The sequence below is a fragment of the Salminus brasiliensis genome, chromosome 7, assembly GCF_030463535.1.
Source record: "Salminus brasiliensis chromosome 7, fSalBra1.hap2, whole genome shotgun sequence".
In the NCBI taxonomy this organism is placed as follows: domain Eukaryota; kingdom Metazoa; phylum Chordata; class Actinopteri; order Characiformes; family Bryconidae; genus Salminus; species Salminus brasiliensis.
In genome coordinates, this window is record NC_132884.1 from 9,685,435 (window position 1) to 9,829,613 (window position 144,179).

The window sequence follows — 144,179 nt, forward strand, 5'->3', positions numbered from 1 at the left end:
AACAGAAGAAGGATAAACTCTTTTTAATATCTTTGTTTTTTGAAGAAACAATGAATGAGTAGGTGTCCCAATACTTTTGTCCTTAGAGTGGGGAACTAAAGAATCATTTAAAAAAAATAAAAATAAAATAAACTCTGAATTTAAGCTTGAGAGATAAATAAAGATTTTATCTGAAGTTTGAACTCAACCCGAACTCTAGTCCGAAGCCGCCCAACCCTGAGAGACAACTACACACTGGCCCCGTATCTCCTCTCAGTCAGAGACGCTCAGCACAGGCACATGATTGACCACAGCCTGGCCATAGAGTGGGGCAGACACAGGCCTCTCTGTGACTCAGGAGAAGTGGAGACAGAGACATATTAGACACAACATATTAGAGATCAATATTTCCCCAAGTTCAGGAAGAAGATCCCGGAGTTCTGTAAATTTCAGCAATCAGAGAAGAACTCAAGAGTGTTACTAGGAGAGAGTCGGCACGCTGCTCTGACTGGCCAGTATGTAAAGGACCGCCACAGCCTGAGAGACGGTCAGCACAATGAAGGCACCATCAGTTAACTGTAGATAACTGTATATATTAACATATATAATACACCACCTACAGAACATATATATATACATACACATTTATAATTATTAACTGCGAAACTTCGTTGTCATATTCCTCAGACGTTTATTTTGCTCCTCAGCTGCTTCAGTTCATAACAGATCATATTATACTCATAAAAACTCTAACAACTGCCCCATAACACAATTATATCCATGTAGGTCGCAGGACAAGAGCACAGACAACACGAGATACACACATCACATCATAATGAGCCCATACACCATAAACAGCTACATCACCAGCTGTGCCCTGACCTCAACACACACCCTATCACAGTCTGTAAAGGTAATGGAAACAGGTGCAGTCTGACTGCACTGGTCTGCCTGAAGGCTCTGTCCAGCACAACACTAACCAGGAGAAAAGTAATGCAGGTTATAAAAAAAAAAAACGTTAAACCGTTAAACATTAGCTAGCAGCACCGGATCACCGTGCCCTCTGTCCACACACTCCTGCTCTCAATAATACCGATGTATTTCCGCCATATTTTTGACAGCCAAACTAAACCGTCGACCTACTCTGGTTTAGGTTTAAGGTACATATTTAATGACTGATAATCTATATGCTCTGTCTTTCGGAATGTAGCTAGTGCTAGCCAACTACAATGAGACACTGGTGTATGTCTTCAGCAGGGGACTAATGTCCCCGTCCCTTGTCCTAGAAGGATGGTTCGCTGGTAGACAGCGTCTGTCGGTGTTCAGGGTGAACAGCAGCGAGTGAAGCGCCGACCGCTGTCTTCAATTATCACAACAAGCAGACAGCAGACTCACACTTACGCCATTTCTGGAGTTTTAAGGACTCCAGATTTAAAGTTTTAAGGAAAGCTAAACTTACTTTCTTTCCATTTGCCAGCCTGTCTCCATTCCCAGTGTCCAGCTTGTGGATGTTTCGCTTTTCGGTGGGCGGGTCCGGACTAGTGCGGGTCGAGTTCACGGAGTTGAACAGAGTCAAACTGCAGCTTTGACTCAGGAGCTGAATCATTCATCATATGGGTGTCCATAAATATTTGGACACCTTTTTTTCACTGTGTTAAAAAAATAGCTAGCTAGACTAGCTTATTTAACCACTAAACAATACACAGGAAAGCGTCCTATCAGGAATCCTATCAGCATTTACACTGGAAGTGTTTTTGTGAAAATACTAGCCAAATATTTTACTAAAGAGTGCAGTCACTGGACTACAGGCTGATATGTAGGTTCTAAATCAATTAAATCTTCACTTATTGCTATGTTTTATTTCTACCGGAGTAGCTAGCTATATATTTATGAGTAAACTTTGTCACCTAGCTAGCTAGTGCTACCTCGTGTAAGTCTTGAGTGCCTTGCATCCCGGCGTTAGCGGGTGAGAAGAGTTCCTGAGCTAAATGCCTATCTAAGTAGCTGTTATACAAAACGTGTGCAGGCACAGATTTAGTTTTGTGAAGGAGACAGGCTGGGGGGCTTTATTTTTCAAACTGGAATGTGTGACTGTATCAGTATCTGGCGCTAGCTTGGATAAATGGGACGTTAGCTTTAAGCTAGCTAGTTAGTGTCGCGATCACAGATCTAAGTCCATGATCAGCATGCTCGTGGATGAGGAAAAGATCACACAGAGAGCTGTCCGTGTTAAGTAGAAAAGGTTTATTGCAATATTCTGCAGAATACGGAGATCACACAGCACATGGAAAATGCCCACAGTGATCTGATGTTCGTACAAAAGTTGTTCCCTTTTATAGTTCTCTATAGGGAGTCTCTTTTGTTCAGATAAACATGTTTTTCTGCACGTCTCCCAAGCTGGTATAGTTCAAATCAAATCAAATCAAATCAAATCAAATTTTATTTGTCACATACATAGTCATACACAGTATAACTTGCAGTGAAATGCTTTTTTGACAGTCTGCTCACATCAAGCTATACAATAAAAATCTACATTTAAACTTAACTAAACCTTAACTTAATGAAGTAAAGTAAAGTGCAAAAGTGCAAAAGAAAAATAAAATAAAAATGAAGAAAATAAAAATAGAATAAGTTACATTTAAGTTAAGAATAGAATATAAAAATGAAAATATAGAAATATAAGCAAAAAAAAAAGTACAGAATACAAATATACAAATATATATACAGAGATGAAATAGTGCGTCTGTGTGTGTGTGTATATATACATACATATACATATGTACATATTTATCTGTATGTGAGTGTATGTGTGAGTTAAAAGAAATATTTTCATTATTGTCCGTAGTGTGTTTTCCGTCAGCCATGGTTGTGTATTGTAGTGAGTGAGGGTCCAGTTTGTGTATGTAGATACTTTAATTTAGTGTCCTAGTCCCTGTCCCCATTCAAGGCACGGATGGCTTGTGGAAAGAAGCTCCTCCTCATTCTCTCTGTGTTAGCCTTCAGGGTTCTTAAGCGTTTCCCCGAGGGCAACAGAGAGAACAGTCCATTGTTGGGATGACTGGGGTCCTTCACAATCTTCTTGGCCTTGGTCCAACACCGCTTCTTGTAGATGGACTGCAGGTCAGGAAACTCCATCCTAGTGATTCGCTCTGCTGAAAGTCTCACTCGTCGTAGCGCTTGCCTGTCCTGCTTGGTGCTGTTCCCAAACCAGACTGTGATGTTCCCCGTGAGGATGCTCTCGATGGTGCAGGAGTAGAAGGATCGTAGTACCTTGGAGGGCAGTCTGAAGTCCCTCAGTTGTCTCAGGTGGTATAGGCGCTGACGAGCCTTCTTCGTTATGGTGTTGATGTGGCAACTCCATGACAGGTCCTGAGAGATGGTCACTCCAAGGTATTTGAAGCTTCCTACCCTATCCACCGCCGTTCCACCGATGTGGACAGGTTGGTAGCTCCTCTGCTGTTTCCTGCTAAAGTCCACAATCAGCTCCTTCGTTTTGCTGGCATTTAGCTGGAGATTATTATCCTGGCACCAGTTCTCCAGGGTTCTAATCTCTTCCAGGTAGGCCTTCTCGTTATTTCCTGAGATCAGGCCCACCACAACTGTGTCGTCAGCAAACTTAATGATGTTGGTGGAGCTGGAAGTGGCTTTGCAGTCTGAGGTGTACAGCGAGTACAGCAGAGGGCTAAGGACACAGCCCTGAGGGGCTCCGGTACTGAGGGTGAGGGTGGGTGAGACATGCTTGCCTACCCAAACAGCTTGTGGTCTGTTAGTCAGGAAGTTGGTGATCCAGTCACAGATGGATGGGTGGAGACCTAGATCTTCCAGCTTTGTGGTGAGTCTTGAGGGAATAATAGTGTTAAATGCTGAACTGTAGTCCACAAACAGCATTTTAACATAATTACCCCTCCCAGCATCCAGATGTGTCAACGATGTGTGGAGAAGGTGAGCGATGGCATCATCTGTGGAACGGTTTGGATGAATCAGAATCCTTTCCGGCCCTCGGCCTTATCACTTAAGAGAGGAAATTCTCACACGGCTATCCTGCCCCGATCAGCCACCATAAGGCACCTCACTGGGTTATGTTTTACCCATAGGTTATTTCCTCCTGATCACAGTCATCGTGGTTCACTACCCCTGTTAACAATGGCATCATATAAGGTTGTGGTTGTTTGCTCTCGATTGTTGTGGTGATTAGTCTAAGAACCAAAGACCTAATACATGGAATACAACAACAGCCACACGTGACCAGTATGGCCACAAACACCGCAATCGACATGAATAATGACATAAAAAAGGTTTTCCATTTACCAAAAGTGGAGTTCAACCAGTCTTCTAATTCATTGTCAATACCCGAATGCTCATGCATAGTATCAGATAGGGTTCTCAGCCCGTCAAGTGCCCTGGCCACGGAACCATCTGGAGCAGTATTGTTAGGAATATACATGGATCAACGGCTTTGCCTGCTGATCTCCGAGGTTTCAAGACAACTGTGTCCTCTCTAACCACGTCAAATATTGTTATTACTGCCACCAGAGATGCCGCGGCCAAGACACCTAGGACTTTCCAGTTCCCATATAGCCACATATTGATTATATTTTACACAAAACAGCAAGCTAAACCTCCTATGGTAGCACGCTTTATCTGTCCGTTTTAATCCTGAGGCAGGTTTACCCCCCAGGAAGCTTACAACCTTCTTTCCCTGCCGTGCTACCTCCTTCTTACGCGATGAAGCTAAATGATACCTTTTCTCACACTCTGCTCGATCCTGTAGCCCCCAAATGATATAAACTCCAATCAAAAATGATGATAACACACAACCAACAAATAATACAAACAGTCAAATGGCAGGTTGTCATCTGTGCTCGGTCTCGTGATGATTTGTTCAATTCAGGGTTTTGGGTGGACTACCTCCCCCTTTTTGCCACCAGGGGATTATTCTGCCCCTTGTTGAGTGGTGGGCTTAGCCGTTGTCAGATCCTTCTAGATGTCTCGTATCCTCCTCGTAGTTAGGTCTGCCACCGCACACTGAGTCCAGTGGTACCACGTGTCGCCTTTGCCTTTCAGACGAACCGCATGAGTTGTCCTCTCCGTCACTTGATATGGCCCGGTCCACCGTGGCTCCGACCACTTGCGCTTGAACACCCTCAGTCTCACCCAGTCGGCTGTTGGTTCCGCCGAGGTTTCAGTTCCTGACTCTGCCTGTTTCGTTCGTTCTCTGTTTTTCCCGTTTCAACATTTCCACCACCATATTACTCCACTTACTCTTTCTTCTACCTTTCTTTTTAACTTCTGGTTTTGCACAATGATACTCTAGCGTGTTTTCTAACTGTAAACTTAACATTGCCCACTCTCTGTTATCCCCCTCATTTCTACCCCATCCATCATCATATATTTCTCGATCAAACTCCCCGTCCATTATGTCTCTATATTTATTATTTTTCTGAAATTACTCGTACTTCCGTTTAGCAACTATCCAAACATATACCTTAGATAAGTCTTATGACTTAACAGAATTTAGGGAATCTTGTTCCCAGGGACTCCAACCCAAGTAGCGAATTTAGGGAGGCAAGCTAAATTATTGTTCGTACCCCCGATGATGAACATAATCACAAAATGATACCTAACACAAAATGATCAACATAACCACATTATATGTCATAATTCTCACAATAGCTATCATTATTCAGGAAACGTTACCAGGCAGTGCTCAACTAAAGTAATTCAGGTTTTTTTTTTTTTTTTTTTTTTTTTTTTGCTGTTAAAGAACAGCAATTTGTATTTTTTGACGTTTATTTTTTTTCTGGTGAGCATTTATATTTGGTAGCTAATTAACTAGCTAGCTACGTAAAACTGTTTTTATTTTTACCGTTAGTGCTAACAGCTAGCTAGCTATCTGGATAGCTATGGCTAATCACATTTTACTAAGGCTAGCTCGCTGGATATGGTGTGAAGGTCGCTAGCTCTGGAATTCATTTTTCATAATTTATTATTTAACTGATGATAAATGTCTGGATAAGAGGTAGCTAGCTAGTTAAAGAACAGCAGTCGGCCGTTTTTGAGGCATTGTGAGCGGTGCAGTGAAAGTAATAGCAATGGACTTGTGTTTAAAATCTTTGGTGTGATTAAAAGCAATAAAACTGGAGAACCCGGCAGAAAGTGAGAGGATGCCAGACACGGTTCTTTGGATAAATTGTCATTTATTGACAAGTCTGATCCTGACCACAATGCTGTCACTGCTGCCTCCAACCTCATAACGTTACTCGGATGTTCCCAACTGTATTTGGACTGTGAACAGAAACTGCAAACCAGACACTCTGTTCAAACCATTTAAATAAGCAAACAGGAGCATGTCCTCATTATAACGGCATAGTACTAAAGTAAACCAGAGGACTGTGTGACAGAACAGAACGACCACAGAATACCTCAAAGACTTAGTAAACTCAAAATTGATGTATTTTAATCATCATCTGTCAGTGACCGATAGGCACAACTACAACATCCAGTATTAGCATATGTTCACAGCAGTCTGTTTCTTGATTGCTCAGTAAACTAAATAAAAACATTTAGTTAATCTTGCAACAATATGGATGGAGAATTCTACATTTGTTTAAGAAGGATTTATTTCTTCATAACAAATCCTGTCCTTCTTTGTGCATGTGCATCTTTTTTAGCATGAGCATGAGTTTTTGTTTCATGTGTGTACATTATGGACTATGGAAAGTTCTGCTGAATGCATTGCAACTTGTTGAAATGAGCTTGGTTAGTTGAATTTTGTATTTAGAAATGGAAATCAGCACTTTATTTTTAGGACACTTCTTAACTGGAATCATTGTTAATTGTTTAAAAACATTTCTGCAGGGTCATAACCCTTAGCAAAAAACTATTAGCAAAAATCTTTCTGAATGTGTGCTTACACACGTTTGATGGGACAGTGCCCCACTGCTAAAAGTTAAGCCTGCTTTTGCGAACACTATTTAATGTTTGTGTTTTATCATGTGCTAACCTTTTATAACAGTGAGGCACACAGGAACCTTCACTGTCACTATAGCTAATTGACACTTTCCCATTTATAGATGCTTTAAACAAGTATTCTGAATGGATATGTATTTGTGTGTCTGCAGGTGTTTGTGGAGTCCCATGGCATAGCAAATGTGAACTTGCACAACCAGTTCCACTCAACGCTCGGCTGGCACACACACCACGATTGATCGTCTTGCTCAGGAAGATGGCATTCCAAATAAGCAGCAGCAGGTTTTACTTTTGTTTCAAGCAGCAGAAAAGTTGTAGCATGATGTGTACGATTTATTATGCCTTGCGTGACATTGCGCATGTGCATATGTGCAATTGTGATTATTCAGTGTTTAAAATGACAAACATTTATTACAGATAATTAAAATACATTTGAAATCAATTAAATGTTTTTTTTTTTTTTCATATTTGATCAAATATGACATATACTGGTCAGCCATGACTTTGACCTTTTTTTTTATACAGACTGTAGTCCATCAGACTGTAGTCCATCTGTTTCTCTGCATACTTTGATAGCCTCCTTTCACTGTTCGTCAGTGGTCTGGACCCCACAGAGCAGGTAGTGTTTGCATGGTGGGTCATTCTCAGCACTGCAGTGACACTGACATTGTGGTGTGTTAGTATGTTGCTCTGGTTTAAGTGCCTCAGACACAGCTGTGCTGCTGGGGCTTGTAAACACCTCTGACTTCACATCTACAAGGTGGACCAACTAGGTGAGAGTGTGTAATAGAGTGGACAGTGACTGGACACAGTGTTTAAACACTCCAGCAGCACTGCTGTGTCTGATCCACTCATACCTGCGCAACACACACTAACATGTCACCATTTCAGTGTCACTGCAGTGCTGAGAATGACCCCCCACCCAAATAATTCCTGTTCTCTGGTGGTCAGTCCTGTGGGGTCCTGAACAGTGAAGAACAGAGTGAAAGGAGGCTGATAATGTATGCAGTGAAGCAGATGGATACAGTCTACAGGACTACTAAGTGCTCCTATATGGTCAGTGGAGCTGATCTAGTGGACAGTGAGTGTGGGAACAAGGAGGTTGTGTTAAGATTATACATTTTGTTTTAAGAAAGCAGTGATGGTTTAAATTATGTCCAGGGAGATCATGATTTGATGTTTTTTTGTTTTTTTACATCTGTTGTACTCAGAAATATTTAACTGTAAAAGATATGATAATTATTAATGCCTTTGGAATGACAGCCTGTTTTCTTAGTGTTTTATAATGTTAATAAATCACTTTTATTGTTACATTGGTGTTACTTCTTGTTTTGTGAATTACTTGCTTAAATTATGTTACATTTTTTAATTATTGGCTGAAATGATCTTCACTAGGATTGACTAGAGTTTGACACGCTATAATTTTTTTAGTAGATTTTTCAGAAAGCAATAAGTTGTGTACTGTCATATTTTATGTTATGGTTCAGTTGGTGACATTTCCATCACAGTAAATATTAGTCTACTTTAAAAGGTATTACTTTATTCATTGTAAAACTTAATGAAGAACAGTAAAATAATTCTATACTATAAAATGAAGACATTTATTGTATTATTTTTAATACTGTAAAACTTTTTAAAAGACATAATTAATAATAAATGTTGTTTAGCTAGTAACAGAAAAACGTTTGAGCTAAATAGTGCTAGCACATGTACCACATGTAGCGCTTGCTAACTTCGATGCAAACTAGCATACTAGCTGAGGAAGGGGAATCTCATTATACTGTTTCTCTCTCCCAGCGCAGTGTAGCTAACAGTACGTAGCAATGGCGGCAGGGAGAGTCGAGTTCAGGTTCCTTATCACGCTCTACTTTCTTACATCTTCATAAAGTCTTTTTACCAGTTGAAAGAAACGAGCTGAAAAAGGCTTGGCTAGTAACGTGTGCAGGCTGAAGTAACAGGCCACTTGCATATGTCTGTTTATTGAAAAGACTGGGTGCTTTTCTCTGTGAACATTTCAGCCACATATCCTCCAACTTACTGTAGCTTTCTGTGCTTAGGAACAGTGATGGGGGCTATAAAGACGTCCTTCGGTCTGTGTGACAATAAAAACTAGTATGTAAGTTGGAAATAATGGAAAATGTACCATAAGCAAAGATGGAGTGTTGTTCAAACTGCTAAAAACAAATGACCGTATTGTGATTTACAGGATAAAATAGATGTGCTGTAGAACTTACCCACCGCTGAGTTACAGAGCTATAGTAAGATGCTGTATTCAGATTCTAGAGTCAGACTTTGTTAATGATATGGTAGTAATCCTGTAAAAACTACAGAATTTCTCTTCTGGTTAAACTAATCCGTCTCCAGTAGGACTTTACAGTAAGAAATAGAACCTGCTGGACATATCCATTCACAGAAAACTAATCAGTACATTACTTACTTTTATCAATGTCATCGCTCGCATCAGCCCTAAACTAAATTTGTGTGGACAAATTGTGCAGCATTTCTAGTGATTTGTGCGCTCAGTGTATATTTTGTATTGAAAGTACAGTAATCACAGGAGATTTGGCAAGCAAATTGCAGACAGACACATGAGTTCAGTAATTGCTCATGTTTTGGCCTGAAAACCATCAAGTGAGAACGAAATGGAAATCAAGGCTTTTGTACTTGGAACACAAAGCCTGTATTTGAATGTCAAATACAGCATTAAGCTTTTGGGAGATAAACCATTTTATACCAGCTTTGCACTCTGATGCAAATGATTAACCCCACTACTTTTTAATAACCAGCCTCAGGACCTGTACTTCTGGCTTTCCTGGTGGCAAACAGCAGTTAGAAATTGTGTGCATAAACAATTAGTAAAGCATGACAGTGCATGACATTGTCATTTGCTTTCACTTCATTCCTTCGAGATCATCATGGAGCCGGATGTCAGAGTTGGTCTCCTATTTTACCAAAAGGTTCTATGTTAACCTCAGCATTTCACAGGGCTTTCCCAAATACATCAGGCTTGTTTAGAAGTTTTTACAGAACAGTGCACCACCACTTCTGTTAAATGCTCCTGCCAGCCCTGGCGATAATTGTGATTTTGCATGATGGTTTCGGATAGTAAATAAAAGGGCTATGTTTGTGTTGGAGACATCTCATCCCACTACTGATTTTTAAGTTTTAAATTTAGACGTTTTTTCAGACTTATAAAATGTTTCATACACATCAAGCACTTATGGAAGTACAAAGCACTAATTTAAATTTCCTTTTTTTGTATTGCGTATAAAAGAAAAACAATAATTGAAAAAAGTGGAGATACGCAGTTGTGTTCTGACAGTGACAATATAGTTGACAAAATACTGTCTAAAACAGTCAATTTGTTTAAATGAAAACCTCACTGTGCAGCACACGCGAGGCATCTTGGGTGGTGCCATGCACACCAACACCCTAATATACACTGATCAGCCGTAACATCAACACCACCTCCTTGTTTCTACACTCATTGTCCATTATATGAGCCTCAGTTATATAGGAGCACTCTCTAGTTCTATAATTACAGACTGCAGTCTTCATCAGCCTCCTTTCACCCTGTTCTTTAATGGTCAGGACCCCACAGGATCATTACAGAGCAGGTAGGATTTGGATGGGGGGTCATTCTCAGCACTGCAGTGACACTGACTGACATGGTGGTGTTGTGTTAGTGTGTGTTGCACTGGTACGAATAGTTTAGACACAGCAGTGCTGCTGGAGTGTTTAAACCCTTTGTCCACACAGTGTCTGCTCTATTAGACACTCCTACCTAGTTGGTCCACATTATAGATGTAAAGTCAGAGACAGAAGCTCATCAGCTGCTGCACAGTTTGTGTTGGTCAGCTTCAGCAGTGCTTACAGGACACAGAATGCTGTTGGCTGGATATTTCTGGTTGGTAAACTGTTTTCATTCCAATAGTGATGCTGGATGATAAGGTGTTTAAAACTGCTGTGTCTGATCCACTCGTACTTGTGCAACACACTCACTAACACACCACCACCAGTCCAGTGTCACTGCGGCCAAATAGTATCTGCTCTGTGGTGGACCTGACTATTGAAGAACAGGGTGAAAGGAGGCTAACAAAGTATGCAGAGAAACAGATGCACTACAGTAATTATAATTGTAATTATAATTATACTGTAATTATAGAACTACAAAGTGCTCCTTAATGGTAAGTGGAGCTGATCTGATGGACAATGGAGTGTAGAAAGTGTATACAGTTGTATAATTATTCTAATAATAATAATGATTATTATTTTAATATTATAATAATTGTTGCAAATGAGTAGTCAATACAGGGCCCATTTCCCCCTAACATGTCCCCTTTCTTGAATGTGAGAGGTTTTTTGCCACCGTTAATGGTCTACATGTACCTGCACCCACATCAACCATTAGTCAAACTGCTTAAGCCCCACCTCCTCACCACAGCTATTGTAGACTCACTGTTGCGTTCCAAAGTCCAGGCTTCAGTGTCATTAAAGGCTGTTCCAAAGTGAAGGACCCTTTGTAAACAGTCCAGAAATGCAATGATCTGGAGAAGGGAACTGATATATCCTTCCCAGCCCACTGTTACCCACAGTTCAGCACACGTACAACAAAAAAAAGTAGGGAAAAAAGCGGCACCTTGTTTAAAGGTTTTAGCTTTTTAATTAGCACAAAAGTTTCCAGCCCCAATTGCAAGAAGGGTTGCCTTTCTGATGACCTCCACTTGTTTTCATGGGACATTTCTACTGAGGACCTGCTCTACTTCGGTTGTAGCCTAGGCTTTGGAACACAACTTACATGTATTTGCATCTACATGCAGCCATTGGTCAAATTGCTTCCCATCACAGCTAAAATGACACAAATCAGTTTAGTTTTATCTGACTTTTGAATTTTATTGATTATTATTTGTTATTATTTGTTTGTATTTGCATGAAAATGAGAACCTTAATGAGAAACTTTAAGGAGATCATTTGGCCATACAGGCTATTAAAGGCTATTTAGTAGTTTTAAGTGAGCAAATATTTTTGTATTAATCATTTACAAATGTGCATGATTTTAGAGATACTTAACTCCCTCCTACCCTCATACACACCGCCACAGTCCAACCACTTCCTCAAGCGCCTTATCACAACATCTTAACCATGATGGACGCCCTTGAAACAAAATATGATCCCCATTATTAACTGCTTACCAACTGCAGTTTATTTTGTTTTGCAGAAAACACACATACACACACACACACACACACACACACACACACATATATCCAACATATCCTACTCCATGTAACCTGACACATAAAGTACTCACATTCATGTACCAGACAGAGCTCACACAGTCGTCTGACATGTAAAGATGTATGTATGTAGTGTCATTTGCTTCTGATAAATATAATTGTCTCTGTCCATTGAGAGAACAAAGAAGGGCTTATTGTCTTTCAGAATGTGTTTAGAAAAAGTGGTCAGGCAGAACTTGTGGAAAGGAACTGTGAACACTTGGGGCCCTTACACCCTGCCAACCAGACGTGCCAGTCTATTTTCACGCCTTCAGTCTGCATTGTTTAAATAGCAACGATACTTGCAAATATATCTATGGCAGTGGGTGTGGTGTTCTCTCAATGGGTGTGTTCAGGTAAACTAGGCAGACATCAACCGTTTATTGTTATCTTGGCAGTGAATAGTCACGTACACCCCTGCTTTGCGCCACTGAGCAATCTGCCAAAGTCAGGCCATACCTGGCTCTTAAAGGGAATGTCAAGAGACGAGATAATTGGTTTATTGCACGTTACGCCAAAAACACATCCATGATTAATTAAGAGACTAATTATATGACGTTTGCGCGGGCATGGTGCAGTGGTGGCTCAGCGGTTAGAGCGCCGGGATATCGATAACAGGGTTGTGGGTTCGATTCCCGGGCTCGGCAAGCTGCCACTGTTGGGTCCTTGAGCAAGGCCCTTTACCCTCTCTGCTCCCCGGGCGCTGGAGTTGGCTGCCCACCGCTCTGGGTGTGTGTGTGTACTCACTGCCCCTAACACATGTGTGTGTGTGAGTGTGTGTTCACTACCAGATGGGTTAAATGCGGAGGACACATTTCGCTGTACAGTCCACACTGTACAGTGACAAATACGTGCACCTTTACCTTTTGCGTTTCCGGCTGCACAAGGCATACTTTTCCCATTGTTACGCTAGCATAGACACACTGGCCTAAATCAAGGTGTGTGGTGCGTGGCTGGTTAACAGTTCGCAAAAAGATCACTGAAATAGGGCCCTTGGTTGTGAATAAATAATATTAAATCTTTATGTAAAACTAAATTTCAAAAAGTGCAACAACAAATGAGAAACAAAACTAAGTAAAAGTAAAGTTTATTGAGCACCATAAGCTAAGCCAGTGGTTCTGACTGGCAGTTCTATTCTCCTAACTCCTAACAAACTTGAACAACTGAAAATGTGCTTATTTTTGGGAGATTGCAGGTTGGGTGGGAGGTTTGATCCCCAGTGATGCCAGAGCCATCGATGGCCAGGAGTCCAGGAGAAAATTACTGGTCTTACTCTCTCTGGTTGGGTAGAATGGCCCTCCCTTTCCCCCATCACTCAGCATGATGTTAGTTTGCATGGTCTCTTAGTCAACGTCTCTTAGCTGACGTAACAGAATTGCCCATCCTCCATAAATGTTAGGCTGTCCACTGACATTGTATTAGCTGTAGAGACGCTGGCCATAGGGCTGGCCTTATGTGACCCTCTTAGCACTGGTCGCATTGTGTGATAGTGGGAGTCCAGGCCAATGGGTGGGAAATGGGTCGAAAAAATGATGTCTACATTTTAATAGGGCCTATCATCTGTACCCTCAAAAGTCTAAGGCTTTATATGACTATTTTCTAATGTCCCTTAATTCTGCATTGCATTTTCAGTTTGGGCCCTTACAGGAACGCAAGAACCATTCATTTGTTCCACTGCATGGAACCAACGTTCCTCTATAGTGTCTCAATACAGTAATAGGTAAAAACATCGGACAATAATGCAAGGACAGTAGACAAGACATAAGACTGGGTGCTTACACAATAAGTACGAAATACAATAAATACAAACATGTGCATATAGGCAGTTGATCAGCTTTTCCTCAAGCAGATTGATAGAAAGGCATGATTGACAGAAATTGCTCAGCACACATCCATAAAATATAGACTTTTACTACTTTATTGCTTTGGGGCTGCAGCGGTCTGCATCTGAAAAATACATTTGTTAAAAACCTTAACAGTGGCAGTTGTAGCTTGTATGGCGCCCTGGGTGAACTCCACGGAATTCCATGAAGATATCAGACACACCTGGTACATGAACACACAGCTTAACAAGGACTGACCAAAACAAGGGGCTACAGAATCAGAGACAAAACAACGAACGCCCAGCAACAGTAGTAAGGGGGGCAAGGCTACTTAATGATAACACCTAGATACAAAAAGGAGACAGGAAACAGGGAGGAGACACAGAACACATGGTCAAGCTCATGGTCAGGTGATGTTAATGAAGAGTTGAAAACTGCAGACACACAAGTAAGCGTAAGGGTACCCACAAGGGTAAGGGTAATATGGGGGGATACCTGTTACCTTCTCCCCATCTCGATTCTCAGTCTGCGTTCTTGTCTGTACTTGTTCTGTTCCGTTCTATTCAAAAGTCTGCCTCTTGCCAAGTACATTTCAAATGCCCAGATGTTTTCTTGCTCTGCCTGTGTTATCGAGGGTGCATCAAAAGGTGATCTCAAAGGTGGGTGGACTAATGCATTTTGCAGTTGTGCTGCTGTTGCTGCTGTTGTGATTGCATAATGACCATACAGCGTCCTCCCATTTTTAAGAGTCTATACTCTATAGTCCAACTAGCCAAGTCTACACAACCAAGTATGCTAGTCCAAACTTAGTGTACTTTAGTGTATTGAGAATCCCTCCTAATCAGGATGTCCACTTTTACCAGGTTAATTGACCCACACAGCGACATGATAGCAGAATGCGATGTGCAGAGTTATTCTCAATTGGCCCTCAATGGCCAATGTTGTCCATGCATATGTCCGCCAATGAAGCTCATGCAAGCAAAGCAAGGCCTTTGGGTGCTGAAATGGGCCTCTTCCTAGAAGCTTTAGAATATTACAGTTTATCATGTTCTCTCTAGAGGATGTGAACTCATACACACTTTAAAAAGACCAGTAATTTGACCAGAGGTGTTTTAGCATGAGTAGGAGACAGAAAGCATGTTTTGTTTGTTTTATATTTTACTAGTTCAAGAGCATGGCCAGTCCAACCGGTCTGTTGTCTTCTATTGTTTGAGTCTCTCAACATGTGCTCTTAAGTTCCTCCTTCTTGACTTCTAATATGAAACGGGCCAATGAGAGGACAGACACATGCTGATTTAACGCTGCCACTATTCCCCGGGTGTCGTAAGTTTGAATCTCGAGCTATGTCACTTTGCAATCAGTGGCTGGAGCCCGAGACAACACAATTGCCCGTGGTCTCTCCAAGTGGGTGATGCTCTTCCCCCTCACTACTCTTGAAAAGATGTCGGCAGCTAGTGTGGCAGAGCTGGGGACCCTGTGCTTTCTTCAGAGCATGCCGGCTGCCTGGCAATACCGCATCAGCGGCAGTTCGAAAAGAGGCGATACTGGCTTGACATGTATCAGAGGAAACGTCCTTACCCTCCTAGTGCAGAACTGCTAGTGCTCGGAGGCAATGCACTATGAAGGGGTGGGTTAATTGGCAGTACCAGTTCCAGGTTATTTTGCCTTAGATTAAAGCATGCTGTTTTTCCCGGATGATCTCTACTCTGATTGGCTGGTTTATGGCACCAGTTCTCAGAACCCACATATCAAAACTCTTGATTATTAACAAACATGTCACAAGGTAACAAAAATTCTGTAATTATTAACAAACAACAAACAAAGTGACAAAACCCTGGAATTTTTAACAAAGTAATTATTAGTAATTAATAACGAACAAGTAAAAACATAACACAAATGCTGTACTTAACTAACTTAACTACTAAACAAGAAACAAAGTAACAAAAAATGCTGTAATTATTACAAAAAAACCCCACTAATTATGGAACTATACACTGTGTCATATTTGTGTAAAATCATATATCTGTACCGTCCACATGCTTCTTTCACTTCAGATTATGGTTATGTATCTCTCAGCTTGTCCAGAAATGCATTCATAAAGCATGTTAATAAAGGGATGTTCATAGAGCAATTGTTTTTACCTGAAATGGAGCAAAAGTAAATTTCCCTTCCCAACTGTAGGGGGAGCCCAGGAGCAAAAATATCAATATAATCATGCTGCTTTACACATATCATAATAATGCTTCATAATGCCAATATACCAATAGCACAATGCTGCTTTACCTGAGCCTAGGAATGCCTCCCAATTGCATACTTCACACTAATTCTATAAGCCTATACTAATCTTAACAGTGTAGATTTGGCAGGTTAGTACACAATATTTAAATATTAATGTATGCATCGGTTTCATCACAGGAAGTGGTAAAGTACTGCTATGCCAACATGCGTCATTCTCCTGCCACCATCACTACTGCATTTGCAAAGCCGTGTCACACGTTTTCAGACATAGCTCCTCCATTTCCATTTAGCATTGCATTGTGAGACAACAGTGTCTATAGAAACCATCCTCAAAACCGACCGGTTCTAAGTATGCGTCATGGATTTTTGGCTATACTCAACTTTGACTTTCACTATACTACTCAAAAACAAGTGAGCATTGCTAAATCTGCAGGACAGAACATGTCTGTGATCTGGTGGCTTGGCAGCGAGTGGTCATTGGAATGGAAGAGTGGGATAATGGACAAAATATAAAAAAAACGGCTCACATGTCTGGTAAAGTGCTACACAAATGACGCATTGTTTTCCTCAACAGCGCTGCACAAGGAAGCATTTATATTTTTAGATGAGGAATGCTGTATGTGGAAACACACAGATGCCCATGGACACATCTTCAAAAAGGCCACTGTAGACTGAGTGTTGCATTAAATCAGGGCCCAGTTTCATCTTAACCGGTCAACCTTTTAAGAACTGTTCATGTTTAGTTAAATGCTACATACACATGAATACATTCTACAATTTAAAATAGTACAGGTTCCCTGGAATGGAAAACTGTATTTATTGCTGTATTGTTAAATACTGAGAGTTTGGTATATAGTGACAAACCCGTGAACACTGTCCTGACTGATATTTACACCCCTAAAATATACATAAAGCCAGCCAGCTAGTTTAAGCCCTTGTCAAAGTTGGTGAAACAGTAAAACGCAGCTGTCACTTGGAAACACTTCTAGTGTTGTTGATACTCGAAAGCAGTGCATTACCCTCAGACTCCACCACTGAAATACAGGTTATAATACAGGTTGCTATGTGACTCTATTCTCCTGACCGCGGCTTGGCCTGTGCCAGCGTCTGCAGAAGAGGGGCGGCAAAAGCCAAGAGGAGCAAACCCATGCTGGGCTAAATGCTAATGCTAGCCGATGCATGGCTTTCACCATCACTTCTCTCTTAGCTGAACCAAACTGGAGTTGAACACACAACCCAGGGAAAGCACCAGCTATTTGTTTTTAAACCAGGAACACTCATGAAAGCCCCACCTGGGAAAGCAATGGGGAGACAAGGCTAAAAGCTAACCAGATTTTCTTTGCATTATCATTTCATGTTAGTTAGATATCAGGCTTTATGAGCTATCATTACCTTGTCTGTTGTGTGTCTGACTTTCTACATATGTCCATTACTCAGTGGCTGTAGTGAATTTGCATGGCACGTCCTGTGGTTCTGTTCAGTAAAAAAAAAAATTGACTTGTTACCACAATGGTTTTAGTTGAGCACAGCAACATTATACTGATGCGCATTGTAACGGTCACTTTAAGGTGGAGTACAGTGCACATGTGCATGGAGAGTTTGGAGGAAAATGCGGGAGAGTGTGTGCATATGGTGAACTCTGCTGGGTTGTAGCCTGGGTTCTCCAGCTGGTGTTGTCTGGGAAGTTGTGACGAGTGAAGTCAAGCTGCTCTCATTGCTCATTAAAACTGACCCTGAAACCCCTGCACGACGCGTTCCCTGCGTGTCTCTTCATGGGGCTAAGTATTCACCTCTCCACGAGAGCACCCACCTAACACCATACTTCCAGTCGTTAAAGCATGCTCCAGTCAATCAGGTCTAATGACGCCACTGGTTAAAACTGTGCTGTAATATGTGAGCTTGAACTTTGCTTGTAGCGTGTTTTCTCTTGGCACAGCTTTTTCTTGTTTGGTTATCCTGGTTGTTTATTGATCGATTTGAACTTTTGTCATCTCAAGCAGTGGTTACCTACTCTTTTTCAATTCTCTAAGGACCCCCTGACCTACATATGGCAGTGGTTTCCTGCACTAACATCCCACCTTCAACTTGTTAATTAGCTGATTAGCTAATTCAGGTATGTTAGGAGCAGGCTCAGGGGACACCCAGGGCCACAAAGTAAAGTTTCAGATGAATCTTTGCACAAAAACTTCCATGAACTCCATAAAGCTTTCACTGGGAATTTCAGTTGCAACGCTGTGATTCAGTCTGGCTAGCTCTTACTGTGAGCTGTGTACTTGCTTCAAAGTGGTGGTATATATATTGTGACCAACATGCAGGAAGTTCTTAAGTAACGTTTCAGTTTATGTATTAGTAAGCTGAGCACTGAAACTGCAGGGATCCTAAACAGAGAAACAAATCTTCATGAATGACTGAAACCTACATGAACATTTTGGAGTAGCCAAGTCAAAGTCCAGGCATGAAGTCAGTAGAGATGCTGTGGCCTCACACGGGCAGATCATGCTTGAAAACTTATCAGTATATCTCAATTTAAGTGGTTTGGAAAAGAAGACTGGCTTAAACTGCTCCACACCAATGTAATGTAAGACTGACATTCAATTACAGGGAATGTATACTTACTGTTAACCAGGTCTCATTGTTTGTATATCTGAAAAAAAAAAAAAAAACTTTTAATCATAGCTATTATATTGCTTTCAGATTAGGACAGCTATCTGTTCATGCACTAAAGCCTTCTAAACAACACCGCTTTTCCCTTTAATGTAATAAACACAGCAGCCTGTTTTCTGACTGGTAGTTTGCCATCAGGATAAGGCTTTTGTGTATTTGGAAAAAGCCTGAACATGCAGAGTTGCCTCTGTCATGCATTCCTGCTTTTTAGAGACCTGACTCGTTGCTGCAAAACAAGGGAGTGACAGTTAATTCATGGACAGCTTTCAAGATCTGTGTGGCATGCCAGGTTAGAACATCCCTTATCACATGATGTCCCCAGACTGGGAGGCTTTGGCTATGGAGCGCTTTTTGGAGCTTCTTCTTTTTTATTTGCTCTCCTCACACTTGATAAGCATGCAGTTAGACTGTTGTGCCACTCTGTGAAAGCTGTGAAAATGCGCTACATAAAAACACAGTTCTGATTAAATGTACTTATCCATTCTTTCTTGTCTTCAGAGCTTTGAAGTGGCATAAACTGCCTACGTTCAAAACCCATTAACACCACTGCCTTTCATGGTTAGGAGTCTGAAAATAGGAAGGACTCCTGCCATGTGATAAGGGGAGTCCCGTCCAACAAATGGGGAAAAAAAAGTATTGTAAACAAATTGAGGAGGAGAAACATAGACTAAACATCTCACACAACATTTCAGCAGTTCCAGCTGCAGCTCATGTTTTTAAATTGCTCAACTTAAAATGTTACCCAACTGATAAGCACAATTAAGCAAAGTGAGTAAGGAGACTAAACTTTTTATTAAACTAAGTTGAGTTATCTCAACACTATTGCTCCGTAATCAGTTCTCATTATAATAAGTTGGCCTGACTTTACATTTTACAGTGTGGGACATTTAGATTACACAGTTTAAGTATATTAATTTCCACATTGTGTCATGAAAACATACATGGGAACTGATGTGATACCATGTGCGAGGCATGAGGCAATTGAGGCTCTTTCGTCCGTAAAAGACAATCAGTAAAAGTTGCTTGTAGCTATGCTTGTTGTAGTACTCGACCCTCTCCTCACTCTTTGCTACCATTGGCTATAGCTAGTCACTGCCCTAACTTCCAGTCACCACACTTGCCACACTACTGGATGTAGAGATTCGCCAACAGGTCCAGGTATTAAACCTGGTAGACATTTGTTGGAGGCTTGCGAGGCATTGGCGATCACTCTGCGAGCTCTTGGATCCCATCTTTCAGTAGTTTACACACGGCAAGCAAGCGCTGATGTGGCTGCGCTGAACATATCAGTGAACATATTGATCCTGTGCTAAGCTACATTTTAAAGGTTTGTTCAATGCCAGGGTTCATGCTTTGGCCAAAGACACTGCCATATATATATATAAGTCCTTCAGGTTGCTGACTCACTTCTCTTACAGTTACCCACCCAATGTCAGACCCTGAACTCTCATTTTACACTGCTGGATAGGCAAATGCAGATTTCTAATTCTTTATTTAGTACAGATTAGTACAGTGCATGTGGCTGGAGACCCACCCACAGAAAACACCTGAGTATACTAGTCAGTACCAAAACTGAACCTGGTGAACTGCCATGTTTACAGCCATCTTACACAGTCCTTCCATTTGCAAAGGCTCAAAAGTCAGGCCTGTGGTCAGGTGACTCACTCAGCTCAGTAAGTTTTGAGGCATTGATAGAGATTACAAAATAGAGATTAGAAGGGACGGGCCTAGAAACAGTTTGGATAAGGGGTGGAGACAAAGACCAAAAACAGCAGAGACATGTTTTAAAAAGCACAGAAGTAAACATGAACACGGCAGATATGAGGACTAGACAAAGCTACATGTTACTACATCATTATTAACATCATCAACAAGCTAAATACATTTGTCACAAAACAATAGTCATCTTCCAAAATAGGCCACCATTGACTTAGGTTGCCAAAAAACAGATTTTTAAGAGATTTTAGACACACATGGACTGTCATAACGCCCTTGACGGATGGACTATTTGTAACAGAGTTCGTAATGTGTAATCGTCGCTGTCCAATAGAAAAACATGCATCTCCAGAATGGTGACTTTACAGAAAAAGGCAAAAATAATCCTAACTGTATGAAATGGAATGGAAGTCAATGTTAAATAAACAAATGAAGTTTGCTCAAAGTAATAGCCATAGGGTTCAAACCATGGAGGAAACTACAAAAAACAAACAAAGTTGGAGATACTTGTTTTCCATTGGACAGCAGCAATATGGACATCCTTTGTTTACTGGGAACTATGATCCGATCTCCAAAATTTCCAATGCTCAAATTTGCCTGGGGTTATTTCTGCTGCCATGGAGTTCTAGGTAACCACTCTGAACAAACACTTGCCCAATGTCCAACAGTTGTTGATTTCTTTTTTTTTTTTACTCTATTTGGATTGTGGTTAAATATATTTGCCATTGTTTTTCGTCTGAGATTATGTACTTTAGTTGTCTTCAGTGACCTTCCAGGCCTTTTGTTGTTTCTGAGTTTGCTTTTTTATAACATTATTTAGATTAGGTCAAAAATGACAAAAGGTAATTGTAATCCATTGATTCAGATTACACATTTTTTTTATATTATTAATACCCACTTTACTATCAATCAATTGCTGATCAATCGTCATTTTAGATCGCATTTTCCTTAAGCAAGATTTTATAAGGCAAATCACAAACCATGAAAACAGGTTGTAGGTTTGATACCCGGGTCCACTGAGGCGCTACTGATGGTATGTATATATATATATGACAATAAAGACACATTATAGTATTTAGGCTATATTAAAGCAGGGTTAGGGACATGGTATTTCTCAACTGCAGCTACTGATGAAAGCAGTTGAATATGTTTCCTTATCTGTTGTATACATTGTTTAGCCCACAGAATGTCAAATAAGGGTTGGTCAGTGTGATGCTGGCTGGCACAAGGGTCTTTTAGCTGATGCTTTAGAGCTGGGTGCGCGGTGATGTAATGGGATGAATAAGTGGGTTGGGTAATTGGCTACGGAAAATTGGGTAACAAAAACATCTAAATAATAATAAGATAGCATAACTATTTCCATGCTACTTCGTGTAACGTATTAACAGTAACAGATACTATAGCATACAGGCCCCCTTCATACCTGGCCTATGTGGTTTTGCTCTGCCTGAAAACCACAACTGAGCAAAGAGTGACACTAAACAGAAAGAGAAAGAAAGAGAGTGCAACTGTCATTGTCTAAGAGTGAGTATACATAAAACCTGCAACTTACCATTCATGGACTCTCTCTCCTCACTCCCATTTATCACCTTGCTCTTTCTTAGTCTTGCTGACTTTCTGCCTTGCACTTCAGCGTCTTCAGTGTAAACACACTAGCCTACACTTCACAGCTATACTTACTACTACTAAAGTCAGGTAGTAAGACTGAAATAACACAAAAATGTCAAAGCTACTTCACATCCTCTGTAAAAGATACTGCATATCTGCAAATCTTACTCTTATGAGACATTTCATACCCTAAATGGCAGTTCTATTTGGTACACCTAGATTGTATCTACACTCCTAGGCCTTTTTTATACAATATAGGTGCACTTCATAGGTTTTCAATTAAAGACTGTAGTCTGCAGCCAGTATAACGATCTTTCAGCCATTCCTAACACCATCCACCCATGGAAAGGGGCCACGATAGGACCACCACTGATCAGATACAGAATATTTTACATCCTCAGAGCAGGAACAACAACATTGCGGGTGGGGTGTTAGTTTGTGTACTAGGTGGGCTACAGTCAATAAATGTAAACTCACAAAGAAGTACCTTCAGTATATGGTAGGTGTATCTCATAAAGTAGCCAATAAATGTGTTTGGAAGGCACAGCCAAATAAACTGGCAGCTCACTGTGTGTCATAATACAAATATAATACTTACAATTCAGTTGTTGATGCAGGTAGAGTTTACTGATTAACATTTTCCAAAGCAAGACGAGACTGTAAGCTCCCACCAATAGGCTAGAATATAAGGAATGCAGGCTTTAGAAAAACAGCAGTGTTACAGCACTATACAACATGAGTTGTATGGTTGTCCCTTCTGTCCTGTAAGGAAAGGAAGTAATTCTACAGAGGACAATGCCCTAAGCCCTTATAAAGCCTTAATAAGGCAATAGTTGGTAATTAACTTGTTGCCCATTGTCAAGCATTAAAGCATGTTCCAGTGAACTTTGTGTATTATATGCTGTCTGGTCAAAACCAGTCTTAAGACCATTGGTACTACTGTTGTTTTTGTTATTATTATTTTCGTCTAGTGGCATCTGTCAATGGGTGGGATATATTAGGCAGCAATTGAACAGTCAGCTCTTGAAGGTGATGTCTACAGAGGGTTAACTTCACGATGCAAACAACTGGTAATACCCAAGAACAGAAAGGCCAGATTAGCCTTTACTGGGAAACATCTAAAAGCCTGCCCAATTCAGGAACAAGATTCATACCAAGATACCAAGATTGATACCTTGTATCAGAATGATGGGAAGAGAAGAGCACAGAGAGGGCAGGGAAGGGCTTATAATCCAAAACATACCACATCATCTGTCAAACATGATGGAGGCACTGTTATGGCATGACCCTGCACGATCAGCTGCCAGTGAAACTGGGTCACTGTTGTTTATTAAAGATGTGACTACTGACAGAGGTAGCAAGATGAATTCCTATGTGTACAGATCTACACATTCTTTCCAGATTCAATCGAATGCTGCATAACTGATAGGATAGTTCTTCAGTACAGCTGGATAATGACCCAAAATGTACCACTAAAGCAACCTGAGAGCTTGTTAGGGCAACAAAAATGTTCTTCAATGGCACAGGCAGTCACTTTACTGCCATCCAAGAGAACCTGCTTTTCATCTACTGAAGACAAAGGCTTTTAGGTCTTTCCGCCTTCAGTTGAAGGCTTGGGAAATCATCTCAATTGAGGAAATGCCTGTAAATATTTCCCTATATTTACAATAATGTCAGTTTGTCCAACTGAAAATGGAAAGACTGTAAGAATGGCTGTCATTCCTAAACAGCTGGTGCAATATTATTTTTGCTTGAGCTCTGGGCTATTGACAACATGGTTGTGGGTTCGGTACCCGGGCTCGGCAAGCTGCCACTGTTGAGCCATTGAGCAGGCTCTTCACCCTCTCTGCTCCCCGGGCGCTGGCGTTGGCTGCCCACTGCTCTGGGTGTGTGTGTGCTCACTGCCCCTAGTTCACAAGTGTGTGTGTGTGTGTTCACTACCTCAGATGGGTAAAATGTGGAGACAGTTCGCTGTACATTATACAGTGACAAAATATGTGCACCTTCACCTTTACTTTCTTTTATTTATGGCTGACTATCTTTAATCCCATCTTGATTACTAAACAAAAATGATAATCAATGATCCATGACCATGAGGTGAATTACAATTGAGGCAAAATTACAATTTATTTGGAGTCACTCTCTAAGTACTGGACCTGACTGAATGTCCAGAATATGCTTTAATAAATATGAATCAATTAATAAATGTTAATATTTGTAGTTTCTATATGCCAGTATTCCTGTCAAACTGCATTCATAAAGCTGAAGTACTATCTACAATCTGAAGCAAGTTTTGAAGTTGATAGTATCAAGACAAACAGATGAGAACACTTCTTAACTCATCCGTGCCATGTTGGCACATATCGTTCATACTAGAAAAGTATATAGATCACGTACGCTGCTGAGGGAACCTCCACAGGTACAGCATTACCTAGCACTAAATTCAGGTCATACACTTGTACAGGAACTGGTGGTGCCTCCAGCCGACAGTGATACAATGCTGCCCTCCACTGTCTGTGTGCGGAATGTGTAGCTATCTGGACTGCAATAAACACAAGTCAAATGAAATGTCTGAGTTATTGCATGAATGTGTTTTATTATGTTGTAATCACACTGACCAGCCTGTTTGTTTAGATACAGCAATGACCTCTGAAGGTCTGTCCATGGATATGCCCAGAATAGCAACATAAGCACATATCCAGTTCTCCTATGGAGAAAATGACTGTAAGATCTGTAAAGAAAAAACTGCAGCATCTCCTGAGAAGGACGATGTGACTCACATAACACAATTCAGAAAGAAAGATCCTCTGATGCTTATCAGGGCCTGACTGATATATTGGTTGGCTGATAATACAGACGTTCCATGGAATTACTGGTATGGCTAAACATAAATGCACCACTAATTAGTGACTAGTGGGCTTGTTGGGGGCATAGTTGTCCATACTCAAGGGTTTAAGGCCTCCCAAGATTTAAAAATACCTTAAAATAACAGCAGCACTGACTTGTTATAGGAAGAATAGCATCTCTGAGCTAAGCATGCCAGCTACTGCACTGTGTAATTAAGTTGAAGCAGGAAGGCAAATTGTTTTTGCGAACTGTGTAATGCTGCATAACCATAATTGTGTACAACAGTCCACAAAACTCTCCTGCAAGAGTCCACATTCTGCTTTTAGTTTCACTGCCAGTGCTGTGTCTCTAAACATGTATAATACATGTGTGCCACAAGCAGGAAGAGCCTCAGTGTGATTTGTCTTCACTGAAGTAAATTACACTCTCCACCTGTAGGGGAAGCACAGGAGCAAAAAATAGCAATTCTCCATAATGCTGCTTTAATCAATGCTAAGTACTAATAACTGTGGTATTAATGCGGGACATCACAACACCCAACAAGTTGAGCTATATTCAAGTATGGGAATGTTAGTGTTTTGCTATGGTTTGCATGAAAGAAATCAATAAACAAACAACAAATCTGGAGTTGAATTCGATTTTGCACTCAACTGGGGGCTGTTACCATGGTTACACTGTGACTAACTGGGCATAGTCTTCATTAGGCTTCAATAGGCTCATTTTTTTTTTGTTTAGTGGATGGTTTTCAACCTTACTTTAGTGATGTCTCTGAGACAGAACCACCTCTCAAGTTGAAACCAGGCCTAAAAGCAGGCCTAAAATTTGGGCTACGCCACACCACTGGTACAAAGAGACTGCTCTCAAGTGAGTGAAGCCATTCACAACCATTCACCAGCAAAGCCCAGTGACGTAATTCCATTTAGGACTACACTGAATGAAATCTGCTTTTGTTGTTTTGTTTTTGTTCATATCAGTCAGGCCCTAGGGCTCATCAAGGACCAAAGAGGCTACTGTTTTCTTGTGGCCAGACATCTGATGAGCTCAACGCAGCAGCCAGTTACATTCATACAGATTAAGCATTATTGCAATATAACTTTTTTAAACAAACACAAAAACCCAAATGCATTCATTCCACAGAACCTCAAAGCCACTGATGTCTTAAGCTGGTGGTAATCTGATATGTCCACTGAACGATGTCCATTGTCTCGCTCTATGATTCGACCAACTACTTCGCTGTCCGTTTACCTCTATGACACATCTTTTGACATCTGCAAACACATATACATACACGCATACAAAACAATCGAAGGGGCCTTCATTAAGTGGCCTAATAACTGTGCATTGTACACATATTCACACAAGTGTGCAACAGAGTTTGGTCAAATGCATGAGGTCCTATTTACTGCTCTGCTTTACTGGAATGGATGGAAGATATGTCCCGTAATGAATCCCTATTAGTACTTGCCTGTTCCTTGCATTAGCCCTTCAAGTCGGTTCTTCTGCTGTAAAGGAATGATGTGGAAGATATGGATACACTGAAGACATTTCAGAAGCACTTCAATGGCCCTACTAATTTGATGCAGAGCCCAAATTATTGTAGTTAATGTATTTTATATATATATGCGTGTATATAGGTCCCAACTGGACTTAGCTACTTGATGTGTGCACTTTTTGCACATTAGTAAATGCATTATAAGTAGTAGGCACTACTTTGTAATGCAAACTCAATGTAGTAATAATAACAACACACTTGTGCATCTCATTTTAGAGCCACCTGATAAATGAAATGACCAAAAAAGTCAGGCTTAAGATGAAGGTACGGATTTGATGAAGATGTATGTCAGCCACGGATTGACCTGGACATGCTCCGCCCACAAATGCGTTCTTTCATAGCAGCTGTAATAAGGTTGGACGAGCTTTACAGAACACCTCAGAGCACTAAAAAGCTAATGAAAAAACAGTTAAAATTGAAGTTGAATTGAAAGCATGTCAAGAAATATGTATTTTAAATGTGTGTGCAAGGGGACACTGGTGGATAGATCAGGTGTACCCTCTCAAAGTGGTCCTGTTGTCCTGCAGTTGAGAACAAGAGTAAAAGAGATCCACTGTCCCACAGCAGATGGTATTACAACATGCTCCTATGCTCATATTCTGAAATACACTGACAGTGGGGAAGCACCGGCTGTCTAACCACAGTGGCCGTTTTTAACAGCTTTCTTTTATAACCCTTTTAAAAAGTCCCCACAGTAATTTGCTGTTTAATTGACCAAACTGAATTTTAAAGGGCCCTTACATTAAAGCTGGCAAATTAATGGAAACCTAGTCTAAAGCAACATTATATTGCCAATGTTTTTTTTTCTTTTCTTTCTGTTGGTATTTTCCCCACTCTATGTGTTCATCTACTGTCGCATGTGTATTCATGTGACTACGCCCCATCCAGTCTGAGACATGCCAGTTGAGCAACTCGAGTAGCTTATATAATTGCTCATTAATCGCAATCAAGGTAAAATGCTCAATTAATCGTGATACTGACTTGAGGTCATTTCGCCCAGCACTACTTATCATTGCATTCTGCCTTTCCCTTGCATTATTTGAATTTTGCTATATATCCAGGCTGTCCTGTAAAAAAAGAGCATTTTTGAGCATAAAGCCAAATACGTGTTGTAAGTGGACCTCAAGACAAAATGATCAGATTTCTTAAACACATAAACTATAACATATTTGCTTGTGTGCACATGAGACAGTTATCTTACTGTTTGTATTGTTTTGAGTATATTAGTATTCAAGAAATGCTGTCTATGATCTAAAATCATATCTACTGTATCTAGTATATGCCATTAATTATATCAATAATGAGATTACAGTGCAATGCTACACACCACTGGTTGCTTCTCTTCAGGCTAAATGAGATTTCTGCCAGCATTCTCTAAGGATTCTCCAACCTTGCGTTGCATCTGTTACTATGAATAAACGCATTTGTAGTCAAAGCATGGAACGTCAACTGAACACAGTCCAGAGTCATATCCTCTATATTCTTTTGCCTCCAGAGAGGAGTAGCTACTAGTCTAATGCTGATTTGTCTGCTCCCAACCCAGAGGAAGCTCAATGTCTGTGAATGCAACAGCAAATGGCGTCCAAGGACAGAGCGCCTCTGTACACTGGAACAGACCATGATTAAACCACGGATCCGGCATAATCACACCTGTACAGCCTCCAGGCTGTATTGTCCACACCGCTGGATGAACGTAGTAATGCAATAAAGTGCATTCGCCACACTAGGTGGAGGCAACGTCTCCGTCCACAACACACATGGATATGCCGAAGTACTGTAAATGTGCTTTATGCTCAATCCACTTCTAATATTCCTGTGGGACACAAGGGAAAGCTCCAGTGGAGTCCGTAGGCTGAATCCAGCAAAGCCAAGAAAAGTTTAATGCTCATGAAGACCGCAGTTGGCCTGTCCATAAGGAATGTAAATAGTGTTTGTTCAGCGCCAGGTCCTGATTAAATGACTTGAATTATGCGCAGATGCATTCAGACTTGAATGCCACCAGGGCACTGCTACTTGCATGGAAAGCTCTGCAGTTGTGTGTTTTCTTTTAAAGCGTTCTGGAATGGCACATTTTGTGGAAATTTAACATCGCTCACTTCGATCTTTGACTGTAGATTCGTAAATGAGGTGTTACACAAGCAGGTGCTACAGTTTTGAAGCCAATGGATGATGAAACAGTTTCTGGGCACATGAGTGGGCTCAGAAATCACTGCTGGGCCAGCAGCGCACTCCGGTTGGCCTTCATCTTCTCCAGTCGCTTGGACAAGTGGCTGTTGCTGGCCTCCAGCTCATCAATGCGGTCTAAAGCAGACCTCAGCTGGAAATGGAAAGAGGGCAATATGTGAGACATGATGAATCCTCCCCAATTTTAGATTACTCAACACACTCATTAGTACTCTCCCTCTATCACATGTAATGCTCCTGACAGGTGAGGACTGACACATGCCTCCTTCGAATCATCACCAGAGAATCAATGTGCTCTGGGGAAAGTGCCGGGTACCCAGCTCTGATGCATCGACTAGCAGACACCTGTGCCAGCCACAGAAAGAGCTATCTAGAGAGAGTATCGGAGAGAGTAAGGCCAATTGTGCTATCTCAGGCTCTGGCTGCTGATGGCAGGCAGCATGACCAGGGTTTTCATATGGCACTGTGCAGAAGTCAGTAGTAAGTCAGGAGCCTCCACTGAAACATTACATTTTCTGTTAAAAATGTTTTAGCCGTTTTCCTAATGGTGAAAAAGTAATAATGTGTACCTAATGGCCATTTTAACTGGACATTAAATTAAATAAGTGTGTTCTCTGACTTGTAAAGACATTTATTAGACATTTTATAGCAATAAGTATACACCAACGTAGCACACACCTACACACGTCTCTTCCTCCTTTAAAGTGAAATTAGATAATAATGGATAACTGTCTGAACCACTAGAATGCATCTAGAATGCATCAAGAGTAGACACACTCTTGTGCTTAGTTTGTAATATTAAAATTGGTTTGCTCACACTCTCACAGCCTACCTCTCTCTGTAGTTTACGCTTCTCCACTTTCAACTCATCCTCCACTTTCTCCGCAGTTTCAGAGGCGCCTTTATAGCGGGTCACCTGACCCTCCAGCCGTATGATCTGGAACCCATGAAACAATAACAAAGTCGATAAAAAAGAAATCCTAAACCCCATCTTGCTATCAGTAAAAGATATCACAGCAAAAATGATATATTAGCAAGTGAAGTTTATTTAAATCTAGTCTATATTTCTCAGTTTTAAATTAAGAGCTCATTCAACTTGTCTACACTTTTTTTTATTTTAAATGGTCTATAAGCATAAAATTGTTTATTTAAAGAAGAAAATCACATTTATTCGTATAGCTCTTTTTACAACTGATGTTGTCACAAAGCAGCTTTACAGGAATCCAGTAAGAAGACAAACAACACATTTTATTATTAATCTAAACAATCAAATTACTGATAAGATAATAATAATGATAATAATTAGAAAAGTTTGGGCAGCTAAAATGGTTCCCACTAATTGCTATGGTATCCCAGGTGGTTGCTATGGTGTTGCTAGGTGGTTATTATGCTGTTGCTAAGTGGTTGCTATGGTATCCCATGTGGCTGCTAGTGTTTGAAATACCACTACTGCCACTGAAACAAGTATACAGTTGACTATACTGTTTGCATCTTCACCCAACTCACATTTTGCTCAAGAGCTGCGACCTCCTGCTCTGACTTCACCAGCTTAAATTTCAAATCGCTGATTTGCCTGTTAGCATCTCCTGCATTGACAGAAAGAGACAAATTAAGAAAAACCATTCTTGGACTGAAACATGGCTCTAAAGATGGGCTCTAAAGCACTCTTACACTAACTGCCCACAGTTCCAACAGTTCCAACTACATCAGTCCACTGTATAGGTGTACAGTTACATATTACAGCCTTTCTGCTGTCACTATTTGTTAAACACCCTCTACTTTATTCATCACTAGTCAGCTTGTGACCAAAAGGCAACTCTTGATTAGATACTATTTGGCTGGTGGTACATTTTCATTGCAGTGACGCTGACATTGTAGTTGCAACATCACTGCTGGTTAGAAAACAGTCTACCAGCCAGAAATATCTAGTGAAGAGAAGGTCAGTGGTGTTCAACTGGACATTTTTGAAGGTTTAGAAGATGACTATCAGCACTGTTTCTTGCTATATGCGGTATACGCAGTTGCTTAGGTCCCTCAAGCCAAAAGGGGCCCTGCCAAGTATATAGTTTTATGACTAAGTGTATGAGTCATGACAAATATGCACTGTTGACGTTTTTACATCCACTGTTTCATTTTCATTTCATTACATAGCCAGTTCAGAGTACACACTAGTCCCTCTCTCGTGTTTAACAGGCTGAAGATTCTCCAAAAGGAGGTGCTGTTAGCTATCAAATCATTTTTGTTTTTTACAACAGTGGTACTTTGTATCAGTGACACTGTGTGTCTTGCTTAGGGTCACTTACTCTGTAAGTCCAGGATATGTGGGTCCAAACCATTCTGGAGATCATTTTCATCTGGGCTGACTGCTTCCTCTGTGCCATTCTTCTGCTTTTGCTCCACAACAGCTTTCAGCTTTCTGACCTACACACATGCACACGCCATTGATCAGCCAACAGTGAGTATGAACAAACTGCAGCTTTTACATGAGGTGCATAAAATCTACCTGCTCCAGCAAACTCTCTCTTTCCTCCACCAACTTCCTCAGCCGGATCTCTAAAAGATGCAACAGACATACACACAAAATTCAGAAAACCTGATATACTACAAAGAGATTAATACTATGTGTTGTGCTGCTTTCCAATGTTGCTATTCTTTTATATTTAGCAGAACATATTAATTTGTAAACATGGATGTCTATCCGAATGTTCAAAATACAGATACATCATCTGAATCCTGATGCATGACCATTCTATCAAACCCATAGTCCACTAGGCTGGATCTTCTAATGAGATTTGCATTGTTTTAGGCACCACAATTAAAAAAGAGTGAAATACTGATAAATACTGAGCTACTGAGCAATTCAGACTCTGGATTTCACAGAGACCTTTATATATGAATGTATTATTATTTTTTTTTTTTTTGCAATTCTGGAAATCCCCATGGTTATGTAAAGCATACAGGAAGGTAAATCTTATGGGAACTTGTTTGTAAACAAAAATTATATAAATATACTTGTTTGGTGTTTTAAATCAGGTTTGAATTTAAATACACATGAAATATGGTAAACTATGTGGATGTTGATCTAACGTTCAACACGGCTAGCGGAGGATAAACCCATCTGATCTTGCTAATGTTCTTGTGGCAAAATGCAATTGATGTCCATAAATTAAATTATGTGTAATAATGAGAAATGACACAGGAAAAAAGGTTTGAACACATGAAGAAAGAGAGGTGCAAAAAGCCATGGAAAGTCATGACACCAGCTGAAATAATATCAGTAATATCAGCAGGTTCAACTGATGGCCTATAAAAGGTGTCTTATTACAGAAGTGCCACACAAAAAACATCTCATGATGGGTAAAATCAGTGAGCTCTCTCAAGACGCAACCATACTGTCGCAAAACATACCGATGGCACTGGTTACAGAATAATTTCTAAACTACTGAAGGTTCCAGTGAGCCATCATGATGAAGCGTGTTAAACGTTTGCTCAACTCTTTGGATGCCATAATACACATGTTTTGAGGTCAAAAGATATATCACCCCAAAAACACCATACCAACAGTGACATTTGGAGGTGAGAACATTATGGTGTGGGGCTGTTTTTCAGCAGACAGCACTGGCACACTTCAAATAACTGAAGAAAGAATGAATAGACAAATATACAGAGACATTCTTGTAGTTTGTTGATAAAAATTTGCTGCCATCTACCAGGATGATGAAGATGAAACAAGGGTGGACATTTCAGCAAGACAATGATCTAAACACACATCCAAGGAAATGCTCAATTGGTTTCAGAGAAAGAAAATAAAGCTGCTAGAATGGCCCAGCCAATCACCTGACCTGAATCTAATTGAAAATCAATGGAAGGAGCTAAAGCTCAGAGTTTATAGAAGAAGCCCACAGAACCTTTAGGATTTGAAGAGTGTTTGTGTGGAAGAATGAGACAAAACTACACTTGAGCAATGCTTGCGACTAGTTTCTCCATACAGGAGGCATCTTGAAGCTGTCATAATCAACAACGGCTTTTGTATGTGTGGATTGGATAGGTTGTTACCAACATCTGGTGAGAAGATGTCAATAGCACCTTTAGAAATATATTTACTTCGAATATTGGTGATGTGTTCAATACTTATTTCACCTGCTATATAAAGTAACTAATTTCAGTCAAGTGTCTACAAGCATTTGGACATTTATTACAATCTTTTGTAAATTGTCTTTGTACTTGAAAAATTATTTTCATATAAACGGCAATATATTGTCATTTAGATTTTTTGATTTTTCATTTTAAAATTGTGCACAAATGGGCTAAGATCAACTCTACTACACAATATTCAGTATTGTCTACTTAACTTTGCTTTTGGCTTGAATGAACAAATATCGTAATTGAAACCTATCTACCTCTGACTTCTGGATAGGACACTGAGTCTGTGATTATTGTTACTACTATCTTAATGTTTTTAGTGTTATGGTCAGAATTTTGTAATAATTCCAAATTGGAAATTTGTTTTTTTTTCTTCTGATTAGTTCTGCAATCAGTCAACAATGGCTGGCTAAGATTACTGGCTAAGGCCATAGACAATAGCATTATTTTCACTACATTTAAGGCTATATAAGGTTTGACAGAAGGAATCTACTTCTAGTTCTTTCTTAAAATATCAAGTCTTTTCTCTGTAAAACAACAATTTGATTTTGGCAATGTCCACTAGGCTGGATCTTCTAATGAGATTTGTATTGTTTTAGGCACCACAATTAAAAAAAGAGTGAAATAAGTAATTCACACTCTGGATTTCACAGAGACCTTTATATATGAATGTCTTTCTTTTTGGTTATTTTTGCAATTCTTGCAAAATAATAGTGGAAATCCCCATGGTTACGTAAATCATACAGAAAGGTAAATCTTATAGGAACTTGTTTATAAACAAAAAATGTATAATACTTGTTTGATACTAGAATGAGGTGTTTTAAATCAGGTTTGGATTACATACACATGAAATATGGTAAATCTCAGAACTACCTGAATGTTGATCTAACATGCAACATGGCTAGTGGGGGATAAAGCCATCTGATCGTGCTAATGCTCTTGTGGCAAAATGCAATTGATGTCCATAAATTCAATTATGTGTAATAATGAGAAATGACACAGGAAAAAAGTATTGAACACATGAAAGAGAGAGGTGCAAAAAGCCAGTCCAATATAGTCCAATAATCCCAATACAGAATACAGTCCAATAATTCCAAATTGGACATTTGTTGTCTGATTAGTTCTGCAGTCATGCAGTCAACTATGTCTGGTTAAGACCACTGGCTAAGGTCAAAGACAGTAGCATTATTTTACATAACATTTAAGGTTATTTAAAGTTTGACAGAAGAGATCCGGTTCTAGTTCATCTCTGAAAACACAAAAAAGTCTTTTTCCTCTGTAATATCTTGTAATAACTCTTGTTGCAATGGACATTACAATGTAGATTTTTATCTTTTATTTGTAATTAATGTGTATTTTTATTTACTGCTAGTTCTGGTTCTAAGCTAGTTCTCTTTCATAATAATAATACTGTTGTCCTCCACCTGCATTGCTTCCAAATTAGTTTTTGTCTGGTTCAAAGACCAGGAAAGAAGACCCTTTTAAAGATGCATCCTGAAGATGGGAGGAAGTTCTAAAAAAGGTATTCGAGAACTGGCTAGCAAAAGAAAACCAGATAGCTATGTTGCTGCTTGTATGTGTGCGTTTGCACATCTGTGTCAGCAATGGGTGCAATTTTGGCCATTTTCACACCAGAGTTCTTTTTTTTCTGGGCCCAGGTTCACTTGCTCTGCGAGTTTGGTGTGTTTGGTCACATGTAAAAGCTGTTGTTGAGCCTGGGAACAGTCCAGAGCACAGATCTCTGGTTCTCCTGAAATCATTGGTTTGGGGTTCACTTCCAATTTACTCTGGTGCGGTTTGCTGCACGTGTGGAAGCTATCCGCTAATCCCATGTGTGGAGTTGGTCCTGGGTGCAGAGTTGTATTCAGGACAAATGAAAACACCCTTAAAGTAGCTAATTGCATTCATTAGACGGGGTGTCCACAAACACAGTTCATGTTACTTTGTTAACATTGTACTGAATATTAAGAGTTTAGTGATCTATGCAGTATATGATATATCCAGAATATCAAATTCTACACATTTCAGTGAAAAAAACAGTTTTGAGACTCATGACAACAAGGAGAACCCACAGGATGCATTTACAACATCACAATTATTCTACAACAGAAGCAATTGAATGCCCTCTATTCTTTAAAACACCAATAATACTCACACGTCTGATGCTTTCACAGTAAAATGTAAAAAACATGTTTTTGTGATTGGTATTACATAATGAAGTAAAAGCACAGTATCAAACAGAAAAGAAAGAATTTCTAAAGAAACAGGAATAAATTACATGCTACACTTAAAAAAATAATCATGACACACTGCATTCATGCCTTCTCTTGGACCTCAGTCTCGCCCTGCTGTTTGTTTGCTTCTCAGCAGCAGCTGTGTCTTTTTGATGCTCACTTCCGGGCATATATGACTGGTCCAGTGCGAGAACCTCAAAGTCCAGTGCCCCAGCTTCTGAGCAGCTATCTAAAAACATAGCTATGCCTTTCTCCTCCACTGGCATGGAAAGTGTGCAACCTTGAATGTCCTCAAACTGAAGTTCTGGCTCCATCTCAGACTCTTCCTCTTCACTGTTCCATGAGTGAACCTCCAATGAACTGCTGCTGATTGTCACATCATCAAGGATAAGAGGACTAATGAGGTCTTGACAGCTTTTGCTGGTTCCTGGCATCTCCATTCCCCATTCCGTTTCCATGTGATCTTGTTCCCTCTCGTGAATGGTTGCAAAGTGACCTTGAGTTGCAATAACCTGGTAATTTTTTAGATGTTCTGCAAATGCATTCTTTACATCTTCATTCAAAAGACTTGTGGTCTCCTCCATTTGGTTCCCTGCTTCTGTCTCATCCCCTGAAAGAGATTCTTCCATCATAATATGTGTAATAGTTCCTGCATGACTGTCGACAGAAACTGACTGTTGGTAGGCACCTTCCTTCTCATGGTACTCCATGCTTTGGGTGAATGCTTGTTCTACATGTTCAGCTTCTACTAACTGCCCTATTTCGGCGGCATGACATATTTCCTGCATCGCTGACTTGTCATTTGAGCTTTGTATTGCCATTGGTTTCCCAAATCCATATTCAGACAGAGACTTCTTTGGTTCTTCTTGGTTGGCTGCTGTCTCCACTCTAATTCTTCTCCTAGGGATCAATGAATGGGACTTATACCCTATGCTTGGCCTTACATTCTTCCATGATGTGCTGTCTACTTCAGAGCCTCGGCCATCTGGAGATCTCTCTGGAACACCATTGGGAACATATGAGGGGTCAATGAAACAACTTGTTTTTAGAGAAGACAGATTTGAAGATTGGAGAAAATCAGAAGTCAACGGAGAGGGAAAAGCAGAGATATGATTTTTCTTCTTGTGAATGATTAGATATGAAAAAAAAGCAATTTGATTTGAACTTATTGGAGATTCTGAAGTAAGAAAAGCTGAAAGAGACACATTATTATTTATCTGATTAATAAATTGCTTAGATAGATCCGCTGCAGGATTTGGACACCGTAGACAAAAGATCAGTTGGTTGAATGATACAAAATCAACTTTTTGTTACATTTTGCACACACACACAATATACCAGCAGAACATTAAAAAGAATACTTTGTTGAATATTTATCTTTTTTTCAAATGGGTACTGCCAATTAACCCACTCGTTCATAACTCCCCTAGCACTAGCAATGCTCTTGACACTAGGTGGGTAAACTGCCTCTTTTTAAACTGCTGCTGATGCAGTATTGCTGGGCAGCCATCACGCTTGGAGGAAAGCACCGGTTCCCCAACTCAACCGCACCAGCTAACAGATGTGTGTGCCAGCCAACATCGCCTAAGGATGATGAGGGGAGAGAGCACCATCTACCCACCCAGGGAGAGCTTGATGCTGATGGCAGAGCGTCTTTGCTTGGAATTCGAACTGGCAACCCCTGGCCCATAGTGGTAGGGCATTTGACCGCTGAGCCACTCGCAGCCCCAGTGTGTATGAATATTATACACAACCATTCAAATGATTTGTTTCATTATATAAGTTGGTGATTTCAGGCAACTGTTAACACCGTAGTCTTACCCAACATGCTGTCACCACTCATAATAGGTGTGTGGGGGTCTTGAGCCAATCTAGAGGCAGATTCTTCGTTCTCAGGCCCGTCTATCCTGTTGCCTCCTGTCTCGCCGTTTGTCGTCACCTCAGATCCAAGAATTATGCCATGTTTCTGTGCAAGAGAGATGATTTAGGTTTACTCGACCTTTATTAATTATGAGAACATTCTGCTGTCCCTGAATTCTGAATTGCTCTACCTTCAGAGCATCTCTGAGCCGGAAAACCTCATCCCTCAGTGCATCCCGCTCATCTTGGGTAATATCTGAATATTCCTTCTGCCTCTCTAAGGCCTTCACAAGCCCAGCGGCAGCAGGTAGTAAGCAGGAAGAGAAAAATAAAAGAATGGAAAGTTGAAACAGAAAGATTAAATACAAGGACCTACTGAGTGTATGCTCATAAAAATAAAGGCATTGGCAAGGATATGTGGTTCCAGATATGTCTTTAATTGGTATAGTTTTTATTATGAGGAGATTAATTGAAAAAAGAGGCATATCAGTATTGGGCTGACATCAGGTGAAAATGCTGGATTGAAAAATACGCCATATAGATATTGAGTCAGCAGATATCAGCAGTTAACAGCATGATATTTCATATTTCTTCTTTAAACTATTTATAATAAAGACAATCTTTGGTCAGATCCTATTAAGTATCCAGCATCAACCCTTCTTACCCGGTCTGAACAGCTCTGTTATTAGGTTTGAGTGTTTGTTCCTTTAAATAATAATGAGCCACACCTCACCCTACTCCCCACCCAACCCCAGTCTAAATGCTTACACTTTACATCTATGATCGCATTCTCATTTGTCCTCATTTGCAGTATCTATCAGTCATTCTTTCTCTCTCTCTCTCTCTTTTAGCTGTTGTCTGCTGTACCTGCCTTTCTGAGGTTTCCTTCAACTCTAATCAATTTGTTTTCCTACCATTATCTTTGCTGTGCGCAGAATTTTTGGATGGCTGAGGAAGATTTTTCGAAGTGGTCTACTGCACTCACTTTGCAACCTAACAACTCTGACCTGCTAAATCTAAATGATCTGTTGAATGCTCTGGGTCTCTCTTAGGCAGCTTATCTTGTCTTATTTCACAGCTTGTGGGTTAGCAGCATCTCCAGATAACCAAAGTAAGTTTATTCTTATCTGTCCTCTTTAAAATCACATAAAAGCATTCATGTTCAAACTACCTGGACACTCGGCACACAGCTAACAATATGACATCACACAATGTGACTGTGAGGTGATATTTACTACAGGGCAGGATCAGATTCACCCCCACTCCCACCCCGATATCCAATGCACCATTTTCAGCTGATATCGCCAGAAAAACTCTCGTCCCTTTGCTAACTGATTTTTTTTTTCTGGAGCCAAATGTGGCATCACTCCAAATAACCCTTTCTGCATCTTTATTAGTAAGAGCATACAAAGTCAATTTCTCAGAAGGTTATATAAGGTAGATTAGAAAGTGTATGACAACAACAACACATAATTCCACAACGACCACTGGCTATGTGAAAGAGTTAAAGCTGTTAAAGCTGCCCAGGTGAGTTTCTGTCCGTCAGCAGCTCTTTATTGAACGCTTTAGGGTGAGACACCATCGCTTAGAACTCGAATATGAAAATGGTTTCTCATCCTGCCTTAAGTACAGCTTTTAAAAATACATGAGACTCGCCCAGTCTGAGCTCACTCACACTAGCGGCTTAATGAAATCCCTGCTGGGCAGCTTTAATGTCAAAGGAAAGCTCTTGAAACACCACAGTTAGACATTTCATGAGGCTGGGAGTACCCCGATTTTTTTCTCCTTCCATTCCAGTGTTTCCTGCAGGTCTGAAATCTCTCTAACATAGCTCTCTTGCTTCATGCGCAAGTGCCGTGCGTCCTGAGCAGCGGGCAGGAGGTGCGAGCAGAAGAAAAGAAGAAAAAGAGACAGACAAGAAAGACAAGAAAGTGACCAAGTACAGAGTTGGAACTATGAGCTACAGACAGTTGAGTGGTTTTATAAAGAAGAGCGTATGAGTGATTGCAAGGGTCACATTTAGTCACATTGAAATAATAAGTTCTATTAATTACACAGACTAAGAAGAGAAAGATAACGCTATGACTAGGCCTGTCGCAGTAATTACGTTATCGATTTATCGTACACTATCCGGACATGACCTCGTTCATTTTTGCTGACCTTAATATTTCCCATTGTGTTTTCCCATTGCCAACCGCTTTTCTGTTCTCTCGTGCTCTCTCTGCAGAGATGAGGACGAGTCAATGAGCAGACAGCGACACCTATTGTGTAGGAAAAATGTGCAGGGTGTGCAGTGACCAACACATCAATAATGACACCACCATGCACACAGAGCGAACTGCGACAGGTAGTGGTGTAACAGATTGCCCCCACAGTTCGGTGTGAAAAATGGATAAACTGCCAAAGCTTATTGATAATAATGTGGAATGCAGTTTTACTGCTGCTGTAGTCTTTCACACCATTAATTAAAGCCACACATTTGATAGCTTGACAAGACAAGACACACAGAAGCTGTCTTGTGACGTGTGTGTGGGTGTGTTATGTCTGTTGTGAAACAACAAGCCCCCCGGGAAGGCTTTGGGCCATCCTGTAAGCTGACCACGTGCACGGCTACAGAACGCAGAGTAAAGACTTCAAACCACTAATCTGATACACACAGAGTACATCACTCACTATAAAGAGTATCACAAGATGATTGGTCTATCTTTATATGACAATGGTAAATACAGTACATGGACACACTTTTAAATGACATCACTCTGATGTTTCAGTGGAGAGCAATGTTGGTCTCCCTTTTCTCCCCATTAAAGGGGTGTCATTGTGTTATTATGCTTTATATTATTATTTTATCAGTGGCGAAAAATGGTCTTAGAATGACAACATCATTCATCACAATTATATACATATATATATACATACAGTACATGCCAAAAGTTTGGACACACCTTCTCATTCAATGTGTTTTCTGTATTTTCATGACTATTTACATTGTAGATTCCCACTGAAGGCATCAAAACTATGAATGATCACATGTGGAGTTATGTACTTAACAAAAAAGGTGAAATAACTGAAAACATGTTTTATATTCTAGTTTCTTCAAAATAGCCACCCTTTGCACACTGATTACTGCTTTGCACACTGCATTTTCTCAATGAGCTTCAAAAGGTAGTCACCTGAAATGGTTTTCAGGTGTGCCTTATCAGGGTTAATTAGTGGAATTTCTTGCAATGGGGTTGGGACCATAAGTTGTGCTGTGCAGAAGTCAGGTTACTACACAGCCGACAGCCCTATTGGACGACTGTTAAAAATCATATTATGGCAAGAACCAGCTAATTAAAGAAAAACGAGTCGCCATCATTACTTTAAGAAATGAAGGTCAGTCAGTCGGAAAATTGCAAAAACTTGTGTCCCCAAGTGGAGTCACAAAAACCATCAAGCGCTACATTTTAAATATCGCTAAAATAAAGTTACTGTGACAGGCCTAGCTATGACCTTCTATATTTCCTTTTTTAACCTACATTTGTAACCTACATAAACTGCAGAATTTACATAATACTTTTACAGTAGTTACACATAATTTCACAGATTGCAGAACAGTAAAGGGAACAGTACACATGGAAGAAGCCTGCTCAGGATGCCACAGGGCCAGCGGTGGCTTGTCAAAAGGAAGAAATACTTACTGTTAGTAACTCTTCGCTCTGTTTTAATGTCTCCTTCATCTCATTGAACTGGAACTGCAGGATGCTGTGAGCATGTCGCTCTCGTTCATACTCCTAACAGGGGCAAAACATATTCAGACTTGACTGTTAATGTGCTGCCAGAGTGTCAAAGGAATTTGTCATGGATATAAGTGATTACTGATGCCACTGCCCAGTATGGCTTTAATTCAGTATGTTTTGAGTCAATAGGTTTTCTGTTTGTTTATTAGATCCAGGGGTGGGTTTTAAAATGATTGTTCATGGTAACTATGCTACAGATGAGGCAGTAGACTTTAATTTAGTAGTATTCAACAGCAGAGTACCACACTTTCAGACTCTCACAGACCATCAGAGACTCGTTTGGCTCTGTACACTATATTTTATACTTCATGGCCGAATGTCACAAAGAAAAGAACAGTAAGAAAGCACATACACATCAGACAAAGAGTTCCAGTCTCGTACTCTAAGGAAAAATTGGTCTGTCCCAAGCTAATCTAAGAGTGCGGGGTAGATAGACCTTTCTTCTTTAATTAGCAATGGACCTCTTTTGAGTTTCAGTGAGCTATTCATTATGGTGAAGTAGGCATATGTATTTAAAGGAAAATCCATATTCAGTATTTATTTAGTCCAGTGCTTCCCAATTCTTGCCCTGGGGACTGTTCTACAGATTTATGTGTAGAAGACAGATGGTCTCTGATGTTTGGGACAGGGAAACTCACCATGCAAAAAAACCCCCAAAAAAACAATGTAATTATTTTGGGATGTACTGGTGTGTACATGTAGAGAGCCATTTCTTCCTCACCCTGGTTTTCTCCTCACTCTCCCTGCGTGTCTCATACAGCAACTCCTCCAGCTCCATCAGTGTATCTCGCAGTGTATCCACCTGGTACATCAGGTTAGACTTCTCATTGTCCAGCTGAGCATTGGACACCATGGCCTTCCGGTACTTCTCCTCAACCTCGGCCAGAGAGTCCTGGAAGATTACAATATGAAGATATTTGTCCTTATTGGTCTTTAGATGGACACGTAAACACAGACACACACACTAAACCCTTTTTCTATTCTTTCCATTTATAAAGCAATGATTTGCTTCTGGTCTCCCTCTAGAGTCAGGAAGTGTAATTTGTGCTTTGCACCACCCCTATGGGACATGCTGTACACATGCATTTATGGACAAGCTGAGATATACAAAACCGTCACATGAAAGAAGCATGTGGACTGTAGAATAATATTACAGGATTTTAATTTTACACATATATAACTGGTTATGCAGTGTTAAGTAGTTTTTGAAAGCGTTCTCCTGCCCACTTCACCAGTTACATGTGCAGTGCAGTGCAGTGCATTAAAATTGTGCAGTGTGTGAATTTTGTCTTTAAAAGCCCTTGCATATTAGATAATACCCATGTTTTAAATCAAAATGTACAGAACAGTCTAAGCTTTCTCTGTAACGAGACCCCACATGACCTAGAACATTGTGTGAAGAGATAATGTGACCCTACCCCTGTAAAATTCTGATTTTAGAAATATAATAATATTAATATTAATATACTTAATATTTCCTGTGAAAACATATCTTTACTCATGTGAAAAAACTGTTTTGGTGCTTGTAGTGGGTTTACCCACCCGAGTCTTATCTTCACACACGTAGTGGTATCAATAAAATAGGGTATAAAGAGCGAGAGGCAGAAGACAAGTTTCTGAGTGTCCACTGTATAGTTTCACACAAACCCATAGACGGACGCACAAATCAACCAAAGTACAGGTTAGTGGCAGATGACGGACACACAAAACCAGTTAGTCAAGGCGAGAGGCAGAGACGAGTATGTTGATTTGTCTTCACAGCCTCATAACCAGATGTGAGTCACTTACTATCTGGATGCAATAGAAAGGGTGGGCTCTACAGATTCAGGAAATGTTTGAACCGTATTGCTGTGCCATACTATCATAAAGATATTAATAGAAACATTGAAAAATGTACAGGCACATTCATAAACTCCAGAGGGTTAACAAATAGTTTGTCATTTTGGGAATTAAATGTCATGACTAAACAAGAAGAGAAATAGACACACTCAAGTACAGACACACAATCACAATATAACATAATATCATTTTGAAAAACAGGCGTGAACTTCACAACCAGTGGACCCAAAGTAAATGCTCCAAATTACATGGAATAAACATATGTTAAGTTAGCAATGGTTTTCTTCTCCTGTATCATTACCTTTATTTCTCGTATGGAAGCTTCTGTGTCAGCAGAGATTGAGGTATCGCAGCTGCCTCTCCGAGACAATCCCCCACCCAGTGAGGCTAGAGTGGCAGCAGAGAGTGTGGAAGCTGTCCTGGAACCCTGATAAAAAGACCAGTCAGTCAATCAGTACAGAGAGCTATTTAACCCCTTAACACTCCAAGGCTTATTACAAACTAATGCGTATTATCCAGTGAGCACAGGGACTTCTATACAACTGTTGATGCTATTCTTTACATGTAATAGAATTTTGTATTAACACTTTCAGCCTGCCATAGGCTGTTTAAGGTGTTAAACAAACTGTAAACCTCATATTTACAGAACAAAACGATACAAAAGAGAATAAAATAGGATACAATAAAATAAAATAGGCTAATGTATGAAAACACAGCATTTCCAGATGTAAACGCTCTATGCACTTTTTAAATACTTTAAAAAGACCACTGACCTTTTCCAGGAAATCTGACCGCTCTTCCACCTAAACAGAAAATCAGAGTGTAAAGCAACAGACTTTAATAAGAGCAGGTTAAAAGATATAAGCAATTTCCTCATGCAAAGATCCCATACACTTTAAATAGCCATACACATCACAACCTCATGGGGGAGCCGAGCCACACTCAGGGCTCAGTTTTTGCTGCACTGCACTGCAGTTAAGTCAGATCTGACCTTTAAAAAGTATCCAGTTTACCCTCTAGAGGGTGCACGGTTGCCATAAACAGCAACTTCTTTGACAGCTTTGCTCATTTTTAGCCCAGGATATACAGAACACGCAAGTCAGGGTACAGGGCTGTGAGTACAGAAGCTAATCAACTGGCATGGATATTTCTTAATGCTACTGTGGATGAATGACATACATTAAAGCAAGTACACAGTTCTCCCCTTAACTCAAATATAGCTATTCAGCCAAGACGGGTTTAAAGTCTAATTTCATTATAATATAATATTCATTATATATAAGTAATGAGGCTAGTGTATTGGAGTGTAAGAAATTTAAACCTGGGTATGTCTAGAACCTTTTAAAAATGCTTCTAAACAGAACCAACAATGAAATAACCCATTTTCAGTACTATACAGAACCTTTGTGCTTGGAGTATAAGGAATAGGTTTCTAATACTAGTCAGCTACATGAGCCTCAAAGCTTCAGTGCAATACAAAAAAAAGGAAAAGCTAACTTTGGATAATCCATCATGTCTTGATGAGGTTGATCAACTACACTTGGGAAAGGGGAATAAGCGTTAAACTGGTACACTGCTTTTGTCTCAAGTTCCCTCGACTTGAGAGTGACCAGATACTGGAGCTCACCACTGGGCTTGCACGGGCCGAGCTGGCCCTGGACGAGGCCCTGGAACTGGAGCCCAGAAAGCCGCTGTAGTCCGAGGGCTGAACAGAACATGCAGGCAAGAGAAACAGATAGAAGGACAGAAAAAGCAAGACGTTAGCAGAAAGGAAGGAAGGTTCAACAGATTTACAGAGAAGAGAAGAATGTGGAAAACGTACCAGTACTATATTTATATATATAGGTTAATTACACCAGTGAACACCAAAAAATATGTACATACAATCGATTCATGCTATGGACAAAAGCTGTCATAAACTGTATCTGCTGGGCCACCATCAACACAACCACCACATCACAGTTTACAAAAAAAAAAAGAACAGACATCTGTCGAAAGTGGCTCGCTATTGGAGACATGCCTCAGAAATTCAGAAAGGAACTATGCAACATCTGCACTGTCCCGCATTGTACGGAAACTCTTCTCAGAGAGAGAAAGAGAGTGAAACAGGCTTACTACTGAAAATGTGTCTGCATCAAACTCTCCAGAAACACAGGGAATACTGAAAGGAACAGTTTGGTTGAAAAAATGTAATCATTGCAGTCAAGATCAGTCAAGATATGTTGGGTGTCTAGTGTTTGCTTCTGTATTATTGCACTGGGTTTATAAAGCTAATGTAGCTAACAAGTGCTGGCATATACCAGCGTATATGCCGTCAGTTAGCATCAGTTAGCATCAATCAAACTCAATGTCGTTTCAGGACAGTCTGTTCACTCAGTGGTCATCTTGTCGATGTCCCTGGGCATTTATTTCCAATCATGCAAGACAAGGTTGTCATTATTTTGAATGGAGAGATCTATGGACCAAATAAGGCTTTGCTGCCTAATTAGCAACTTATTTCAACAATGACCAGTGGGCCGATCAGTGATTTAGGGGTCCAGATATTAAGACAGCAGTCACACATAGTGACTGAGATTGTGCTAAGCGAATGCCAATGTTGTCTGCAATCGTCACAAACAGTCAGCCACTTATTCAGGGCTAAAACAGTGTAGAGTGACTCTGGCATAAGACCATTAATATGGCGAAATATGGGATAATATGAAAATCGGCCAATACTGATAGCCAATAAATTTTTCCAGATTCAAATTTCTTGCACTTCAAACCATTGTTAAGTGTCTTCAAACAGGCCTGTTAACATGGAGAACCTGCAGAATATACCATAAAGATGATAAATTCTGATGCACTCTGAGGCTGTTCTACACCTTCCATGCAAAATTAAGGCATGACCAGAAATCTCCTTTACAGACCCCAGACTGAATATAATTAGAGCCCATTCCAAAAACATAATTTTTAGTTTGTGCTCTATTGGTTCCACACCAGCACGAAGTGCTTGGACCCCCAAGATTGCAACTTGCAATGCTCATTTATAGTCCCGTTACGTGCAAAAATGAACATGTTTCAAATCGTTGTAACTTAGCTGTTTCCCATAAACTTTTATACCTCCTTTACATTGTCAAAGATGTTAAGCAATACACTAAGCGATCCACTTGCAGGTAGTTCAGCATCAAAGTCTCTGACAACAACAAATGGAGGAGGTGTAAAAGTTGTGTAAACGGTATAAGCTATGAGTTTCTTTTCTGAAAGATTTTCTTCTTCATCGTGTTCATGTTTCACTTAAACTATTTGCTTACACTGCCCCCACGAGTGGAACTGCTCCGTTTTGTGCGTACCCAGAAGCTTTCCAAGAGCAAGCACAAATAGAGAAGAAATGAACGCAGCGTATAGACACAAGGCTCCGTTCATATCCATATTTAACGTTGAGCATATTCAAGCCTTACAAGCATCCTTTACTTGTTACATTAGCCTTGTAGCTCCAGTGCTAAATATGCTAAATTCAGACACCAAACATGACTTAGCTTAACAAACACATCTGGAACAGTGGAAACAGTGGAATAGTGAAATTGGGAAAAAGTATGTAAATCTCTCTTTCTTTTTTTTTGGCCAAACTATTCCTTTAAAACAAGGGCCACCAATCTTATCAATAAAGGGCTGGTATGGCTGGAGGTTTTCATTCCAAACAAACGACAGCACACCTGATTCTCATTCTTATTCTTCAAAACTTGCTTAGTTATATGAGGCATGTTCCTCCATGACAACTTGCAGCCAATTAGCCCTGTGCAGATAGGACTGGTGACCCTTGTGTCAAACAAGGCAAGACAAACAACATAAACAACCAAGTAAAGCCAATCAAGAAGAACCAGATGCGGTCTGAGAGTGGCTCCATGCAGGGAAATGCCACAGGAGGTTGCTAGTGCTAGTGCTAGTTAGACTCATGCTCCTGAGGAGAGGATTTATAAGGGCCTTACACCGCGGGCGCTGGAGCCACTGAACCGCCTAGCACCAGAGTACACATTCTCTTCATATACAGAGCCCTGTGGACAGAATACAACCAATCGCTGTTCTCTTACAGCTTCATCTCAAGGTCCCTCACCCCCCACCTCTTCTATATATTATATATTTAAAAGTACACAGTCATGGTTTGAAGTTTACATACACTCATCATGGATATGAAGGTCATGGCAATATTGGGCTTCCAATGATTTAGAATGATTTGAACTGTGACAACATACATCTTTAATAGAACATTTAAATTTAAGGGTGGTTCTAAAATCAACACAGAATCAAAATAGACACCAGCGTTCATTATTAATTTAGTGGTACTGAAAGTCTTTAAAATGTCTTTTATCTTGCCAAGGCCAAGATCTCTTAACATCCTGTAAGTGATCATGATTGACTACAGCTGGTAGCTTCTCTGTGCTCACATATAAAGGGTGCTGGCTGCATTGGCCAACACACAGTACAAAGCTAAGTGCAGATCTGAGAATTATGATCGTAGATTCCACAAGTCTGGAATGTATTTTGGAGTCATTTCTAAACAACTGCACATTCCAAAATTACCAGTTTAAAGAACTATATCATAGATTTATGGAAGAAGACAAACTGTCATCCTCAGGTAAAAGGAAACTGGTTTAGATGGTCAGGAACAACTCAAGAACCTCCAAAGCACAGACCTGCCATGAAATGGAAGCTGCTAAATACACCAGTGTCACTGTCTACAGTCAAGTCTGTTTTTACATCGCCATGGACTGAGAAGCTGCCATTCAAGAAAGATGCTCCAAAATAGACACCTTCACGCAAAAAAAGCCCTCTGTAGGAAAGTTTTATGGTCAGCTGAGACATTCAACCTCATAAGTACTGTACTAACGGTTAGGCATGGTGGTGGGTCTGTTTTCCTGCCAGAGGAACTGGTACATTGCACAAAGAGGACGGGATAATTAGGGAGGCAACTGCCTTTTCAGACCCCACGCTTAAAATAAATAGAAGCCATTCTAAAAACGCAGCTCATTGTGGTAGAACTGCTGTTCTACACCTTCTATGCAAATACAAGTCAAAAAAATATTATTTTCAGACCCCACACTTAATATAATTAGAGCCCATTCCAGCACAAAGTGCTTGATCCCCGATGATTGCCACTCGCAATGTCATTTGAAATCTATGAATTTCCCCCACTGCATGAACGTTTTATGGTCGGCAGAGACCCCAAAAATACTGTACCAACTGTTAAGCATGGTGGTGGTTGCATCAAGCCCTGGGGCTGTTTTGCTGCCAGTGGAACTGGTACATTGCACAAAGTGGATGGAATGATGAAGGAGGCAAACTACCCTAGAGTTCTTATGTATATCCTCAAGCCATGAGCTAGACATCTGAACACAACCTGGACACAACTGAGTGTTTCAACAGACAGTGACCCCAAAGACACGCCAAAAGTGGCTGTGGAATGGGTAAAGCAGGCTAACATTAAGTTTTTATCATGGCTGTTCCAAGGTTCTGACCTTAATCTTATTGAAAATATGTGGACTGTGCTTATAAGTCAGGATTTTGCCAAGAAACCAACAACAATAACTGAACTCTGCCAAGCGGAGTGGTCAAATATCCAACATGAATTCTCTGTACTACCAAGAGCGTTTGCTCAGGGTACAATTTACTAAGGGACATATGTATGCATTTTTGACCTGTATGTATAGCTTTGATACTGTGTTGATGAAACTACTGATTTTAGAAATTACAATTTGTGCACAAAATGCTTGATTGTTTTCTATTAGGATGTATGTTGTACGCTCATTCTTACTCAGAAAAGAACAATTCCACGTTGCAGTCTCCCAAAAGTGTTAAGATCAGATCAACAACCCCATGAATGAACTTTACAGTACATCTTTCATTCATCTTATTACTTTTGGAAAACCCATGCCTGTAATGGTTATGGTGTGAACTACCTTACTCCGACAGACAAATACAAAAGGATTTTGGCTACACTGCATTGTCTACACAACTCAACATGCAGTATTTAGACAAGCTGTTTCTTCTGGTGAAATGACAATAATGGGAACTAGTCCAGCGACAAATGAGCCAGCCACATTTAAAACGCTGCACCCTACTGATTGACAAACAGTGGGCAGTGTACTGGGTGCCAGACACATGTCTGGACACATGCAAATACAGACACCCCAAAACAGAAAAGCAAAGACGTTGCAAACAGCACGCATGCAGATAACGCCGCCTAGGTCATGGGGACACTGTTAGGAGTGTAAGTAACAAACCCTGTGACTTCTCGAGCGGGGTGCATCGCTAAAAAGCGCAGAGGGCTATGGACAGAGAAAGAGGGAGGGACACACACGTACACACTCAGTTGCAGTTCACTGGGTATATGTAGGCCTTGTACCTACACTCACTGGTCATTTTGTCAGGCGATTTTGTAAGCTACCAATGCTAACATAGTCTTACCAACACAGTTGGCAACATTATATTACGAAGACTATTGTTTTATATTATTTTCTCTGACTGTTTTCATTGGTTAACGCTGGTTATTATGTGTTTTTCTATGCAGACACTGTATGTGGCTCATTTCGGGCAGTGTCATAGATCAAAGGTGCCTTCGATTCAGGGTCTATCGACACTAGCTTTGGAAATCCTGAGTGAATAGTACACTTCTTCAGTGTTATCGCACTAAGGGGATAGTATGGGGTTAGATGGAGGAGGCTCATCCTTAGCACATCAGTGATATGAACATGGTAGTGACATGTTAGGGTGTGTAGTGTTACTATGAATATACCAGGTGACACTGCTTGGTCCAAAAGAGTCCACCAACCAACCAACCTATCCAGCCACCAGTGGACCCAAGGTCAAGAACTGACCTCTGATGAAGGGCTACATAAACTGCATGGAAAAACAATGCACCAACATACAAGGTGCACCAACAAGCTAGGTGTTTCTAAAATATAAAGTGGCCAGAATGAACGAGAGAGCAATACAATTACGACAAGCGCTGAGGGCAGAAAGGAAGGATAGAAAGGCAGAAGAAAGGAAGAAAGTGGAAGGCAGTTAATAACAGATACACTGTGTGTGTGTGTGTGTGGTAAAGAATTATTTAGGGCAGTGAGAGAGACAGACCCGGCCATTTTGAAGTCTGGATGAAGGCAGGCTGCCGGTGCTGCTGCACAGGTCCGAGTAGTTTCCCTACGGCGAGCAAAGAGGGACAACATAAGGTGGTGTGAAAATGTGAGGTGAAAATGGCAGAAAAAAGGGGGCCGCCATGTTTCGCAAATGTCACGCAAAGACGCAACTGTGTATAATGGTCCTGTGAGAGAGGCAACAAGCATGAGTGTGGGTTATTGTGGTAGAGACAGCGGTGGCTTTGCAGAAATTCTGTGAAACACACACACACACACACACACACATAGGCTGTAATACATATGTCCTACATATGTGTGCATGGGTACTCGTTTAGCTATTTGAGGAGCCAGTACTGTTTGGGTATTGATGTAATCACTGTAGGACAGAGAAAAGGTACAGGGCACTATGGCTGTGACCAAAATGTTTCCCTATGTACGCTTCTAGGACAGCACTGAGGACATCTGCCATTTTTCTCTGAGTGTCGTAAAGTGACATTCGAGCGTGACTTTGAGGACACTGCAATCTCTCTTGAAGCTATAGCTCACTACAGCAACTGAGTGTGGACTAAATCACACTGGAAGTAACAGACAGTGGAATGAAACGGAACCAAAAAGATTTGCTAGTCTAAGCAAGTGATAGTTACAAGCCACTGGATGCTGTGAACTTCAGATATTTCCCATGTAGTTCATTAACAGTAGGCTTGATCATAGATTATTCCATGAACAGCACAAAGCTCTGCTGACTGTAATTTAGAGTTCAGTTTGTGTGTGCATTGAGCTTTGAGAATCTTTCTAATTAATTGTTGTGTGGATTATATTCAGTTACAGGAGTGTTACTGATTGCTTCGAGTTTTAAGTACGGCTCGGCTCGACCCGCCATCCCTCAAAACCCGTGGAAGACAAGCGCCCAGGCTTTTTTCTGTCCTGGAACCGAAGTGGTGGAACGAACTTCCCCTGGGTGTCCGAACGGCCGAGTCGCTCACTGTCTTCAAACACAGACTGAAGACCCACCTCTTCCGAGAATACTTGGACAAATAGTAGAGTACTATGGTCACCTTATTGACTTGTGCTTAGTAATGTCTAAAGCTTAGAGGTATATTATGAATTATTGGTCTATTCTAACTAGCTAAGGTTTTTTTGGGTAAATAGCAAAGCACCTTTGTAAGTCGCTCTGGATAAGAGCGTCTGCTAAATGCCTTAAATGTAAATGTAAATGTACTGAGGTCATGAAGTTGGATGATCACCACCCCACCTCATCCTCAGCTCCCCAACTCATCCCAAGAGTACTGGATGGAGCATCACCATTACAGAGAACACACTTCTAAATAGTTAATGCTCAATTAATGTTTACTTTTTTAATTTGTCATAAGAGGTGAAATAACAATAACACTACTAAAGCCATTATACTGGATGCACTATTTTCCATCAACAGCCTGATACTGTCATTGTTCTGTATATTTAGATATGTAATTACCTAAGAAGGCTAAAACGCTGTAGAAAACACATCAACAGTAGTATACTTTGCACATCATTAACGCTTCATCATTACTCTGTTTAAGAATGAGCTGGTGTGCTCACTTAGACGGAACACCCAATATGAAAAAGTCCTGCATGTCTGTTATGTAGTAGAAATTATAAGATTCTATACACTGGTCCATTTAAGAAAAAAGAATCACAATGGCCCATGTGAATGTGCATGTAGCTCCATCTTGAACTTTCTTATCTTTTGCCTAATTCTGGGTCTGTTCAGGTTCAGGTGGGTGTTATGTTGTATTTGTTTTACCAGAAATCGAGTTGTGTAGAGTAATACTCATCTAGATTATGCCATTACCCTAAAAAGCCAGGGTGTGAACTGCTGCAGTAAGACCAGCTCCTCCACTCTGACACATTAACGTTGATTGGATTGCCATGTGTTGTATTCAGCTCTCAGCGGGGGCCAGCCTTAGAAACCAATCCGGTTTTGTGTTTACCATCAAATGACAAGCCAGCCAATACAATTCTGATTTTGATTGACTGGATGTAACTGGACCAGATTGTTTTTTGTCAAATATAAAAAGTACATGAATTTGCATTATTTCACATTATAGAATCATTCTTTTAGTTAGGGTGTCTGTTTAGTGAGGGTTTAAAGTAGGCCTAAGTTGTAGGACCGTGGCAGTGTATATGTGTGAGGGTAAAAATACTTCTATGAAAACCATGCAGATACAGCATGTTAATGTATATTAATACATAAATATTTACTTATTTAACAAATGAATAGCCTATGTGACCAAATCATTTCCTTTCCGTTCAGCAAACAACCTAGGTATTGAGGGACTTAAAAACCCCAACAATTATTATTATTATTATTTTAACAACCATATAGTGACTCAAATGTTTTTAAGACGTTGATCAACACACATTAAACCAGATGTATCCAAACTCTCAATTGGAACTGTATACTTGTTAAAACCAAAGTAACAAACACGGTTTAATTTAAAGGGATAAGAAGCTTGGAAATAGTCATAAAAAAGGAATTATGACTTTTGTTGGAAATCACACAGACATCATAAGTGGACCTCAAGGTTGCTGTAGCATTGTGAATAACAGCACCGCTTTCCCCATTCCAGACTAGGGCTCCTATCCATCTCAGCTAAAGTGATGTTTGCTAATTAACACATTAATAAGCTACATGCCTTACATTTATATATTCCTCAACAATAACTGATATAGGTCCAAAAACAAATGTTTATATATATGTATATAAGATGCTTAAATTAGTGATCACTTAATTATACTGAAAACTACATTTTGTAGTAGGAGTGGTAGAACACATTTACATAGAGGCAGACATACTCACCCTTAGACTTCCTCGACTTCCGACAGACATTCGCTCCTCATCATCTGATATCTGAGAGAGAGAGAGAGAGAGAGAGAGAGATACATGTATTAGTAATAGTATGTTAGAAAACTGAATATGCACTGCTATGGATGTCTATGGAACTATGATCTAAAGGAGTTTAACATGGACCCTACAGAAGAAAACAGTTAAAGGCCAAATGAACCACTAAAGTAATGTTGACAGAGAAGTAGTTGGGAAAAGGTTGTAAAAGGAGAAAACAAATAAATAAAAGGAGAAAGAGTTAGAAGATCTTCAGTGTACTGCTACACAAAGCTAATCTGTTTCCTGAATTCCACTGATTCTTTAAAAAAATCTGCATTATTCAGTGGCCATTCTGAGTGGTTTGATATGAGATATGCTGCTGAAAAGAAACTTCTTATCTGTTTTTTATTTCTGGACAGGGCCGAGGTGGGTGTGAAGCCTACCCGAAATCAATGGGTTCAGGGCAGGAACACTCCATGGACAGGGTGCCAGTCAATGTATTTATTTTGCTAAATAAATGGAATTTCCAGTATTTCATATACTCTGCTTTTAATCCTACTGTGGCACTGGTAGGATTTAAATTGCTTGTTGTTGGGAGAAGAAGATTAAGATGAAATAAGAGGCTATTGGCTAGAAACAGAAGCAGTTAGATGATCAATAGCTGGGGCCAGGCTGGTGGGGGTTAGATGAACAAAAGCAAAGGACAGCAAAGTGAGAGAATACAGACCGAGGCGTGTCTCCGTGAGTGGCGAGAGTACCGCTCACTGTCCTCCTGGATAGCAGCAGTAGAAAAAAGACGGAACAGGGCAGTAAAGTTTAGGTCAGAGAGCCGAAGAGCGAAAGCATATTTAGTCTTAAAACCGAAAACACCACAGCACACAAAGAGCATACAGCAGCACCACTGAGCATGCACTGAGCCATTCCATTATCATATCACTGCCTGTTATATCACAGTTTAGAGCATGTTTAGGTCTGAGAGACGGCTTAAGTGAAGCCGGAGAGTCTGGCAAGCTATAATGGCTATAAGCTGTGGGTCACGCCACAGCTCTATAATCCCCCTGTATGTTATAAGCATCTCTGCTAAAGCCCACATGTCAGATGGCCTTCAAGCCCCCCACCTGCTTTACAAAGACCAGGGGAATGGAAATCAGTCTAGGCTAGGGCTGCACAATATGGACAAAATACTCTACTGGGCTTATATTGGTACATACTGTGATATGCCACTCTTTTGCAACTGTGATTGGTTAAAGGGACACCATGAGAATTGTTCTCACTGTTGTACACACGTCTACTTATATCCTACAGTAGCTCTACAATACTCTCTAGAGTTTAAAGACCAGAACACCCCCTTTCTGATGATCTTGAAGGTGGGAGGAGGTTTTGAGAAACTGAATGTAGTTGTAAAGAATACAGTCAACTGTGTTCTTTAGAAATAACTTCAGATGGAGGACAACAAGCTACAAGCTTATGTTAGCAAGGTACATGGTCTCTAGATACCTTACCTCATTTTACCCACACTAATGCTAGCATTGTTGGTATTTAGTGGCCTAAAACTCAGCTACTAGGCTAGCGGTCAGGACTGTGTGATCACCAAGGACTATAGTTCTATAGTTCTATAACGTATTTGCATAATGTATGTTGGCAGCTGTTATGAGACACTTAAAAAACAATGTAAAATTAAGAGTTCTGTCAAACTTATGAGGTTGAGGGTTGCATGACCATTGCGATTAAATGCTCATTAATAGGCCAAAATGTCCCTTATTATCATGCATGTTTCGGAAGATGTCCACAGGGCTGTAGAGCTATCCCATTCTGCCTTTCATCTAGGCCATAAGGGGGTACTGTGGACTTTTCGGGGGCTTCTGCACTTTGCAGCATGTGGTCACAGTGACACCAGACATTTGCAGTTCGCATCTCCTTGTGAAAGGGTGCGTGACAGGGCCAGGACTGGGACTGGGCCAAAAAGCCACCAAGAACTTCTTTTTTTTTTTTTTGTGCTGTTAGCACACTAATGTTAGCTAATTTGTAAACAGTAAAAACTAATAATAATATAAAAAACACATACATTAATTATATCTGATAACTGAGTGAGTACAGTGCTGCCCATTTGTGAGATGAGCTTAGCTTGGAGATCACTTAGCAATTAGCAGGCTGGCTAATGCAGCTACAATAGACAGTAAAACACAGTTTTGCTTAACCAAGAAGCTAACCATATTTGTTGTGATGACCACGAGCACTTTATTGATTGTCAAAGAACAAAAAGGGCAATGCCTATGTGACTGGACTTTGGAGATTTGGTCGGAGCAACTGTGATTTGCATATTCCAGCCAAAAGGCCAAAATCTAGATGCAAATTAAAAATGCATATTCTGTGCAGCCCTAATCCAGGGCCGTTTCTTCAACACTAAACACACAAGAACGGACACAGCATCAGCAAATCACTAAACTAAATTCACTGTAATAATGCAGGGTAGGCTGATATTAATAAAACCTACTGCAGAGTTCACTTTACAGAGAGCATTCATGACCTAATATATCTGCTAAAGCTTTCTCCATCTACTGGCACAGATTCTAATCATCACATTGCACCACACATTGCATGCAGCTTTGTGGTTTTACATGTCATACCATCCACTGCTCAATATGGCCCCATTTGCTGTCCAGCCCATAATATTTCTGAGGGGGTGCAGAGGAAGAGAACGAATGGAAGAAGGAGAAAGATAAGAAGACAGAAGAAACTCATTGAGGGGACGAAGAGTTACAGTACAGACATAAATAAGTAGCGTCCTTAGTGGCATAAATTATTATTAACATTTATTTGACCTTTCAGATGTTTAGATCTGATGGATAATCCAAGGAATATTTTTGCAATAATTCATAATCCAAGACAATATTTGATAATGTACAGCCACATTTAAAAGGTATGTCAATTTTACAATCTATAGATCTTGCTGAAAATAAGTGACCAAAACCTCTATGGGAAATGATTCATTATTTTTTTTATGTAATGCTAATCCAGATACAGTTGTGGTCAGAGATTTACATACACTCGTCATGGACATTAGTGTTGTAGCAATATTGGGCTTTTAGTGATTTTCTTTACTGAACTGTTTTTCAGAAATCAATACAGGGTCCAAAATATACACCATCAGCCATTAGCATTAGCACCACTGACAACTGAAGGAAAAACATTGATTATCTTAATTTGCAGTGGCATCTGTCAAGGGGGGGGGTGTATCAGGCAGTAAGTGAACAGTCAGTACAGTCAGTAGGTGATGTGTTAGAAGCAGGCATAAGATATTAAGTAGGTGGCAATAATGTTATGTACATACAGCACATCTAATATTTGGTTAAAAGGGTCTTTTAGCAAGCTACACTCTGAACGGATGCATTTGATAGTCACCAACAAGCTTGTGGCAGAAATGAGGTTGTGTATTTGACCACTCTTCTTGATAGACTTAATCCTGGCATGCATATGTCCACATGTCCACATATGTTAGACAGTGTTTAGTTTCAACTATTTTGCTGATGTTTTGAAGTTATGCTAAAAGATAGTTCTCCTTCTTCATTATTCCATCCATGTTGTACAATGTATCAGATCAACTGGCAGCAAAACACCCCCAAAACATGATGCTACATGCACTAGGCTTAAAAGCTGTTACAGTGTTCTTGAGGTTGAATTCCTCACCTTTACTCCTTAATCTTTTATCTTATATATTTTGGACATTGTAGCAAAACAGTGCAATATTTGTTTTATCTGACCAGAAAACGTGTTCTTTGTCCATGTTGTCAGCTTGAAGGTGTAAATTTTGGAATTTTGTTCTTGGATGGTTGTAAGATCTTCTTAACTGAGGGACACAATTTGGGTCTCCAAACTCCCCAATTATGTGAGCACAGAGATGCTACCAGCTGTAGTCAATCATGAGCACTAACAGGAAGTTAAGAGGCCTTGACTTTGGCAGGTAAAAGACACTGAATTAATGCTTAATCTAGGTAGACATTTGCACATATTTGACCCAGTACATTTAATGTTGTCCATAATTTAACCACCACAAATACCAATACTGCCAGTCATTGTGTGCTACCATTTATAAGTGTATGTAAACTTCTGACCACAACTGTATATTCACCTAATTTATGATATTACAGAGAAATACATTATTTTTGTTGAGGATATGAAAGATAGTAAAACAAATAAAATCTAGGTATTTAAGCGCAGCAGGTCATCATTTTTTAAACATTCTGCTCATTCAGAGTAGTAAGAAATATTGTACATCATCAAATATCAGTTTAAAACAACTCAATCAATTTTCTGCTAATAACAATAATTCCAGTGTGACCATGCATCTCTAATATGTATATGATCTACATTGGCAATGGGCGAAGAACAGGAGAGGAGAGACAGACAGGAAAAGAAACAGGAGTTTGTGGGATACGGCTTACCTTCTGAGCCTGATATATCTAAAAGAGCAGCAGGAAGACCGGGATGGAGAAGCAGAAAGGAGTCATGGATAATGTAAGAGAAGATGACATGCAGTTGTATTAGCACATGGGACAAGATGATAGTGTAAAGCAGGGTTAATTAGTGGGAAATAACAGTATACCCCTAAGAAAAATGTAGGCAATAGAATTATTTGTTCCTGTTATACAACCACCTTGATTCTTGTACATACTCATTCAAAACCTGTCTAAATCTATGAAAAGCTTAGCTAAGCTCTCAACAACAGTGAAAAAGCCCAGCCATTATGTAACCCAGTATGTAGGCATAACTACGCACTTTGGGCCAAATTTAAATCCTAAGCTTTGTTCACGTACTTTCTACCAAACTAGGTCAGGTTTCGAAACTGCAGACCAGGTGCTAAATGCTACATCTAGGCAAATGCTACATACTAACGAGCCCACATCTTTTCTTTACAGTTTACAGACTTACAGGATTACACTGTCTGTCTCGAGTCATTTCTAACTTACCTTCCAAATAAGATGAGGCGCCGCACACATAGCCTACTGTTACATTTAGTTCAGCTTTCTTCAACAGCCTAGAACTCCGGAAAAGTTACCCTGCCCCGCATTCGCAAGCACCCTGTGCAGAGTCCGTCTCTTCTGAAATACTAACTCGAGTTCACGCTTACTTCTCCCAAGTGGTTCGACCCACTAATCCACTTTGGGGCCTTTAACAGGGCTTTAACTCTTATAAGACTGTACCTGAATCAGTTGAGATGTAATCTGTAATCCTGGGGCTTTTAGTGGGAGCACAGCAGGTTCACACATGTATAGCTATTCCTTGTTGTACATTTAAAACTACATAGAGCAGTGGTCTCCCACCCTCCTACTGAAAAGCTCCAACACAAATCTAACACACCCCATTCAGCCAGTCATGGATGTCTGAATGCAGTAGTTATTTGCATTATTGGGGGTGAATTAGGCTTGGATCAAAGTCTAAAGGGTTAAAACACACTGGTGGGCCTTTAATTTGAGACGACAAGTTGGTATCCATGGGTATCAATATCAGGCTCACCTTAATTGTTTAATTTTAAAAAATGATCTTAGTTTAATTGAAAAAGTGTAGCTTCAGTATTGGTACTGGCCGATATTCAAGATCTCAGTGTTAGTGTATCGGCAAAATCTCTGAACCTCATTATTCTGACCAACATTGACATTTTCTGAGCAGTTGAACATTAAACATAAAAACATTCATAGAAACTCTTCTGGAACATCCTAACACATTAATCTTGACTGAATTAAGAGCGGAATCACATATTAATAACTGTTACAATCCTAGATCCTATACCGTCTCAGAGAGTAAGCAATAGAAGTGGGCTCACCTCTTTCTGCTGCCTCTCCAGCTCCTTCATGCGAATCTCCCGAGCTTCAGCCCGAGCTGCCCGTTTGGCTGCCAGTCTCGCCTCCGCCTGGCGAAGAAGTACAAAGAAAAACATGAGAAATCTCTCAAAAAGTCATCAAAACAGACTGAATACAGAGTAAACTCTACATTAGGTCATTGTGTTTGTTCCTTAGGTAGCAGCACCAAATAGATGTTTACCATTGTAGATGAGAGAGACACGGCTGAATAAGTCTACTCCGTAGCTAGTGTGGTCTGAATTGGCAGTGGCAGCTCGAAGGTAACCAGTGATCTTCCTTTGAGAAGTTGCTTTTTATACTATAATCTAATCAGACTCTTCACAGGTATGCAGTGATTAAACGTGCCATTAGCTTAACCTCATCATGGAGCCCATTGTTTCGTATCAAAGCCAGTTTGGTAGTAGTTCAAACTGGTGTTGCCTATTACAATCTGGAAATCTCTGTAAAACTGATACTTGTATTTTTGTATTTGTGTGTTTTTGCATTTTTCACTTTTTGACATAATGTGAATCTGGCAGTTGTTCTTTACACTGTCTCAAAACTTCACGAATAATGCACCAATATAAACCCTACTGAACGATAAGATCTTTTTACATGGACCCCCACAGAAGGTTATTTTTCTCCCCCTGTGAAGTTGGCATTCTGGTGATTGTTTTGGAGGTTTCTGCAAAATAATAATAATAATGATGATGATGATGATGATGATGATAATAATAATAATAATAATAATAATAATATAGGTTACCTATTTCTAAATAAAATGTATGCTAGGTGATATGACAGTTCATTTGGTATACCTCCTAAAATTCATCCTTCATTGTTTCTTTTGAGGAGCGAAATTTAGGACTACATAATTGAGGCACATCACAAACAGCTTAAACATTTAGCATTGTGTTGCTAGTGACAGCAGGCTAGCACACAAACGCTCTCTGTCTCTTCACACAATCACTTACTTGCGGGTTGCCAACCACTTTCTGAACACGCTCCAATAATGTTGAGGAAACTAAAGGCTTTAACCATGTTTTCTTTCTAAAGTTCAGTTAATAAACGGAGTATTGCAGAATGCAGTATTGACAGATTTATCTATCTATTTATTATTAAAAATATTTGATATACACTTTTGTTGTGTGCATTATGTGTATTAATAGTAAAGTAAGCCACTGTTAACCTATAAAAACAGGCCTACTGTTTCTGATAGGATTATATTTAAAAAGAAGGCAATTCAGTCAGTTTTCAATTTTAATGGCAAAAATAAATAATGCATGAAAAAATGAAAATACTGTGATATACTGTGAAACCACTAAAATCTTAAAATATACAGTAAAACATATTTTTGGCCATACCACCTAACCCTATTTTATTATTATTATTATTACTATTGATTAGAATTAAATACATACATATAGACGTAGTAAAAGTAATTCGTTGGAAGACATTTGTATTAAAATAACATCATGCATTAAAATAATAATAAAAAACATCCTAAAACTGTTGAATGTAATCCTAACCACAGCTTTTTGCTGTTAAAATGGTAAAAATTACATATTTCACATGTTTGTGTAGCTTATTGACATTTACAGTTACTCCTTTAATTCCTGCTCTGCACTTGCAAAGGCACCAACACAAGAAAGAATGGCACACACTCACAAATACACACAAAGGAAGGAACAGCTCAGTCACTGCTTCCATCCTGTCATTTCCTTTGAACATGTGAAGCACAGCCCAGTTCCACAGACACTAAAATCCACCCTTTTTCGACACTCCTAAACTGTTCAGTCACAAATAAACTACTAACACCGGGACCACAGTGAAGTTCATACACTGTTAATGTTTCAAGTCAAGTGTCAAGTCAAGTCAAGTGGGTTTTATTGTCATTTCAACTACATACAGAGTACACAGTGAAACGAAACAACGTTCCTCCAGGACCATGGTGCATAGACATAGACAGTGCATACAAGACACAAGTGCAACACAATACAAGTGCGGACAGACAACACAACACAGTACAGACAGAGAATAATAAATAATTGGCGGTAGTGTGCAAATTATGCAGTGTGTAATAAATATTGAGTCCAGTGAGGTAGTAAGGTTATTAGTGCAAATGCTTTGTGCAAAAATGCTTCCCATTTTATCTGGGGTAAATGGTTGGAGAGAGAGAGAGAGAGAGAGAGAGAGAGAGAGAGAGAGTGTGTGCATGTAACAGAAAGGACAGCACTTTACAATAAAAAGCTTATACTGTCATCTCAAGTGCCAAATTCAGTGTCAGAATAGTGACCCAACTGTGGTCAACTACTATCCTTGAGGAAGATCTGAATGTGCTCCCAGCTCACATTGTTTTGCAATGTCTCCAGCTCTGAAGTCAGAAAAACCTATTCAATCTGTCAGCAGGGGGCAGTGTTTTCTATCGGTTTTCTCACTGGGCAAAGGTATGAATGACCAAGCAATTCTGGACAAACTGGACAAAAACAAGGACCTTTGGCCTCAGCAACTATGCATTTAGCTTTCAAGCAAGCAACAGCCTCCCACCCGGTGCTAAAAGTACCCTCCATAAAGTGTTTACTGTGGTGCTCCTAGGTGGTTGCAATGGTGTAATTAAGTGGTTACTACAGAGTTGCTTACAGCGGTTGCTAAGCAGTTGCTATGGTGACCAGGGTGGTTGCTAAGGTGTCCCAAGTAGGTCACTATGACATTCCAGGTGGTTTCAATTGCTTATTGATAAAGGTACCAGTACAAGTGTGGTTACCAAGCTCACCTCTTTACTATTTCCTCTTAATGATGCTGATGTTCCAGTTGGTTTTGGTTAGCCTAACATTTAGCCTTTCTCACAAACATGCATACAAAAGGCAAGCAAACATTTTGGTACCCTTGGTAAATAGTTAAGCGAGGATAAACCTGCAAGAGTCTAGGCACCCCAAGAGATTTGAGCTCTCAGATACCATTTATCAAGGTTTTAGGCCTTAATTGGGTGGCTTGTTCACAATAATTGTTAGGAAAGGACAGTCGACGCAAAGTTTTATAAATTCTATTGACTCCTCAAACCCTGTCCCAACATTTAGCAACCACAGGATCCTCTAAGTAGAGGACAAAGCATTTTCAGGTAGCTGTTTCTATGTCATCATAGTTTGGCTAGACAGGCAAATCAATATCCCTGTTTGATTGCAAAACACTGTCGAGGGAAGACTGGATTCAATGAAATATTAGCAAATTCAAAAATACACCGTCAGAACAGAAGTTGAAAATGTAAAGAAGATGGCTTCTATAGTAGGATAATGATCCGAAGCAAAGCTAAAGGGTTTTGCCTTGGTCCTCACAGTCCTTCAACCTAAACGTCATCAAAAAAATGATCTGTGGATAGGCAGCAGTGCATGCAAGATGGCTCAAGAGTCTTACAGAACTAGAAGCTGTATAAAAGGAAGATTTTGATAGCTGCAGAAGGAGGTGCTACTAAGTATTGATCATGCAAAACGTATATATAAAAACTACATACATGTAGACTGATTCTAAGACCTCTGGTGAGGCTAACGAGCTTGCACAGTGAAGCACACACAAGCTGTTTGAAAGCCACTCTGGCTCTTTTGTCTCGATCAGTCACAACTCATTCCGGAGAGGGCCAGAGACGGGCCTGTGGCCTAGATTCTGGCAGGGAGGCTCACGTCCACTGACCAGCCTGTCAACAGCGTGGCAGCCGAGGGAGCGTTCATTTACAATCGCACAGCACAGGCAGTTTCTCATGCAGCAGGAGCTTTGTGCTCGTCTGAGGCCAAAAAAGAAAAGAGAGGAAAAAAATAACTACAGAAGCAGGAAAGCAGCCTATAAATCATAACACAAAAAGCATGTGAACACCAGCACTGCCTATTTATGGCTTAAAGGCACAATCCTTTATTTTTACACGGAAACCCTGCCTGTTTCGACTTTTTCGGCTCACAGAACTCATGCAGAACTCTGCTGATGCAGAGAGGCAAAAGTAGATCTTATAAACAGTTAACAATAACATGTGGAAAGGTCAGCCCTACTCACCATGATTTGCTTTACACCTACAGACATAAATCTGTGGTCACAAGAAACACCTGCACTTGCAGTTGCCTTGTGGAATTAGCGTGTCTGAAGCTGGACTGGAGGCCCGGTCACCCAAAAAGTCCATTTTGATGCTCAGAGCCTGCTAACATTAGCTAACTTGCCAACCGTGAACTGACGTTATCTACTCACCACAGTGAAGTACTCCACCTGGAGTTTTAGTATAAAACTAAACACCAATCAACCATAACATTATCACCACTGACAGGTGAAGTGAAAGCGTAAGAATCTGATCCACTTTAATTAAAGGGCCAAATTGTAATACCTAGACAACTTGATCAGAACATCTCCAAAACAACAGGCAGGTCTTGTGGTCCAAGAAGGAAAAAAACGATGAACCAGCGACAGGGTTATGGGTACCTAAAGCTGATTGATGCTCATAGAAGTCCCACCTCACAACTTACAGGACTTATCCAGGATCTCCTGCCAACATATTGGTGTCAGATACCACAGGACATCTTCAGAGGTCTTGTGGAGTCTGATCCGTTGAGGCGGCACAAGGAGGGCCTACTCAATATTAAGTAGGTAATACTAATGTTAAGTCTGACCAGCTAGTGAGCAAAAGTGAGCATGATTAGGCCAGATAATTACATCCTCACTACAGTACAGTACTCCACTCTGAGCTGTAGCATTTAAGGGCCAGTAAGGGTAAACAGTTGTGCTTAGGCACGGCTAACATTAGCATTTCCTCTGTTTGGGCAATCACAGCTGGACTGCCCCTTCTGAGGTCAGTGCAGCTAGTGCAGGCTTGCTATTGTCAAAGTTCACTGAAGTTTAACTCAATGCAAAGTTCTGTGCGCGAAATGTTTTCCAGAAGCAGCCAGAGTGAAAGCACTCATTGTGGTATTGAAATGAGTGTCATTTCGGTCACAAAAATATGCAGACAGAAGCCCAAAGTGACCACGGCTTTAGGCTTCTTCATTTACATGCAGGTCTGCACAGATCAATTGGGACGCGCCAATGTGTGCGCAAGCTTAAATAGCACACTAAATGATCTAAAATATCAGATGTAATTCCAATCTCAGACTGATAATAATAAAGAGCTCTACAACATCTGTGTTATTATCACTTTTACAACATACCCACATGAGTCGTATTCAGTAATATGTGGCTTAAGCTCTTATAGAAGCATAAAAACATCAACATAAGATAAGATAAGTGTTCTTTCCGTATATCCTGGCTTGGGAAGCTGGTGTCAGACAGCAAGGTCAGCCAAACCATGGCACCCCTAGAGCAGAGAGGGTTAAGGGTCTTGTTAAAGGGCCCAACAGACCTCAAACCTCCAACTCTCTGATCCGTCACCCAGCTAAGCTTCTAAGCTTCCAGCCACCGCTGCCCCCACAGTATATCTCAGCTTGGAAAGAGCTAGTGTCAGGGCCTATTGTCAGCCTTGCCACCCGCCCTTGGGGCCATTAGGGTTTCAGGACCTAATGGTGGCATCTTACTGGATGCGGGTATTGAGCCAACAACCCTGTGATCAATAACTGAGTGTTTGTTTTGTTTTCTTTTAGCTGAATTAAAACCATCCACATTTTGCTGTAAACCTGGTAACACTTTACTTGGATAGTACATTGTAGATGCCATATGGATGCTCAACTAACATTTGACTAAATGTCCATTAAATGCAGCTAAACTCTAAGTTGAATGTAAACTGTCTGTCTATTAAATGTAACCTTACACCTAACCCTAACCCTCCTTACCCTTTCAGGGTTAGATTTTAGGTTAAGATCAGGGTTAGGCTTAGATTTTAGGGTTGATTCAGGGAAAGGTTATAGTTAGGGTTAAAGTTAGGTGTAGGTTGTAGATTCCATAGAAAGTAATTTACAATTAACTGTGTACACACCAATCCGTGTGTTATACACTACTTGCAGTGAAAGTAGCCAGTGCGGTATGGGAGTGCTCAATTAAATACGCAGCATCGCTGTAACAAAAAAGAAAATCTTGAATGTCCAACCAGACTTTTTGGGCATAGCTTCCTTTGTGGTGTCTTTGCATGCTTCATTAGTCAGTAAGAAATAATAAAAATCAAATGCTACGCTTTTACTATCACCAGTACATCTAAGAGCTACAAGAAGCCTTATTAGGCCCAAAGATGCTTACAGATGACATGAACAAAAGGATAAACCAGGTCAAGGCCTAATCACAGGGTTGGAAAATGCGATAAGGACAAGGGTTTCAATGTAGAGCTGCTGAAAACCGGCATCTGTGGAAGCCCATTATGTCTAAACACAACCATATGAGTGCACAGTGTTCCAGCCAGGGGCAAAAGTACTAGACCAGAAACACAGTATGTGTTTGGCACAGCACAGCTTATTTTACAGCGACTGTTTATTCTTATTAACTAAAAAAATCTGCCAGACACTGTAAAACAACCTAGGTTCTCTTATAAAAATGAAAAAAAGAGATCCAGATAGTTACTTTGCATGTGGATACTTTTCTTACTCCACATGCAAAGGAGCAGCACAGTGTCGTCCACAGAGCAGCGCTGCATGGGGCATGCCTTAAATGCCTTGCCCAAAGGCTAATCAGGACTACCCAGTCAATCCTGAGATTTGTACCTACAACCTTCTGGTTTGCTGGCCTACTGAATGTAATTTAGACAGCCCAGTCTAGATTTCGGACTGAGCAGAAAGACTGACCACATACTACAGATACAGATTTCTCCAAATTCAACACAAAATGCCACTTTTAATGACCACCGCAGTTTCAGAATTATTCAACCCCTTCATGACAAGCATCTTTCGTAGGCTACTTAGTAAAGTAACCTTTTGCTGTTATGACCTGCTGGGAGTTTTAGCCCATTCCTCATGGACAGTAGCCTCCAGTTCACTAAAATTCTTTAACAGTCTTGACTCATTAATATTACATACACCCAGCCCACACAATGGCCAATTGAATATGCTGTCGATACTCCAGACTCGGCTAGTTACTGCAAAAAAGGGTTGCTACACAAACCAGGCCCTTGGGAACCTGCAAAAGATGTCATCTGTGCTAGGCTAAAACTCTCTGCTCATCAACAGGCTTGTACCATCTCTCAGCAACATCCATTGCTTTGCTTGTGCCATCGTCCGCAGATGTAGAGTTCAACCCCAGCTACTATTTTTTCAGGTAGCTAACAGCATCAGGAGGACACAGAGAGGACAGTGACACTTTTAAGTACAAAAATAATGACAGTATTTTAGTTACAGTGCTAAAAATAAAACTATGCTATGTGACTCCTGTGCCACAACTGGTTTTCACCTAGAAAGCAAAATCTGTGTGTTATATTCTCAGGCAAAATATCATGGATGGTAATGGTATTGTAAAACCACATGGGGCATTTTTAAATGCAACCAAAGACACATGTTTACTATTTATGCATCAAATAACACAAAAAATGGAATAAATGCATTCAATGACACTTAAGGCATTAGTATCAGTATCAGTTTATACTCAGTATTGGTATTGCTAAATGCAAAAGTGGTATTGTGTCATTTCTAGCAACTACTTTATATTACTAGGTTTTATATGCACAGATGGCCTCTGCAAAAACAGAGAAACAAAAAAGATCTTCCTGCATCTGTGTGTTTTCCTCTATGGCTAGTCGCCCTTGCAGGGAAAGCTGTATTTTGGGCTTTACTGATGCCTTTCTGGTTTTCTTAAAGACTGTCCAGTAACAACAGGCTGCTGCTTTGTGCTGTTAGAGAGACAGGAGATGTGCAGGGTTCTGGGAGACGATAGAGAGAACTGGGCTAAAAGCAGACACTGACAGCCCCTGCACATAGAGACGTCCAGGCCAACCAGGCAGATGTTCTTGTGCTCCTTTGGCAAGGGCAGGACACACAGCTCGCAGGGCTCCAAGTGGAACCAGCAGGGACTCACAGCCACAGCTGGTGCCGGGAAAGAAATCAGGCTTCCTGCAACTCAGTTTTAAGAACCAGTAGCCCTTAAAGTAGAGTATGTCAGCATTGCAGGGCTATTGGTAAAATGCAAGCAGTGTTTTCTTAGGACTTCAGGTGACAATAAGAATTCTTTACATATTCTCTTTTCTTTTAGAATTATGCTGTATATCGAAAACATTGAGAGGGCATTTTTTGGAGCAGCAAAAAGTCACATGAATTCCAACATGTAATGGCTTTAAAACTGATTAGGACTTCTAAACATGTGACACCACAAGACCTCAGAAGGTGGTGTCGTCGTATGTTGGGCTCACATGAGTAGATTGTGGGCAAGGTGGATTCCAGGTGGGCATGGGCTCTTAGTGGGTTTGTACAAGCGCTGTTACTGGGCCCACGCTAATCTCACATGGGTCCCATCAAGGCCCCATGTGCAGTGCACAACCCAGATGGGATCCATGTGTAAGCCCATTACTGACCCTTGTGGGACCCATGTGGACATCCCATTGTGGGGCCAACATGGAATACACGGACAAAACCCAGTTGGGGGTTCCCAGTTGAGCTAACCATACAGGCCCAGGTAGGCTATCTGGGGATCTCATTTATGAATCTTGGGCCCTGAGACCCTGTTCCTTGGAGCACTTTTGGTAGGTACTGTCCATTGCATACCATGAACACCCCACAAGACCTGCCGTTTTGGAGATGATCTCACAGTCAAAGTGGCTCAGCTTTGTACATTTGCCCATTTTTCCTTCTACAACAAGAACTGACTAATCACTTAGTTGCTTAATATGTAGATTCCACCCTTCCAGACAATCACGGTCATTCATTTCATCTGGTTTTAATGTTATGGCTGATCAGTGTATGTGCCATGGAAGATATATTGCCCATCCCTACTATAACTTAAATCATCTATCAAACCATTCTTGAGTTTGTAAATGCAAAACTGTGCACTGCATAGGGTCCCCATGGGTGAGTCTGAGAACCACAGAGACATCCTGTAGACCATCTTGTGTGGTGAGCTGTACAATCTTATATGCCAACTCTCTGATAAATGGGCAGCAGCGCTTAGTAGCGTTTAATCTTCTTAGAATGAGCAGTCATGATTAAAGCACTTAGGCAAAAACTCTCAACTGGATGTGTGCTGGGCAAATTGGCTGGGGTGTGTCTGTGTGTCCAAGTGTTTCCACCACTATCCAAAGTGAAGTATAATGGTGGTGGTGGTGGACTGAATCAAATAACAGCAAGCTCTGAAATATATCAGAGACAGCACACTGCACACTTGGCTTCGGAACAACATGTGAATTATCTCCACTTTCCAATTTGTTCTGCTCAGGCCGTCGCCACAGCTTAAAATACTCTCCTCTCAATTAGGGAATTCAATAACCAGGCCACAATTCTGCCTTCAAATAGCCTTGCTATCGACTCAGCAAGAGAACTCCAACCATGGAAACATTTGGTAAGCCTCATGCTCCTCATTGCACAGGGAGAAATGAAGGTAAGGGCAGTGAGTCAGTTGTGGCTGCAGCCCAACAAGCACTCTTTTTTAGCAGCCTTCTGTGCTCTGGTCGGCTATGGAGACTGTGAGCTCAAGTTAAGAGCAGGCTGAACATCCAAAGAAAACAAGGCTGCGGCCTACAGCCACAGTTTAGATAGAGTGTGGCTGGGTGCTGGTTTAGATGCTCTCTTTGAATCTTCTATTCTATTCCTTAATCTAGTATTAGCATCAGGAGCAGGACTCTAGCCATTCCCTCACAACACCACAAAAATGGTACTTTTAGCCAAGTCATGTAGATGCTATATTTGGTGTTGAAATCATGGAGGTTAACAGTCACAAGAAGCATAACGTGGAGATTGTGGCAAAAAGGCCACACATACTTTGTAGTGTCTTTGTAGTTCTTTCATTTCTCCTGTCTTTCCTTCTTTCTTTTTTTAGTTAGCTGCTGCCGCTACATTGCTACTACTAGTATCTATGGCCTCGTTCGCACTTGGCATTAAGATGCGTCCTGGGTGATCCGAAGTGACAAGCACAACGTACAGGTGTGAACGGGATTCGGTCACTCAAACCACATTCAGAGGAGGTCAGAAAGCATATGACCAAATTATCCTTGTAATGTGAACGCCGAAGCATGTGTTCAATATCTCTCTAAATCATTACATTATTTACTGTAACTTTATTAACCTTACCCTTTTTTAATCTCTCATCTGGACAAGAATGGTTAGTTGTTACTGAACTTTATGCAAGATGGTGCTTTGCCATCAGCACCCTGAGTCAGAGAGAGCACAATTAGCCATGCTCTCTCTTGGTGGGTAGATGGCACTCTCTTAAAGTTATGCCGACCGGCACAGGTGTCTGGTGTTAGCTGGTGTGGTGGAACCGGGGACCCGATGCTTACCATGTCGGCTGCTTGGCGATGTCGCATTTGCAGCAGTTTGAAAATAGGTGGGGAAAAATCTATAAATTGCACTTTTACAGTAGTTTTTTTATTCAGTCTTGGTCTCTGTACATTTACTGTATTTCTTATTTACTGCTTTTTGCAATAAATCTGCTGTATCATTACTGAAAAGGCCATTATTGCTATAACCATCCAAATAAAAATAATAAAAATGATATATTATGCAGCCCTACCATTCACTGTAAAGAGTTTGAACCGTCATTTACAGTCAGGCTAAATGTAGCATGCACTAAGAGTGCTAAAGGCTTCTGCTGTCTGCGAGGTGGGGGAGTGGACAGGATTAGGAGTTTGTGGGGAGCATGCATGCACACACATATAAATACTCAGACACACACACGAGAGCTCCAGACTAATCCGCTCTTAGAACGCACTCCAGTCCCATAATGCATCACTCCTTCACTGCATGGCACCTTAGTCTACCCAGCAACTTAATCACAGGCTTACTGCTACCCCCCCTCAACCCTCAACCATTCCATTTCATTAAGAACACCATAATTAGTCCTGTGTAAGTGAATGTAGTGCCACAGATCTTGGTTTAAAGTCATTGTATGAACAGTTTTTTTACATCTGGCACCGCTAGTGCCACTAGCATAGACATATGGCAATGTGAATAAATCTTTATCCCAAGTCTTAAAATAGAGAAGACCCAAATAAAGAATTATGCAAAACTAATTACAGCAAATGATCCCACATTAAATGGAGCTATGTAATAACTAATGTACCATGCCCAAACTCCATTACAATGCACACTAGAAACCGTTTCTCTCTCCTCTCCTTATCCCTTATCGTGAAGAAAATTCACACCTCACCACTACCCCTGCACTTCCTGATAGTCCAAATTATGCTCAACCTCTGCTTTGCAAGGGGGGGTCTGGCTTCAGGTTTCATCATCGTGAAGCCCCTGAACTCCAGCCCGAATTTCCAGAGTTACCCTTCCTTGCTTCAGCCACGCGAGTGTGGTCTGCACTTTGCAAAATAACCTTTTTTAGAAAAAGTATGCAAATCCTTGCAATCAGTAACTAGTGACCCCTTTGAGAAGCAATAACTTCAACCGTGTGTTTCTGGTCACTGGCGATCAATCCTGCACAAACTGCTTGTTTCTACACTCACTGTCCATTTTATCAGCTCCACTTCCCATATAGGAGCACTTTGACAGCCTCCTTTCACCCTGTTCTACAGTGGTCAGGACCCCACAGGTGGTTCATTCCCAGCACTGCAGTAAAACTGACATGGTGGTGGTGTGTTAGTGAGTGTGTTGAACAGGTACGAGTGGATCAGACACAGCAGTGCTGCTGGAGTTTTTTTTAACTCCAGTCACTGCTGGACTCAGAACAGTTCACCAATCTAGAAATACCTAGCAAACAGCGCCCTGTGGGCAGTGTCCTGTGAACACTGATGTAGGACTAGAGGATGACCAACACATGACCACAAAGTATACAGCAACAGATGAGCTTCTGTCTCTGACTTTGAATCTATAAGGTGGACCAACTAGGTAGGGGTGTCTAATAGAGTGGGAAGTGAGTGGACAAGGGTTTAAACACTCCAGCAGCACTGCTGTGTCTGATCTTCTCGTACCAGCGCAACACCACCATGTCAGTCAGTGTCACTGCAGTGCTGAGAATGACCCCCCATCCAAATCCTACCTGCTCTGTGGTGGTCCTGTGGGGTCCTGAAACATTGTTAGAATAGAGTGAAAGGAGTCACAGAACTACAAAGTGCTACTTTATGGTAAATGGAGCTAATACATTGGACAATGGGTGTAGAAACAGGAAGATGTGCTAATGTTGTGGCTGATCAGTGTATATATTCTGATGAGAAAATCATGATCCAAATTTCAGGTCATATTACCCTCCCCATCCTTACTGTAACAATCTAAATCTGTGACTAGCCTGTGGAAACATCGCATGCATCCAGGGATCTAAACACAGAAAAGGATGGCCTGCCAAAGAGACGTTACGCTCTTTCCTGGACTGGAGATTAGCGCAGGATGTTGTTGACGCTGGCTAGAGGCTTAACAGATGCAGGTCAGTGGGTATAGAGACTGGCCAATCCTCTACAGCAACCATGCTCTCTCCCTTGATCTCTTTCTCACTCTCTCTGACAGCTGCCCCCTCAACACCCACCCCCCCTCCCCGGGGTAGGTCAGCCTGATCCCCTCCCGTTTGCCACTCAAAACCGCACCCCTTCCTGTGTAAGCCTCACCCTGCGTAAAAGCAACACCTATCACACAGGGCCTCGCTTTCAAACTTACACAGCCCTAATGGCCGTCTACTTCCTGCCATGGGAGTCACAAGTCGGAAAATGAGAGTCAAAGAAAAAAAAAAGACATGAATGTGAATTTGGTCAAATGTTCCACTGAGCTCTGCAAGCTGTGACTACGAGGCAAACGTTTAATATAGATCATAAGGTGATGCAATTTTGGCTTCTGTATGGCAATGAGGAATAACGCAGCCTTAAAAGAAAGAGTTTTCACAGCGCTTAACTAACGTAGGCCAACATGCCAATGTTAAAGTCCCAGTATCCCAGTATGACACATCAGTTTTTGGGGTTCCTGACAGATCTCTTTTGACTGGAATGGTAAATGTTACTGTTTTTCATAATAAAAAAGGAGAAATGATGCTGGTATATTTGGGATTAGAGATCTTATTTTAGTGTATATCATTGGGCACAGTGATTTCACTGCAGCATTTACTGCAGCATAAGTTACTGGTAGCCAAATGATCAGGGAGGTCACTCATTCAGGGGTGTGGAGCCAGCTTTCCCATGCTTCCTGTACTTGGGTGTGTGGCATCAGTTTTCCATAGCTCCTCAGTGCTCAGAAGCATTCCGATCTGGCTTGACCCTCTAGGCCCTGCTTGCCACTCAGGGGCGTGGCCACAGCTTTCTGACCCTCCTCACCACTTGGGACCGTGGCAGCCACTTTCTAAAAACACTCTATGGCATGGCATTGGCTTTGCAAAGCGTCCTGGTGCTCAGGCACAGTGGGATTATGCAGGTTCTTTAGACAAGACAAGACCATTATATTTATCATGTGTGTTGGACACAGGTGGAATTTGGCCTCGACCTTTAACGCATTCATGCAGTCAACACACACATACACACTAGTGATTGAACACACACAGTGAAAGTGAGCACATGTGCCCAGGGCAGTGGTCAGTCATCACTGTGGCACTGGGGAGCAGGAAGGGTGAATGGCCATGCACAAGGGCCCAACAGTAGCAGTATGCAGAGACCACATATCGAACAGACAACCCTGTCATCAACAGCCCGGTGCTCCATCTGCTGAGCCACCACTGCCTTGCATAATCTGAAATGCAGTTCTAGGTAAAATAAGCGTCCTTGCTAGCTTAGCTGATACAGTCTTCTCATTGGTCACCGTAATTTTGTGGAAACAACGTAGACAAATAATTCTCGCTAGTTTTTACTTTGTTGTGATTTGGAAGCTGTGTTGGGTATTCTGCCTTCTGGCCCGCAAGCCCAGTGTTGTTACCTTGGCAATGCACTTGCATGAATTTGGGTGGCGAATCTTTTGAAAACGCACTGAAGGGAGGGGTGTGTTTGTTTTGCTGTTGAGTTCAAATAACAACGTCTGTTCTCCAGAATCGTATACAGCACCTTTAACATTTGGCCAGTTTTCTTCCATAAAAGAGCTTGCATGGCTTGATACAATACAAGAACAGAATACAGAGCATTATTTTGTTTTTAAGGAATTATTAGGCCTCATGAAGGACTAGACACCTCTGTAAAGGCACACAAGCTTTGACTTCTTCAGAATATTGGGCACACTTGATTGTAATTTGACATTCCTCTGCGGGAGTCTTATTTTCCATCCTTTTATGACTCATGCAAACTTTGATGCTAAATGAACTTCAGGCTGAAAAGGAATGTTGTTACTAGCCTACCCCTGGTACACAAGGTCTATTTTCGTCCATTGCAAGGGTGGAAGTTGTAATAATGACAGACTGTAGACTAGATAGACTATGGATATTTGACTGCTGCCTAGCGAATTACATTCCACAGCTTTACACATTTACTCTGTAGAAGCATATCTTTATGAACAAGCACAAACAGCATGTGGCAGGATTAAAAGACTAGTACCTCTTATTAGAGCTACATTCCAGCAAATCAATAACAATACTTTGCTACAGTCATCAGTGTGCGACCATACAGCATAACTGTTTAAGAACGTGCAAACTGTTCATTTTCTGTTTTCTTCCCAGTTCTCCTTCACTCAGAGGACAAACATTTGGAAGAAATCCTTCAGCCGGTCCCATCTGTCTGCAATGCAGTAAACATGGCTGAAGGGGGTTATAAACTACAGCAGTCTCTCCGAAACTAACTCCAGCCGCTCTTCACTCCGGGCCTTCTTTTTTGGCCTGGCAGCGTAAGCCATGGACCTTACTCTGATATAAACACAGGAGAGGGACAGTCTCTGTGTTTATACTGCAGGCCATTTCTGAACATTTTGACCACACTGTGGCAAAGAGGCCTCACCATTCCGAGACAAAGGAACAGGCTTGGAGTGAGAGGCGTCATTAGTGTAAGTAAAGCACAACTGCTGCAGAGGATCAGGGCGATTCTCCAACAGCTGTACGATCCTAAACAAGTCGTGTGTCAAGGATTAGCGTCTGGGAATACTTTGATTTGAAATATAAATGAGGCGGGTTTACACAGAAATAAAAGAACCAATAATGGCCAACAAGAACGATGAGTATATCACACTACAGTCCTGGAGATCCGCAGCTCTACTGAGTTTAGATTTAGATCAACTGTTCCTGATACAGTTTGGGAACTCCAGGCCAAATTGTGTATCTTGTTGATTTTTGAGAAAACATAAACAATCACAATCTCTGCAGCAAACTATGAAAATAAATTCTTATTTTCATAGCACCAATACACCTTTTTCCTTTCTGATACAGAGTACAGAAACCAACTCTGACTTAAATATCCGATAGATGGCTATAAAAAATGTTTATAGTGTTCAACTTTATATATGTTGTACTATTTTATATCTTATCCTAAATAAGATATTATAAGATTGAATGAACAGCATTTAGAGCTACAAAAAATGGCCACATTCCAAAACATGTGCAAGTACACAAGGATAATCTTTCTAAACTTCAAAATTCATGTTTCAGAGCAGTGAAAAAAATGCTTATTTAGAAAAAAAAAATGCATACGCAGTAATATGTGTGGCCTTTAAACAAACTGCTTAAACTCAACTCAACGCAAAACCCAAAACAGAACACATGGAAACAAAAGGTGCTAATATAAAAGGTCAATGAAATGTCTGTTTAATGGTAATAACTAAATTAACTAAAATAAAGCTTATTACTGCCGTTTACTGATTGTTTAAACATTTGGTTTCATAATAAAGTATGCAAACAAAAATGTTCTATGTAAAAAAAGGTAAGAAAAAAAGTAGTGCTTTCTAATGCCGATACCGATACTGTGTGTAAGTGCAAGTATCTGTAAACACTAGCAATGGACAGTTATTTTACATTAGCTAATGTACAAAACATTAGTGTGGCATGTGTGAAAGCTTTCCACTCTACTAAGTCAATACTTAAAAACACCCCCTTAGGTAGATACCACAGCTCGACTACACTTCTTGTAGCCAGCCAGGAGTGGTTCTATTCTTATTTCAGGATTTTTTCAATACTCCCCAAAGTATTAAAGACCTCAAGTCTCAACAGTTGGCAAGGTTTTTGTTTAGAACTATCATAACTGCTGCTCCTTTTCTCTGAGGATTCTTCAATACAGATCATGTCTCATCATGATCAACATACCATAATGCTTGATATGGCTTAATGTTTATTAGTTCAGCAATGTCCTTAGCGATATATTTAGATCATGAGAATTGTGTCAATTTAATTACTTTTATTGTCATTATACTTGTATAATGTTTGTATAATGTACTGTTCTCTCTGCCATGGGTTAAGGGAGAGTGGACACGGGTAAGGAACTCACAATCCTCTGATCAATAACCCAGAACTCTACCCACTGAGCAACTTGCCTTCGATTTTTCAAATTCTGTTTAAGCAATAACTGCCCCTTACTCACTGCCATTGGCCTCTAAGAGTTACAGCTAGTGGACTTATTCGACTAAAATCGGCACCCAAATTAGTTGGCAACTAATTTAATAGTTGATTAGTTGGCGACATCATTACGCTTATTCCTCACAGTAACTAAGAGGAGTTCAGGCCACACATTAACCGCAGATTAATCGCTGAAGTTTAACCATAACAGTGTTGAAAAGATTTTACTATCGCTGTTTCTGTTTCCAGTCATAATTCCCTCAATCTGGACGCAAAGCCCTCCACTCCACTAAACTGCTACATCACAAACAGACCATGTCAAAATAAAGGTCACTAATACAAATGTAGCAGTAACTACTTCGACACACCCTTCATTGTAATTTTGACAGGACAACTGTATTGGAGTTTTATTTATCTTCGATATTAGCAGGACAGTTCATTAAGTGTTCATTTCATACAAGTTCATTTTTGAATAAGGTAATAGGTACTAGCCCCTTTTTTGTGCACAGTAAACGTGTAGTTGAAAAGTGGTTGTTTGAATATCATATCACAGTCATATAGTGAGTATTATAGTATTATTATAAACTTTATTTACTAAATGAGTACTTTATTTATATTGTTCAGTGCCTGTTTGTACCAAATTCCTACACTCCCACATCATATATATTAATTTGTATTGTAAAAAATATATTGAAGCACAATTATGTTCTATATTTTCCTTCATGCAGCCCACTCTTCTACTAACTAGCTTATGTAATAAAAGGTTGATCTACAATAACTTGAAAAGGGTGGGGGAAAACATTTTAAGGACATTCACATGACTGCCGTGAGGACGAGCCTGCTCCATGCTAATGTCTTCCTGAAACAAAGCCTAAGGCCCACTTCTGTTGTAAACAAACTGAGGAAATAAAAATGGCCATGTTTCAGCTAGGCGAAAAGCATTCCCGGCTAATCAGCTGTGGGCTGGAATTTCCTATAGCTAACTCTGGAGCCCCCACGGAAAAACAGCACATACAGAGTAGCTGGAGTAGCTGTGGTGGGCCCTGTCTGTTTTTCGAATTACACCAAATAGGCTACTTAAAGCTGTAGCCTGAGGACAGGAAGATGAACAGCGTGACTGGGCTAGCATAGTTTTTTGCACAGCCCACTGAACGGGACAAGAGCTAGCCTGAATGGACTTCGCTGACCTAATAAATCTCAGTGTAATCTCTGGCTCTGTCCATTTCACTTTATGACAGGCTTTCAAGGCAGTCCCTGGAATCCCTACAGCCACTGCATTTTTAACTACACGGCGCTCGCAGTGAAGGAAAGCTGTTAGTGTAGTCACTCTCTGAGTGGTGTTTCTTTAACAGTACAATGTGGCTTATGTACAGTACTGAAACAGGTTCAGCATCAGATTTATTACTTGTGTTAAGTAACAAATCAGCTTTAGGGACTTCTTATAGATCTTCCTCTAACCCCAAGAGCGGAAGGCGAATGTACAGTTTTATGAGGACACAAAAGACCAGAGGGCACATGATCTACAAGTCACTGTAACCCTTTTCCTGCCCGTAATGAACAAGTGCTCTCAAATGTCCCTCCTCAAACATTTCCATATACTGTACGTTCACCAGAGGCCAGTAGCTAAGTAGCTAATTGAGGTTAGGTAAAATTCAGTTAGGGGTGGATACGTTGGGGGATGAGTTGTGCAACTGCAAAACATGAGAAAAACCCATGTGTGGATCTGGATCTGAGGAAATGCTTTCCAGATGTGGTCAGCAGACCTTAGAGGTCACGGAGTGTCAGGGCCAAAGCTGGCCATATCAGCATTTTCCCAAAGCAAGCAAGACACCACACAAAGCAGTAGCCGCTGTAAAAGACATGGATAAGCTAGTCCTTTTAAAAAATAGTCAGAAACAGAATGTATCTGAAGTAAAGAATGGATTCAGGTAGTGTACAGACAGATACAGCCATTAACTGTGGCAGTATCAGCCTGGGCCAAAGGTTTTAATGGAGCTAGGCCTTGGTCTTATTTAGACTGCTAGAAAACAGCAAAACAACCCAGAGTCATCGAACCATTCGGTTGTTCTGGAGGACAAAAAATACTTACTATAACCAAATAGCAACCAGTTTGAGACATCTGTCACATCCAAACATCGATGCAAGGCTGTTGGACCCCTAAACAAGACCCTCATAGCAAGGCTGCCCCTGCGCTCTGCCCAACATTTCATTGCACTGATTTTTTTTCAGCAATTATCTGCCAATACCGATCAAATCATATTCCACTGTGAATCCCTAGTCTAAAAGCGACCTAAAATAAGCTGTGGGTTGGAGAATGAAGACAGCATGGGCAACAATGAATGCACCTCTGCAGGTCAGCAGAGAGTGTCAACGTTGCTAAAGCGAGCCATCATTGCTAACGTGAATGAACAGCAGCCCCTAAGCTGTACGCTGTGTAGCTCAGGCTGCTGACTGAGGTAGTTGACTGGGTGTGAGGTGGAGGATCTGACGTCAGCAGTCTCGCTCCCATTTTCGTCCTCCTGCTCCCCAAAGGCGTCACGGCGCTTGACGTATCCACCTCTTACCTCCAGCAGCCTGCACTTATGATTATTTCATGATCATGTAACGTGCCTCTCCACTAATGCCGGCATTCTGTACAGACTGTACAGCCAGCTCACTCGTCCATCCGCCCGCCTTTGACGTGGCCACTCATGTAGGTCATCGCTAAATAACAATGTCCTTTGATTCACGTTGAGAATAATAATGAGCCTTTGTCATGTGGCGTAGGCAAAGGTTCCCACAAGCCGCTGTAGCCTCCGCATTATAAGCAGCGAAAGGCTGCACAGCAACATAGAAGAACATAGAAGTTCCCAGAGAATCAGTCGTCCATTAAATGTTAGCCATTGAAATTGCTCATTTAAACATCTATATTTCCCAAAGTCCCTAAAACGAGTCTGAAGTTCCTATTCTTCCTATTCTCCAATTCGCCGTTCCACCTTAAATAGTGCCGCACTCACATTAGGGCGCATGTAGCGCTAGAGTGCAACCGCTGCACCGTTTTAAGGTGGACCGAGGGAATTGCAATAAGAAGCTGGTGAGGAGGACAACAACCTCAGCTTCAAGCCAGCCTGCTTGCGATGCTTTTTGCGCAGTATGACGCTGCTGAACACGCCAGGCGAGCACACCGGGCCACACAGACTTACTATTTCCATCATTTCTAATCCCGCAGACTTACCTCTCGGGCTATTTGACTCAGAGCATCATCCTCCGCCGTTAGTTTCTCCCTGTTGGGAATCCTCTTCCTTCCCGTGACCTGAGTACCCATTTTAAAAATGAGCTACAGTCTCCCAGCGAGCTACAAAAGTAAACCCTGGTCAGTTTCCAGTCCAGCAAATTACACAAGACACCCGTGAGTGGCGTTAAAACGGCTGAGGAGATCTTCTGGAGCCGTTAAAAAAGTGCCCAGGTACATCGTAACCCATTCGCTAGCTATGTTTCCAACCACATAGCAGCTCACATTAAAAAACAACACTACAGCTAAGCGCCCCTCACACCGAAAGCCCCCTCAGTGCGTCCCCACATCCCGCTGAAAAGATAATGACAGTTCGCTAATCCGCCATAATAACGACAGGCTGTTGACATTCCGGAAAACGCAACGGCGGCTCATCCTGTCAAATTCCCATTTCAAGCTAGCGCTGGCTTTCCGCCGGACCCCTGGTTCGGTGTCGGCTGAAAGCGAAACGCTTGGGAATGAAGCGGTTCGGAAGCAGGCGAGCCCGCCTGCCTGTGAGAAAGTTGTGTTTTGTTAGCAGGGGACCGCGCAGGCCGGATGAGGAGCTCCAGGCTGAGGGCGCGTTCCGGGCTGCAGCCCAATGGCCTCTCAGTCAGCGCTGCTGTGTGGATGCGGCTGGAGCGGGGAGAGGGGGCGGGGCTCCTGGAGCCTATCCACCGCCTTTTAATAGCCTGCTCTGCTACTGATCTCATCAACGAGTCAGAGGTAGCGAGCACTATAATAAGGTCAATGAGGTCATCCATCCATTCAATCACCCATTCATCCATCCATGCATCCATCCATCTATCTACCTGTATGTCCACCTGTAAACCTGGCTGTCTGGATGAATGATGTAGCCTAAAGGGTTCTCTATAGTACTGAAAGATGGTTCTTAGTGTAATCCTTCTTGGTGCTATATAACCATTTAAAAAAAGATCCTTCTATACAAGGTTCTCCATCATAGAGGAGAATCGATTAGCCAGACAAATAATAACCATTAAACATTCAAATGGTTGATTGAACTCATCAAGTTCTTATAACAACTGCCTCTACTAAAAACCTTGAAGAACACCCTCTTTTTAAAAGTGCATATATGTACACTGAAAGGCCAGAAGTATGAGGACACCTAACCCTGCACACCCACAGCCCCTCCCATCCATTCCCTCAATTTAGTCATATCCTGTTCCCACCCAGAAGTTAGGTCTCCCATCACACACAATGGTACTAAGGCTAAGGGTGCATTGTGCATGAAGGGTGGTGGAGTTCAGGCTACAATGTGCTTCCTATAAGATATGCAAGCTTTTCAAACTGCTGTTGATGAGGTTTTCAAACATCGTTAGACAGCTGAACCCACCTGGAGCAGAACACAAAAAACTAAATATTTCGTCAGCTACCAGACAACCGTGTTGGCTAGCATATTCTCTATTGGTGTCCTAGCTACAGATGTCTGTGGTATCGCCGGGGACCAACCAGGTTGCAGCGGGTAGCTCTTCTACATATTTTTTGGTTTTACTGTTTAAGCTTCTCTATAGATATTGGACAATGGCCGTAGGACGGCCAAACTACCTCTGGTGGTCAGGACAAGAACTGGTGGTCCTGAGCCTATTGGATTGGGTTTCTATTATGAAGCAGCCGCACACAGGCCATTACCAACATCACCATAAGCAACGTCAAGTGTTGAGTGCCCACCATTATTGGACTCTGGAGTCCAATGATTTTCAATATGCTCTCAGGACTGATGAATGACACTTTCTCTGATGGACGAAAAGGAAATATTAATATTAGATATAAACTGCAGTGTACATAGGCCCTGTGATGGCCTGTGGAAAGAAGCTCCTCCTCATTTTCTCTGTGTAGGCCTTGAGTGAGCAAAAGCGGTTTCCTTACCGCAACAGAGAAAAGAGTCCATGTTGGGATGGCTAAGGTTTTTCACTACCTCCCTGGCCCTGGTCCAGCACCATTTGTTGTAGATATAGTGCAGGTCAGGGAGCTCGGTCCGGATGATGTACTCAGCTGATCGCAACACTCTCTGGAGAGCCTGCCTATCCTGTTTGCTGCTGTTTCAAAACCAGGCTGTGATGTTCCTCATGAGGATGCTTTCGATGGTGCAGGTGTAGACGTTTCTCAGGACCTTGAAGGGCAGTTGCGAAGTGTCTTTAGAGACTCATGATGGGTACTGTGTACTCTTTCCACAGCAGGCCCATTGATCCTGACAGTCTGCTACCTCCTCTCCTGCTCAATGCTCAAAGCCATGGTTTGCCAAGTTTGATGAACTTGACTGGCCTGCACAAAGCCCTGACCTCAAATCCACTGATTACCTTTAGGATGAACTGAAACTATGACTGTCAGCCAGGACTTCACCCAACATCGAGGCCCGACCTCACTAATGCTCCCGTGGCCGAATGGAAGTGAATCCTTGCAGCCATGTTCAAAATCTTGTGGAAAACCTGTGTGGAGCCTGAAAGGAGGCTGCTATTGCAGCAAATTCAATGTTAATGTCTACAGTCTTGAAATGTAAAGATGTTCACCAGGCATGAAGGATGTGCTGTTTGGGTGTTCAGATACTTCTGGCCATGTAGTGTATATGGATCTGTCTGTTTCTACTTGCAACTGATGCAAATAAACTAACATTTAGCATTGTGAAATTATAAGTACTTACTGCTTTCTCTTATTGGTACCTTTGGTTCCTTGACTTGTCTCTTTCTACACAGAAGAGCCATGTTGGTATGAATGGCATAGTGGCTCCCTCTACAGTCATTACTGCATAACTACAGCAATTTCAACTGTGCCTGTCACATGTGCTGTTTTGATATAAAACAGTAACTTTACTTGTTGTGTTGGAAATGTAACACTTTTTAAATGAGCTATCTGCAGACTGGACGTGTCTTTTCCCCTTATTTAACTTTTTTTGGTTGTCTTTTCCCATCTCACACTTCTTTTGGACATGCTTCTCCTCTGTACTTTGAATTACCCCCTAGCTTTGTTGGCCATAAGTGCAAGATACTAACTTACTGCTGAGTGAGGCTCTACCATAGCTGAATAGTGTAATAATTACTTAAAGTTTGCTAATTTATTTATTAATTTTATACTATTTTCCTTACGCCCAAACACAGAGAAGAAAACACTTTTGGTGACTGACATTTATCCACAATCTTATGTTACAATTTTATTAGTCTTACAGCTCCTGAGCAAAATGAAAAAAGAAGTAAACTGGCTATTTATATGGTGTAATCTTATAAAATATATATTTTTAATACTCAATTGATTGAATTCTAAGTTAGTCTTCAAGAGGGCACTAATTCCTCTTTCTCTCTTCTCTACATTGAAACTGGGAATTCACCCGTTAAAAATCATGTTCTCCAGCCCTGCGTTTGTAAAGCTACCTTCCTGCAGACTTTGCAAACCTAATCCACCTCACCTGACTCAGCTCATTACTGCCATTAGAAGTTATTGGGTGTGTCCCAATTGTGCACAAATTACTAATACTAAATAGTTTTTAGTTTTTGGGTATAAAGGACGTGGTATAGAAGTGTCAAAGTTGAGTATACTCAAATATCCAAGACACAAGCTGTGTATAAAACTGTGCCCTATTAACTATCCCTTACATGTGGAAATCTAGTCCACTGCATAGAGCACTATTATAGGAAACAGAATTCAACAACGTAATGAACAATTTCAGGCACATTGTTATGCATGTGGGCAAGATGCAGCAATCTGATGGTCGGTCTTCCTCAAAGAAGTTGCATGCAAATCTTCAAACCAAACAACACAAAGGATTATGGGTATTTGTTTTTGAACACTGCTACAAATTGGCAGAACCTTAAAGTATTGCACTACATAGGGAATAGGGCACAGTTTCGGGAACAGCTGCATACACAGAACCAGACGGTTTTTGAGTGTAGTTATGATGGACATTATTATCCCAGAATGCAATGCGAAACCAAAGGGGAGGCATCACTTACATTTACAAGTATTAGTAAGAAATGGTGGATAATGATGCAAGTGCAGCTGCAACCGAGGCTGGCGAATGAGTAGTGACGTATGTTGGCATAGCAACGGCTCATCACTATCTGTTAGTATGTTAATATTTGGTGTACTAACCTGCCAAATCTACACTTTTAAGATTTGTAGTCTGTGGTCTATACCTTATATAATTAGTGTGTAGTACACAATTGAGTCACAGCCTTCGATCGTCTGAATGGGGTTTGTTAGATACCTGCAGGACCGTAACTCTCCAGCAGGAGTGTTGGAGGCCACTGCTGTAGAAGGTGTGTGTCAAGCAAAGAAGGAAACAACAAACAGTTGAATAATTTATTTGCAAAGAGTTGCATGTCATAAGCACAGCTGAACATGAGCATTGACTCTGGATACATCACATCACATGTACTTTAAACAAAGCAAACTACTTGTCAAACACACTGCGCTGAAGCAACACAGCTGCTGCACTGTGTCACACAGCACTCCTGTGAGGTGGCACTGAGCTAATATGGTGCTGTATTATAGATGTGGGATAGGGGTGAGATATATTAGGCAGCAAGTGAACAGTCAGTTCTTGAAGCTGATGTGAAAATAGCAGGAAAAATGGGTAAGCAGAGCTGCTTTGACAAGAGCCAATTTGCGACGACCAAAAGTGGTCAGAGAAAGGAAAACCAGTCAACTGGCAACAGGGTCATGGGCACCCAAGACTCACTGATGCGATCCATGGAGGCCCTACTTTACAACTTACAGGACGTTGATCTACTGCTAACATCTTAGAGCCAAACACCACAGGACACATTCAGAGAGTCTATGCCTTGAATGGTCATATCAGTTGTGGCAGAACAAGGGATACCCCATTATTAGTGCTAATGTTGTATCTGATCGCTGTATATTTCCATAGCTGCCCAATATTTACACTTCTCACCAAATACCTAGTTAATCTAATCAGTCTAATCCAATTCATTAAAGGTAATCAGATGAGGTGCTGGTGAACAAATCCATTCAGTTGCTGGGCATTAACCAATAAACTGGACATTTATTTTATTATTATCCACTATTAACTGAGAGTCTAGTTTTCTAACTGCTGGTTCCTAAATGTGGAGGTGAACGTCCCGTAGCATGCTGTTGCTTTGTTATCAAAGTTTCATGATCCAAACTATGTCAAAATTCTCTTCATTTATAGTATACCTACTACACTTTCCTTTCAAAGGATAATCTGTTCGAAATATTATGCAGTCTAAAGCCAGGCTTAATTCCTGTCCAGAAAGCTGACCCCTAGAGTTTCAGGGGTTAACCAGGTAGGGTTAAAGTCATGCAGGTCCAGTAGAAGTAGTAAGGGACAAGCAGGAAATCCTCACTTGGGCAATCCTCACATTTGGCTTAAACTACCCAGCATACTAAGAAATCTCGCTGTGTGAAATTCTCCCCTCCAGGTATCATCTACACAGCATGCACAGAGAGAGTCTATGTAGGGCAGAGCTTTCAACATCCTGTTGAAAGCTGCATCAGCTGTAAGCAGTGACAAATGAAGAAGCATCAGATGGAGATCTGCTTACAGTAAATCAGATTTTCATTCCACAAGAGGAATACATTACTCTGCCTCCTGTGACAGGGAATCAGAAGATGTAGCTTACAGAAATTGGTCTGATTTTTGCATATGGACCAGTAACAGCGACAAATTAAAGGAAAAAAACACCACTACAAACATCTTAGCAGCTTAGCAAAGAGCAGGGCTGCCAATGAGCCAGCACAATAGCTTCAATGCACATTGGTATTGGACTCTAAAAGTCTTTGTAACTGGTTTGGGGGGACAGTCCCTCAACTGGTGTTTTGATGATGGTGGTGGAGAGCACTGTCAAACACATCAGTCTTAAAATCTCCCATGGGTTTTCAGTTGGGTTGGGATCAGGTTTGAGACCACGAAACTCCTAGCATGAGGTTTACACCTGCACTTTGTGGTTGGGGACATTGTCATCCTGGCAGTCTTGAGCATTCAGGTCATGGACTTTTTGCCGGACCACCAAGTGGGTTTGCTTAGAAGAGGCACTTTATTTACTTTACTTTACTCTACTTTATCTGAGGCCTACATTTAGTAGCCATAAACGCTAACAAGTAGATTGCTGCTAAGAGGAGATGTAATCTTAGGTAAGCTGAGTCTCCTTGCTTAAAATAGTATTATTATAACGGGATAAATTATAAATAGTACGTAAAAATATTAATTATAAAGGGAAGTGGTGTGAAGACATACTGTGTCATTAATGTGCATCAAGGTTTGTAGCAATGGCATGTTGACTCAACATCACTACCACAGCATTAGCACTGCATCCGGCCTCACATGTACATATACATTTACATTTAAGGCATTTTGCAGACTTCCAGCCTCATGCTACCTCTTGCTATTGTGGTGGTAGCATTGCTACTGCTACTGTGGAGTTAATCACAAGCCATCTTCATAAAGGCTTGGGCCCTTAACATTTAAAAAATAGTAAATAGGTGGTCTACATCTTAAGGCTCTGAATGCTAGACTTGAGTCCTTTACCAGGCAGGGTCACGTGAAATGGTACATGAAACATAATATATGTAATTTTGGACCACAGCACCCACAATAAAGAGCAGATAATTTAGTCCCAAACTCCTCATTGTTGCAGCTGATTGTATGCAGCCAATGGCGGTCCGGCAAATCTAGGCAAAACAAAGCTATGCTCATGCTCATGTGGTGTAAAGTGGCCCAAATGGGTTTGTAGGCTTTTTGTAGGCTTTTTTTGTAGGCTTTTTAATGTGACCAATATAGAACATTTGTCTGAATGGCTCACGCTTCTAAACTGTTGTGCAAGTGCAAAAGAGCAATGCTTCCCGTGAAGCCTCGGTTTAATCTTCGCCAGCATCACAGGCGAGTTTCAGTGGCTGACAGCTGGACTTATCACAGAGAATTGTGTTCTTGGTTTCTTTAAAATTAGCTTTTAAGCTTTTTATTTTTTTGTTGCTGCAGCAGCGCCCTCATGTGGCTGTGCTCAGCCATTTCTTATTTTCTTAATGTGACTGACGTGAAGTCCATGAATGCAGAACTGTTTGTTCAGAGAATTGAAAATCTCAGATATAGTTTGTTTTTTGTACTCTGTTCGCACAGCCACACAGATAACACATCTGTGTCACATGACAAAAAAAATCCTGCAGTGTGAGGGGAGGCTAAGATGTTTTCTCTTTTGGCATCGTGATCTACAACTGAGATCAACTGTGTCTGATCAATATTTTAGTTTTGCCACAGATCATGGTGTGATAGCAACTGATTTGAATTCTATCATTATTATTAAGTATCATTCAATACATCATGCAGTAACAATGCCAATATTATGATTATCAAGCTATATACCTGCCTGGAAATACATCTGCACCTCTATTGTCTCTCATTTATTCAGGGTTTTCATTAAATTTGCAACACTTCTGTAGTTTGGAGGAAACTGCACTGGGGGACTATGGGTCAAACAAGCAAGACTGTTAAAGAAATGTATTTAGCTAAAGCAGCATAGCGCTGTTTTTCAAATGATGTCCTTTGGAAACACTCAGAAATGGGCTCTACTTGCTGCAATGTCTTGGGAAAATTTTCTTCTTTGTTGGATGCTTGAAGCCTGCAAACCAAAACAACGCCATTTTAGAACAGAACACAGAAAAGAAGAGATTTAGGAGAAGATATTTGATTACATACTTTGATTATTTAACAAGGGGTGGAACAACACTTATATTTTAATTACTAGAACTAAGAATTTGTACTTTGATTATTTCTGAATTCAGTGCTTATTTTTTTATTTTTACTTAAAATTTCTGGCTCCATGAGCAAGATTTTGCCACCGTAGCCATACTTTCACTTAGGTGGTGTGTATGTGTACCTTTAACACTCCTGAGCATAACATCTTTAATCATCTGGTACACCAGCTCACTGACATATGAAATGTAGCCCCTTAAACTTGGAAAGCCTGTGTGTGAGTCCACACTTCAATTCCATCACAAAACCTCACATATAATTTATTGAGGTTATGTATATATATATATATATATATATATATATATATATATATATATATATATATATATAGGATTCACAGCATTTACTAAAAAGTGTATAGTATGTATTGAATAATAGGCCTTCAGTTTAAGGGGTGTCATTTTCAGTCTACATATTTGATTGAAGAAGATAATTACATAATGTATCTGCTAGTTTATTACTGTTATAGTAAATAAACACATGCTCACCTTTTTTTTGGCCTTATCTATTGACAGCCCCGAGGCACTGAGAGCCGCAATCTTGGTCTCAATGTCTGAGACCTGAGGAGAGAAAAGAGTACCTGGCTTTAGTAAAACAAGACAGATAAAGTAAAATCCTTCATCTCACATAAGAAACCAAGCATTCACATTCATATGGCTTACACACCATAATGTATACAGTGAGAATACAACATAGGAATACAACATAAGAATTTGAGTAAAAAGTGGAATACTATAAAACAGATGAGTAGATCAGATCCACCTTAGAAAACTGTTTAAACACATTTTTATTCTAAATCTTTGTCTATTTTTAGCCTGAAATGAAAAATAAAAATCATTTTTTTACATGTCCAGATAAATAAATGTGTTAGATTTTTGTACATTTTGTTCAAACAGTTTTGCACTGCAACATTAGCGTGGCTAGTCCTGAAACATTACTGAAACAGGCAAACTGTTGCGAATGGACCTCCCCAGCTAGCAGAGAACGTTACAGCAATGTTCAGCACTATTCCAGGAAGGTTAGATTCATAATCACATTGGTATATCGATGATAAATAATATTTAATGAATGTGTCATGAAACATTTATTCTTTATATTTATATATATTACATCGTAACTTAAGAATTGGAGCATTTATTTAAACATAGTATTTCTAATACTAATATTAAAACGTTGAAATGATGAAGTTTGAAATATGCCTACCAAATGTGAAAAGCCCATATTTCAATTATTAAAAAAAAAAAAAAATAGAAAAAAGTTACATAAAACTTGGAACTAGGAACACTTGACACTTGAACATCAGAGGAACCAAGATCATAACCTTTTGAACGCTTAGCATTCTCCTAACTAAAAATGTATACCTGAGCCAGCTCCCAGGATTCATAAAAATAGTACAGTAATATATCTGTGTGGCGATTTCAGCACTGCTTACAGTGTTTTACTGGCTTTCTACAGCTCATACCTCACTTTCTGTGCTTTGGACCTTCGCAGCAGCTACTGCTAGTTGGTCCTCCAGTTCGGACAGTTCAGAGTCAACGAGGGGGCTAGCATAATGGTTCTTAGCATTGTGTTCAATCTTCCTCAACTTCCTCTCCATATCAAAGGCCTTCCCTGCTGTCAGATACACCTGCAAGAGATTACCATGAAACCTTGAGCCTGAACAGCCTGCAAAATGTACAAAATAGTGCATGTGCCTTGGCTCAGAACTTTCTCCTTAGCAAAGTCATCCAATTTTACTCTGGCAAGGAACACAACAATTCACCAAATGTCTAGTTGGTGATATCCAGTATGCACCCCCCCAACCCCAGTGTGTGGATATGCATAGTGCCATGACTGTATGTGTTGAATCAAAAGTATCTGCGAGCTTACATTTTCCTCAAGTTCCCTGTAAGCATCATCAGCTTTCTTTACATCTGTGCCCGCTAACTGAGGTCTGTCATTAGGGTTTGAGGGGGCCAACTCGGCCATAGCGTTTTCAGTGGCATTAAGGGTTCTTAGAACCTCGGTTGTGATGTCGCAAAGGGCCGTCGCAGTGGATCTCTGAAAGCCATGTAGAGGGAACAGCAATTAGCTGGGAGGAGAGGAGGCTTACTTGACATAGTAGTGCTGCAAGGGCTATATCGGGGTTGCCTTAGTCTTCCTGACGCTTAAGTTACAGTACATGAGCTGCCAGTATTGCAGATGCACACCAACTAATTACTGCTGCTGCCTGAGAAAGCAAAAAGGGGTCTGGCACTCACTGGTTATAAGCTTTCGGCTGTCTTAATGAAGGGCTATGCTGGCAAAATAGGCAGCAGTGTAAAAAAAAAAAATGAACACCATTTTTAAAAGAAAAATACAAATTTAAACATAAGGTGGTTGTAACCTCAGGCTCCTGCAGTAGGCGTTGCACAAGGATGATTGGACTATAAATACCTGCAGGTGTGTGATGGGATTCATGGATTGAGAAGAGCTGTTACAGTGAAGTGAATGTTGTGTTTGATGTGTGGTGCAAAGCAGACATTAACAATTGACAAAAAGGAGGACTACATTTGAGCATGCCAAAGGCCATAGTTAAAGGAAGTAGCTGAATCTGCAGGTCTGTTAAAGCGAAAATTGCTTCACTTAAGGTAAGAATTGCTTCCAGAAGTCAACGCAGGTTCTTCACAAGCAGTTTCTGAAAGAACAATCAGCAGGGAACTGCACACCATGAACACCTGGAGCAGAGAATTTCATGTAGACTGGGATTTCTACCACTGCTGGTAGACCCATATGACCATATACTTCTACACACCTGCAAATTCAGCTACTTCCTCGTACCATGGTCTCTGGCACACCCGAATGCAATCAATCCTTTTCGCCAATCACTAGCATCTGTTTTGCAGCCCAGTTTCAAATCTTTCATCACTCTGTGAATCCCGTCACACACCCTGCAGGTATTTCTAACAGGTATTTATCAGCCGTAAACCGTTTTAAAGTTCCAGAGAACACAGCTTAAAATATAAAAATGATTTATTTTTTAATTGAGAGTTAAAATTTATATTAATTGTATTAATTATTAATATTGTATTAATATATTGTATTGTATTAAATATTGTATGAATATTAATACAATAAATATATCCTAATGACTTTCTACTAGATTTCGGAGCATTGCTGGAAGGATTTGATTGTATTCAGTGGCAAGAGCGTAAGGTCAGGGTGTTGGATGATCACCACCCCACCTCATCCCCAACTCTTCAGTCCTCTAAGGGCTTTTATCGAATGCCATTTTCTGGTGCAATTTATATTGTAGTTACTGCTGCACCTTTTGTGGCTTCAAAAGACAAAAGACAAAAGACAAAAGACAAAGCTTCCAAATACTAAACAAACTTATTTATTTATTTATTTTTTCTATTGTTATTTATTACACAAAAAGTGTTATTATTTAAATAAATTATATTAATGTAAACATATTTACATTTAAATAGTATGACATGACAACAGGAATAACTCCAGACTTCTAAGGGTTAAGCACAAAAAAAGACACTGGAGAGTAAAGAACAACTTACCTTGTTAGACTCCAGGTATCGCCTGCAGATGTTGGATTCTGAGTTTGTATGTGTGTGTATGTGAATGAATTCTTACCTTTTGCGCCTCTGTGGGCATCTCATCGCTGGAGGAACTTAATTCTTCTTCCTGAGCCACAAGAGCCGGCAATCCCTGGTCGACATGGATCCCGCCTCTAACTCCAGGCCCCTTGTATTGGGGCGGTTTCTTGGACTCTTCCTCATCAGAAGACAGAGCACGGTCACTCATCAGCTCGTCCAGCTTTCTCTTTAGCTTCTCCTCTTCCAGCTGGCTTGAGGTGGGCTGTGCTGGCTGCAGGCAGACATGAACTCTTTTCAGTGTCTGCACTTGAATATTTGATCAACAATGCACACAAAGTGTAGAGCTTGAGAATTAGTTAGAGCAGATCCGTCCTCGTTCCACCCACAAAGGCTTAGCTAGTGCTTTCTAGCTGTTGCTAGGTTGGACAAGCTTTAAGAAATGTTAACACACTATATGGACAAAAGTATTGGGACACCTGCTGATTTATTGTTTCTTCCATTAAAACAATTAAAAATGAGTTCATCCTGCTGTTGTTGGAGCAACTGTCTCTACTGTCCAGGGATTAAGGCTTTCCACTAGATTTTAAAGCATTGCATTTTGGATGAGCGTGTCTGTGAGGTCAGGATGTTGGATGATTATCACCCCAATTAAGCTCCCCAAACCATCCCAAAAGTATTGGATGGAGCACCATCATTCCAGAAAACACAGTTCTTCCACTGCTCCACAGCTCAATGCTGGGGGGCTTTATACCTCTCTAGCCCATGCATTATCTTGGGGATTAGAATCTGGGATTATGCATGGTGCCATCAGGTTCATGTGTTATTAAAATGTGATGGACAATTTGTGTTCACTAGTTCTGTTGTGTTTATGTGAGAATAGAGGTGCTTCATGGAAATTTTGTTTACAGTATATATTGGGATCCTAATAAATGACACTGTTAAAGCAAAGAGTCTTCTAATTTTTATAATAATGACCATGACAATGAAACTTTGTAAAGCTTCACATAGCCTCACTGTGAACAAAGCTAAAGGCTAACTATTTTTGGTTCAGTGAATAGACAATGTAAAATATTTCACTGTACTGTAAGTCACTCATGATCAAGCTATAAGTTAAGTGTGGTACTTTATTGATTAGTCTAGACATTTCTGAACAGGCTTTCTCAAAAGCATCTTAACACAATGATAATAAAGAAACGGTGGAGCATAGCACTGAACACTCCCTCTTCTATTTAAGATGTTCTCAATGCTAAGATTAAAGATAATTTTGTTCAGAGATTATTTATTGAATGCTAGTTATTTGTAGCTCCAAACTCTACACTTGTAATTGCAATTATAATATCTTACTTTTTTATAATGCTTGAGGAAAATGACTTCTTTAAATAGTTTGTACCTATCTACAAATTATAATTCTTTTTCTAATTTTACCTCAATTAGAATGGCCAATAATCCATTCTCATTCATGTGAACTCCTCTTATCACTAGGAGGGTGAAGACTAGCACGTCTCTCAAGCCAGCCAACAAACTGCTGCTGATGCAGCATCTGAGGAAGGTGCAGCTCCAATACGACAGCTAATAGACGCCTATGCTGACCAACATCACACTGGTGGTGTGGTGGCGAGGAAGTGTCGTCAACCCACCCCTGAGAGAACAATGCCAATTGTGCGCTCTCTGGCTCTGGCTGCTGATGGCAAGCAGACTGATTCAAACCAGCGATCCTTAAATCACAGCCACAGTGTCTTAGTATGCTGCATTCTGAGCCTTGAGGATTGTATTTTATACCCATATACAAGCAAACCTGCATTGAATTCTTTTATGACTTTTAGTAAATATGCCTTATTTCTGTTGAACGACTCTACCTGATCATGTGATACAGTCATCTTCTCCTCCAGGCGATTCAGAAGACTCTCAATGGCATACATTCTCTTGTTCAGCTCATTAATCTGCATTCAAGCAGCAGAGAGACACAGAGTTGACAAACAAACAGCTCTTGTTACTGTGCACAACGTGAGTGGAAACCCAATTAGCTTCATATTTCACACTTAGCCCATCTGCCACTTTTAAATTATAACATGCACTCATTATTAAGTCGAGGCTTAAAATCCTCGGTTAGGCTTTTTCATAGAACGTTCCACATCGAGCTTCTTGCCCTGGGGCACTAACTCATGAATATAATTGTTTTTCATGCATGCCAATAGCTAATGCCACCCGCAGGAATACCGGAGGAGCGTTCTGCGGAATGTTCTCCTGAGAAGAGGCACGGCTGCGGCGGCGTGAGGGAAGCTGATAGACGGGGTAACGATACGCATCCTCCTCCTCAGAGGTGTCCACGTAGTGAGTGCGCTGAGGCAACGAGGAGTTTATTTTTGACAGAGACCGAGCGCGCACCATCCTGTGCTCCATGTGGCTGCCATCATCTACACAAGAGGAGAAATTAATTATTCATTATTAATTATCTTTAATAACAACTAGATACATAGATTTTATTATTTATTTATTACTGTGTTTACACAGTAATAAATAAATAATAAAATCTACGTCATACTCTACTAAAGCCTGAGTAGACTGATAAATCACTGTGCATCCTGAAAATGCATCCTGAAAATATTGGATGGAGCACCATCAATCCAGAGAACACAGAGCCACTGCTCCACAGAGCTTCATACCCGTCTAGCCCACCCCTGCCAATAGGTGGCATGGTGGCAACAGGGTTATGTTTATCTGCTCAGAAAGTCCTGTTCTATTGGCAATAATTCTCTACAGGGACTACACAAGCTGTGTGTGTGCAGTTGCACATCTGTGTCAGCAAACATTTATACATATACTGTAGGTGTTATAACCTGGGCGTGAGAACCGGTCCAGACTCTTTCTGCGATTCATCCTATGTGGATGATGATGATGATGGTACATGTCGGGGGTGTATTCGAAATCGTTCCTCGACAGTCCACGCTCATCCGGGATATACTGAGAGAGAGAAAGAAAGAGTTAGGCTAATAAGTAAATTAATTCTAGCTGTAATGTCTAAGTGAATTGTGAAATGAATTAAATAACTCCTGCCTGAACAGACTGGCGCCGGGAGTGGCTGCCATATTCGTCCATTTCTAGGTCCATGGGGTGGACGGAGAGCAGACGCTTCGCCTTTCGCATCTGGAGAGGGTAAAGCATGCAGGAGTTCAGCGTTTAAGGCATAGCCGTTGATTATGTGAACAGATAAGAGGTTGTGAGGGGAGATTTCTACCTGTTTATAGCGCTGGGCTTCTGTTGCATCCATATGGTCATCATCATGGCCATTGTACACATCTAAAAGGAAAGACATTGATGATTTGTCATTTAGGGTTAGGTGGGGCAATATGTTAGTTATCTTTGTAGTGATAAAGTATATCAAAATAAACTTTCCTTAGAAAACTGCAGATAACATGGACATCTCTAGAACCTGCTAATTATAATCAACTAGTGATGTCAAATGGTCAAATTAAAACATTGTAACTTTATCTGATGTTAGCAGTAATGGTTCCAGAATTTTCATTTTGGATAAGCAAGATAAATCTGAATTTCATCCCATTAATTTGTTCATTACCAATTCCCATCTGCAGGTCACATGATACATGACTGAACAGCTGTGAAACAGTGATGTATCTCTTTGTCCAAGAAACCAAACCAAAGGTAGATTTACTCAACAGTAAACAACTTTTAATGGTGTTGCAAGCCTGTCTAACTTTATGTATAATACTTAACTGGGTGTTAAGTAAAGCGTCCAGCAAAGTTTACATAAAAAATGCAAAGCAGACAAATTATGAAACACTCCGTAACTAACATCCCTTTATCACTGGACAGCATGGCATCACATGGCACCATGGCACCACACACAGCCTTAAGACAGAGATTTTGCATTTCTATATTTTAAGTTTTACTTAGAATGGCTGTTCACAGTGATTTTGCGGTAGTACGGTTAGGTGGCGGGCAGCAGATTTCCCCAGCTATAGTGCGGCATCAGAACCTCCCGGCCATCCTGACAACTAGCTGCTAAATTCCACAAAAAAGTGGAGAGGCGCCAGGCGCCTGGATGTGAGGGACGACGGGGCACGTAGGGCATCCGCTTCCCCCAGTCATGTCTCAAGCATTAGTGCGCCAGGTTTAGGTTTAGCTTTAGCTTTCATTCTCAAGGTTGCTCAGCCTTAAAGAGAGTGCAGAGCCACGTTAGCTTTGTGATTGGCCAGGGGTGAGCTCATGTACCTATATAACCTGACCACTTTTAGGACCACGCACTTTACACCAAGAGGAGAGCAGTGCTGGTGAAATACAGCAGACATTTATTAGACTTTGGGAAGACATACTTACGTATGTCATACAGACGTACACTTTTTGGAGCTTAAAAGCATAAGAAATGAGCTGTAGCTGTTTGTTTCCATATTCAGTTTAGAGCCTCACCATCACATAGGGAGAGACCTTCCTAGTTACACTGGACTCCTGACCATGTAAGACTATATGGTCGATGTGATTTGAACATATGATCACGCACCTCCTGACAAGCAAGCAGTTAGATGGTTGCACCACTCTGCTGTAAAACGTCGTATATATCTGTGTCCAAGAAAGAACACAATTAATAGATACTTAGTGCAACTTCACAGCTCAGGAGTGGTACAGCGGTCTAATTACCTGCTAATCAAGTGTGAGATGATCATAAATTCACATCCCAGCAGGGGCTGAGCACTCCACTGTCCAATGCCACCCAGTCTGGGGACGTGCACCTCACAAAGGCTTGATTTATTCTGGCTGGCTGCAACGTTTCACTGCTAGCGAACAACTGCTCTTAGGTTTGCGTTGTAGGAACACAAGTCATCTGTTTGTCAACTCACTGCGGACATCTGGCATGCTTTGCGTGTCATCGTCACGCCGACCTGAACAAACAAAGGAGAATAATGGGAATGTTAATCCTGTGCCATCTGGGAACAACTGGAAGAACCCTGACGTTAACATTTCATACCAGCAGGCTTTTCACGGAGCCAGTCAGGCAGACAACCATATCACGACAGTCATATTATTCAGCCTCAGGCTGACTATACATTTGTTTTGGTTAAGATTCTGTTGGTGTTCCTGCAGTTATAAGGCTCAAACCGTGGCACATCAGTAACAACTATCATTCACATGCAGATATCCTTCAGGTAAAGCCAGGGTAAATAATCCTCAATATTAGGGGTGCCAAAACTTTGTGTTGGGGTTGGGGGGCAAAGTGCAGTGTTTGTAGAATAAACATAGGGATGGAAGCCAGTTTTGGTAGAGAATGTGTATTTTATGTATATTTTATAATGTATTTCAATATAACCAATAAATAAACCAGTAGGAAAACGTTAGGGTCTTCTAGACATGTGCAGCAGGCCTAATGATTTCTGGGAATTTACATAAGGGAAAATACATGTCTGTCATTTTCAGTTCATTTCCATTCAGCTGAATAATGGTTGCATTTAAATTTGAATTGGAATAGTGTAACATGATTACAGTAGGTCTTTCAATTAAAAAAGTTAAGCGCAGAGCCATAGAATTCAGAGTACTGCCATGACATTCATGCCAATGATTGGTTGGATGGAAACATCAGACCACAACTGTAAGTGCATTAAGTGCATAATTTACAATTTGCTATTGTATCCATTTATCAAAACAAAGATTCAAAAGTTTTGAACAAAGAGACATGTTTGAAACCAATTTTTGCTCTAAAGCTCCCTTTTCTGCAACTGTAACACCATATCATGATGGAAGGTGTTCATACCATATCACAGAGTTTCCATTTCTCTACAACACAACTCATCATACCAGATACAGCATTCATAAACAACCTCAACAAATCGTGTTCAGACCCCAGAACAACATGTGATCTGCTACTGCCTCAGAGTGTGAATGCAACCCTCCGGCTCCAACAGATCAGCAAGTCACTGACCTAATATCCTGCTTAGTGGCAAAAACAGCCTTTCATGTTCAATATCTTCATAAGGCTCTCTTAAACCATGTGACTTTCACTGGTAACTTATAGCTTAAACAATTTGCTGCAGGGCAGATGAGCAAAGAAGTCACAAGTCTTCCAGAACTTCTATCCTACATGTAAAGTCAGATACCAGTAAAATGAGCCAAACAAATCTTTACTCAAACAAGGTGGTGTCTCCGTCTCAGCCCCCTCGGCATAGGAGGGCTATGTGTGTGATGTTATGTCTCCATGGAAATGTATGATAACGTGAAGTGATGATGTGAAAGGTCATTCAAGCACAATGCAGGCTATCAGGATGTCTTTTTATAGTACGCACCCTCTTCGTTTAATCTCTTGTAGAGTGACCTCATCACCTTGGCACTGCCAAAGCGCTTGAAGCGAGAGCGCATGTTGTCATGGAACCACCCCAGGGTTCCGATTTTCAGGACGCTGTCAAAAGTAATAAATGGAGTTAGATTAATAATTTGTTGCTCATTTCAATTTTCATTTTTGACCTTTTCACATTTGATAAAATAAACCAATATAAATGCTTAAAAATGACCCCCTTTAACTTCTTTAACTTATCCTATAAAGCCGCTGTTTTGGAGATTTTTGTGTGTGACAGTGATGAGTGAAGTTAAGGAGCTGAGGGGCTTTACATCCCTCCCACTTCTGCTTAGTAACATGCATGACATTTTGTCCATGTACAATCTTAAAAAAAATAAAGGTGCATCAAAACAAGAAACATTTTGGTAAATCTGTGAGTGTGAAAAAACTTCACTTGGTGCAAAGGTTTTTTATACTGACACATTTCTTTAACAAAAATGGTTCTTTATAAAACCAGAGTGGTTCTTCTGTAGCATTGCTCAATGAACCATTTTTTTTCTGGCATCCCTCTCAAAAAAGTCACACTTGTTTAGTCTTTGTCTAATTGTACTTTATGAACTTGAATATTTAACATGCTGGAATGATACAGACTAGCAAACTGTGAAAACCTCTGTTTTTATAGGACTTAGAGGTGGCCACATTTGCTAATGATGAATTAATCAAGCATTTTTAATATATTTTTGCTTTTACATTTTGGCTTCATGTCTGTTAAATAAATAATGGCACGGTGGAATCTGTGTTGCTGTTATTCATGCATTCATCTAATTTTAAGTCATTCTAAGAGCCAGATGTTAATTATGTCTTGATACTTAGAACCATATAATTCAAAGAGGACTGTGTAGTACTGAAAGACTTACCCTCTAGTACTTTGGAGGAATACTCTAAGCACAGTAGTGACACTGAAATGGCAGCATAGCAGCACTGCTGAGCTGAGAATAGTACGACCAAAATTATCTAGCCAGCAGAGACCTTGGGGTCAAAACACCTGACCCCTGAGCAAAGTCAAAAGGGCGACTAACAAAAATTGTTTCTAGCTGTGCACATACAAGGTGTACCAACAAAGTAGAAGAGTCTTATATTGTTTAAAAAATCTTTAGAACATGCTTATACTTTGTCAGTGTTATTCTTTTGCTTAGACCCTTAATATTACCTGTTCAGTGGTGGTTCGCTGGTGGTCACCTTGCAGTGACGGACCAGGAGGAGGGAGGCGGATTTCATTACAGAAAAACACTGCTTGCTTAATGTCTATCCACAAATTGTCAAAGATATTTCAGTCAGCGGACTGTGAGGGCCATTTAAAAAAATGATTCTCAATAAAAAAAAATGCAGAATGTGTCATTTGGCCAAGGGTGCCCAAACCTTTAGACTGTGCATAATGTACCGGCAATATAACTGTACAAAAGCACTACAACACTTCCCCAAAGATTCCTCACCGGGACATTCGACAGGGGTCACAAACCCAGCCCCGTTCTTTCTTGTTGTAGCGGCTGCAGGTCTTGCAGGTATACATTTGGCAGTCCAGGCACTGGCGTTTGCTGTTAACCAGAAACTTGAAGGGCTGCAGGCAGTGGATGCAGTGGGAATCCGCCAGGTTGGTTTGGGAGCCTAGCAGCTCCCTTTTCGTGTCCTCCTTCTCAATCTTAGTGCGCAATGCCCTAAAGGACCCAAAAGAATCAGGGAACACTGGGAAAATTGTCTATCAGGCAAAAGGACATGTATTGGAGAAGACAGGTGTTGTCATTACCCACCTAGTGTCGGGAGCATTGCTAGTGCTTAGGGGACCCCCCCCACACACACACATACACCTTTCACTAGATAGTTATTTAGTAGAGAAACAAATTTTTAAATGGTGTACAAACCTTTACTACCTGATATTTTATGTTTAGTTGTCTTTCAATATAGCATCCCGTGGTGTCACCACATCTGTCAAACCTTAATATAACCTTATCCACTATCCCCTTAATACCTTTATCAGCCAAATGATACTATATTGCTTAGTATGCTTATACCACTTTTGCGCTCTCTGTTAAAAAACAGTTCTATCACGGGTCTAGACTAAATCTAGAAACAGATTTAATCTCTGCAAGCATTACGTCAACTCTAAAACTCGATGGCTGCCTTTCTCACCGACAGCAGACATTATAAAAGCTGACACTGACAAACCTACTTCATGGAACAGGGTGTAAAGAAGGCATCTTGTTCAGACATGAGCAAATGAAAAAGCAATAGCCAAACAGAGGAGTCTTTGTGTGGAAGGGAAGAATACTTCTCACAGCATCTTGTTTTCCCAGGCAGAGCCATGGAGCGATCTGGCCTTGTGACTTTGCCATGATCATCATAATGGGAACTGCTTTACAACATGAGGCTTTTGACCCTTACATTCCGCTGCTCCTGACATATTCTATAGAAAGAACAGGGCAGGGACGGTCATGATAATGCTTGCCCTTCGGGATCTATGTTTACTAATTATAGAATAAGCCGGTCGGTATAGGGAATGAAAGCTCAGTACATTGAAGTGCCATACTGTGAGCATAACCAAACAGAGCTGTAAAACAATTCTTAAACCCTGAAAATGTTATGTAACAGTCCTGACTGGTTATATTTATGCCCCCAAAACAGACACACACCCAGCCCACTAGCAAAAGACTTACGACAGCTAAGTAAAGCAAAAGCCATATTGTGAAAATATGGTGTTTTTATACTTGCAGACAGTTTTCTGAAATATTTTTTCCCCAGGATACACAGCTTCCCCAGACAATTCTTTTAATAGTGTAAAAAATGTAACCAACTATGTAACCAGTAAGCTGTCGCAGTGCCGCAAACCAGTCAATCAGAGCAGTGCTCATGATTAGTTTCATTCTGAGGCATAATAACAGGGTTGTAATTTTTTTTTTTTTTTTTTTGCTTCCTATGATGCCATTAATGTAAACAGACCCATTCAGAGCAGAGGAAAATGAACTGGTGTTTCCTAACAGGCTTCAGACTTAAAGTAACGCTTTTAAGGCTCACCCAAGCCTTTCCTCTTCTTTCTTCCTCAGCTCGAAATCTCTCTGGATGACCTCCCACACATGCTTGGCCTCCTCATCCGTGAGCCTGGACAGGTCCAGTTTCTTATCCATGCTAGAACTGCGTGACCAAGCTCCTCAGTTCCAATGACCTGAATGCAACAACAAAAGTTACGTTATTGGTTTTAAAAGCTACTTCTATGCTCCACTTTTAGATGATATTCATAACTGATCAGATCTAAAAGGCACTCCCTTCTGGCAAACATACTGTCAGCCTACTGTCTTTTAGGGCGGGGTACAACATAGCGTGGGGTAAAATGTAATATGGACTTTAACACTTTATTGAGGATTGACTATGGTCAGGATCAGACACTTGTTAATAATTTATTTTCAAGGTATTAAGCATTATTCACTATTTATTCATTATAAATTCTCTATTCCCTTTTAGTACACAGTTGGAGGTCTGTTATGCAAACATCCAAAATGCTTTCATTACAACATTAGCTGTAATGATGTGCAATAAACACTTTGTTAGAATCTTGTTAAACACTTCAATTTATATGTGACTTTAATACATTATTTGTGTTTACTTCCTCAGACATACTGTAGATATTATTATTTAGAAAGATTGTGTCACAAATAGCTCAACATTTGTTACATATTCCAAAGTAAACAAAGCAATTAAACAAAGCAAAAACATAACCTTCTCAGACCTTTTCAGGAATGGTAATTGCAAATTAATACTAATGGTAGCTAATAAGGCAATTCTTTCAGAACTAACAGGCACAGATACATGGTGAATGCACTATTTAAAGGTATCAACGAAGAACTAAACAGTAAAATCACCCACAATACCTTTCTTTTTACACAAATAAACATGATTAGGTAGAACATTTATACAGCTTTTGGTCACTTTTTTGTGTTTCCATTGCAAGCTCATCTGCAAATTTTTAGCAGCAATTGGACTTCATTTACATTTGTCTTGATGCTCATCCTGAAGACACCCTGATGTTTCTGGACCATGAAAGTGGCTTTTTTATTATAAATGTTTTTTAACCTCTGAGTGTTTTGTGTGTGTAAATCATCAACATCATTTATAATGCACATTAAATAACTCACAGGGAGAGCTGGAACTACCTAGTTCGTTGTAACACAGCATTACTGTTAATTGATTGTACCACAGTGTTTGGATTAAGCCTTCCAACAGTGAACCCATATCTTCCCACAATCGTTAAGTTCATTTTTCAAACAAGGTTTTACGCACAGATTTAACTATGTGATATACTTCAATAATAATAATAATAATAATAATAATAGTAATAATAATGAAATATTACTGCTACTACTACTACTCTTACTACTACTACTACTAATAATAATAATGAATTTTGCTAAACAAACATTTAATTCTACAAGGGTCCTGAAACGAACCACCTCCCATCAATACCCAAAATCAAATGTGACGATTGTAAGCAATGATTCATCAGTGATTAATGAAATTACTGATTGCACTATAACTGCACGCTGCAAATGGCTAAATCATTGTGCATGCATTACATTAAAGATGAATAATGCCATAACCGCAAAAAATACTGCAGTCTGCAAATATGTTAATGTTTAGACTCTAATCCATACAGGATTGATTTGATGTTGATCTTTAGAGCCGCGCATATGGCCACAATTTAATGATTACTGCAGACTGTTAGAGGTAACCGAACCTGAAACCTAACATGAATCAAGCATGACAGGCACCTAATGCACTCAAGCGGCCATTAGCCAAGCCCTTGATCTGTGTGACACCGAGCATGTGAAATATTTAGCGTGCTCCCATAATGGGAAAATTTAACACTATTTAAAAGCAGAATTCCAAACATCTCCATCCACTACAAACTGTACATAACTGTACTTTAGAAACAGCAGTCTTATATATTTACCTGTGTGTGTGTGTGAGAGAAGAAAGTCCTAATGGAGTCTCTCGAGGCTGTGGCACTGAAACTCAGGAACAGGCTGAAATGGTACGGCTGTGTTAATCACATGCTTATATTTTCAAGCAAAAAAGGGGGAGAGGACAACCACCAACCTTCCAGCCTCCAGTGAATGGAGTTCTTATTTATCAGAGCTCAAGGAGATTGTCATTCCACTACCATATACAGAAGAAAAAATCCATTGTGGTGAATATCAGACAGTACTATCACTGTAGGCCTGTGTCCACATTCATGTTGTCGCTTACTTCCTTTTTTAAAGTAGTAGACTGCTCTTTATTAAACTGTAACCTACATTTAGACCATTGTTCATACGCCATACAAATTACATATGCATAATGTTTCCAGCTTATTTTAACAACTGCCACTAGTAGAAATGGGAACAGAAGCCTACACATTGAAAAGGTTATGTTGGTGAGTGAAATTATTTGAAATATGGTCAAAATATCTCATATTTTTCAAATCAAGATTATCATCATAGTAATGAACTAATTTCTACACACTTGTACTCGTTTTAAGTATGTATTCATGATGTAGAGAACATAATATCCTTATCCCATTGATTATTTTGCTGGTTTCAGACCCTGTGTCATAAAATAAAGGAAGAAAATAAAGTTTACATTTCCCCCCAAAAATTAGTTAGTTACCTAAAATATGACAAAAGTCTAGAAATAGAAATACATGTGCTTATGACATTCTTTCGGCAATCTAAATTCTAGAAATTGTAGATACAAAACCTACATTCAGTGATTTTCCTTGCCAAGCTCTTTTTTTGGGGTGGACACAATTTGTCCACTTTTCATAGATTGACCCAGTCATTTTTTGACATTTTAAAAAAGAAATAATTTCAGTTTCTTAATGCTGCAGACATCTGAATTGACTTGGGAATGGGGAAGGTCCAGTTGTACTTTACAGGCCAGAGAGGCACATGGCAAGGTGTAAAATGACACTAGCCAATGTTTACATTCCTACACTTCAAATTGCTGGCACACACTATGTGGCTAACTATTGTTTGACTTTTAACATACAGCCCCCTTATTATGATTTCCAATTTGAAGGACTGGACTAGCTATAATAGATTTGTTAATGGTAGGAACAGAAAGCCTTTAATAGCCTACTGCCCTTTTGTAAAGTGCAGCAGCTTTAGAGTGGATGGTGGCACTGTTCGCTAGTCATCTAGCAAGCTTAGCCAACACTGGCAGCATTTAACAAGAGCCACACACTAAAGAGTTTCCTTAAAATGCAAATATTCATACATGTACATACCCTGGCTGCAGTACAGGCACAATGATGCTTAGTTCGTCCACTTAACTTGTGGGTCGCTGTTTGCTGAGAAGATCTTCACGTCATCCTTTTAGTGCTATTTTAAAATGTTGCAAATTGTTAACCCTGAAAGTTATGTGGATAAAATATCTGTGCTGCTTTGGAAGTAAATTGGCAACTAGCCAACAATGGTCCATAGGGACCCCTGTGACTGTCAAGGTATTTCAGCTCCATTAATAACCTATAGATAGCAGGTCCAGCGGTCTCAATTTGTTATTTATGTATTTATTTATTTATTTTTATGTTTTTTTTATGTTTGACGACACAATTTATCCACTTCTCATAGAATGGCCCAGCATTTTACAAGGCACCAACCATCTAGTTTAAAACGGGTGTTTGACATAACGGGTGTTTGATATAGAAAGGAGGTCATTTCAATTTCTTAATGCTGAAGACAACTGAATTGACTTGGGAAGGATCTGATTGTACTTTACAAACCAGAGAGGCACATGGCAAGGTGACAGAGAGAGAAAGATTCTATTTACTGTACGACCATCTACAGGCAGTGCACGCTGCGTCTAAAAATGAACTGTGGATATTTTTACACGCCAAGGCTCCTAAATGCATGCTCTGCACAATCTCAGGTCACGGTTTTGAGCCAGGGTCCACTTCTTTCTCTAGGTTTGAGATCTGGAAGTAAATGTAAAATGCTGCTCATAGTGCTCATAATGGTTTCCCATGTTTCCTGATATCTGAAATGTAAATCACAATAAATAATGTCTGCAATCATTATTAATATTCTTTCATTTCTTTGACACTGACTGCTTGTTACTTTAAGAAATAGGAATAGAAGCCATATCATGGTGGGTGAAATTATTTGATATAGAGTAGACATATAGAAATATAGAGTATCTCCTTTTTCTCACTTCAAGATTCTTATCATAATTTTTTAGATAAATGAACTCATTTATACACCATTTTTGGTAGAGAACATAATCTTATCCCATTTATTATTCTGCTGGTTTCAGGCCTGTGTTGTGATCATATTCACATTAAATCAAGTCAAGTCAAGTCAAATTTATTTGTATAGCGCTTTTTACAACTGTTGTCGTCACAAAGCAGCTTTACATAATTAGTACTTAATAAAGGACAGAGACAGAGAAGAAAGAAGAAATAACATGAAGGGTCAAAGACCCCTGTGAGCAAGCCAACGGCGACAGTGGCAAGGAAAAACTCCCTCGGAGCTGGAGGAAGAAACCTTAAATCACATTTTCTTGTCAAAATTAGTTACAAAATTAGTTAAATTAAATAAGAAGGTTACCTAAAGTAAAATAAATAATATTCTACCAATATATATTCATCCAAATGAAAGGTAAATTACTATATATAGTATATTATTATTATTATTACTATATTATATATATATATATATATATATATATATATATATATATATTGGGTGTAGTTTACATGAATTGTTGGACTCTAGCTTCTAGCCTTCACACTAGCTAGTGTATATTTTCTGAGCGGACAAATACAAAGCACTTTCTGTAGTTCTAAAATGCTAAATTCTATATATATATATATATATATATATATATATATATATATATATATATATATATATTAGTGTAATCATTTTATATATTGTATATCATTGCTTATAAGTGTACCATTGTATTCCCTATTGCAGAGGTTCTGTGCACTTGTGGCCTTTATACAACCCCCCCTCCCCCCACTTTTTTCTGGTCATAGCTGGACCTAGAGCTTTGGTCTTGTTCCTGCTGGGAGCTGGCTGGGAGCTGACTGAGAGGGTGTCCTTCAGTGCGCTGCGACAGTGGCTAAGGACAGGCTGATTCACAGCTCTAAATTTAGCTACAGTATACTTGCCCGACTCTGTTGGCCAGCCAGGGGAAGTCCTGCTCTTATTTAGAGAAGCAGTTTTGCGCAGCTAGCCCGTCTCCTTCGGTGTGCCAGACATGGATGGGTCAGTCCTCACATACTGGCTCAATCCTGTTCTGCTGAGAAGTGAAATATAGAGAAAGCGAGAATGAACCGGTTTCCTCAAGAGAGTGTGGAGATGAAAACAGGGCAGGTCTGCGCATAAAGCTTTGGCGTGACATTGATCCTCAGAGAAAAGTTGCTGCCAGAGATCAAAGATCCAGAAATAAATCTGGCACAAAAAGGCCAATACTTCATTTTTACATGCGTGAGACATCCAGTTATATAACTGATGATTATGAAAAGATATGAGTCAGTGACAAATAAGGCATTTAAAAATGATTATTCAAAAAATAATGCTAAACAGGACAAGGTGTGCGTTTTTAAATCTGCAAGAATCTATTGCATGCACAGATGCTTGTTTCATAGCTTTTAGAATGGTGTCAATTTATTTTTAAACAGGATCATCAGTTTTACAGTCAAGAAAACGTCACATGGGGCAATTGCACATTATTAAAAGCAAATGACGTTATTTAACATTGCTGAAATATATAAACCTCATACATACAACTATCCTACTACTGCACTACTAAACATGTTTATTATATGTATATTATACTTTTTACACCCACACCCATATGAACGTTGGTTAAAAATTGTAATTAAATAAAAATTTTCCAGAGGTCACATGATTTGACTTTGTATTATCCCAGAACTAAATAAGCCTAACAAACTCAATAATGACAATTTTTCAATAATCTTTAAGGGGCTACTGACCTTGTTGCTGCAGGTAATTTGAGGACTTCTTCATGATGCAATACCTGCTCAGTCTTAACAGCATGTCTGAATAAGAGTCCTATGTGTTACAGTGAGTTGCTCTGTTTTGCAACATTTGTGAACGTAATTTTAAAAGTTTCAAATATGAAACCATACTAAAGGAATTTAGAATTTTATATTAATTTATAATAATACATATGGCTCATTGTAGAACTGGGGATATATTTCAGATTCATCCAAGAAAAAAAATTAATAATAATAATAATAATAATAATAACAATAATTAATAATGCTTGATGTATATTTTAGACATAATTTATATACAAAATGTTCAAAAATGTTCTAAAATCCAACTTCTTTTCAACTTCTATCCAAGTCTATTTTTCAGGCATTTTTTTGCGTGGTACTCCATTTACAGATAAATTGCATTGCATGTAATCTTTTCTGTAGAATATATAATTTCAGTTTCAGTTACGTCTCTTAAAGAGCTCATTTACTGGACACTTTATTGACAAAAGTATTTACTCACCCATCCAAATCATTGAATTCAGGTGTTCCAATCAATTCCATAACCACAGGTGTATAAAACCAATCACCTAAGCATGCAGACTGCTTCTACAAACACTTGTGAAAGAATGGGTCGCTCTCAGGAGCTCAGTGAATTCCAGTGTGGTACCATGATAGGATGCTACCTGTGCAATAAGTCCAGTTATAAAATTTCCTCGCTACTAAATATTCCTCAGTGAACTGACAATGCAGTTGGCAATTGGGAACAACAGCAACTGCAACAGACCATGTAAAATGACAGTGCTGGATCAGCGGATGCCGAAGGACATAGTTTGCTGAATTCGCCAACTTTCTGCAGAGTAAATCGCTACAGACCTCCAAACTTAATGTGGCCTTCAGATTAGCTTAAGAATACTGTGCAGAGAGCTTCATGGAATGGGTTTTCATGGTCGAGCAGCAGCATCAAAGCCTGACATCACCAAACCCAATGCTAAGCGCTGGATGCTGTAAAGTACGCCGCCACTAGACTATAGAGCAGTGGAGACATGTTCTCTGGAGTGACAAATCACGCTTCTCTGTCTTGCAATCCAATGGACTGGGTTTGGCAGTTGATAGTGGCACTTGTCTGACCTGTAAAGTTTGATGGAGGGGGGATTATGGTGTGGGGGTGTTTTTAAGGAGCCGGGTTCAGGCCTTAGGTCCAGTTAATGAACTCTTAATGCTTCAGCAGACCAAGAGATTTTGGTCAATTTCATGCTCCCAACTATGCAGGAACAATTTGGGGATGTCCCCTTCCTGTTCCAACATGACTGGGCACCAGTGCACAAAGCAATATTACATAAATCCAAGCAATTACTGTGGCACAGACATGTGGTTCAGGAAATACAGTGAAGTTCCTCACAACTATGTTAGTACGTAACTATGCAAATCGTGGATCCATCCAATGAAGTTTGCGCTGATTAAGTAATTGTTCAGATTAAGCAATTCCTTTAATGTTCCTTGTGAAGGTTCTGACTGAACTAAAGTACCCCAAATATGTGGTTATGTTGGCCCAGCGCTGGATTGTTTACATTTCTGTTATGGTTGTTTTTTGGTATTGAAATTTGAATAATTAAATTCATGAATTAATTAATATTTACTTTTTTTTTTGCTCAACTGAGTATAAATTCCCAAAACATTATGTTTTTCAAAAAAAAAAACAACAACCTCAAAATGCACTGTTCCAAATTATTATGTTCCAAATGAGTTTCAAAATATTTTATAGGTTGTAAATTAAATGGTCATTCATTGAATTTACAGCATTAAGAGTCACATTTACGGAAATCTAAAACCATTTCAAAAACATCTTAACAGACAAGTTACATGTTGCCAAAGGACCCCTTTTTTGTTTACCTTCACAATTCTTGCATCCATTCTAGAGCAACCCTCATAGATCTTTTGCTTGTGGATACTCCAAAAGTTCTCAATAGGGTTGAGGTCAGGGGAGGATGGTGGCCACACCATGAGTTTCTCTTCTTTATGCCCATAGCAGCCAATGACACAGAGGTATTCTTTGCAGAATGAGATGAGGTGCATTGTCTTGCATAAAGATGATTTTGCTACAGAAGATGAATTTGGCACAGTTCTTCTTTTTGTACCATGGGAAAAAGTGGTCAATTAGAAACCAAGGTCATGTTCACACCTTCAGGGACTCTAAAGGGGCCTACCAGCTCTCTCCCCATGATTCCGCCCCAAAACATAACTCTGCCACCCCCTTGCTGATGTTGCAGTCTTGTTGGGACATGGTGGCCATCCACCAGCCATCACCTACTTCATCCATCAGGACCATCCAGGGTTGCACAGCACTTAAACAAGACTGTTTGAAAATGTGTCTTCATGTATGTCTGGGCCCACTGCAACTGTTTCTGCTTGTGAGCACTGGTTAGGGGTGGCCGAATTGTAGAATTGTAGGCACAGCTGCAAGCCTCTGGAGGATCCTACACTTTAAGGTTTGTGGAACTTCAGAGACACCAGCAGCTTCAAATACCTGTTTGCTGCTCTGTAATGGCATTTTAGCAACAGCTTTCTAAATATGATTATTATCATTATGCCTTTATTTGCATGAACCCATCTGTGCTCTAAATTAGCCTCAAATCAGTATGATTCTCCATGAACAGTATGATAATCATGCTCAAGTTTTCGTGAAATATTGAATGTTTCCATACCTTGTCCAAGGCATTGCATGCTTTTCGGCAGCAGAGAATCTTTATTTTTCCCATATTGCTTGAAATCTGTGGTCTGCTTAATAATGTGTATTGTCCTACTTAAGTAGTATTCCTTTATTTTGTCTCACCTGGCAAACTGATTATCATAGGTTTGCTTTAAGCAATCCAAAGAGCCCTGAGACACAACACCATCCATGAGCTTAACTGAAAAACTAAAAATTTAAACTTTATGACATTTAAATAAAATTTTCATAAACATGGGTGGTCAAAGGGTGGTCTCTGCTATCTAAGCAGTTTTTGTCAGAAGGCCCAGCTCCACTGTTGTCAGTGTTGTGGTATCATGTGCCAGAGCATCCCCCGACATGCTGGGAATATGAGAACCAGTCTTCGTGCCATACAGTATACATATACAGTCAGAAAGGAGATTACTATCCAAGGCAGCTGGGCCCCACATAGGTGGGAAATTTCAGATCAGCAAGTCAGTCACCAAGCAGCTGTAGAAGTGCTGCTAGACAAAGGCCCACTTGGCTTGTTTAGGCTTGCAGATCATGTTGTCTGGGGATAGGATAGTATCATATCTTAGGCCTTTTAGCTGGGGTGTTGTCACTAAGCATTGAAGACCTGGTTTCATGGTGGCCTGGTTGTGAGCCCCAGGATTTGGTCACCAGGACACTGAGTTCATGAGTAAGTCTTGGCCTTGGACACGTGAATGGTCGATGAGCAAGTGTCAGCTGTCACAAAGAGACCAAAGCGGGGGCCAGTATACACTTACCCAGTGCACTGACACAAGGAATTGAAATTCGGGTCAAGAGAAATCTGGTAGGAGGTCTGTGTTTAGAATTTTGGTTCCTCCACTGCTCTTATCCTCAATATCATCTAGATTAATTTAGTAAGCACAGAAAATAGGTATTTTTTGTAGAAACAAAAGGGATTGTTACATGAATCGGGTTCTTCCCTTCTGTTTTTTTGATGTTTTTGATTTATTGATTACTTTGTCTGCACTGGGTGAACTATATGGGAAGCGCAGCTAAAATCCAGCCAAAGAATTGTCCAATTAATAATGGACTACCATTCCTATGCACAGTTTCTCATTTCTGTGCTTAATGGAATCTCAATATTAGACACTGTTAATTGTTATAAGATGGTAATTGGTTGTACATGTGAATTTTCCAACAGTTTTTGAAACTCAAGGAAAATCTCTTGTAGATGGTAGATGGTAGAAGTACTTTTCAATAGCCTCAAAATAATTTCACTATTCATACAAGCCAAAAATTCCTTTTCAGTACTATTTAATCTTTTTTTGCAATAAATGTAGCAACTATACCTCTAACTCGTGGAATCAGGGATGACCTCTGGCCCATAGCTCTGGCCGGCATGCCTGCTGGCTGCTGTAATTGTCAGGGATGGAAACATAAGGTCTGTCGCACACTGTGGTCTATTCTTGGAGCTCCATGGCTTCGCTCATTCTCACCCTGCAAAAATAGTAGACCTCTTAAACGGCGAACAGTGAAGTGGGACAGATGAGAGACGATTGAAGCTGCCTAGATGGAAGTAAGATAAAATGCCTAGTCTGAGCACTTGCTGTATAAAGATGTGAGGCGGGAGGGACACAAGTGGATCTGTTTTGTTTGTAAACTCTTTATTCCCACTGAATTTTCCAATGAAAATAAAATTTTACAGTAGTTAATGAGTCAAGTGCATGAAGTAACATTTCAAGTATTCAAACATTTTGAGAGACACTCTAAAACTATTGCGGCTGTATTCTACAGCAAGCAACTCTGCTTTGACTCCGTATAACATGTCAAACAAATCTAATACAGAATATTCAAGTGTAAACCTTGTTACCTACAGAACACTAGAAGATATCAAAAAAAGAACAGATCATCAACATTCATAAATACAAAAGTATAAAAGTCAAGTGGAAAAGTGGAAATGGTGCATTTTGTAAAAAACATTGCTGAGATTGCACACTTGTCACAGTTTTCAAAAGCAGCTAGACTGTGTTCCCAGTCGATAATATGCATCGATGGGTGTTTTCAATCACATTCTCCAACTTTTTCCCACCTCTAACATTTTAGTCTTTGTCTCAAACAAAGTTGATCACTGCTTACTCCTCCTCCTCCTCCTCTTCCTCAACTGCCTCTTCAAAGTCTTCTTCGTCGTCGCCATCGCCTGCCCCAAAGTCCATTTTTGAGAGCACGTCCTCTACATCGTCAGTGAACAGTGTGAAGTGGTCCATTTTCTCAAAGCCAGGCTCTGGCCTCTGTATTTGGGAGTTCTTGGCTGTGTCCTTGGCTTCTGCAATGAGCGTCTTGGCGGAGATGAGAAACTCTGCGGTGTTGCTTTTGTCCATACTCTGGGCGGCTTTGTCCATCAGCTTGGTGCTGGCCTGCAGCTGTTCTTTGTATTGCTGAATGAGGGATTGCAACACAGCCACCTTCTCGTCCTGCTCCTGGCTTATGTGCTCCAGAAGCTGGGCCTTGCGCTCTTCCAGGACAGCATAGAGCAGGTCAAACTTCTCTCCCAGCCTCTGCTTCTGCACCTGGCTGTTCTCCTCCACCGACTTGCAGGTATCGTCCATCTGGGCTAGCATAGCTTGCACGCAGCTGTTGCTTGCTGCAAGGAGGTCGATTGAGTTTTTAAGTTCAGACTTCTGGACTTCGTAGACATTTTTCAGCGTGGACACTTCACAGTCCTTGTGCTGGCCGAAGACTTTGCACATTGAGCAAGTGGGGACCTGGCATGTGACACAGTAGATGTTGATGCGCTCATCCTCATGCTCCTGGCACATCAGCTCTTTGGTGTCCTTAGTTTTCAGGGGCGGCTCCAGACCACCTTCGCTGCCAACATTTTCCAGCTGTTGCTTGTAGATGTCAATGATGTTCTCCACAAGGAGATTTCTTTGTAGCCCATAGACACCGTGACGGTCCAACACCACCTCGAATCGGCAAGTTGGGCAGCGGAAAATGCCTCCTGAGTAGTGGTAGGGGTTGCGGGAGTCATAGAGGTCGTTAGCACAGCTGCGGCAAAGGTTGTGCTGGCAAGGCAGGATGACCACAGGCTTGGTGAACATGTCCAGGCAAATGGGACAGCTCAGCTGCTTCTCCAAGCTCTCTAGAGTACTTGGAGTACTCACTATTTGGCCTGTCTGGATGTCCATGTCTTTCCTTGAAAGTGGACGTATCCTCGTCTGCTGCTTTGTCACCGGTTTGCAAAGCTTGTGGGGCTTCTCTAGTAGCTTCTGTCTTTGGCTTGAGCGTATTTTAATCTAGCAGCCCAGTGGGCAGCCCTCAGTTTATATACCAGCCGTTCCCTCGTGACATTTGATCCATGGGGCGGCTGTGGCAAGAATCCGTCCTCTACTTGTTTGTCAGACTTGATTCGGAGAAAACATGCTACCTCTTAACCCAGCCCACCGTGACTAGTCACATGCCAAACTTAGCAACAATCCCCCCCCCGTCCAAGCACTCCATCTGTGGAACAGGAGGATCAAGTGCACAAGCCAAACAAGTCCCATGTGACCTGGGAGACACTCATAGAGAGGACCACTGGTTGTTGAACAACATTTCAGGTAAAGTTGAGCATAGCTGATGCTGTTTACTGATTTTTCCGTTGCTGGTTTGGTCCATTACATGATGCTAGAGCTTTGTTAGTTTATTTACAGATGGAAGAACCACCAGAAGAAACATCATCTTCATCACCTTCAAATACTTGTATGTGACCCAATGGCCTGAGATCTTTTAGTAGTAGTTTTGTTTACAAAGAGTTAAGCTCAGTGTTTTAAGCTGCTCTCCTCCCATGTTACATATGAAACACTTGAATGTGGCAGGTTGCTGTCAGTTCTGTCCAGCCTTTCTTTTGGGCGAGTTTGTTTAGAGAGTTAATTGAAGACTCATGTACATGAACTCTGTCTTCTACAGTCCTGTCCTTCTACTACAGCCAAAGGAATTGTGACAGTCCTTTAGTCTAAGCATTTTAAATAATAATAATAACAATGATATTCAGACTTTTGATTGCTTTCTGTAAAAACTACATAACACAATACTTGAACTTTCATGACTTAAGTAGTACATTTTAGAATAAACTACTTGCAATAAAAAAGTACAAAAAATATTAAATACTTTAGTACTTCCACTTAAGTATGGTGCTTAAAGAACACGTCTTACTTCTACTCAAGTCACTTTTTTTGATAGAGCACTTGTACTGGGTCTCTAGTACTTTATACATGTCTGCATATAGGACTAGGGCCAGGCAGTCTTCCTGTTGTGACTGTGCTGTTACCCAACTTAAGTGCAGCTGCTCTTGTAAACAGACAGTCACGTGTCCAACACCCATGCACCTTGCCACCCCTCGAAGGTAGCTTGTGCAACGTTCCTCTGAAAGTGAAGCACTCATTGTGCGGTATGTATAGTATTGCCATGTTCCACCCGTTCCAAAATAACTAGTACTAAACAGCATGTCGTCATGCTGATGTGTTGGAAAGTGGTAGATGTTAGATCTTCTGCCAGGTGGTGGTTCTCATGGAAGTAGTGACAGTATGACCCTGGCTTCAATGTTTTTGTTATGAGGTAGATGAGGTAGTTTCATATTTCTTGGCAAACAAATGCATAACCAGTAATGACAAACCTGAGTGAAAAGTATTTTATTTAATGTGGAATCTAATGTTAAATCTCAGTTTGAGATTATGTGTAATCATATCATGGGGATTTTGTTCAAACTTACATGCCTTATAATACACAATACACAATCTTTCCATTAGGAAGATAAGTATTACAGAGATATTAAATATAGACATGCACATTTATATTATATATTCTCAGTACAATTCTATGAATCCTTTTTAACAGCTTATTAATTATACTTTGGAATAGGGTTGCAGTAGTATGAGATTTTCACAGTATGATAACCGTCTCAGTTTTCACAATTCTTCACTATTGTTCCTCTTTGTATTAATTATAACAATAACAATAATAATAACAGCAACAATATTAAAAAATAAATCCTTAAAGGAATCAAAACAGGATCTTTTTTGGTTGAAAAGAATATTTACTGGTTACAACAATTTATTAATGAATGTATATGTAGAATGTCTCAATTTAGAGAATAAATTAATAAAGCTGCATGTGAGGTGGAGCTCTTTTGAACTTTGTTTCCTGCCAATTATTATTTTGATTATTGATTATTTTCTCCATTAATCAACTTTTTTTTAAGCATATGCATATGACCCTCCAAGCATATGGAAAGCCTCAAATAAAGAGACCGTATGACCAATGGACATGTGGATATGTATGCAATGCTAAGAAACTACAGATTGTCTAAATTTTAGCTTGATTAGGTAGGTTTGTTTAATTCATAATGCACTTTACAAGCTTCTTTGGTGCGGAGAGCACAACAGATGCATTATAACTTGCAAGTTCAGTAATGTAATCAGATATTTTGCACATCAACTTTGTAGCCAGTGTTTAAAACTCCAATGAGTAAAAATATAAAAAAAATGCCATTGGGAATTATGGACTGTGTAGTTTTGAATACTTTAGTGTTAATTTAGTGGTCACATTACCATGTCAGTCTTTCGGCTAGTAATTTACGTAATCGTTCACCTTTTCTTATTTACACTTACAAAGGTTGTTTTTAATTTTCACTATATATATATATATATATATATATATATATATATATATATATATATATATATATATATATATATATATTTCTCTTTTCACGCAGACTGCCCTCAGGTGTGTTAGCAGTGGATCAAGACTTAATTAGAAAGCTCTGGCTCTGACTTGTCCCATACTTGTTTCCCTAAAATATACATCAAGCTTCTAAATTGACCTTTACTAAAAGTCAGAGCTGATTTGATTACAGTTTACAGTCTGTCCTCTCACCCCCACCTCATCTCCTGTGTAAATATAAACAAGCGTGTGACCTGTTAACTGACACTCATATACTCAGATTATGAAACATGCTCTAGTGTCAGTGTCTCCAGTGTCAGTGTCCAGTCAGTGTCCAGTTAGGTGGACTGAACAAAATAAACATAAGATAACTAATACTGTAATGTCCACTCCGTTGGGCACTTGTGATTACTAGTCAGATTCAGTTAAGTGACAAGTTGCATTGAAAGAAAAACAGAACAAATTAAAAGTCTTTAAAGTACTTTTGATCAGCCAAACTGATGTTTAAATGGCAGTGTAATCAGAACACTTACTCATTTATGTAATTATTTCTTTACAAAATCATGTGGCAGCAGTGCAGTGCATATAATAATGCAGAAATGAGGCAACAGCATCAGGTAATGTTCACATGAACCATCAGAATCGAAAAAATGTGATCTCAGCCAGTTTGAGCGTGGCATGATTGTTGGTTCCAGGCGAGCTGGTTGGAGTATTTCTAAAACTGCTGGTCTCCTGAAATTTCAACAGTATCCAGCGTTTACTCACAATGGTGTAATGAAGATGAAAATGACATCCAGCGAGCAGCAATTCTGCAGACAGATATGCATTGTTGATAAGAGAGGTCAACAGAGAACAGCCAGACTGGTCTGAGCTGCCAACAGCATGAATCCATGAGCCCAACCTGCCTTGTATCATGTCAACACAGACCAGAATCATTCCAAAAAATGTTCTCAAGATGTTGTGGAATCTATGCCATGAAGAACTGAAGCTATTTTAAGAGCGATGGGAGGTCCAACCCAGTTTTTTGTTTAGATTTTCATATATATAATTTGTAAGTTAATTTCACTGGCCCATTTTTTAAATGAACTTTTGACAAAATGTAAAGAACAACTGCCATATATATGTCTCTGAGTATATGTGTAGTTATAGCCTATATATATTCCCAACTTTAATGTGACCCATAATCCGTACATTTCCATTGAAACCCAAACTGAAATATTTTAGTAGAGAAATAAAAATAAAGAACTAAAATAATGTAGTTTCATAAATATGCACACCCTTAAACTAACACTTTGTTGAAGTACCCTTTGCCTTTATGAAAGCATTTAGTCTTTCATTCAGTCTTTGGGTCGAGTCTAACAGCATGGCACATCTTCACAATCTTTGCCCACTCTTCCTTGCAAAAGTCTGTCTTTTTGATTGTGAGGGAATAGTCTATGAGGGAATCATCTGTGTACAGCCCTCTTTAGGTCTACCCACAGCTTTTCATTGGGATTCAGGTCTGGCTGGGCCATTCCAAAACTTTTATCTTCTTCTGGCAAAGACATTTTTCTGTTGATTTGGGTTGTTTCCTCTTCATCTTTAGCATAGAGGCTTGAAAGTTTAGCGCCAATATTGACTGATCTCTGGAACTGTTCATAATTCCCTCCAACTTGACTAAAGCCCCAATTCCAGCTGCAGACAAATGCACCATAGTCCACCATGCTTCACTGTGAGTATGGTGTTTTCTGGTGATGTGCCATGTCGGCTTTGTTCCAAGCATACCTTTTGGAATTCTGGCCAAAACTTTCAGACCACATCAGACCATAACATGTTTTTCCACATACTATTGGCAGACTTGATGTAGGTCTTAGTAAAACATAGCTGGGCTTGGTTGTTTTTACGTTGTTAGAAAAGGCTTCCATCTTGCCACCCTAGCCCACAGCCCAGACATGTGAAGAAGACGGGAGATTGTTGTCACATGCACTACACAACCAGAACTCGCCAGAAATTCCTGCAGCTCCTTTAATGTTGCTGCAGGCCTCTTGGCAGCCTCCCGCACCAATTCTCTTCTTTTCATACATTTTTAAGGGGCATCCACTTCTTGATGATGGTCTTCGCAGTGTTCCATGGCATTTCTAATGTCTATAAATGTTTTGTACCCTTCTCTTGACTCATGCCATTCCACAATCAGATCCCTTTGATATTATGCAAGCGCTTTACAGACTTTAGCTACATGGCTTTTGCTATAACATGCAACTAAGAAAAATCCTACTAGAACAGATGTACTTTATATATATAATCTGAATCACTTTCAATTATAAATGCTATTTAACAGTTTAGTTGAGATTGGCCTATCCTGAACACAATCATGTCCCCAATTATAACATAGTGTTCACACTTATGCAACCACATTATTTTACTTTATTTTCATTTTTCCCCTTTAAAAGATTTTGGTTTGGTTTTCAGTGAGATCGTACAGATTATGGGTCACATTGAAGGGAGTAATAAGTCTAAAATTATTTGTGGACCACTCATAGATAGATTCTTTAGCATTTTAAGAAAGGTGTATTATTTTTGCTTTGTATTTTAGCATTTGAGCTCAGAAATCTTTTTCAGGAAGGGTGAAGGTCAAGTTGAGAAACTTTCAGCGAGAACTACTAGTTGGATTGTTAGAAAAGTAAAACAACCCCAAAATCACCAACCCACAAAAAAACATCCGAATAAATGAGCACATTCTGGCATGGTGGTGCATTATTCTACTGTGCAGCGACACCTGCTCACAAATTAGAATTTTCATGTGTCTTTTATAGTCTGATGCATTTTGGGCAGTTCTATGATGACTGATGAAGTTAAAATACAAACATGTTTGGAGAAAAAGGGTGTAGAATTACACAAAACAAATCTCTTGAACTGTTAGCACAAAGATAAACAGATCATGGGCTTGTGTTGCAGGTATGAGGAACATTTGAAGGAACATTTGAACGGAGAATAGATTTAAATACCAGTTAAATACCAGCAAATTTTGGAAGCAAACAAAAACAAAACGCTGAAGAATGGCTTCTAGTGCAGGATAATGATCTTAAACACACAAAAATACATGCAAAATACATTTTGCATTCAGAAACACTACTTCTTCCAGAGTAATGTACCAAACATTAAGACAAGTTGTGATTTAATATTTTATCGATTTATCTACAAATAAATAGCTAAGTAAGCAAATGTGCTTATCTGGGGGGCTAATGTTAGTCAATTACAATAAATGTATTATACAGAAAACATTAATGTTGACCTATAATTTGACATATCACAAGGTAGGTTACAACTACCAGTGACACTAATACAATGACAGAAACTAACATTCTCACAGCAAGCTAACATTAGCTATGTTTTACTTAGCCAACAGTAAGCAGTAAAACATCTATGTTATGGGAGTGAACTCACTGGATAAAAAAAAGGTTTTCAGCAGTTTTGAATGCAGTAACAGCCCAATTTTTTTTTATGTCACTATATTATACACCATTTGACAGTGTTCTCTATTTCATTTGTATATATTTATGTATGTGTTTATTTGTTTTTTATTTGAATTTTTATCTGAAAGTATTTTAATTACTTACTTACACTATAGAAATATAATGTACAGAACGTAAAGAATCTATTCCCCTAACATTTATTGTTGTTACGTTATGTTGATCTTACCATTTATTCTGCTTTTTTGTGATCAAAATTACTTACATAAAAATAATATCATGGTGAGTGGGTCACATTGGGCCACAAATATCCAGATGCCAGGATCATTGTTTTGGTTATAAAAAGTTTTGTTTTGGGCTTTAACTGGGCAGAGTAGTCTGATTCATTAGACCAATATGAAAATCTGAGCCTAAACCCACTCACCAGTCATTCTAACAGCTTAGACTGAAGAAAACGGTTATAATTTTTAAAGTGTAACCATTGAAAGCCACCACTAGGTGGCGTATCATACTCAATTTTCCAAGTTCTCTTGTTGGAGAACTGGAGTCTGTCTTTAATATCAGACCTCCTTCTTTTACACTGTAACAAAGGTACGCTATATTTACTCATTTATACACACTCAAATAACATTTAAAAGATTTGGACTTATTTGTCCTATTTGCTTGTTATTAATTTACTTCAGTGATTATATTTTTGTTTATAATTCCATTTTGTTGCATTGATGACCACATATATACATACATATATGCATACATACAGAAGTTAGTATATTGAATAGCAAATTTAAATTAATTAATTAATTAATTTTGTTAACACACTTAACATTTTCTACAAGTAATTTACTATTTATAAACAAAGATTACTTAGAGTTTTTGTAAATAATGATCTCATTTTATTCCATAATGTCACAGTCAACTTCTGAAATGTAATTAAAAGTATTTACTCAAGTAGTTATTTGGAAAGAAAGTTTTCTTTATGGGAGTCAGTATTTCATCAAAGTAGCAAGAATCCTATTAGAGTATGAGGTTGGGCTCTCTGAACTTTAATAAATAGCATAAATAAAACTTTCTGAATTAATTTCTTCTTATTTCGTCTTAGTGTACACTTATTTCTTACTTTCTTATGTCATATCACTTATAATTTCACATGATAGATTACTTTTTTATTGGTTAATTGTTTATTGGATTTATAAGAAATTGTATAAAATGTATAAGAAAGTTGTACGGCTAGAGTATGTTATGTTCTAAAGCTGATTAGCAGAGTGAATGTTGGCCAGTGTCCAATAATTTGCCAGCCTTGAGAGGTATAAAGCCCCTCAGCATTAAGGTGTGGAGGAGTGGAACTGTGTTCTCAGGAATGATGGTGCTCAATTAAATACTTTTGGGATGAGTTGGAGATGAGTTGGGGTGGTGATTATCAAACATCCTGACTCATTAATACTACTGTCACTGAATAATGAATACTGTGAATCCTCAGTAATGCTCTGAAACCTTGTGGAAAGTATTCCATACAGGGCATACTATACTTTTTAAACACATAGTTCATATGAAAAAAAATACCTACTTGTGTGTCTTAAGCTTATATATATATATATAAATTTATATATATATATATATATATATATATATATATATATATATATATATATTAGTCTTGAGCTTAAAGTTTGTGTTATTCTAGAAAGAAACAATTCTGTAGTATTGTTTTGCTTTTCTACCGATAATTGATTGAAAAGCCCAGCAGCTATTCGTCTGTTTCCTGTGCTGTGCGATAATGCATCGCCAGAGTCGAGTATTTGTGTCATTACCCAAATCAGAAGATAATTCTTGAATATGTTTTTCCTGACTGGTGCCAGTTTCACCATTATCAGCTGAGCCATCTCCATGTTCAAGTGCGTCTACTAGGCCAATTCATTGTGCCTGAATGCATGAGGCACAATGATGTGACCGTAATGCAACAGAAAGAGTGTTAGGAGTTGCGCAAATTTCAAGGTTGCAGCCTTTCCTTGCCGTGCAGACGAAATTCCTGTTGCTGCCACTGAGCTAAACTTCATTGACTTGCAAGTTCCCAAAAATACATTGGGTATTGTTCCGTGGCGCCCCGAGCGATGATGTTTATATGGAAATGAAATTTCCCACACTTCAGGAGACAGAAATATCAGTCTGTTTATAAAGAAAATCTGAAAAGTGCATGAGAGAATGTATTATTAGCCTCTGAATTTGAAAAAAAATAGAATAATCACTGGTATAAGTAGGTCTGTTAAAAAAAATGAAACAATCGAAATGAACAATATCAAGAGTCACTCATCAACTTCCCCTTTTAGCTTCTTCTGTACCATTGTTCCAATGAGGCCCTTTTGGTCATGTTTATGGAGTCACTATAATTGCTTGATTACAATGATTCACTACTTAAAAAATTACTGATTAGAATTGACATGTATAATTTAAATGTAACGTATTTGTTTAATGATTATTACATTAGTTTCATCACCCACGGAACCTCAGTGACCAAATGCCACCATTGCAAAAAGGTGTGCAGAGTCCGTGTACCAAGCGTTATTTTCTTTTTCTTACCCACATGTTTGAAAATCCAACACCATTCTACTTTTGTATTTTATCAATAAGCAATTTTGTCATCCAATTGTAAAAAAAGGTACAGCCATGGGCTCTGTTGGCCGGCAGGCTGTCCTGAGTGCTGGAAAGGGTTAAGTTTTATCTTATAACAGTCTGCCCAGTTCAACAAAGGTCAACTTCCTACTGTTACTGCAGTATTCTCTTGGGTTTCTCCTGGGCGTGCAATCTGAACAGTACTGCTTTTTTTTTTTTTTTTAACAGTGCAAATGCACCAACAAGGGATCACTGGAGAAGAACATTGTTTTTTTATTATGGTCTATTATAATAAGGAAACAGCAGTCATTGAAATCATTTGCCATGACATTAAGGAGTGGAGGATTCCTGCACTAGTAGCACCCATGACTATCAGACCTAGGCCTTCAGTTCAGTTCAGGTCACAAAAGTCAAAAATCAAAGGGTCAAAAAGAAAACAAACAAACAAACCCCATTCTAATCTCTGCTTGAACACCTGTGGGACTCTTATAGTATGTTAGCACTAAATTAACAGAACAATAAAGGGATAGTTTGGCACAGAGCTCCTGCTGCTGTTTTCCATTTCTAATACCTGACTGAAACCTGTTTAGGTTACTGCTCATTTTCACAGTCAACGTAGATTTTTGTGGAACGAAATTGGTCCCGTCTAGTGTAAACAAAGATGTAATTGGTTACTTACTCTTTATGTTGGTAGTTAATCTGTGGCCAGAATCTCAAAGCTTCGTAAAGATGTATAACAACATTTCTACAGTCATTTCACTCTCTTGCAAAAAGAACCATTTCAGAATTCGAATAAAATATACATGCATTTGGACAGTGTCATTTATTACCTGAACCTACACCTCAACCTAAACATAACCAACAACACCTAAAGATAATTCTAACCTCAACCTAAACTTAATCTACTACACTTAAAGCTAATTCTAACCTCAACCTAAACTTAACCTACAACACTTAAAGCTAATTTTAACCTCAACCTAGACTAAACTTAACCTACAACACCTAAAGATAATTCTAACCTCAATCTAAACTTATCCTACTACACCTAAACCTTATTCTAACCTCAACCTAAACTTAACCTACAACACTTAAAGCTAATTTTAACCTCAACCTAGACTAAACTTAACCTACAACACCTAAAGATAATTCTAACCTCAATCTAAACTTATCCTACTACACCTAAACCTTATTCTAACCTCAACCTAAACTTAATCTACAACACTTAAAGCTAATTTTAACCTCAACCTAGACTAAACTTAACCTACAACACCTAAAGATAATTCTAACCTCAATCTAAACTTATCCTACTACACCTAAACCTTATTCTAACCTCAACCTAAACTTAACCTACACTTAACACTTAAAGCTCTTAGTGGTATATGTATGAATTTTATAGATCTTGTTGCCTCTTAATCCTGCACTCTAAGCAAAAAAGTATTTGGTATATTCTTTAAAAAATGATTCTTCAAGGGTTCTCTAGTAAAGGCAATTACTATATATAGGGTAATAACTCAAAGAATGCATAAATACCCAGGCTACTTTTCTGAATTAATGTGCAAATTTTATACGAGAAACATCCTTATTTTGAGTAATCCATTGAAGGTATTCCCAATTAGGTCCCTTAACAGTCATTCAACCCTGTTACCTGAACAGTTACATGTCATAAGCTACATCATTTAAATTTGCTCAAAGATCAAATGAAAAAAATCAAATGTAACTCAAAAGTGTAAAGAATGCATTAATAATAAAAAAGACAAACAAACTAAATATTTAATGTTAGTGACACAAACCTGTTACTTTTTTGAAAAATTGTTGAAATCATTTGCTGTGATATCAAGGAGGGAAGGATTACAGGGTTTTTACAGAATGTCTTAATAGATAATATTGTCCAACTTTGTGGATTAAAGGATTACAGATTTACTAATCCTGTTGTTTCTTGGTATTAAATATGGCTTGACTGTCAGGGTAACAGTAAACACTTACTGACCATGGTAAATTGTGCTATTTGTCATAAGGGTCAGTAAAAAACATACATTCTCAGAGCTAAGAATTCTCATGAAGGGCTCAAAACTCCAAGGGTTTCGCACTGTGTTAAGTGGTGGTTAAATTACACTGGTTGTCAGACTGTGCCTCTGTACCACTTGCCCCTATCTCCATACATCCTTTTCCTTAGCAGCAGTGAATAAGTCAAAGAGAAAACTTAATGAAAGAGTCTTTCCTATACATAGCCTGAGAGGAGATACATCTAGTGGCACAGAGGAATGTGTAGGAGGAGACTTTTTGAAGTAACCATAGCCCACTACTCTATAAATCTCTGTCTGGGTAAATCATTGTTCTTTAGGCCCTGTGTGCCAAATTGAAGATGTATGATCCTCTTTCTCCTTATATGTCACCTACCCTTAAAATGAATCTATCCCAATAGACCTATGAAGGTAAGCTGTCATTCTTTAGTTTGACATTCAAGAATAAGGCCTGAGTAGAAGCTGTGTTTGTATCATGGATCTGAACTAGTTCAAGGAATAAAATCTAATGGAAATGAAGAGAATCGAGCTAAATGCAAAAGAGCAACCAAAAGGTACTCATCCTGACTTGTTCTGTAACAGAATTTTAATCTGCAATCTGTTACTGATCCATAATCTACCTGAGTGGTCTCCAACCCTGCTCCTAAAAAGCTTCCTTCCCCCAAACATTGAATCTAACATCAATCCACCCAACCTGATCTCTCCTAAAGGAAGTTTCACACAGCACAAATGATTGAAACTATTATGGACACAATTTCTAGGGACACATGATGTTTATTGGTAGTCTTTGTAGTGTTTTATTGACTACTTGTTCAGGCCTTGAAGATTGTTTTGTAGCGTGGTGTTTATATTCTTAGATCTGACTGGTCTAATGCGGTACTACTATGCCCCAGGGATCCCAGGCCATGCCGTTTTGCCATCAACCACTCTCCAGGTGGGTAGATGGCGCTCTCTCCTCTCATTACTCTCATTAAAGCAATGTTGGCCGGCACAGGCACCTGTTAGCTGGTACAATGGAGCTGGGGACCTGATGCTTTTCTCAGAGCGTGTTGGCTGCCCAGCAATGCAGCATCAGTGGCATTTAGAAAACAGACAGAGGCTGGCTTTACATATATCGGAGGAGACGCGTTAAGCCCTTATCCTCCTAGTGTCAAAGTATTGCTTGTGTTAGAGGGAACTACGAATGGGTGGGTTAATTGTCAAAAAAAGGTAATCCTTTTTGAAGACTTTTCAAAAGATGCTTGGGTTCATGTAAAATGATTTTTCTGGAGTGTAGCCTTTCATGGTTATCTGAACTAAACAACGTACTGTTATTAGACACATACTCACATACTCATATTTATAAATTCCATCCAGTGGTTGTATATTTTATTTAATAGTCTTAAATAGTATTACGTTTTCATATGTTTCAAAAAGACCAGTAGTAGAAGTATGGATACTTTTGAGTTACATGTAACAAGATGCATAATTTGATACATTTAATATGCATAAAGGTGTAATTGCTTTGACCAAGTCAAGCCATGCTTCTGTGAATGCTTTGCCCTGTGGAGATACATTTACTCAATTTGTGTTTCTGATCCTCAACATGGTAATGGATTTTATTATTATTTCTTTCCCAAGCTTTTTATTTTCAGATAATCAATTTCCTAACCCACTTATTAGTGCTCTTCCCCTGTCACATGTAATGCTCCTGACACTGGTAGGGTATATGATGTAAAGAGAGCAAGGCCAATTGTGCTCTTCTGGGGTTTGGCTGCTGATGGCAAGCAGCATGACGCAGGATTTGAGTTCCTTTGTGATATAGTGGCAGCGCCTTAGTCTGCTAGACCACTCAGAGCCCCACCTTTCAACTTTTAAATGCCAGCTTATGGTCACATTTCATTCATTAGGACCGGGTGTTTTTCCTTGTTTTAAGTTGTTATCTTAGTCTTGCTGAGGTGAATAATCCAAATATGCCAACTACAAAATAACGCACAAGACCTGTTAAGCCATGAGCCTCAGCTTATTTACATATTTCTTTGTTGAGAGACATAACAGTGAGATACAGGAGGGCATGAGAGGGCACAAAACCTGACCAGGTGATGTCACTGAACTGTATGAGAACTTTACGGTTATGGCAGTTGGCTAGTTTGAAAGTGGGCTTGCATGCAGTGTAGTTAAAACATGTGGGGCCTGATGGCAAACTTGTCATAACATCCTAAAATTAGTGAAAAGCTTGAATACGTCACTTTTCTCTCTGTGTACTTCAGCCGCTGAGACGTTTCTCGATACTGTCAACCTCCTGCAACCAAAACTTTGATCTCTCCAGAGCTGGAGTTTTTTGTATTTATTTGTTTGTCTGGTTTATTTATCTGAATTGATTGGCAGGGACAATGAGGCAGGAATTCCAAAAGGAGCAGTGGCTCTAGTTTGGCCACTTCATGACGCTCAGGGGGGAATGTGGGAGTTGGACCACATTATTCATTCCCATTTGAAGCCCTGCTCCCACTGCACCCTCAGCCCTGGCACTGCCTACGCAAGGTCAGTGGACTCACTGCACCTTCATATGGCACATGGCATGCATTCAGAAGTTGTCAGTCTTCACAAATGCAGCAGAAATGCACCATAAATAACCGCCTGACTGAGGTCAAGGGGTTATTGTGGTTATATTGAACTGCCAATCATTTTTTAATTAGCTTAAATGAAAAATTCCAATTGGCATTAAAATAGCCTCATTAATAGAGGGTTTGGGGAGAGGAGTGGATAAAAGCTTCAGAGCAATCCACTCCTCAGCATATAGAGATGTGGACTTGTCCCTATTGTTATGCAATGGGAGTCTTAGTTGTGCCACTGTGTGAAGACAGTACTTTAGACTGGCCAGCTTTTGCTAGAGTTTTTGTTCCATGCTTATAATATATACAGTATTATAGACTCCTATGATGGGAACACTTAGTTTGGTGATACAAAAAAAACAGCCTTCAGGGTATAAACACATTTGCAATTATTTTGCAACATTTTAGTAACTGCCTGAAACACCATAGTAACTGCTAAAGCAACCACCTAGAACACCTCAATCTTGAGGGATACACAATATATGGACAAAAGTATTGGGAAACCTGCTCATTCTTTGCTGTGAGGATTTACTTGCATGCAGCGACAAGAGTGTTAGTGAGGTTAGGATGTTGGATGATCAACACTCCACCTCATCCCCAACTCATCATAAAATAATTAAATGGAGCAGCATCATTCCACAAAACACAGTTTCACTGCTTCACAGCTCAATGCTGGGGGGATTTATACTCCTCCAGCCCATGCTTGGCATTAGGCATGGTGACAATAGGTTAACGTTTATCTACTCCAGAGAGTCCTATTCTATTTTCAGTAGTTCTCTACAAGGACTAGACAAGCATTTGCACATCTGTGTTAGCAACGGGTGCTATGTAAAATGGCAGTGCATTCTTTAGAGGGGTGTCCACAAACACAGCATGTTTACTTGTGTTGAACTACATAAAAGGTCCAAATGTACTAAAGTAACATAGGAGCTTTATGCCTCACACTACACACAATGTTTGGAAAGTGACAAAATTGTGTGGTTTCACTATGGCATACGATAAAAGATTGTATTATTTCACACAAAGGTGAGTAAAGTGCACAAAAAACTAGTTGTAATTCCTATTCGGTACAGTTGAGGTGGACATGCTGTATATACCATCAACAGCCTTCACTTTACTCAAAGTTTATTATTTAGTTATAAATTATTATGCAGGAACTAATTCAGAACGAGTTAGATTTAGCATATCTTGTGGAGTCCCACAGGGCTACATTTTTGGGCCCATGAAAGTGATGTAGTTATGAAAGTGAAAAAGTGTTTGCTACAGGGTCTAAGAGGTTCATTTTAAATCCAGTGTGCTAGTACACAGAGCCAAATAACACATTTCTCCATGTCCAGATGCTTACAGGCTGCCTTGTACTAGCCATTGTCTAACATTGTAACGTGATGCCAAACAAAGCCATAAAAGTACTACTCCTTCAGTAGACTCTGTTTCTGCTTAATAGTAGCCTTAAAATAGCTTGATTAAACCACTAGATTTTATTTTTTTGCACTGCGGGCATCATCTTGGGCTGGGTACAGAATTTTAGTCTTCTTGTTCTCACAGATCATGGTGTTCGCTTTGAACTACCGGGGGAAAAAAATTCTCACAGTGCCTCGGAAACAGAAGAGACGACGGTTGGGGGTGCGGTCAGCGACAGACTTGCACACACAGGGAAAGAGATCATATCCATCAGCATATCGCTCACCGAGGGAAAGAACACTGTCACTCCAAACAGGAAAATGTTGGCAGATTAACAGGAGATTATTGAAGCCTCAGCAATGTCTCGACTCAAGAAAGAGAGCCAGGGGAGTGTAAACAGAAGATTAGTCAGGCATGCAGTATCCTGGGCTAATGGTATTATTCGCTAGACACGATACGCCTTCAAATAAAAGTGCTGTTTGCCTGTGTTAGGAGGCCTAATGCAAGTTCCCAGGGTTAGCCCTGACTAAAAGGCTCAGGACAGGGGTATATGCTGATGAAATAGTGTGCACACACTGCAGGGAAGGGGGCGTTGAAAGTATCTGCCTGGCTCAGGGGTTAGCTATTGTCCTCTGAGATTTATTTGCTGGACAGCTTAAGGAGACCTTGCAGGGTTTTTCAGGTCCTGTAAAGATGCAGCTGAAGTTCCTGATGACATTTATAGCACCGGAGCCACAGATTTTTTACACGTTTGAGTCTAATGTTAATCCAGTGAGGTAGCTGAATGTGACAGCCACCCATAGTTGTTTTATGGTGTCACTTTAAAACTGGCTCAGGGTCATTACACAACTAATGTGACATCTTTGTGCTAGGGGCTCATGGTAAAAGGGTGGCTTCCACAACCTTCACTCGTAAAACATCTTAAAATTAGAACACTGGTCTGAGGTCAGTTTCCATACTTGCTCTGCTGTCCTTTGCCCTCTGTGGTAAAATGCCAAAATTGCACAAAGAACTGCAATCGAACATTGAGGGAATTGAAATGAATTACACAGCACTCTGGGCTCACTGAACCTACTACATCTGGTGTTACATTTGCCCAGAGTTTTACAATAAATCTGTGTCAAAAATGTGTCAAGAGTAAGAGGTTTCTCCATTTTCTACATAGCTTTCCTGCATTCATGCAAATGGAAAATGAATCAAAAATTAAAAGTTAGCCACTAAAATGATATGTGTTAAAATGATATGTGTAGCTAACTAAATATTTAGTGGTTACACATCAGAAGCTTTTACCTAAAATGCTAAAAAAAAAAAACAACTAATAACAACTAATGTCTGGTATGGTAAAATGCTAAAGTAGGGTGAACAGATGTCCTCTTTTCAGGATCTAAAAAATGTGATTGGCCAGGAATTCAACATTTTGAGAAATGTTGGGGAATTTGCTTTGATTTTACATCAGTGCAATCACTATATTCAGTGTACAGACTGTTACAGCCTTAAAAACTACCTTAATTTCTCTTAAGCATCACATTCTCTACAGTAACCTGTACATATGTATGTGTATTTGCACAAACACTGACACAAACTTGTCATTGTCAGTTAAAAAACTTGTATTTCCAAATTTGCAGGAAAAAAAAACTATTTGCAATGGCAGCCAATGTAAAAAGAATGTATTTAAAAAAAACAACAACGGACAGTTGTGAAATACACAAATCAGTCATGGAACCAAGTGGACCATATTCTGAACTGTCCAAATCAATAATCAGATCAACCCACACACACGGTTATGGCCTGTCACACACACCACCTGAAGAATGCTGAAAGAAATTTGCTGATAGCTGGTTTTGGATGGTTTGAGCTGGTCTTTGATGGTCAAGGTGGTTAAAAAGGTCATGCAGCTCATGCTCATCGACTAACATGGTCAAGCTTGGTCATACTGCTTGGTCTACCTTCTTTAGGGTTATCATTCTAAACCATCCAGCTAAACCATCAATCAAACAAAAACACATCCTATTCCGGTCAAGGGCTAACCTGGTCAACTAGCCTAAGCAACTTGACCAGCTACAGTTTCTTTTTTAGCAAGACATGAGGACTGAAGTATACATTACAATATATACAATACAATATGCACAATATACACATTTATTCATAAAAAAATAATGGAGATTAATGACCATGGTGCACCAACGCACTCGTGGTTGCATGTTTCGTGCGGTTGCATGAATTTCACCCTTCTTCTCTAGAGAGGCCACCCAGGTGCTCGTTCAGTCTCTCGTCACTTCGAGACTTGACTACTGCAACTCTCTTCTGGCTGGTCTCCCTCTGCGCAACTTATCCAGAATGCAGCGGCACGGGTCGTCTTCAACGTTCCTAAATTCAGCCATGTCACTTTACTGCTGCGTTCTCTTCACTGGCTTCCTGTAGCTGCTGCCCGCATCAGATTCTAAACCCTGACGCTGGCCTACAAAGCCCAGACTGGACCAGCCCCTCCATACTTGATGGCAAAGGTCAAAAGGCGATCCGCACCTAGAGCACTTTGAGCTTCAAGTACGGCTCGGCTCGACCCGCCATCCCTCAAAATCCACGGAAGACAATGAATTATTAGTCTATTCTAACTAGCTGAGGTTATTTTTGGGTAAATAGCAAAGCACTTTTGCTTTTTCTGGATAAGAGCGCTGCTAAATGCTGTAAATGTAAATTTGAATGTAATGTTTATTAAGGTATTTAAGTCCCCCTCCCACCCTCACACATACATACTGCAATGGTCCTACAACTCAGGACTACTTTCAGGAGTTGCTGCACATCAGATGTTAGTCGCTAAAGTGCTAAGCAACACTAGGTGGCGTTAACTTTAAATGGAGTATAAACTGTGCTTGCAACTCCCTGACTCGCTCACTCACATTTAGCACGCAGACGATGCTCCACATAGGTTCTTCAAGCACTACAAACCTTTGGTGCTTCGCATTAGTGACGTTGCATGTGTCCTTGTTGTCCTCAATAATTTGTACCTTATCCTTAGGTTGTGCCAAATGTGCTTGGTGTGGTTCAGATTAGCCGCCCTTCTTGTTCCCATGGCTATCCAAGTGTCATGCTTAGACTGTGCTCTGAGGGACAGCTGTGGAGTCTATGATTCTGTAAATACCCATAAAATTACCCAGAGCAGAACCCAACCCCCTGTGTTGCTTTACCCTGGTCAACTCTCTCTCAGACAGGCCCTGGGACCCCAGGCATTGGTCCAAAGGCCTAAGCAACTATGTAATTGAATCTGGAGCATATCCAGCTTGTTACAATACAGGTCAAAACAGGTACTCAATGTTTGCGTTATTCCGACGTCTTATCTCCACATCTATTTGCTTTCCATTTCTCCTTTACGTGCTCCGGAGCTCCCGACTCTGATGAACTGTCAGTAGGATATTGTTTTAAGGCAAGCCTATGCCAAGGATGACCTCATACAGGAGATAAAATCTACCAGTTTCTTTCTCTTGCATTCCACCAAGCGGTTCAGGAATAGTTTTCATTAGCAAGTCCAGAGATCAAAGTGCATGGGTGGAGGCCTGTAGGCCTCGTTTCCCCAAACGGAGTGTGGCTAAAAATATCCCTAGCATTTCCTCAACCTGTCTCCCTTGTGTTTATTAATGGTGTCTCGTAAATGAACTGGAAAAATGCTTCACAAGCTAATAAGGGAATTGAATAAGAAAACAAGGTTTACATATATGATACCCAAACTATTCTTCTTTCCTTAAAGATAATACTTATTCATCACATAAGTTAATGCAATGTTAGTTCCGGTGGGTCCTGGGTTGGGAATTTTTGGAGTCAAAGTAGTGAGAAACAAATTTATCAGGACTTTAATGAAAACGTTTATTTATTAAACAAACTAGATCAACTGAGCCAAAAATCAGTTTTGTCCGCCAGTTTCCCAGCTATTCTTTAATCAGTTGAGGGCTGGACCTCTTAATTGGGACCTTTTTCAGGCTATGTGGGATTACAGGTCATTGCTGGGTCAGCGGCGCTGCAGTTACGCTTTTTTTTTTGTCTGCTAGGCCGAACGTTGGAATTGGTAGAAAACCTTGCTCTGAAGATGTGTTACCGCTATGTGACCCCTAATAAGAACACTTTTTTTGAGAGTGTTTTTTTTTTTGCGGCCTGTCTGCCGGCTTTGAAGTCACTTTGATGAGCAGATAGCTCGGCCATTGCTGGCTCTAAATTTATTGGTGAGGAAAGCCTTTAATGTGTCTGATTGACTCTTGGGTTGAATGTTTGCTTACTGAAGGCACATTAACAATGCAGCTCAGGTTGTCTGGTCAGTGGGGGAGCGCGGCGCACGTGTGCGTTTTCACCGTCCTCTCCCTTCCTTGTCTTTCAAGTCTGCTGCTAGGCCGCTGTGGAGCACTCCACAGTTTCCTCTGCTGATTCCTGAGCATTATCCTCAGGAACTTCTAAACTCCTAAATCCTCCCGCCACCGTTTTATGGTCATGGCCAGACGTACTTACTGTTCTCTGTTTGCGGTATTATAAACCACAAAAACAGATTGGGCACTGCATGTAACCCATGCTGATTTCCTTCCAACAGAGGAAACTTTATACCCTCACAATTACGTCCATCACCAAAATAGAACAGTTTGAGATTTGTTTGTTGCTTGTTTTTTGCCACTGACAGGGTTGGCACTGCCCTGGGCTTGATTAGGATATATGCACAACTCCTTTGCCACCCAGGTAGACATGTACACAGGTCAGGCTGTTCTGGGGAAAGAATCCTCCCTTTGGGCTTATTTATTTTTTTGGCCTTGAACCATGCTCTTCATGTTTAACAGCAACCCTTTTTTTTGGCAAGATGGCATTTGCAGTTACTTCTGATTAATGTTATTATGTGGACGTCTGGAGAACTATAAAGAGCATATACTTTGTTCCTTTATAAGGAAATGGGCAATCTAATCTTAATATTCTAATCTTAAGACTTCTCTAAAAACTCAAAAAGCAGAGAAACCTTGTCCTCCTCCTGTGATTGAACCCACCATTCTCCTTAAACATTTTTTGAATATTTCCACCACTGCTTATTTTCTCAAACATTCAAAAGTTGACTTCACATGTATGTTCTTAAGTTGCAGATTTTTATCATTATTGACTTGGTTGTTCTTGCTTGGATGAAAAAACACCCTTCATATTTTTGCCAATGTTTATGTAATTGTTTGACTTTGAAACAAGTGGAAAAAGAATAAATAATCAAATGGAAATCTGGATGAAATATAAATGTAATTCACTGCACATGCCAGTACATTGCAAAACAACAATACCTCCAAGTCTTCTACAGGGCGGACACTGAATTCTATGGTGGTTACTGTATAGATTGAATAAATGTTTACAATGTTTACAAAGGACATTCCTCTAGATGTGTACACACATACTGAGTGTTAGACCACTAATTATCCTTCAATTATACATCTTAGTTACATGAAGAATGAAACAAAACAAAAACACTGTTTAATGCAGTCAGCAGGTGGGGGGGTTCATGCCTCTGTGGCTTGAAACCAAGCCAGGTCAGTTAGTGTCAGATTTAAGTGTGGGTGGCAGTCTTGTATCTCAGCACACAATTTCACTGTAAATGAATGTGGGGAAATGGGAGCAGTGACCTCCTTCAGCTTTAATGAGCCCCATGCACAATGCAAGCACTTGCCAATCCTACACTGTGTAAAAGGTTTACCATAATAAACGAGTGGCATCAGGGAGCAAAATAAAAGCAGGCCCCATACTCAACCATTCGGTATTATATATCATTTTTTCTTCTACTTCCACTTTTACTTCACTACATATTTTGAATGAGTTTAATACTTTAACTCTGTTTGTTTTTTTATGTGCTGCATCGTTACTCCTTACAATTATAAAAATGGTACGAATAATTTCAAATCCACATTATCGCGGCCAGAGCGGTTGATGGCACTGTCACCGGGTTTGATGAAGCCGTCTCAACTTTGAGCAGAACAAGCGATCAAGCCGTAAGCGAACATGCTGCTGTTCTTCCTCTCACTCCGCTGCTGCAGTGATTTTTCTGTTGCTGGTTTGGTTCATTACATAACGCTAGAGCTTTGTTAGTTTATTTCCAGATGGAAGAACCACCAGATGGAAGAACCACCTTCAAATACTTGTATGTGGCCCAATGGCCTGAGATCTTTTAGTTGTAGTTTTGCTTACAAAGAGTAAGCAAAGCAAAGAGTACTTTACACATGTCTGGTCACTGTAATGGGTTTTTTACTCAGTGGTGACTATTGGCCTGCCTCAGTGTGGTACAGTAGTGAATGTGGTTTACCCAGTCCACCCTTAGCTTAGCAACTCTAACTAGGCCCGATCACCTCAAAACAATACAGTATGCCACAGTCTTGCGCATCAGGCACTTGGCAAATGGATACATGATATCCAAGGAGATGGATGGCAGCATGCAAAGTTTGGGCGCTTCTGATCAAATGTTGTTACTTTGTATAGTTAAGTGAGTAGAAGATGAACTGATCTTCTAACCTTTCAAGAAAGGTGAAGACCTTTGTGTACTCACCACAAAATTAGGTATCAGAAATCATTATGCTAATGCATTAGTGCTAATCTTTTGTGCTGTTTGGTCTGTGTCTAAATCATACTGTGCTAAATTCTGTTCTGCATTTTCTGTATTGGTAACACAGACTATAGGACAAAAGTTAAATGTTCAATGTATTTCAAATGATCTGGTATATCGCCCAGTACTAACCTTGAAGTTGATTTTAATTGTCATACCTGATGTTTTGCCTCACACATACCAAGCAACTGTCCAACAACTGTGAGAGAAGCTATTCACTTTTTACACAATGGTGAAAGAGGGGGAGGGGCCAAGGGAAGAAGGAAAACTACTGATACTACAGCAATACTTGTTAATTCACTACAGTTCCCACAATGCCATACAAATCCAAATGTTACTGGCCAACGGCTTACAGTTTACCAGGTTTCCAGGTGTAACTTTGTAAGGTGAAAGCTTAGGTACTGCCAAATACAAAAGTCAGTATGGATAGATACACAGTACCCAACATGCAAGTGATGGTCTGGGCTATGCCACTTTGCAATCAGTGCCTGGAGTCAGAGAGAACTTGTGCTCTCTCCAGATGGGTAGATGACGCCCCTCATCACTATTAAGCAATGTTGTGATCCATTAGCTGGTGCAGTGGAGCTGGGGACCCGGCAGTACCAAAATGTGAGAAAAAGGAAACAATTTTTTGGTCTTCAGTCTGTGTTTGAAGGAGGCATGCAACTTTGAAGGGAGGTTTGGGTCAAGCCGAGCCACACTCAAAAGGTAAGGCAGGGTTTTGAGCCTTGCCATCGGGAATGGAAGGGCTGGTCCATTTGTTCAGTGTTAAGGTCTTGAATCTGATGCTGGCGGCTGCCAGTGAAGAAAATGAAGAAAATGCAGTAGAGAAGTTACATGGCTGAACTTTGAAACATTGAAGATAAGTTGTGCCGACGTGTTCTGGACCAGTTGCAAGGGCCTAATGGTATGCATGGGAAGACCAACCAGAAGGGAGCTGCAGTAGTCAAGCGAGATTGCAGTGGGGTATCTGTAGTTTCAGGTAAATTTCCTCAGTACCATGTTTTTATGTAGTGCTGTACCCTGTGACAGGCCCCAGATATATAAAAAGCACTGACAGATTAAGCCTCAAATAATTTGTAAAGACACTGAGACTGAAAAGACACTGAGACTGAGATTTGTAGTTTCATGTAAATTTCCTTAGTACCATGTTTTTATGTAGTATAATTTCACAGATCTAGAGTGCATAGGGTCTACAAGCTCCAGAGTCGAGGTGCCTGCTTATCAAGTGTGAGGAGAGCATAAGTTAACTGCCAGTGCACACACTTATTTTACGATCAGATTTGACGCCACACCTTAAATTTCTTGACATCAAAACAAATCTGAAAAAAGCTGCATGTGCTGACCCAAGCCTGTCTATACAGAATGTGAATCCAACAGAAATGAAACAGTACAGCACAACCTACAGCAACTTTAGTCTTCTAAAGGTTACACTGCCCTGAACCGTACATATGGATCGAATACATGGATTATCAGTGTATTCAATCCATGTGCACACAGCTTCAATATATCTTCTATACGGATTTCTCTGAAGTGTGTTCCAACTTGCTTATGCTTCTGCACTGGACTTTAAGCCAAGAAAAGTTCAGTATTTTACAATATAGATGTGGAATAGAAGTGCTGCGTATCCAGTATCCACTTGGCCAGCAGTTCTGATCCTGCATTTACTCCCAACCAGCCCAAACCATACTGAAAGGCAGCGTCATATAAAAGCATATAGCTCAGCCAGCCCTGAGGAAGGAGTTCATGGACGAATGTTTTACATTATGGTTTTCATCATGTCTGATACAACTGCTTTAATTGTGCTGGACCCTGCGACAGGCCCCAGATATATAAAAAGCACTGACAGATTAAGCCTCAAATAAGGAAATGAATTATTGTCTTTGTAGCAACACTGGGCCACAATCGGTTCCTGAGTTTCAGCTTGTCAGGCATTGTGCCAGTACTGAATCACACTTGACAGGTTCTCGTGCCTCATGGATATCTCAGAGCAGGTTTGGCGGTGAGCCTTGTGCTGTCTCCTCACAGGTCACAGCCCTGGTTGTTATATGCCTAAAGCTGTACAATCGAGATTGCAGTTAAGATAATGCACATTTCAGGCCGGTCTGTCCATTTCCTCTCAAATCATCTCATTAACTTACTATGGAGTATTTTTTCACAGGACTGAGAAGATCTGAGAACGTTCTCGCAGAGCATTTCTACAGGAAGAATTTGTTATATGCATTCTTCTAAGCCAGAGCTAGAAATAGCCAAAATGACAGCAAAGCATGTAGAATTAGAAGAAGAAGCACTGACCAACTGTTATATGGTAGTTAATTAGTAGGTTCCCAATCAGTAACACAAAGCCAATGTACAGGGGCCCATGTCTTTAAATGTAATGCTAATAGTCTCAGCCTTTTTTTTTTTTGTATCAGTTTGCATGTGAATATGCTATATTTAAAAGTTTGTGGACACCTACTCATCTGCTAATGTGGTAACTATCACTACTCTTCCCTGAGGGCTCTTCCCTAGATTTCGGAAAACTGCCGCAAGGCTTTAATTGGTATCACATCAGGTACTGCTGTTGGATGATTACTTATGGACTGAAAATGCAACTCCAGAGAGTGCAGTGTCACTTCTCCACAGCCCAGTGCTGTGGGCTTTATAACCCTTTGACCAAACACTTTGCATTGGGCATGGTGACCTTAGGCTCATGTGCTGCTGCCTCCCATTCTATTTCCAGTGCTGTTTCAGTGCATCAGAACTGGACCATGGAGTAATGGAGGAAGATGGCCTGATCTGATGAATTGTGATTTCTTTTACAGTGTGTGTGTGTGTGTGTGTGTGTTTGTGCATGTTGGAAATGTACTATGGGAAGCAGACCGAAGACAGTAGGCAAAGACTGTAGGATGCTCTAGGCAATGTTCTACAAGGAAATTTTGGGTCCTGTCTTTTATTAGGATGTTACTTTAACATGTACCACCTATCTAAACATTACTGCAGACTGAGTATATTCCTTATACACGCCGTACTAATGATGGCTGTAGCTATAGTAACGTGCGCTGCAAATTTCCCAGATCTCTCTGGGAGAGAGAATTTGCATTGAATTAGCAACTACAAAACTCTGCAGAGGGCTTTCATTTGAAACGACAGATACAGGAAGCGGAGACATATGATGACACCCAATCTAGTCTTCCTATTTCTACGCACTCCACAAAACGGAGGGAGAAATAAAGACAAGCATAGAAGAGAAGAGTTACTGTTAAGAAAAGACATTCATTTGCAATGAACGTAAAGCCTGTCACACCCCAGATACACTGCGGCATGTTAAAACATTCAAAACCATTGTTTGTAATGGAGGCGCACACACAAATTGTGGGTCTGCACATGAGTACAGACTCTATATAGGACATATCGATGAGTAGCACTATTCAACAGAACACCGCCACTGGCACTTTTGACAGTACTACAATAAATCAAAGCCATATCGAGACCACAGAAAGCCACAGAAGATCACATATTACTTTGTGTGCTGCAGAGGCTGAAAAAAAGTCCTAGAGGAAACACTGCATGCTTGAAGAATTTAGAGTTTTCAGGCACAAGTAGTATGTTCACAGTATTAGGCAGGTGGTTTATGGTTAATGTTATGGCTGATCTTTGTATATATATCCACCAGGACTGCTAAGATGCTGGAAATGCTGTCCTCTGTTCTAATTCAAAAACAGTTTCATGAATGTACACTGTTAAAACTTGAGGATCCTTGAGGAACTTTTTGAGGCTCTTCAGTTTGAAATTCTGGAGGAACCTCTTAAGGTGCTTTGATGAACCTTCTAAACACCTTTTCGTTTCCTCAAAGCACCTCAAGAGTCTCCTCCATGGTTTCAAATTGAAGAACCTCCAAAAGTTCTTTAAGAACCTTCTACTTTTAACAGTGTAGCCTGTTTCTGCAGGCCCTTCACTGGCAATATGAACATAATCAGGATGTTTTCCTTTTTCTTATAAAAATCTCTAGAGAAGTTATACAATTTAAAGAAACTATATTATATATTATTATATAAAACAGTTATACCTTAAAATATTGTTGACACTCATAATTGTTTAAAATCCTCTAATAATAACATGACAATGCTGTATCTCTCAGCTTGTCCAGAAATGCATGTTAAGCATGTCCTTTAGTGTTATCTTAAAGCACAAACTGCACTTCCTGACAATAGGGGGAGACCAGAAGCAGAAAATACAAATTCTAACATTATCTCATCATTCATGCCATTAATCCCTGCTTAGACTGAATGAGCTGAAGTATAATTAAACTCAACCTTTTTAGAGAATGCATACCTGTATAAATACTGTAGTCCTTTTAGACCTGCAGTGAAGGAAGAAAATAGACAGAGGCATGTACTTTGCACGTGTACTTTGTGTGTTTATACTCTGCTCTCTTCCTCCCAGTCGGTTTCACTTATCTTGATGTTTTTGCAGCTGAACCTGAAACTCGTCTCGAAGAGCCATCTACAGATAAAGCAGCAGTTGGTGCTGATTGACAGCTTGGCGTCTCAGTGTCTTTTCGCCATAATAAAGCACCTATAGTTCTGAATTGAAATGGACTCCTCAACAGACATGCTGCCTGAGGTCTGCTCCAAGGATGTCAAGAAGACTGAATGAAGGTCAGAGTTTAGTACAGTAGACTGACAGCTGCCCTGGCTCTATCCCAGCCTGTGGCCTCTCTCTCTTTGTGCTGCCCGATGGCCTCTGGCCCACCTTATCCCCGACGGTCTAATATTTACCCAGCCTTTTGGAACAAAACCCACCACTGAAAGCTCATATAAAAGTCATTTTAGAGGCCTAGTAGACTCATAAGCTGCAAAGCCCTTTTTCCAACTGACACACAGACAGTTCTTGTATTACTACCTTTGGGGTATTGAAGAGGGGTACATTGACCTTTGTATTATTGTAGCTAAATAGTGCTATGGTACACTTAACACAACTTAAATCTAACATAAAAAATACCACAATGAAATTTAGCTTTTTTCCATTTTAGACATTAATAGAATTATTAATTACACTGTGTTCCACATTATTATGCAAATTGAATTTAAGTCTCATGGACGGTGTTGTATCTCAGGGCTCTTTGGATCGCTAAAGGAATTCTCAGACACATGTCATAATCAGTTTGCCAGGTGAGCCCAAATAAAGGAAAACTACCTAAGAAGGACATTACACATTATTAAGCAGACCACAGATTTCAGGCAATATGGGAAAGATCAAGAATCTGCTGCTGAAAAGTCCCTGGAGCCCCTCAAAAATCTGAAGGTGTAGGATCCTCCAGAGGCTTGCAGTTGTGCATATTCAGCCACCCCTAACCAGTGCTTACAAGCAGAAACAGTTGCAGTGGGCCCAGATATACATGAAGACAAATTTTCAAACAGTCTTGTTTAAGTGCTGTGCAACCCTGGATGGTCCAGATGGATGGAGTAGTGGATGGCTGGTGGATGGCCACCATGTCCCAACAAGACTGCAACATCAGCAAGGAGGTGGCAAAGTCATGTTTTGGACCAGAATCATGGGAAGAGACCCCTTTAGGGTCCCTGAAGGTGTGAAAATGACCTTGGTCTATAAAATCTTTTCAAACTCTGTTCTGTATCATTGGGAGGTTTGTTCAATAAAATTCGATTTATACTCTGAAGGTTGCTGAAAATTATAATGACTGTTTCTTGCAACGACTATTTGGGAAAATCAGAAAAATATATAATTTGCATGTAAATTTGAAACGCTGTGTTGAATGATGCTCAATACTTTCTGACTGCAGACACAAGTACACCTTGTGCAGTGCAGTCTGTTAAATGTGGTGTGTTTTACAGGGTTAGGCAACAACGGAATGTCACAGTGTTATGTAATCGGGATTCACAAAAATGTAGCTGTAATCCGTTAAAAGTGAGTAATTAGATTACAATTCTGTCTTAAAAACAGGGTGATTACTAGGATTACAAGGATTACATTACAGTGGAGGTGTCACACATATGGCCCAAACAAGGTACTAATAATAAGTCCATTTAAAATCCATGTTCTAAACAGTGATTATTTCATAGAGTTTAAGCACTTATTCAAAGAAATCTGCTCTCCCTAAACCATGCTGACAATGACGTATAGGCTCGAACAGGGAGATGGTCAAAGAAGAACCAATCAGAATCTCTACTTTGGTGGTGGGATGACAAACAAGGAGGGGTGGGACTTCTCAGAAAGAGTGAAACCAGCATGGCTGATTCTGTGAAATGCTGCAGCTTATTAACCCAGTAAATGTACTGTGAGTCATAAACTAATATTAATACACTTGTTCACAGTTTATGGAAGTTGCTAAATGTCCATCACAATACTTTGGTTCCATAAAAAAAACTTTTTTGTAAGGTATTTTGGTAGAATTAATAAAGAACCTTGACATTGACTTAAAAATCAAACGTCCTTTACAAAATAGGTTCTTTATGGATGCAAAAATAGTTTTTTTTCTTTTAGATTTAATTCATATTAAATGTAGTTTTTAATTTGGATTTGAATATTTGAATGTTAATGTAATATAGCAATTATTTGGATTACTTTACAATTACCTTTTTAACTGGTAATTAGTAATACATTTTTAAAGTAACCTACCCCGCCCTGGTTGTAAATGGTACTGAATCATAACACAGTCAACAAGACATTAATACAAAGTCTACTTCACAATGGTTAAAAAAATAATGAAGCCTCTGGAATGGCCTAGTACATGCCTGCTCTAATCCCTACTGAAAGGTTGCAGTAGGACCTGAAAAGCGCAGTTCATGCTTGAAGGCCTACGAAAGTCACTGAGCTACAGCAATTCTTCAATGTTTAGTTGAGGTTATTGGTGCTTAGGGTTGTTCAACCAGCTATTGATGAGAAGGGGACAAAATCTCCTTTTATACACCATTAGGTTTCTGTTCATGATGTGATGAAATTCAATCTTTATAATGTCAACAAATTCACAAATTTAGACAGGGGACATACTTTCACATAGCACTGAATATCATGTTCAAAAGACAATGCTGCATTTGCATTTGCATTTATAAGCAGCTTATGTCAGTATTTCTGAAATGGCTATTTGTTTTTGAGTGCTTGGCTTTTTTCTTTATCTGTGCAGATGTGCATGTTAGCACTGAAGTGTTTTAAATGATAAATGCTTGACCACTTTAGTTTGAGACAAGAGTACTGGCAGGTATTTTGGACCCCATGAAAATATATTATACGGGGCCCCACAACTCTGTCAAAAACATTTTTTCCACAATTCTGCCAAAATACTTAATTAAATACAGTTTAGAACCTCTTCACAGCCTCTGTATGGCTTCACTCTTCTCCATATTTGAGATCATACGTCATGAGTTTGTAAACTGTTGACTGTTATAATCCAGTGTTTATTGTCTTGCAAGTACTGCCATAAGCTGTTTCTAAATATTCATATGGTTAGATATAGAATTTAGGGTACATTGTGTCTCCTTTTCTGATTTTTTTTCAAACAAAACAATCTTCAGTAAATCTTGAAACTTCACTATTAAGAATGTTTGGTGTATTTTTTCAGGAACAATTTGTATGCACAATATTAATAAAATGACTCCCACCCCCCACATTACTGATTGTCTTCATTTCATAATTCATAATATGCCATTTCAGTAATATAAAACACTGTACATCTGTCCTAATGTTTTAGTTAACTCTGTAATAAAATCACATAAAATCTGCAAACAGTTCTGCAAACAGAAAAAGCATGTGACCCCAGTGATGTCACATCCTCTGGTAGGAAGCATGGAAGGCAGGGAGGTTTCATATAACAGTATCTTCATTTTTGGTGAAATCTGAATGTAAAAAATTATCTCTTATTATTATTCTTTTATTATTTTTTTCATGTTCATATTATTAACAACCATGATCATTCATGATGTTTTTAGACACGCCCTGAGTTAATTTCACGTTAGCCCATGGAGCTAAGGCACAACATAGTGGAAAATGTCAGCTCTGTCACCATCAAATTTGTTAATGGTTTTAAAAATGCGGTCATTAGAAAATACAGAACACTTTACACACACTGCCTTTATAAATGATCACTCTCAGTAGAAAGTAACCCAGAACATGTTGTTCTTAATTGTGTCATGGTGGGTAAAAAAATATATAACACTGAACTTGTTTTTGACACGTCTGTTTTAACAGTGTACCTCTTGTTTACCTTTAGAACCAGTTACCATTCATTCCCCACAGTTACCTTTCACTCCCCAGTTCATGTAGTTCATTTGTGAAAACTAACACTGTTAATTTCTGTAGCAACTGTTTTTGTAACATCACAAAATAAACATCACATTTACATACTTCCACATATTCACCCTATAGCAGTGTAGCACTGTCCATTCACAGTGTAGCTGATCTAGTAGGTAAACTTTAAGTTTCAAATATCCACATTCACTTCTCCGCCCATAAATAGAAAGTTTTGAATGAACAGTTTTTGTGATGTCTCAAAAAACAACACATTTACCTACTAGTATATCTGTCTAGAGCAGTGCAGCATTGCTTGTTTACATTGTAATGAAATGCACACAAACAAATGAGAGAGTTTTAGTCTAAAGAATAAAGAGAGAAGTAAAACAGTCTAACAATTTACAATGTTAGAATTCCAAAATAAAAAAGTAGACTTTTAAAAAAAGCCAGATGTTCTCATGGTCATAGTAAAACAACTGGTGACCTATGTTTTACAAAAGTACAAAAGTTTGTCCCCACAAAGGACTGAAAACCAAGATTCCGAAACTGGAATGAACTGAAACCGGCTCATGATGTGGTTTTGCGTTTGGGTGACACTTGTAAAAGAGGTGTTGGTTACATGAATGAGAGCGTGGTTTGCAATGGCCTCATGGAATGCAGTGGCTGGCGCTGGTGGGCTTGGATATGATTTCAGCAAAGGCTTCACTCCACTGTATCAGGTTCTCTTGTGTCTGTGTGTGGATGTTATATAGCGTGTGACTCCGATAGGCTAGGGAGTGCGGTAGAGAGTGTGTGCCTGTGCAGGTGCGAAGATGAATAGGGTTTGCATGGCCTAGATTGAGGGGCTTTTAATAGGTGCCGTGCGGCCCAAGCACCAGCGTAGACGAAATGGACAGTTATGGATGAGAATGTGTGAGACCCCATTAGAGTCACTTTATTAATTACAATGCTAACAGACGACTGAGGCAAACTCATTTAGCATGGAGCTGGAAAAATAACCATGTTTAATCTTCTCCTCCAGCAACATTTTTTTGTTAATATAATTAGGTCTTAGTTTATGCAGTGACAGAACAGGATTGAGCTTAAAAGCTAAAAACAAAGTGGCCTGTTTTATACATCAGTTTGTCTTAGGCATTAATACATATACACAACTGTCCTCCTGTTTCAAATCTAATTGATCATCCAAGGCATGTTTGGTGAAGTTTACTGCTATAGTTTTCCACTGCCACTACAAAGCTATCCATACATGGGCACCAACTTGAGTCAAATGTTAGGGAGGCAAAAATAAGAAAAACCAGGCAAGCCTAGTTTTGTTGGACCACCATTGGCTGCATAGAATAGTCAATGGGATTTCAACAATAGGGAGTTTAGGATCAACTTTTTAGTTCGAAAAAGGTTCTGCGGCATAAAATGACATCTCATGTATCATTTCATGTGACCCTGCCTGGACTCAAGCCTTGCCCTCAGAGCCTTAGGATGTAGACCACATATTTACTAGTGTTTAGATATGAAGTCAAGTTTTAACAAAGTCCAGCAGTCAGTCAGTAAGCGAAATTGCCTCCTCATATCTGATCTGTTGTATAACAATATTCTTGACAGTCTTTAAACTGACTGTTACTGAGTCATTCCGGCACGTCGTACCATTTGCATCCCATAAATCTCACCAAATAACTGTTTATCAAAGCTTAATATTTTTAGGATTTAAGGATTTAAGATTTAAAAAAGGTAGGGAAAACTTTTTTTTTAGGGAAACCCAACAAAGTCTCAGTTTTTAAAAGTATGATTACACGGCTGTACTTTTCTCTAGTCTATGCCTCATAGTTAAGAAAGTTGAATTAATTGAACGTGTCACTGAGGAATGTGATGCATTAGGTAATCATCAGTCTCTGATAAGGCTGTAATTTGATCCACATGGTCTCTCTAGCCCTTCATTGCATGGCACCATCAGTTACAGATATACCATTTCAAATAAAGCCGGAATTCCGCTTTAACAAACATTACACCGATTTTTCCCCCACTCACTTACACAGAGACAAGCAGCATTCACAGCATTAAGCCTGGTCTCTCTCTCTTTTAATACATTTGGGAAGGTTCTTTATAAATGAATCATTGGGATAAATGATACATGTACAATTACACCTCTCAACACTCACTCTCCTGAATTCTCCCTTGCTTAATTCATGGGGGGAAATTAATGTGTTGTCACACCAAGGAACAGTAAAAAAAAAAATACATTGAGACATTATGAATTATTATGAATTATTCAACATCTGGACATGTGCTTGGCTGTTCGGCCTATGTTTTCATTGCTAAATGAGGTTCCAGTGTACATATGCATCACAACTTGATTTTAACCCCATGTCCTGCCTTTTGACTACTCGTTATTTCCCACTTGTGTGCACCGCTATTCCGTAAAACCACAGAACATTTAACATAGGAATTGATTAAGTGAATAAGCAGTGCATACCCACTAATTTACAATTCTCTTTGGAGGATTAGGTAGACGGCCAGGAACAAAATCCATTGCGGTGTTCTATTACACTGCAATCAACGCTATGTCAAATCACCATAAATCACTTTTACATCTCCACAGGCAGCATCAAAAAGTATAAAGTCAGATGATAGCTCTGGATCGGTTTTACAGAAGACAGTCGCTTGCTGGAGTCAAGGGAGTCTGAAAGCAGAACAATGCATAGACAAGGTTGGTCCCTCAGGAACATTTCAATCAAAGAAGTCACAGTGGTCTGAGTAATGTATGCAGTACTGGAATTATGTGTTTTAATGGGTTATCCTGATGTCTCCATTGCCATATGTTAGTTCCTAGTTCTTTGTGTTGGGGCCTATTTTATAAGGTCATTTGTCATGACTACTCCAGCGTAGACCACATGTTAAGAAGGATCCCGTATAACCCTGTCCTTAAAAGGATGTTGTGGCTATATGGACTGTAAATTTATAAAGTTAGCAATAGCAAGAGTGACAGAGGGTGTACTTTGCTTTTCTATGTCTCACTGACTGCATTTAATTAGTTTCAAATGGGGGCCCTGGTCCTCACAGTTGAAGTAAAAAGAGCATAAGGGTAGCAAGGGTACATTGTAGACACTGATCAACATTTAACTGTAGAGTCCTTTTCTATTGGCAGTACTTCTCTACAGAGACTAAACAAGCCATGTGTGTGTGTGTGTGTGTGCGTGCACATGTGCACATCTGTGTCAGAAATGGGTGCAACTTTGAGTAACCCAATGCATTCATTAGAAGCGGTGTCCACAAACATTTGGACATGTAGTGTAGATTTGAAGTAAAGTAATCAATCTGTATTTTTTTTAACTCATGGAGGTTAACAAAAACTGTCACAATTGTTTAGGAATTACTGTCATGTATTACATAGTCCTTCATAGTGTTAAATTTGCTAAAACAAAAATGTGGCACATTTGTTAAAAAAAAAAATGCATTTGCAAACTCAGCAACACCAAAAAATCTGTAAGACCAATTAAAAAAAGCTTGATGAATGCAGATTTCTACCTTTGTAATAAAAAAAAAATCCAGTCAAGTCCAGAACACTCTCAAGGAGGCAGGTGTATTACTGTCAAAGTCTACAATCTAGAGATTTCATACACAGGGTTAACTTGAAAATGCAAACCACTGGTAACACTCAAGAACAGAAAGGCCAGATTAAACTGTTGATAGAAAACATCTAAAAAGCCTGGCCAGTTCTGGAACAAGATCCTTTGGACAAATGAAACCAATATTAGCTTGAGTAAGAAAGTATACGTGATGCAAAACAACCCGCATCATCTGTCAAATATGGTGCAGGCACTGTTATAGCATTGGCATACATGGCTGCCAAAATAATGCTGGGTAATAGGTGGTTATTAATATAACATGACTGCTGATGGAAGTTCTAGGATGATTTCTATACTAAACTTTCTACTCATATTAAACACAATGAATATGATCCAAGCCCCACAAGGCCTGCCAAAGCAACTCAAGAGAGAAAAAGCTTTTGGTGATGTCAATGGGTTGTAAGCCTAGGCTACACTCGAGTTAGGATGCA

At 40.0% G+C, this 144,179-nt stretch overlaps 3 protein-coding genes across 19 annotated transcripts; all 3 read right to left on the bottom strand.

The window, feature by feature from the left end:
- Positions 1–24,843: 24,843 nt before the first annotated feature.
- On the bottom strand, positions 24,844–78,852 carry lrrfip1b (leucine rich repeat (in FLII) interacting protein 1b). Of its 15 annotated transcripts, XM_072683752.1 has the most exons (21): positions 78,199–78,852; positions 58,505–58,591; positions 57,126–57,143; positions 55,311–55,358; positions 53,411–53,455; positions 52,660–52,710; positions 49,819–49,884; positions 48,969–49,013; positions 44,339–44,416; positions 43,485–43,514; positions 43,013–43,138; positions 41,594–41,764; positions 40,774–40,866; positions 38,864–38,956; positions 37,285–37,377; positions 37,055–37,199; positions 31,360–31,409; positions 31,160–31,277; positions 30,363–30,442; positions 29,689–29,793; positions 24,844–28,989 (listed from the first exon to the last, which is right to left on the bottom strand). In XM_072683752.1, exons 1-21 carry the CDS (start codon positions 78,286–78,288, stop codon positions 28,879–28,881), a joined length of 1,743 nt encoding a protein of 580 aa, XP_072539853.1. In that variant the 5' UTR covers positions 78,289–78,852; the 3' UTR covers positions 24,844–28,878. The 15 variants fall into 15 exon arrangements, with proteins under 15 accessions (XP_072539853.1, XP_072539854.1, XP_072539855.1 ...); XM_072683753.1 differs by lacking the exon at positions 38,864–38,956; XM_072683754.1 differs by lacking the exons at positions 44,339–44,416; positions 48,969–49,013.
- Positions 78,853–82,531: 3,679 nt separating this feature from the next.
- Positions 82,532–99,198, bottom strand: mlpha (melanophilin a). Of its 3 annotated transcripts, XM_072683762.1 has the most exons (14): positions 98,891–99,198; positions 97,315–97,536; positions 95,832–95,944; positions 94,395–94,436; positions 92,777–92,838; positions 92,596–92,685; positions 92,379–92,502; positions 91,759–91,955; positions 91,398–91,481; positions 89,579–89,812; positions 87,842–88,012; positions 87,435–87,599; positions 86,461–86,532; positions 82,532–85,838 (listed from the first exon to the last, which is right to left on the bottom strand). In XM_072683762.1, exons 1-14 carry the CDS (start codon positions 98,998–99,000, stop codon positions 85,773–85,775), a joined length of 1,752 nt encoding a protein of 583 aa, XP_072539863.1. In that variant the 5' UTR covers positions 99,001–99,198; the 3' UTR covers positions 82,532–85,772. The 3 variants fall into 3 exon arrangements, with proteins under 3 accessions (XP_072539863.1, XP_072539864.1, XP_072539867.1); XM_072683763.1 differs by lacking the exon at positions 87,842–88,012; XM_072683766.1 differs by lacking the exons at positions 87,435–87,599; positions 87,842–88,012.
- Positions 99,199–109,667: 10,469 nt separating this feature from the next.
- Positions 109,668–110,720, bottom strand: trim63a (tripartite motif containing 63a). Its single transcript, XM_072682919.1, has one exon. It carries the CDS (start codon positions 110,718–110,720, stop codon positions 109,668–109,670), a length of 1,053 nt encoding a protein of 350 aa, XP_072539020.1.
- Between the last annotated feature and the right edge of the window lie 33,459 nt (positions 110,721–144,179).

Bases quoted from the DNA above. Each gene is read 5' to 3' on its own strand.
- lrrfip1b (XM_072683745.1), bottom strand. From the start codon at position 78,288: ATGGGTACTCAGGTCACGGGAAGGAAGAGGATTCCCAACAGGGAGAAA. The intron at 49,885-52,659 runs GTGAGTATGTCT...TGCTCGCCGTAG, and splicing joins GAAGTCGAGGAAGTCTAAGG to GGAAACTACTCGGACCTGTG. The intron at 41,765-43,012 runs GTAATGATACAG...GTAATCTTCCAG, and splicing joins CTTCCATACGAGAAATAAAG to GACTCTCTGGCCGAGGTTGA.
- mlpha (XM_072683762.1), bottom strand. From the start codon at position 99,000: ATGGATAAGAAACTGGACCTGTCCAGGCTCACGGATGAGGAGGCCAAG. The intron at 97,537-98,890 runs GTGAGCCTTAAA...TGGGTCCTTTAG, and splicing joins AAAGAAGAGGAAAGGCTTGG to GGCATTGCGCACTAAGATTG. The intron at 92,839-94,394 runs GTGAGTTGACAA...CTTTCCTTTTAG, and splicing joins AAGCATGCCAGATGTCCGCA to ATGTGTACAATGGCCATGAT.
- trim63a (XM_072682919.1), bottom strand. From the start codon at position 110,720: ATGGACATCCAGACAGGCCAAATAGTGAGTACTCCAAGTACTCTAGAG.